Source organism: Salvelinus sp. IW2-2015, linkage group LG2 (genome assembly GCF_002910315.2).
Source record: "Salvelinus sp. IW2-2015 linkage group LG2, ASM291031v2, whole genome shotgun sequence".
NCBI lineage: Eukaryota > Metazoa > Chordata > Actinopteri > Salmoniformes > Salmonidae > Salvelinus > Salvelinus sp. IW2-2015.
Window position 1 is genome coordinate 28824016 of NC_036839.1, and position 144179 is coordinate 28968194.

The 144179-nt window shown below is 41.5% G+C and overlaps 4 protein-coding genes across 14 annotated transcripts in view; 2 read left to right on the plus strand and 2 right to left on the minus strand.

The window, feature by feature from the left end:
* Positions 1–1478: 1478 nt before the first annotated feature.
* On the minus strand, positions 1479–6022 carry LOC111972323 (dual specificity protein phosphatase 19-like). Its single transcript, XM_023999328.2, has 4 exons — positions 5643–6022; positions 5268–5314; positions 5024–5176; positions 1479–3616 (listed from the first exon to the last, which is right to left on the minus strand). The coding sequence occupies exons 1-4, from the start codon at positions 5863–5865 to the stop codon at positions 3398–3400; spliced, it is 642 nt and encodes a 213-aa protein (XP_023855096.1). The 5' UTR covers positions 5866–6022; the 3' UTR covers positions 1479–3397.
* A 471-nt stretch (positions 6023–6493) lies between these two features.
* Positions 6494–72682, plus strand: LOC111977703 (nck-associated protein 1). Of its 9 annotated transcripts, none has more exons than XM_024007257.2 (32): positions 6494–6787; positions 18804–18821; positions 19965–20075; positions 25684–25776; positions 27350–27406; positions 29220–29362; positions 29649–29739; positions 30003–30140; positions 30367–30415; positions 30839–30995; positions 31158–31214; positions 31323–31419; positions 33415–33521; positions 33875–34007; positions 43787–43867; positions 44363–44431; positions 48763–48908; positions 49798–49930; positions 52775–52894; positions 54575–54714; positions 55524–55655; positions 58628–58846; positions 59266–59396; positions 59801–59898; positions 62409–62502; positions 62762–62844; positions 63027–63107; positions 63360–63453; positions 66142–66258; positions 66458–66567; positions 67368–67457; positions 71514–72682. In XM_024007257.2, exons 1-32 carry the CDS (start codon positions 6668–6670, stop codon positions 71628–71630), a joined length of 3426 nt encoding a protein of 1141 aa, XP_023863025.1. In that variant the 5' UTR covers positions 6494–6667; the 3' UTR covers positions 71631–72682. The 9 variants fall into 9 exon arrangements, with proteins under 9 accessions (XP_023863025.1, XP_023863031.1, XP_023863041.1 ...); XM_024007263.2 differs by having other exon boundaries at positions 62765–62844; XM_024007273.2 differs by having other exon boundaries at positions 25690–25776.
* A 5273-nt stretch (positions 72683–77955) lies between these two features.
* LOC111977742 (secreted frizzled-related protein 3-like) lies at positions 77956–90120 on the plus strand. 3 transcript variants are annotated; one of them, XM_024007327.2, is made up of 6 exons: positions 77956–78816; positions 79014–79052; positions 79223–79282; positions 79575–79640; positions 80013–80217; positions 87241–90120. In XM_024007327.2, the coding sequence occupies exons 1-6, from the start codon at positions 78357–78359 to the stop codon at positions 87377–87379; spliced, it is 969 nt and encodes a 322-aa protein (XP_023863095.1). In that variant the 5' UTR covers positions 77956–78356; the 3' UTR covers positions 87380–90120. The 3 variants fall into 3 exon arrangements, with proteins under 3 accessions (XP_023863095.1, XP_023863104.1, XP_023863114.1); XM_024007336.2 differs by lacking the exon at positions 79014–79052; XM_024007346.2 differs by lacking the exons at positions 79014–79052; positions 79223–79282.
* A 45233-nt stretch (positions 90121–135353) lies between these two features.
* il1rl2 (interleukin 1 receptor-like 2) overlaps positions 135354–144179 on the minus strand; it is a 40639-nt gene continuing 31813 nt past the window's right edge. Inside the window, exons 5-11 of the mRNA XM_024007357.2 lie at positions 139698–139875; positions 139387–139449; positions 139157–139292; positions 138852–138991; positions 138507–138650; positions 136401–136559; positions 135354–136309 (exon numbers count right to left, since the gene is read on the minus strand). Of these exons, the coding sequence (XP_023863125.1) occupies positions 135870–136309; positions 136401–136559; positions 138507–138650; positions 138852–138991; positions 139157–139292; positions 139387–139449; positions 139698–139875 (1260 nt within the window). The 3' untranslated portion in view covers positions 135354–135869. The remainder of the gene's footprint in view (positions 136310–136400; positions 136560–138506; positions 138651–138851; positions 138992–139156; positions 139293–139386; positions 139450–139697; positions 139876–144179) is intronic.

A 144179-nucleotide genomic window follows, 5' to 3' on the forward strand; every position in this document is an offset into this window, starting at 1 on the left:
GCGTTGATAAGGGCAACGAAAGTTTCAGCACTTGCCTTCTTCGCTGATGACAGACACCTTCTGCATCTCTCGAGCGACCTTTTGAACCGCATTTTTAATGACGGCGCTCGGTCCAGCTTCGGTCAGGTGGTCCTCGTTCTCTGCTGTCCAAACCGGTTCTTCTCGCTCGGTGACTATGACCGAGACAACTGCCGTTTTCCGTCGCGTGAGGGTCGAAGAGAGAGTGCCCATGTAGAATACGGAATTCCCCGCCGAAACTTGTCAACTTGTGAGAGGTACAGCCTTCCCGCGAGCGAAACCTCACAGCGATAGAAAGCCCATGGCCACACCTGTTGGATGCAATATTCGCCTGTGGATTTTTTTCTCACAAAATATGAAGCATGCCATACAGCCTAGTTGTAGCCTTGTAGTAGTTTCGTGGTGTCACTTYCCAGCTCGCTGCTATTGATGTTCAGTAGTCTAAACACAGTTGTCTTTTCTACCACAGCATCCTCTCGATTAGGCTGCAATATTAGAACCGCTCTGTTGTGATTGAACGTGACTAGCATACGCGCAAACGGCATTTGGCATTATTGTGCCCTATTCAAACATGTGAGTGGATAGTCAGATTAATATAATAGTTAGTTGAAAACGTGTACATGCTTTGCGAGAAGAACGACTCCCTAATGATCCTGTTTACATGGACACATCTGACATCAGTACCTGATGGGACTTTTGCTAAATGCAGAAAATCGCCAATCAAAATAAACGTTCTAACACAGTGACCATGTTATTTTTGCGAAGCATATTTGATTCTGAATTCGGACATATAAAGTCTGGACATGAAAACTATTTCTAAAATGCATACTTTAATTTTTTTGTGAACACACTTCACTCGCGCATAAGAGGGACGTTTGCGTTGCTGGTCCTGGCACATGCGCAGATCAAATACACCGCTTGAACTCCGATTACTCTGTATAGATGTCCTAACAATTCGAAATATTGTTCAGAAAACCAGGTGTTTTAATCGGCGTATGTTTACTTCGATTTTGACCTTATGCCGAATAGATAAGCAGAGTAAGGTGTTTACGTGACTATTTACATACTCTGCTTACTGCCAGTATCAGGTTAATATCGAATTATTCGTGTGCATGTTAACATACTTAATGTGTAGGCTAATAATAATGTTCTAATCATCAAATTACACTGCTTTGACGATGTGTGATATTAAGCCCATTAATCGAGTGCATCTGTCCAAAGAGTTTAGTCCTGTCTAAGTAGCCTATAGCCTGCTAAATGTTATATTACATGATTATAACTTGTTTATAAGTGGTTATTATGCATAAGGACATAATACTGCCATTGTAATCAGATGTAATTAATGTCACGATAATCAGCCAACAAGGATAGAATAGGATAGAATAACTTTATAAACTCAATTGAATGGAGATAAACTCTTCAGTAGCAATATTTTATTCAAACATATTCTGAATGTACACACACACATTGATCCAAAGGGTGCATTTATGCATTAATCAACATAGGTTCTTAACAACACAATTCACACTAGTTCCCGAAACATATATCATGTTGTAAATGTTAGCAGTAGCCTAGCCTACATTGAGTATGGAAGAATAATTAACTTCAATAATTATATGTTTACATTCTAGAACAAGAGTTCATAACATTTTATCAAACATGTTCATATAAAATAATTTAACATTAATAAACATCATATTTCAAACACCCACAATTATAGTAATTTTTTTTGCAATAAAAAAACCCAATTTTAAACTTATAATAATAACATCAAAAATAATGCATGTCTGTTACAAAATCATGGAAGTACATTATAACATTTAAAATCTAGCCTCCAGTATATTATTATCTTAGCTTATTCAACGTCGCATAGATCAGGGGTTTTCAAACTTGGGGGAAATATTTTTGGGGATTTTATGTGAAAAAAATTTTTTTTAGGATTATTGCTGCTACAACAGAATACCATCGTGGATACTATTGTTAAGTCTCTGCGTCCAGTATGGAGGACGTTAGAGGTAATTTCACGAGCCAATGCTAACTACCGTTAGCACAATAACTGGAAGTCTACAGGAACCGTTAGCATGCTAGCTAGTATGCTACCATCTGACTCTGGGGAAGTAGATAAATGGCTTCATTGCCAAAATCTCGAACTATCCCTTTAATATGATGCTAATTACCAGGTTATTTTCTGTATAGAAAATTCTTAGGCCGCCGTTTCGGGATGGAAAAACAGTTTCAGTGTCAATTTAAACTACCAAAACCAGATAGAAAGCATGCAGAAAAGATATTGAACTATGTATAGTTTTAAGTAGTAGCATCTTTTAGAACTAACAATCAAATAAAAGCTAGACAGTCAGGGAGAATCGAAAATTCCAGGGCACATGCACATTGGTTTAATAATGTTTGAGCAGAAGCATACAGCGGTAGCCACGGCAAAATGCATAGAATTGCTGGAAATTAGCTTAAAATCTGCTAAATGTTCTCTCAACTCAATGGAAAAATATGTAGAATTGCTGAAAATTTGCTTCACAACAGCAAGTTGAGTCGAGTTTACACTTCCAATGAACTGTAGGGAGGTCAAAATAATTAAACAGTCTACCAAATCTATTCATTTAAAATTGATTACTTATACTTTCAATTATCATTCACCTGATGATAAGATAAGACAATACATTATTTTACTTTTGCTAACAAATGATGGGGGTCCCGGGGTTGTCGGTTTGCATGGGTGGGGGACCCTGGGCAAGGAAAGTTTCTGAAATCCCTTGCCATAGATAACATCCCAACATACAATAAATAATATGTTAAGACAAAGTAAGAAGATGTCCATAATATTTCTTAAACCAAGATTTAAGTTAATAAAATTAAAACKATATTAAATAATACAGTTTAGTCGGTTTTCTCGAACTTTCACCTCACACGTTTTGGTACAAAAAAGGAAAGACTCAAAATGAACTTAAGAATTGTTGCACAGACATGGTTCATAAAGTTGAGAATTGTATATTTATACCTTTATTAAATTGTGGCCTCATACCACCCTCAGTGGTTTATAGAAATTGATAACAGAGATGTTTAACTATTGAATAACACTGGACCCACAGTGTATATTGATAGGCCTTTGTAGGGCTTTTGAAAAAATTAAGTCTAATGAACACCTCAACATGATGTTGGGGTACCTTGGGTATTAGGGGTCTTAGTAAGATCCAAAATGACACCTTATTCCCTATATGTTGCACTACTTTTGACCAGGTCCCCAGCGCATTATACCGTATAGGAAAATAGGGCACAATTTTGGACACATCAGAATGGCCTCCTTGTGAGAAACAGTGGCTGATGATGAAATGCATTACTCTGGCTCTGGAGGTGTTGCTGTTGTTGCTCATGCATAGCCCACACCATTGGCTTCTATGCCCCCTTTCAGTTTGAAACCTTTCAACTGTTCAAGAAACCCTGGGTTTGGACACGTGGCTGGCCGAGCCGATTTCACCAAGGTAAACGCATCATTGAAAGGCTTTCCTTCCGTGGACATCAGGTATCCAATGACGACCGAGGCTGACCTCGAGACTCCAGAATTGCAGTGAACCAACACAACTCCTTTCTGAGGGGGAAGACGAGAGAAACAAGCCTTATGTTAGTAGAATGTGCACAAACAGACTTCAGCCCAGCTTGAACAAAAAAGTAATCAGGTGGTCAATTGAGGGACTTAATTWAAAAAAATATGTTCCTTACCCCAGGAAACCTGTTGAAGTGTCCTGGGGTAAGGAATGTTTTGGGGGTATGATGCATTATGTCAGTTTAGTGCTATCCAGTCCAATAGAATGAGACCTGATGTGCTCGGCTGCTTTAAATTTGAATCCCATGTCTTCAATTCACACAGGTCAATCTAATAAAATACTTTTATGCTAATCACACATAATGGGAAAATTTCAAGCTATAAGGTGATAGAGTTATTCTCCCACTTAGCTAAAAGCAACATGGATGCTTTGATTAGGCAGTTGGAGTTACCCCTGCATGGCATCCCAGATTACATAGGGAAGTAAAAAGAGCCACTGACCTCCATTCAACAGAGAGTGGAAACTTATTTCCAAAAGGCCCAGTCATTGTAATCATAAACCTTTGGTGAATTTGCAACATGTGACAGTGTCAGGTTGTTGCGTGATAGGCACAGCGATTTGGTAAAAGGTTGTATAGCAAACAAAGGGCCACTAGTGATAAGATCTTTCTACAACAGGCTAAATTATGCATGGTGAAAACTCAGCCATGTATTATTTACTACAGAGTGGATACAGAGGTAGGGAGGATACCTAGATACCTACTGGTAGGGAGGGAGGCCTTACATTGGCTCACTGCTGTCCAGTATCAGATATATGCCAGGTCATCAACTTGAACACTCAAAGAAATTTMTATTAAAGTAAAGTAATTTTACCTACAGTATGTACTGTATACAGCAAAGTGATTATCAAATAAAATTGTATTTATCACATGCGCCGAATACAACCGGTGTAGACCTTACCGTGAAATGCTTACTTACAAGCCCTTAACCAACAATGCAGTTCGATAAATGGAGTTAAGAAAATATTTATCAAATAAACTAAAGTGAAAAATAACAATAACGAGGCTATATACAGGGGGTGCCGGCACCGAGTCAATGTGCGGGGGTACAGGTTAGTCGAGGTAATTTGTACATATAGGTAGGGGTAAAGTGACTATGCATAGTTTCTCCTTGATATAAAACATCTGATTATTAACGTATGCCGCTTTCTTTACAACCACCACATCATGGAGACCGGTATCAATCATAAAAGTTAGCAAGTGTAAATAACTTTCATGATGTGTCATCTTTCATGATGAGTAGGAATGTTGAAACTGTCAGGTAAGATGAATGCAGTGAAAGATACGGTATTAAAGCATAAAAATAAAGAAAACAGCGAAAAGGAAACTGGATATTKCAGCCCCCAATTAGACTATATTAGCCTGCAATGTTGTGAAAACACATACAACTTACCTCTGCATTTGCTTGGTCTATGAATTTTGAGCACTCTTGGAAATAGGATGTTATGTCAGTATCAGGAACATCCAGAATGCTCAGTGTTTTATAAATGAACAGGTCTGGAAATGCGTTTTCAACACCATAGGCTACATTCAAAATGTGGGACACCTGAAATGGAAGAAGAACATTTATGAAACACCAAAACAAGACAGAAAATTTTATTAAATATAAAGCTTATCTCTATGACATAAAACAATACCTTATATTTTCTCAAAGTGCCAAAGTCATGTGCAGCATCTTGTGAGCCTACAACAAGAAAAAACAACCATCAAATTGTGAGCCTGTAAGAAATTGTTTTAAATTGAAATATTTTTAACTGAGCATAGATATTTTTATGATATTTACTTCAGTAATGATAAAGATGTTTAAAAAAAAAAAAAACATGAGTTTAAACGGTATATTGAGGAAAGATTAAATGTGTTTACATGCAATAATATAGTAGACTCAGTCTCAGAGACAAGAAACTGAAAACGTAAGGCCTCATATCATACTGACAGCTACAGTATGTGTGTCTGTGTAGGCACCTGTCAATTATCCCCTGTCAATAACACACATCTCATCGACATCCACTCACCTAATAGTAAATAAGGTTTAATAACTCCAACTTGTACGTCCCAGCTGTTGTCCTGCACATAGCCGCATGCTGTCTGAGGCTGAGTTTTATCCTCTACAACATGTATAGTCGACCCTTTCCATGTCTCAATAATCCTCCTGCCGCTCAACGTCGTCACGCGGGTGCATTGCTTTCTCAAATTGGTCTTGGAAAATGTCTTGATTTCCTGGGCAAGAGACTGCATCACCTTTGTTTTCTCAAAACAAAGCAAAGGAGAAAAAAAGAATCCAGTGTTAGATTGGTCTGCCACTCTACCCGTCTAGGCTACTCCATTGGATGTAATGTTCACAGTGCCTAGCTCCTGGTTCAAATGGACTCCTGCRTGTTGATGGGCAGGTTTTGTCAACCCCAACTTGAAAATTGAGAACTCAGATTAGTCACTCAGCCTTTATGGGGGCCAGAGTATTTTTCTAGGCGTCACAGATGTCACTATCACATGATGCCATCATTGTGTGTGTGTGTGTGTGTGTGTGTGTGTGTGTGTGTGCGTGTGTGTGTGTCCCATAGGCTATTCAGTTTGGTGCAGTGGTATAGTATTTCAAAGTCTATTTTACATGCTGTCATCATAATGTTCAAACATAACTGAGGATTTTGGACATTAATATAAAATATTCACATTGAGACATCCAACCACACTTTATTGTTGCCTTTTTAATGTAGGCCTTCAATGTAGGATCAAATACTTGAGAACTATTTTGTCGTGGGTGTAGCCGCCTACATATAGGCCCATATTCCTTCCCTAGAATAAAATGCTGGTCACGTGACGTGCATTTGGATTGCAGGAAACAGCCTGTCAGCCTCGTTTTCGTAAAATAGGACAACACCTAGTAAAAACCGCGACGGGAGAGAGGAGTGGGGATTGGCGAAACCGCTCCACCCACAGAATGGGCGAATTGTAACATTGTAGCACTGGAGTGTCACTATTTTCACAACAAACAAGACGCGGCAGCAATTCTACAACAAATATTTTACAAGAATCAGTAGCTATGTCGGCAACACTGTCGCGCGGCTCGCTCCAACCTGGCCAGCAAAAACTGGCCGAGAAATTTACCATTTTGAACGACAGGGGCATCGGAATGCTCACTCGCATCTATAATATCAAGAAGGTAAGATACCAGTGTAATTCTTCGGTTCATAATAAATTGTACTGCATTCAAGAGATTGAAAGATCAAACACCCCAAAATCATATGTGGTGTATGGCAGAAACCTTTGTTTTGAAACCCAAAGCATGACAGCTACGGCTGCAGAATGCCAGTCAAGGCCCTCTTGAAAATGTGTTGCAGATAAGCTAACGTTATTTGGCTAGCCAAGCCCACTCATCAATAGGACAAATAAATCACTGTTTTCTGAGATTGGTCTATTTCAATCTTCGTGTAAAAAGAATAGTAACTCATAGGCTACTTACTGAAAGCTATGGTTCACTGGCTTGAAATAAAATAGTATCTCACTGAAATAGCCTATAATGTAACAACATGCCTAGCTTTGCAGTAAATGTTGTGCTTGATGGCTAGCTAGCTACATAGTTTCTCCTGCATACTTGCATAAAGCACCACAATATTAGTCAAATAAATTGACAAAGGAATGCTTTTCTAGGTTCTTTAGCCAATGCTAAGATTGAAGTCGGAGATCAATATAATGGGAACACATTTATAATCAGTCAGATTAGCAGTTACCATCTGACAGACACATATTGGCACATAATGACTGAAGCATACTACTTACTAACCAATGGCACGGCAGTATCTACAGTTGGTATACATGTATGTTATATGGTTGTTATAAATGCCTGATGCACCGGAGCACATACTGTATAGGTCCTGGTTTGAAAAACATTCAGTAAACACACATTTTCCTGGGATAGAAGGGAGAAGTATTTTAAAGAAGCCACAGTTTTAGAGGTACTTATGATTTGTTTGTTACACTTACTCATAGTGATAGTGGGGATGTTGTGATATACTGATTCCATACTAGGGCCACTTTCCTGGACACAAATTAAGTCTAGTGCTTTTTAGTCCAAGACTCTTAATCTGTGTCTGGGAAATTGGCCCATGGTGTTTAATTTACAAATTGTAAAACCCTACAGAGAAAACCACTCTTAGTAGCATTATTACTAGTGTATTAGTATCCACTATTAATTTATAATAATAAAAGTCATCAATGTTTATTGGTTGCATACACAGTTTAGCAGATGTTATAGTGGGTGCAGCAAAATGCTTGTGTTACTAGCTCCAAATGATGCAGTATAATGTCAAACAAGTACACAAATAATCAAAGAGTAATAAACAAGTTACAATAAGCAATCACGAATGTCAGGATGAATCCAATTTAACAACTCAAATAGCACTGTAACAGTAATAAAAATGCAATCTATATGTATGTACACCGGAATACTTTTCACAGGATATACTAAGAATGATATGTACATCAGTAGATATATTAGAGTGAGCAATGTCAAGAATCCAGTATATAAATAAATATGCAGTGTGTATAAACAGTGTAACTAAATACAAAGTACAGTTGTATAAATATTAGAATGCATTATGTTGGGAATACAGTATTTAAATACTCAGTGTGAAACAGGAAGTGTCCAGTGGTTCAATGTCTCTGACATGGGACAGCAGCGTTTTGTGTGTGTGTGTGTGTGTGTGTGTGTGTGTGACCTGATAGATGGCTAATGATGTCTGTTCAACAGTCTGATAGCCTGGTAATAGAAGCTGCTTCTTAGTCTCTCTGTCTTGGCTCTGATGCACCTGTACTGATTCCATCTGCTAGACGGTAGCCAGGTAAACAGTCCGTGGCTTGGGTGACTGATATATTACTTATTCATAGTGGGGACTGGCGAGGTGTGTCATGAATGGCAGATTCCATACTAGACGTTAGGTTTGGGCGATATACCATTTATAACGTATACCGAGGTATTTCGAAATACCAAAGGTATGGTTTTCAATAGCATTAAAACAGCAGCAGCTCTGGGGGTGCGTGCTACGCCACTGTTTATAAATATAAGTATAACTATATGAAATTTATATCTAGCTCAGGGCTCCGGCTATGTATTTGGTTTGCTAACTTGCTAGCTAAGTGGCTAGATGTAATGATCAAGCTTCTTGGTTACAGCAGAAACATTCAATCCCATCCTGGATCAAGATCCCTGCTAAAATTGTTTTGTGTGTCCCTTGTGTGCACTTCCAGTAATACCGTATACCTCAGTATGGTACAGAGACAGTATGACAATCTGTGTACCAACCAACCCTACTAGACGTTTCAGTCAGTGTAACAGAGAAGAGCATTCTTAGAGTGTAGCAGTCCATTTTAATGACTTTGATACAGTGACAGTCAGTCCTTTAATGATGAGAGAGAGTACTGTGTCGGTGTCCCAAATGGCACCCTATTCCTTATATAGTACACTACTTTTGACCAGGGTAGTGTACTATATAGGGAATAGGGTGCCATTTGAGACAATAACTGGGTATCAGAGATTCTTTGCCGACTTGGCAGCAGATAGAAGGCTGTCCAGTGTGTAGCTGAATGGAGGCTAGTGGAGAATCATGCCTCTCTGCCTTGACTGTCTGTCTGCTAGTACCCTCCAGCCAACCAACCCTTGTGCTGAGGGTCTACCTGGCCTAGTAGGCCTATCCCTTTATAGGCACCACACAATCATCTTCTGTGTCTCACTCCCTCACTCCCAACTCTCAATTCAAGTTAGATGTGATAGAAACATTAGCATAAAAACATTATGCAGATACAGAATTCAGTCGGAAAAAACGTACCCCAGGACACAAGATGACTATCATGATGACCACAAGATACAGGATTGTCACTACACGCAAGAGCTTAGTTGTGTGACGATTTGTCACTCTCTGTTGCAGTCAATTTGTGTGTAATATTCAGCCTATTACTCATATATTTCCATTTATATACCTCCGTTTTTATGTTCAGCATGACACAATAGGCTACATGCCAAAGGTTTTATACCCATGGTACATTTCTTGTTTTATCAAAAAACATACTGTACTTATTGAAACTGTGGCGGCAGGTTGATGCTTGTGCATTGAACTAACAGATCTGTTGCTTGGCAACTGGTAGGCATTGATACTAGCTGACAGAAGCATTTAGGAAGAATCTCAGATGTCTTTTTCTGTTTCATCTGTGATTGTAGCTACTGTGATTGTAGGCTGGTGCAAAGGCCTACCTCAGTAAATCAAACAATTGTACACTTCTGCAGTAGTCCTACGGCACACGTTTACTGCCCATTCCTACCGCACAAACCTTCTAAGCATTTCACTGTTAGTCCACACCTGCTGTTTACGAGGCATGTGGCAAATACAATTTAATTTGATGTAATACTACTACCACAGGTGTATCCCATTACTGTAGTCTACTGCACAAGTCTACTAGGCCTACCTCATTAAATCAACCTGCTTAGACAAGCTGCTTTATCAAACAGAATTAAACAGACAATTCATCCAAAATAGAGATCTATTGTATTTTGTTCATATCCACTCGGCAAGTAACGTGAATCTGAAGATTCAGTGGCCAACAATATGGGATTATGTACCAAGAAGAGCCTATAGTTTAGCATTAACATTGTTGACAGCAAAACAATGAGACCCCTGCTATGACAGCTGGCTGCAAGTTGGACACTACTGTCTGGGCCAGCAGTATTGCTTTTTATATTGATGTAACTTACACAACCACCTGATTCCCATGATAATATTTCTGTCACGATAATGTTTATGTAGTGTATCAGTGTCACAGAGTGCAATATTTGTTTTTAAAGTGAGTAACCGGTATAATGCTTTACGGTGTAGTTATAGTACACTGTAAGACTTGTCATAAACATGTATGACCCCCTTATAATGCAATGTAGCATTTAAAAAAAGAATTTGTTGGTTTCCAGAATTATCAAAAATAACCTTGTTTGTGGAGAGGGGAGCTTCTTATGACGTCATATAATTGAAGGGGAAATCTAAACCGGAAGCAGCCCAGGGCCCCTCCTCAGAACCCTCCTAGTCTTTACAGAGACAACAGGAAGCTCACTCTTATCTAGGATGTTCTTATGCAGGACTTGTCAGTAGAGAGGAGATATATATCAGGGAAGATGGTACTGTACTGAAGGCCTACTGTATCTAGCATCTTTAGAACTCAGCCTGAGAAGAATTACATTAAACTATGCACCCAACAGCAATATAGTGGAAGTTTAACTGGCAGTATGGACCCCACTGTATGGTAGGTACATTTATTAGAAAAGAATAGCAATACACAGTTTAATCCCGACGGGAAATACTGTACTTACAGAGACACAGTCACAAAAACAGCAATCAATGTAGTAAAAACAGATAGCAGTACAGCAGAAAAAACATAAATCATCCATCCATATGTCAATAATCAGTTCAACAGTTCATTAGTACACTGATGTAGTGGGTGATAAAGGAATTCAGTTAGCTCCTTTGTATTGTGTGTTTCAGTCTGAGTCCTAATAGACAAGAGTCCTAATAGACAAGAGTCCTAATAGACAAGAGTCCTAATAGACAAGAGTCCTAATAGACAAGAGTCCTAATAGACAAGAGTCCTAATAGACAAGAGACTGACTGAGAGTGCAGGGGGGGAGGGACTCTACTATGCGGTCAGAGGGATGGTCTCTTATGAGGAAACAGCCTTGACCTCAGTCTGTTACTCACTCTCCAATGACCCTGTTAGCATTGGGAAAGCACTGGTGAAGCACTGTTACAACTGGAGAAGCACAGTTAGCACTGTATTAGCACTGGGAAAGAAATGTTTGCCCTGGGGACGTCAGTACACTGTCAGTCCTGGAAAAATCACCTGGTACCGACAACCTGGATGATGAATTGCTTAAGTTGGTAACGGAATACATTGTGACTCCTGTTTGCCACATGTTCAATTTAAGCCTAAAAGACGGTGTGTCAGGGAGGTAAAGGTAATTCCGCTACCCAAGAATAKCATAGCACCCTTTAATGGTTCAAACAGCCGACCAATCAGCCTGTTTCAAGTGCTTAGCAAACTTTTTGCTTGATCAAATGCAACGTTATTTTACAATGACTGATGCTTGGCTGAATGAAATTGGTAGTAAGAAGATTGTGAGAGCTGTTCTGTTAGACTTCAGTGCAGCTTTAGATGTCATTGATCATAACCGATTGTTGAAAAAAACGTAGATTTGCATCCTCTGCCTTATTATGGATTGAGAGTTACCTATCTAATAGAACACAGAGGGTTTTCGTTAATGGAAACTTCTCATGCACATTCAGTTGAGTGTGGTGTACCACTGGGCAGCCGGGTAGGGCCATTTTTGGTTTCTGTTTTTACAATTGTTTTATTTTATTTTATTTTTTACCTTTTTTTAACTAGGCAAGTCAGTTATGAACAAATTCTTATTTTCAATGACGGCCTAGGAACAGTGGGTTAACTGCCTTGTTCAGGGGCAGAACGACAGATTTTCACCTTGTCAGCTTGGGGATTCGATCTTACAACCTCACGGTTACTTGTCCAACGCTCTAACCACTAGACCTTGAATAACGTCTGTGTGTCTACATATGCTGACAGCTCAACAGTATACACGTCGGCTGCAGCAGTAAAATAAATAACTGTCACCCTTAGCGTAGATCTCCAGTCAGTTTTAGAGTGGGTAACTAGCAATAGGCTGGTGCTAAATATCATAATGTGGTGATTAAGCAAGTTGAGGAGACTAAACTGCTGGGTGTAACACAAGATAGCAAGCTATCATGGTCAAAACATATAGACTCAATGGTTGCTAAAATGGGAAGAGGTCTGTCGATTGTCGTGACTTGACTTTAACATTAATCTGAAGACTGTTATTTATCTAACTGTGTTTAATTGTTTAATTGTTACCCGATTTTCAATTAATCATGTAACAATTAACTCATTAGGATCTGAGGCACCACGAGAGCAGTTCTTTAAACAGTTACCATTTCCCGAATTAAACTCTAAAAGGTCTTTACCTATTACGTCTATAAACAGCCAACTTATTAACCTTTCATTGCTACCCATCCCGGATCCGGGAGCATCCTCATCAAAAAAGCTGACTAGCATAGCCTTAGCCTAACGCGACAGGGATATCTATAAATATAATTTTCATGAAATCACAAGTCCAATACAGCAAATGAAAGATAAACATCTTGTGAATCCAGCCATCATTTCCGATTATTAAAATGTTTTACAGCGAAAACACAATATGTATTTCTATTAGCTAACCACAATAGCAAAAGACTCAACCGCATTTTTCACAATTTTTCTACCTCATAGGTAGCTATCACAAAACCGACCAAATAGAGATATAATTAGTCACTAACCAAGAAACAACTTCATCAGATGACAGTCTTATAACATGTTATACAATAAATTTATGTTTTGTTCGAAAATGTGTATATTTGCGGTATAAATCATAGTTTTACATTGCAGCTACCATCAAAATATCACCAAAGCAGCCAGAATAATTACAGAGAGCAACGTGAAATACCTAAATACTCATCATAAAACATTTATGAAAAAATACATGGTGTACAGCAAATGAAAGATAAACATCTTGTGAATCCAGCCAATATTTCTGATTTTTTAAGTGTTTTACAGCGAAAACACAATATAGCATTATATTAGCTTACCACAATAGCCAAACACACAAATGCATTTATCAGCAGCAAAAGGTAGCGATCGCAAAAAAACAGCAAAAGATATAAAATTAATCACTAACCTTGACCAACTTCATCAGATGACAGTCCTATAACATCAGGTTATACAATACACTTATGTTTTGTTCGAAAATGTGCATATTTTGAGCTGCAAACCGTGGTTATACATTGTGAATATGTAGCATCGATTCACCAGAATCTCCGGAGATATTTTGGACACTCACCTAATCTGACCAAAGAACTCATCATAAACTTTACTAAAAAATACATGTTGGACAGCAAATGAAAGATACACTAGTTCTTAATGCAACCGCCGTGTTAGATTTTTAAAAACAACTTTACCTTAACAAACAGATTACGTTATAGCGAGACAGCGCCCGCAGAAAGGGCGGAAAACAGGACTCTACATTTTCCACAGAGATACGAAATAACATCAAAAATGGTTCTTACTTTTGCTGAGCTTCCATCAGAATCTTGTACAAGGAGTCCTTTGTCCAGAATAAATCTTTGTTTGGTTTTAGAATGTCCTCTTCTCCTGTCGAATTAGCAACCTTAGCTAGCCATGTGGCGCGAACATGCCCATCTTCTCCTGACGCAAAGAAAGGAAAATGCCAAAAGTCGCAATAAACGTTGARTAAACTGATACAACTCGGTTGAAAAAAACTACTTTATGATGTTTTTATCACATCTATCAAATAAAATCAGAGCCGGAGACATCCACCGTCTATACCGAACGCTTTTCAGAAGCCAATGCTGATGTCCTTCCCGCGCCTAGGTAGAGAAAGGAAATTGTGGTCACGTCATTCCATTCCAAGAGCTCTTGTTCGACCTCAGATCAAGCTAGACACCCCATTCCACCTTCCACTGCCTGTTGACATCTAGTGGAAGGCGTATGCAGTGCATGCAAATCCATARAWATWARGCAATTSAATAGGCAGGYCCTGGAACAGARCATCGTTTTCAGATTTTTCACTTCCTGTCTGGAAGTTTGCTGCCAAATTAGTTCTGTTTTACTCACAGATATAATTCAAACAGTTTTAGAAACTTGAGAGTGTTTTCTATCCAATAGTAATAACAATATGCATATTGTACGATCTAGAATAGAGTACGAGGCCGTTTAAATAGCGCCCCCCTATTGACAAGAAGTTTTAATCATAACTCAGTATTCAATGACTGGAGACTTAATACGCTAAAAACAGGTCCCTAACAGAATGACAACAACATGGATGCTTATTAAAGGAGAGATGGAGAGGGGGTCTGATTGAAGTTATTCATTGCAAACCTGACCTGACCTATTTGGATTCTTGTGGACAGTCATGACACCATGATAGGGCATTGCTCTGCCGTCTTGACATCTCAGTTGACCAGACCGGTCCTACAGGCCCTACTTTTGTCACACCTGGACTACTGCCCAGCTGTGTGGTTATGTGTGGCAAAGAGAGACATGGGTCAATTGTAGTTGGTCCAGAACAAAGCAGGACGTATCACACTTAGACGTACACGGAGGACAAGTGTCAGTAACATCCATGTCAGTCTCTACTGGCTCAAAGTTGAGGAGATATTGACTGCATCACTTTTGGTCTTTGTGCGAGGTATTGATATGTTGAATGTACCAAATTGTCTGTTCAAGCAGTTGGCACACAGTTTGGACACTCATCAGTACAACACAATACATGCAACCAGAGGTCTCTTCACAGGTCACTTCACAGTCAAGGTCCCAAGGTCCAGAACCAGAGGCTGGGAACCACATATTTCTGTGTCAAATCACCAATTGGCAACCCATATTAATTGACACATGAACAAACATTACAATAATTCACTATGGTAATTCAATTATAATTCTTCCGGCGTTCTCTGCATTGTGCATCACATAAAGAGTGAAAAAATAACAATCATTGGATTGTAGTATTAAATATCGCCATGACTACATAGAACTCTGCCACCCCAGGTAACTCAAGCTAGCAATAAAACCAGATTTAAAAATCAGATAAAAGAACACCTTACTGCACAAAGGGGACTGTGAAGACACACAGCCATTTTATATATATTGTAATGTGCACTGTATTATGTATTAGACCTAGATATTGTGTGCATGTACTGATATGTAGGCTATGTGTGATGTTTTAAATTGATGTATTTACGTCCTTTTCTGTACTATGTATTATATAATGTTTTATGTGGACCCCAGGAAGAGTAACTGCTCCTTTTGCAGCGACTAATGGGGATCCTAATAAATACCAAATACCAAAGTGCTGCTCATTAAATAAAATTAGACCAACTTACCTTAACTAGGGTCTCAGACCATGGTTGTGTAGAGAAATATATTTTCTGTTTACTCCTTTTGATTTTGCACATTTTTAAGGGAAATACAATATGTACAACAAAGTGAATTTTGTCATTTTACTGTTAGACATTTTTTATATTTTTTGTATATTGCAATGTATCTGGGAAATTAACAGTACAGTGAATCAAATGATCAAATCTGTTGCCTTCTACTTTACGGGTTGTGCACATTAAATGTATTAGTCCATATTCTTTTTAAGTTCATTGGTAGATGGTTCATTTGATTGTAGGTTCCTTGGGTTTACTTGCATGTTTCTGTTCCTACTTGTACTAATCAAAGACTACCTTACAGTGAGCTCCAAAAGTATTGCGACAATTACATTTACATTTTACATTTAAGTCATTTAGCAGACGCTCTTATCCAGAGCGACTTACAAATTGGAAAGTTCATACATATTCATCCTGGTCCCCCCGTGGGGAATGAACCCACAACCCTGGCGTTGCAAGCGCCATGCTCTACCAACTGAGCCACACGGGACCACAAAAAATTACACATTTTTTGTTGTTTTTGTGTGTCTGTAACTTTCTCACTAATCATTATTCACGATTCATTCAGGACTATCCGTAATCATGGTAGCATCCACATTAATGTAGAAGTGTTTAGAAACATATTCTGTTCTTATTTACAATAAAAGTGACTCCTAAATGACACAATACATTATTTACCATTAATTTCTATTTGGGCATAAAATAATCTGAAACATAACCAAAACAAGCAGCAAATACATCCAACAAGGTTGTAGCGTCATAAGCTTGATGTAATCATTGCGTGCTAGGATTATGGGACTAAATACTAAACTTTTGACTACTTTAATACACATACAGTGCATTCGGAAAGCATTCAGACCCCTTCCCCTTTTCCACATTTTGTTACGTTACAGCCTTATTCTGAAATTAATTACATTAAATAAATCTCATCAATCTACACACAATACTCCATAATGACAGTGAAAACAGGTTTTATAAATGTTAGCACATTTATAAAAAATAACAAACAGAAATACCTTATTTACATAAGTATTCAGACCCATTGCAATGAGACTCGAAATTGAGCTCAAGTGCATCCTGTTTCCATTGATCATACTGTTTCTACAACTTGAATGGACATGATTTGGAAAGGCACACACCTGTCTATATAAGGTCCCACAGTTGACAGTGCATGTCAGAGCAAAAACCAAGCCATGAGGTCAAAGCAATTGTCCGTAGATCTCCGAGACAGGATTGTGTCGAGGCACAGATCTGGGGAAGGGTAACAAAAAAAGTATGCAGCATTGAAGGTCCCCAAGAACACAGTGGCCTCCATCATTCTTAAATTGAATAATTTTGGAATCACCAAGATTCTCCTAGAGCTGGCTGCCCGGCCAAACTGGGCAATCGGCGGAGAAGTGCCTTGGTCAGGGAGGTGACCAAGAACCCGATGGTTACTCTGACAGAGCTCCAGAGTTCCTCTGTGATGGGAGAATATTCCAGAAGGACAACCATCTCTGCAGCACTCCACCAATCAGGACGTTATTGTAGGGTGGCCAGACAAAAGCCACTCCTCAGTAAAAGGCACGACAGCCCACTTGGAGTTTGCCAAGAGGCACCTAAAGGACTATTTCTCTGATATCGCTGCCAAAGGTGCTTCAACAAAGTACTGAGTAAAGGGTCTGGATACTTATGTGTCCAGACATTTTTGCTTTGTCATTATGGGGTATTGTGTGTAGATTGATGAGGGGGGGAAATTATTTAATTATTTTTAGAATAAGGCTGTAACATAATAAAATGTGGAAAATGTCAAGGGGTCCGAATCCACTGTATAAGTGAATTTGTCCCAATACATTTGGTCCCCTAAAATGTGGGGCCTATATAGACAAAGTGCTGTAATTTCTAAGCGCTTCACCCGATATGGATTTATACTGAACAAAAATATAAATGCAACATGCAACATTTTCAACAACTTGACTGAGTTATAGTTCATATAATGAAATCAGTCAATTGAAATAAATTCATTAGGCCCTAATTTACAGATTTCACATGACTTGGCAGGGGCGCAGCCATGGGTGGGCCAGGGAGGGCATAAGCACACCCACTTGGGAGCCAGGCCCACCCACTGGGGAGCCAGRCCCAGCCAATTAGAATGAGTTTTTCCCACAAAAGGGCTTTATTACAGACAGAAATGCTCCTCAGTTTCATCAGCTGTCTTGGTGGCTTGTCTCAGACAATCCCGCAGGTGAAGAAGCTAGATTTTGAGGTTCTGGGCTGGTGTGATTACATGTGGTCTGCGGTTATGAGGTCGGTTGGACTCACTGCCAAATTCTCTAAAACGACGTTGGAGGCGGCTTATAGTAGAGAGATTAACATTATATTATCTGGCAACAGCTCTGGTGGACATTACTGCAGTCAGCATGCCAATTGCACGCTCCCTCAAAACATGAGACATCTGTGGCATTATAGAGTTGCATTTTATTGTCCCCTGTGTAATGATCATGCTGTTTAATCAGCTTCTTGATATGCCACACCTGTCAGGTGGATGTATTATATTGGCAAAGGATAAATGCTCACTAACAGGTACGTTAACAAATGTGTGCACTACGTTTGAGAGAAATAAGCTTTCTGTGCATATGGAACATTTCTGGGATTTTTTTATTCCAGCTCATGAAACATGGGACCAACACTTTACATGTTGCATTTGTATTTTTGTTCAATATAAATACCCTCAAATTAAAGCTGACTGTCTGCCGAATCAAAATTAAATTGTCACTGTCGCAATATTATTGGAGGTCACTGTATATCCTTTCTTAAACTTAAAGCCTTGATACTCTACAGTCTACTGTGTTACTACTCTAGGAGGAGTGTCTCCACCATAGGCTGAGCTAGTTGTTGAACAATGCTTTTACAAGCAGCACATTAATTATTGTGCACAGTGTATAAAGCCAAACTATTCCTCAACAAACTATCCTGGAAGTAAAACCTAAAGCCTTTTTCATGTAGATGCATGGTTCTATGTTTTAAACATGACTCTACCTGTATTTACCTGACTTTACCTGTGTTTACCTGACTTTACCTGTGTTTACCTGACTTTACCCGTGTTTACCTGTGTGGTTTTCTCTCTTTCTATCACAATGCTTCCCTCAGCAAGGACAAGTTTGGAAGGTTTGCTCAGCTCTTCCCTAAATCTCTCCCTCTCCCTCTACCCTTCCTTTCTTTCCTACCAGTATCATGTCCCAGAATTACTTGTATGCTTTTCAGTACTAACAACCTTCACAATTCAACAAACAGGCCCATCCCAAGTTGCAATTGAATCTCTCTGATTATTTCACTAGGTCAAAATAGATATCATAATTGCTACTGTGAATTTTTCCCAGTTTATTTCTTACATGATATCTAACAGTTGCAGACTATCTAGCTTGTTATGAAAAGCGGTGAGCAGCTATAGCCTAACAATTAGATCAGAATACATTATTTTGGTTTGTGAGCATCAAATTTAACAGTTTCACAGTTCCAGGACATTTGCACCACAAAAACAAAAATAATGTATCTTTAGGGATTGAAGATCAGGCAATGGGAAGACATAGGGCCTAGTTCAATTCAGACACTTCATTTTGCAATTCAACACAGCTCTGCTCTCCTCTGCAAAATGAAAATGTTCCCTGCATGGATCCATGGCATCATATCACTAATCTTAAATCCAGTCTTGATCATATGGGGATTTGAACATTTATAACTGTTCTCATACTTCTATCAAGCTCATATTGTTTCTTTACATGTCTGTCGGCTGTACTGTGTTCATTTGAGTGTATTGCGAACCTCAACTCTTACGTGTTATAGACTGAATACTAAAACATTGCTATTCCTGTTTTGTCAGGCTGACGTGCATGCCCAGTGTCATATACCATACACCACCCTACCTCAAACATACATCTGCAAACTTTTTGTTGCTTCTAACATCTAAAATGTAACACACAGTTCAACTATCTTCTCTCCCAGTAGGAGTATGCCTATGCACTGCTTTCTCACTAACTGCTCTCCAACCTCCCATACACCACTCTGTCAGTAGAAATGTATTCTCTCTCTCAATGTCTCTGTATCTCTGTGTCTCGCTCGCTCTCTCGCTTGCTCTCTCTCACACAGTCTCTCTCAATGTATTTTCAAGTCGTGACCGAAATACCACTTTCTTAATTTGACTTATCATCCTATCACTTCTTATCTGCCAATGTTTTGTTGTTGATATGTTGTTAGTATTATTGTTGATGCATCTTTAGCATTTGTCTGTGTTTTTGGCCCTCTTCATTATAGGCTTGTGGTGACCCCAAAGCCAAACCATCCTATCTAATAGACAAGAACCTGGAGTCCGCTGTCAAGTTCATTGTCAGAAAATTCCCAGCAGTTGAAACACGCAACAACAATGTAAGTCTGTCTTTTGCATGTATATTACATATATATTACTTTCTATTTAAGCTCATTTTAAGCCTTGGTATCTATACAATATGTAGTCCTTTCTCTATTGAACTACTAGGTCTGTGCAATACATTTTGTGTTTTGTCATACTTTAATTAAAGCATTTTTTTTATCAAATAGGAATTGTAAATTAAATTCTATCTGAGATTCATCATCCTATCTTTTCAATATTGGTGTACCACCCACATGTACATTTCCATAAATGTTATGTTATGTATGCTAATTCTATCTTTATAGCTAAACTTTTTCAATACAACTAATATATTCTCACCATGTTTGTCTTTTCAAGTATTTTTTCTCCCCAATGCTCAGCTATCACCGTTGGCTGGCTTTGTATTTTGTTAGAAATGTTAAATTGCTTCTTTGGTGTAGCTGTGATGTGTTTTTCTATGTTGTTGTACTTTTTGCTGCAGTGTTTTATGTTTTACTGTTTGTGTTTTTCTTTTGCATGCTAAACTTCTTGGCTTTTTTCTGGAATATTCTTTTGGTAAGTTGAAGCTCCTCATAGTTCCTTTTTTTTCTACGGAGTGGCTGCAGATCCGGCTTTTCTGGACTTTATTTCTCAACAGCTAAATGTCCCRAAGCTTCTGAGCATGTGCAGGATCCTCTCCTTTGCTCCTAGAGAACAGGCTAGTCTGGCGAAGGTGCTCTTTTAATAAAGTTAGATCAAAGTTTAATCAATGTCTGCAAAAACACAATGATAGTATTCTACATAACAAAACCGACTATAATAGTATAACATTACTGTAAGACAAAAACACCATGGTAATTTCTTATGAGATTTTAGGATGATTGAGCAAATGGTTGCATTTTTCTCTCATGTGGCCAAAACTCAACAGGGCGCGCCACTAAGCAAAATATGTGTTTTGATTTAAACTAAACACAGGTAGACTATGCTACAGTGTGTTAACACCATCTGCTATAACATTTGCTCACTGTATTCGGAAAGTATTCAGACCCTTTAACTTTTTCAACATTTTGTTAAGTTACAGCCTTATTCTAAAATTTATTAAATACTTTTTTCCCTCAATCTACACATGGGGATGGGGAATGTTGCTGCACAGCTATTTTCAGGTCTCTCCAGAGATGTTCAATCAAGTTCAAGTCTGGGCTCTGGCTGGGCCACTCAAGGACATTCAGAGACTTGTCCCGAAGTCACTCSTGCATTGTCTTGGCTGTGTGCTTAGGGTCATTGTCCTGTTGGAAGGTGAACGTTCACCCCAGTCTGAGGTCCTGAGCGCTCTGGTGCTGCCATCACCATGCTTCACCATAGGGATTGTGCCTGGTTTCCTCCAGACTTGACAGTTGACATTCAGGCCCAAAAAATCAATATTGGTTTCATCAGACCATAGAATCTTATTTCTCATGGTCTGAGAGTCCTTTAKGTGCCTTTTGGCAAACTCCAAGGCTACATTCCAAACACATAAAAGACACACCCAATCCCCTCAGTCCTCAAATTAAGTGGACACTTCTGATGACGTATCATGACGTCTGACGAGTATACACTTGCAGGGCGAGGGAGGAAGGAATGATTTTTAAATGGACCRCCCTTGCCTGGAAATTCGTYGYTCGTTCATCCAGCGATGATTGTGTTTTCAGACACCGGTAGCTTGTGGGTGCTTTATATGCGCTACAGTCAATTATGATTGCATGTCTACTTATATTAACTATATAATTATTAATATAGGCGTACTGTATGATAGCTAGCAAATTAATTAGCTAACTAACGTTAGCCTGCCTAGCTGGAACATCTGAAGAAGGAAAATGTTTTATTTCTACAATTTCCAAAAGATAACCAAATAAAAACCTCATTATGTTTACGAGAAGTGTTTGTGCCGTCATGTGCATTAGTAGCACAATTTCKAACCTTTTTACATTCGTTTTTACTTACACTTGTATGTTGACTTATCCATATTGACGTTGAMGTTTAACATTTCGGCTGACTTTTCTTACCGAATGTACAATCATCGCAAATTGAATTATGGGGCGTTTCAGGCCCTGAAGTGAACATAATTGTACATTCGCAAACTAGATCAAAAACGAGGGCTGAGGGGCTTACGTTGCAAACWTCCCTTGTTTGGCTAATCGTTTGGACCGACGTCCAAGATGGTGACGGGGAGTCCCCCAAGGGCATAAGGTGAGGCTAAGTGGACGAGGGTGTGTCTTTTTATGAGTTTGAAATGCTGCCAAAGTGGGCTGTTATGTGCCTTTTACTGAGGAGTGGCTTCCGTCTACAGAGATGGTCAGAGTGACCATCGGGTTCTTGGTCACCTCCCTGACCAAGGCCCTTCTCCCCCGATTGCTCAGTTTGGCCGGGCGGCCAGCTCTAGGAGAGTCTTGGTGGTTCCAAACTTCTTCCATTTAAGAATGATGGAGGCCACTGTGTGGAAATGTTTTGGTACCCTCCCCCAGATCTGTGCCTCGACACAATCCTGTCTCGGTGCTCTACGGACAATTCCTTCGACCTTATGGCTTGGTTTTTGCACTGACATGCTCTGTCAACTGTGGGACCTTACAGTCGTGGCCAAAAGTTTTGAGAATGACACAAATATTAATTTCCACGAAGTTTGCTGCTTCAGTGTCTTTAGATATTTTTGTCAGATGTTACTATGGAATAGTGAAGTATAATTACAAGCATTTCATAAGTGTCAAAGGCTTTTATTGACAATTACATGAAGTTGATGCAAAGAGTCAACTTCAATATTCTTTTTCAAGACCTCTGCAATCCGCCCTGGCATGCTGTCAATTAACTTCTGGGCCACATCCTGTCTTATGGCAGCCCATTCTTGCATAATCAATGCTTGGAGTTTGTCAGAATTTGTGGGGTTTTGTTTGTCCATCCGCCTCTTGAGGATTGACCACAAGTTCTCAATGGGATTAAGGTCTGGGGAGTTTCCTGACCATGGACCCAAAATATCGATGTTTTGTTCCCCGAGCCAATTAGTTATCACTTTTGCCTTATGGCAAGGTGCTCCATCTTGCTGGAAAAGGCATTGTTCATCATCGAACTGTTCCTGGATGGTTGGGAGAAGTTGCTCTCGCAGGATGTGTTGGTACCATTCTTTATTCATGGCTGTGTTCTTAGGCAATATTGTGAGTGAGCCCACTCCCTTGGCTGAGAAGCAACCACACACATGAATGGTCTCAGGATGCTTTACTGTTGGCATGACACAGGACTGATGGTAGCGCTCACCTTGTCTTCTCCGGACAAACTTTTTTCCGGATGCCCCAAACAATCGGATAGGGGATTCATCAGAGAAAATGACTTTACCCCAGTCCTCAGCAGTCCAATCCCTGTACCTTTTGCAGAATATCAGTCTGTCCCTGATGTTTCTCCTGGAGAGAAGGGGCTTCTTTGCTGCCCTTCTTGACACCCGGCCATCCTCCAAAAGTCTTCGCCTCACTGTGCGTGTAGATGCACTCACACCTGCCTGCTGCCATTCCTGAGCAAGCTCTGTACGGGTGGTGTCCCGATCCCGCAGCTGAATCAACTTTAGGAGACGGTCCTGGTGCTTGCTGGACTTTCTTGGGCGCCCTGAAGCATTCTTCACAACAATTAAACCGCTCTCCTTGAAGTTCTTGATGATCTGATAAATGGTTGAWTTAGGKGCAATCTTACTGGCAGCAATATCCTTGCCTGTGAAGCCCTTTTTGTGCAAAGCAATGATGACGGCACATGTTTCCTTGCAGGTAACCGTGGTTGACAGAGGAAGAACAATGATTCCAAGCACCACCCTCCTTTTGAAGCTTCCAGTCTGTTATTCGAACTCAATCAGCATGACAGAGTGATCTCCAGCCTTGTCCTCGTCAACACTCACACCTGTGTTAACGAGAGATTCACTGACATGATGTCAGCTGTTCCTTTTGTGGCAGGGCTGAAATGCAGTGGAAATGTTTTTGGGGGATTCAGTTCATTTGCATGGCAAAAAGGGACTTTGCAATTAATTGCAATTCATCTGATCACTCTTCATAACATTCTGGAGTATATGCAAATTGCCATCATACAAACTGAGGCAGCAGACTTTGTGAAAATTWATATTTGTGTCATTCTCATAACTTTTGGCCAGGACTGTATATAGTCAGGTGTGTGCCTTTCCAAATCATATCCAATCAATTGAATTTACCACAGGTGGACTCCAATCAAGTTGTAGAAACATCTCAAGGATGGGAACAGGATACATCTGAGCTCAATTTCGAGTCGCATAGCAAAGGGTCTGAATACTTATGTAAATAAGGTATTTCTGTTTTTTATTTGTAATAAATTTGCAAACATTTCTTAACCTGTTTTCGCTTTGTCATTATGGGGTATTGTGTGTAGGTTGATGAGGGAGAAAAGTAATTTAATCCATTTTCGAATGAAGCTGTAACTTAACAAATTGTTAAAAAAAGTCAAGGTGTAGGAATACTTTCCGAATGCACTGTAATTCAAAACAACACAACACTGTTCTGCTTCTAAACAACACTATACCTCAAGAAGATCTAAATGCATAACTCCATGAAACTGAGATCAAATGATTGGTATTCAGATGCTGCGTGGATGTTTCACTGGTAAAACTTGAATGAATTATCATTCATAATCGACAGTAGAAATGTGAAAGGAGGTTGTCTACGAGTAGAACAGAGACTGGGTGTAAAGTAGAGAATCCCGCACATGCGCAGAAGCTTAGGACCTTTAGCTGTCGGGAAGCAGGGTCCAGTAAAGTCAGATCCGCAGCCTCTGTTTTTGTTTCTATGTTTAGCATGTTCTCTTATTTTCTATGTAGTAGATTCTTGTTTAAGTAATATTGCTAATGATTCATGTTTTATCATCTTTCACACCTCAAGATCATTCAAGTTTTTCTATACTGCTAGGTAACAGTTAACTGTTAGGTAACATTTTGTTAGGTTTTTGTTTGAAAAATAGAATAAGTAACATTTATGTTGTAGGGAAAGAGACCAGGGCTGTCTAACAAATGGCACCCAAATTCTCAATATAGTGCAGTACTTTTAACCAGAGCCCTATTGGTCCTGGTCAAAAGAAGCGCTCTACATAAGGAATAGGGAATAGGAATAGGGTGCCAATTGGGATGCACACCAAAGATAACAATCCAGCCAACATGACTACACATTTGGTTTGTGAGAGGCTATCATTTGCTAAATAAAGGCCCCATTGTGACAGTGCTAAAATGCAGAGATGTTATCGAAATCAACATGAGTATTTTGTAATAATAAAGTTGTTTTTGCGTAGAGCTCTACCTTTTTGAGTTGTCAAAATGTCACCCTGACCCGTTGTGTGATATCCTTGGTAGTATTYCTCAGGATATCAAGGGATGTTAACAGATTGAGACCATTTACACTATCCAGAGAAAACATGCACTACCAAGCACAGATGGTAATGGGAACAAATTCATGATGAAGTATAACATGTTACCACCCTACTACCAGATTCCATCAGCCTATTTTATTGTGCTCATCATTCATTATCCATACCATGAAGCTTTGTGTATCCTGTAAAGTTTAACTTGAATATAAAACAAAATGTTTCAGTTTACAACCATGTTTTTCTTTACTTCTACAGCAACAGCTTGCACAACTACAAAAAGAGAAGTCTGAAATCCTTAAGAATTTAGCGTTGTATTACTTCACATTCGTAGATGTGATGGAATTTAAGGTATGTGCAACTAAGCATCATTCAATGTAGTGAAAAAAGAGAATATCTTATATCTTCACATTAAAAACCAAAGTCTATCAGAATTCCAGTCATTCCAATAAATATTATACCCCTTGATCTTCAAGAATAGGACCTGGAAATATGGAAGTATAGATTAGCCAAATTGTTTTACCTGAGCATAACCCCAAAACTAAGGACTTATTAGCCAGCCCTACTCTGTTGTTTATGATTTTTGTTGTAATGGAGGACTGATTGGGCTCATTGATTCGAGTTGAAAAATAAATGCTGCGCTCATGGAATGGCATGCTTTGAGCACTACTGAAAAGTGCTATTTACATGTGAAAAATATAGATCTGCCATATGCTGCATTTGCTGAAGGCCTATTGTTGACCTTTTTGTTGGTGACACTTTGATATCTTGATAATATCCAGCTGTTTAAAGGGCAAATCCACAGAGGAAACTATAACAAAACGGTCGCCCCGCCCCGTTTTGGTGAAAAGCTGAGGGATGGGCCTGGAGAAATAAACCACTCTCAGATTAATAGACATAGCTATGGATGCAAGGACTGACCATCCATGATATCAAAATTGTTTTAACCATGTTATGAGACTATACAGTGTTTGTTTTATATTTTGGGTTCTCATGTAGTGTGACAGTTGAACTAAGCTCATGAGGCATTTATAAGTTATATTCTTCAAGAATCAATGGATGTAGCAACTACAGATTGCCCCTTTTTAAGTCTATCAAAAGTGTGTGAGTTTGAGCATGTGTCCATTAGACATATGGATTTTTTTTGTTTGTTAGCATGAATTAGATTGAGCAATAAAAGCCCCACTTTTATTCCATAGGCTGGAATCYGCACTATGCAGCTGTTGCAGGGATGCATATTTCACTGGCTGTCCACTGGTTTCAAAAACAATGATTGATAGGCAGCTTGAACTTGGTGAATTCAAACATTATTATTAAAATTAGATATGTGAACAGCCATCCACAACAACCACAATTCCTAAGGCGCAAATTGCTAAATGAGAGAGCAGCAGTGTGATTCACATCAATGCGCTATGTAGATATCAATAACAAGTGATATCCGTATTGCCATAGACTACACCACTGCTGTCATCCTTACCTCTAAGCGTTTATTCAARTTGGATAATCTTTGGATGCCGACAGCAGTCGCACCATTGGAAGACGTGTTGGACTGTAGCCTACAAAAGCCCATTCCTGCTCTTTTCCCGCGATCCAACTACACATTTGGGGTGTCATCATAGTGGTCTCTGATTTATGGTCAGACTCACTAAGGTGCAACAAATGTGCCTATTTTCAATGCTGATTTGAATGTCATTGAGCAAACATCCTTTCTGAATTTAAAAGTAATCCTCGGAAGTAATCATCTAGTTTTTCAAAAGTATCTGTAATCTGATTACAATATTTTAACTGGTAACGTTACAGTTACATTACTCCTCAACCCTGACTGTACATGTGTAATGATAATCCATCACAAATAATAGTTACTTATCATCAAGTTACTATACTGTGAAATGTACATCCGTCTAATATCTTTCTCTCCTTCCAGGACCATGTCTGTGAGCTATTGAACACTATCGATGCTTGCCAAGTCTTCTTTGATATTGTAAGTTATAAGGCACTTTGATCTGTACATAGCATGTAATTACAGGATGCTTTCTCAAATGTTTTCTCAAAGATTAGATTTCACACACTGCCTTCAGAAAGTAGAATTAGTCCTTTTGGAAGTATTTCTTGGTAAGCCATTCTCATGATTTTTGTCATTGTTTAGCACCCCTCCTTTCCTTTGTTTGCTGAAGCCCACCTGAACTCTTGCCTTCAGAAAGTATTCATACCCCTTGACCTATTCCACATTTTCTTGTGTTACAGCCTGGATTCAAAATTTAGTATAATTCTCACCAATCTACACACAATACCCCATAATGACAAAGGGAAAACGTGTTTTTAGAAAATGTATTGAAAATAAAATACAGAAATTTAAGTATTCACACCCCTAAGTCAAAACTTTGCAGAAGCAYCTTTGGCCGTGGTTACATCTTTGTCTTTCTGTGTAAGTCTCTAAGAGCTTTCCACACTTGGATTGTGCAACATTTGCCCATTATTCTTTTCAAAATTCTTCAAGCTCTGTCAAATTGATTGCTGATCATTGCTAGACAACTATTTTCAGGTCTTGATATAGATTTTCAAGTAGATTTAAGTCAAAACTGTAACTCGTCCACTCAGGAACATTCACTATTTTCTTGGTAAGCAACTCCAGTGTAGATTTGGCCTTGTGTTTTAGGTTATTGTTTTGCTGAAAGGTGAATTAATCTCCCAGTGTCTGATGGAAAGCAGACTGAACCAGGTTTTTCTCTAGGATTTTGCCTGTGCTTAGCTCCATTCCGTTTCTTTTTTATCCCGAAAAACTCCCCAGTCCTTAACGATTACAGGCATACACATAACATCATGCAGCCACCACAATGCTTGAAAATATGTAGAGTGGAACTCCGTAATGTGTTATTTTGGATTTGCCCCAAACACAACAGTTTGTGTTCTGGACAAAAAGTTAATTGTTTTGCCAAATTCTTTCAGTAATACTTTAGTGCCTTGTTGCAAACAGGATGCATGTTTTGAAATATTTGCATTCTGTACAGGAATCTTTCTTTTCACTCTGTCAATTAGCTAGTATTGTGGAGTAACTATAATGTTATTGATCCATTGTCAGTTTTTTTCCTATCACAGCCATTAAACTCTGTAACTGTTTTAAAGCCACCATTGGCCTCGTGGTGAAATCCCTGAGCGGTTTCCTTCCTCTCTGGCAACTGAGTTAGGAAGGATGCCTGTATCTTTGTAGTGACTGGGTGTATTGATACACAATCCAAAGTGTAATTAATAACTTCACCATGCTCTAAGGGATATTCAATGTCTGCCTTTTTTTTTTTTACCCATCAACCAATAGGTGCCCTTCTTTGCGAGGCATTGGAAAACCTACCTGGTCTTTCTGGTTGAATCTGTGTTTGAAATTCACTGCTCGACTGAGGGACTTTACAGATAATTGAATGTGTAGGGCACAGAGATGAGGTAGTCATGTTAAACACTATAATTGCACACAGAGTCCATGCAACTTATTATGTGACTTTTTTTAAGCACATTTTTACTCCTGAACTTTAGGCTTGCCATAACAAAGAGGTTGAATACTTATTGACTCAAATATTTCTAAAAACGTAAATCTCCTTTGACATTATGGGCTATTGTGTGTAGGCCAGTGACAAACATATCTGCATTTAATACATTTTTAATTCAGGTGTAACACAACAAAATGTGGAAAAAGTCCAGGGGTGTGAATACTTTCTGAAGGCAATGTAGATGAAATGTTTTTAGATTCAGATTTAATAGTTTGGATGTAGATTCTATTTTTGTTCCCATATCTCTTTTTACAGACTGTAAACTTTGACCTGACCAAGAACTACCTTGACTTAGTAGTGACCTACACTAACCTAATGATGCTATTGTCTCGGATTGAAGAGAGGAAAGCTATCATTGGCCTCTACAACTATGCCCATGAAATGACACATGGATCAAGGTATGTAGGGTGGTGTCTCTTCCTGTCTATGTCCTTTCTCTGGCTCATCTCTGAAATGTTCAATCTCCATTAGCACCATCCCTGTAAAATAATATTAAGGTCATACTTTAACACAATGTTAACGTACTGTTATACCAATTGACAGTGGCCGTATATTAAAATCACATAGTAATATATGAAAAATGCATTCTTAAAACATTGTATGGTAGTTACAGACCTAGCTTAGATACACCTGAGAACTACCAATGTCAACAACATCTTTATTTGTATTTATTTTTTTATTTAGTGATCGAGAGTACCCGAGGCTGGGACAGATGATTGTTGACTACGAGAACCCACTGAAAAAGATGATGGAGGAGTTTGTTCCCCATGGGAAGGTGAATATAAAGTGTCACCTGTTTCTCAACATGTTATGTTCTTTTCCTGAGCACTGACAATGAAAATACATATTTTGGTTACAATTTATAATATAACTTTCGGTTACACTTTACAATAACTTTGATGCTTAAGCAATGATTATGTATGCATATATTGCTTATACAGTTTTATAAATGTATAAATGGTTGATTAATGCTTGTTCATGAAAGTTATTATTAACTGTCATAAACCAATATATCTCTCTCTCCTCCCTCCCCTGTAGTCGTTGTCAGACGCCCTACTCTCCCTCCAGATGGTGTACCCCAGGAGAAACCTGTCTGCTGACCAGTGGAGGAATGCACAGCTACTCAGTCTMATCAGTGCCCCCAGCACCATGCTCAACCCAGCCCAGTCAGACACAGTGAGAATCCAATATATAACATATTCCACTTAGTTTTGATCCAAAGGGACGTGTACAGTACAGTGGGTGTGTACAGTAATGTGATCCCCGCAGGAGTTGAACCCATGACTATGGTGTTGCTAGTGCCATACTTGAGTCACACAGGACCATCAATATACATCTCTCAAATCACACCATTTTCTGCTCACAGGCATGTGCATTTACCTATGATTCTGATTTGTTCTAGATGCCCTGTGAATACTTGTCCCTGGACGCCATGGAGAAGTGGATAGTTTGTAAGTGTTTGTTTTTATTTTACCTTTATTTAACTAGGCAAGTCAGTTAAGAACAAATTCTTATTTACAATGACACCTACCCCGACCAAACCCGGACGAGGCTGGGCCAATTGTGCGCCGCCCTATGGGACTCCCAATCACGGCCGGATGTGATGCAGCCTGGATGTGTGCATAGAGTGGAGTCTGATCTAATTGATTTAATAGGTTTATACCATTGGAGGGAAGGGGGAGCGTGATTGTTTTTTAATTGTAATTCATTGTTCAGGTACAGGCTTATTATTAAAAACATGCATGAAATGTGAAGTCATACAACACTTAAAAATATATAAATCAGTCGAAATATTCTCATTCCGCACAAATACTGTTCAAAATCATATTTCTGTGCCTCTAACTTTCTATCTGTCTCTAACTTTTGATTGTCAGTTGGCTTCATCTTATGTCACGGGGTCCTAAACAGTGATCAGGCAGCTCTGAGCCTGTGGAAGCTGGCTCTTCAGAGCAGCACCTGCCTCTGTCTCTTCAGAGACGAGGTGTTCCACATCCATAAGGCTACTGAGGACCTGTTCATCAACATCCGCGGGTGAGGGACACTAACTTTCTGAGCTAGTTTCCTGAAGCCAGATTAAGCCTAATCCTGGACTGAAAAGCATGCTCAATGGGTACAGTTTGAGCATATTCCCAGACATCTGTTAAGTGTGTGTGTGAGTAAGTATGTTAACTATTCTCCCTTTTCATTTCATAGCTACAACAAGCGTGTGAATGACATCAAAGAGTGCAAAGAACAAGCTCTGTCACATGCGTAAGTGCCTCATAAATGCATCTTATTGCACCAAGATGTTTTAAATGGTATTTGTCACAGTATCCTCTCATTATGAAATTGTTGCCGATTGTTTTTGTTTTGTTACAGAGGTTTGATGCACAGAGAAAGACGCAAGTTCCTGAGATCTGCCCTGAAGGAGCTGGCCACAGTCCTATCTGACCAGCCAGGGTTACTGGGGCCTAAGGTACTGCACTAGTGCTCTATTTTGGTATTTTTACACTTTTATTTAGACAGTATGGAAATCAGATGGGGGTACGGCAGGTGGGAGAAACAGTGGAAGGGTGGACACAGGAATTGAACCCCAGTCTCAAGTGGGAAGATTTGTATGTGTGACTCCTGCTAGGAGTGTTGCCACTTAATGACGGCTCTTCACCTACCCTGCTGCGCGACTGCTCTCTAGTTGTGTTAACATGATAATGTTACATCAGACTAACACCAYWGCTCTCTAGTTGTGTTAACATGATAATGTTACACCAGACTAACACCATAGCTCTCTAGTTGTGTTAACATGATAATGTTACATCAGACTAACACCACTGCTCTCTAGTTGTGTTAACATGATAATGTTACATCAGACTAATGTGGCGGACATGAGTCGGGCATGGTTGCTCATAGCCCCGCCTGCGAACTTCAAATCCAGTGTCTGCCCTCGGAGTAAGAAKGAATTTCCTCTTGGTCTAACGGTCTAAGACGTTGGTTGCTCCAGTGGGAGACCTGAGTTTATATCCCGTGTGTTACACTAACAACACTGCGCTACTGCTCTCTAGTTGTGTTAATATGGTAATGTGAGTTGAACTAACACAATCTAGATTACTGGGCCCTAAGATACCACACTACTGCTCTCTAGTTGTGTTAACATGATAATGTTACATTAGACCAGGGGTCTCCAACAGGTCCACCTATTGAGTAGCACGCCAAACAACTCTGAAAATAGATACAATTTTCACGTGTTCCACTGCAAACTGTCATAAACACATCTCACAAGTATCAGACACCACATCTCCCAGGTACTATCTAATCAATACAACATTAACATTATTCCACCCCTGGTTAGCCCCTATTGGCTTAAAAATCCAAACCTAAAACAATATCTACCAATTCATTTCTAGCAATATTGCCCCTGTCTGTCTGTGTGGTGTGCACGTTTGTCTATCACTCTGTGTGTAGCCAGTTGATATGATAACCGTCTTGTGGGTTGACAGAAATACTTTCCACAAAACCTTCTCAATTAAATGTTAACTGCAAAGTAGGCTTACCTGGCAGAGGTATATCATGAGTAAGTATATAATTTGTGTCTATTATTTGTTATTTGCTAACTTTGCAGAACCATCGCTAGACTGCACTCCTCACTCGATAGATTCACAATTAAATGGCCAGATGCGCAATTTTTTACAATTCAGATATGAGTTGAGCATTGACATGGACTCAGAACATCCAATTTCGTTGTTCTCTATGAACAATTGTAATTTTGAGAGTGAAAAAAAAAAAAAATTTAAAACCAGGAAAAATAAAACAGAAAACATAATTTGGGAAAATATATAACTGAATAAAAAAAATAAAAAATAAAAGATTTTATAGGCCCCCGCTTAGAGTTGTTTATTAACCATTATTTTACAAAGTATATTGACAGAAAACGTAGTACACTACTTTCTCTTGTACACTAAGGACCCAGTAAGAGTGGCAGGGAAGAGGAGAAGAGAAGGATGTGCCTATTTGAAAGCTAGAAGAAGAATTGTAGCTCATGACATACACCACAGTTGTCTACTTGTCTTAACACGATAATGTTACATCATAATAACACTAGTGCTCTGCTGCTCTCTAGGGTAGCATGTAGCCTAGTGGTTAGCGCGTTGGGCCAGTAACCAAAAGGTTGTTTGAATACCCGAGCTGACAAGGTAAAAAATCGGTCAATGTGCCCTTAATCCTAATTTGCTCGAGGGCCATGGTACTACTATGGCTGACCCTGTAAAACAACATATTTCACTGCACCTATCCGGTGTATGTGACAATATAAAATATTTAGTTGGACTAGCACTATCTGCACTCTAGTTTTGTTAACATGATTATGCTAGTTGGACTAACTGTAAAGTGATCAGAGGATTAGGATTCAAATCCTGAAAGATGTGACTAATTGATGGGTGAAAGTAACTATATAACTTGACTCCTGTCCTCTTCATAGGCCTTGTTCGTGTTCATGGCTCTGTCATTCGCTCGGGATGAGATCATTTGGCTGCTACGACATGCAGACAACATCCAGAAGAAGAGCACAGATGACTTTATTGACAAGTAAGACGCATCCTACTGACTCAACTTGTAACTATGGGATTTCCCTTTACCCCTCAGGAAATGTAGTGGCGCTGTGTTTACCTCCTTGAAAAGTCTGTGTCAAAATGTTTCTTCATGACACGTTTTGCTCTTGCTTGATTTTGACCATTAGTAGACTGAAAGTGATGTGTCTTAACTTGAATGTTGACGTGCACCGTTTTGTGGAACAATATCAAAAGCAGAGAAAGTAAAAAACATTTTTGAGTAAAATGACCCTTTAAGGAATGCCATAGTGTGAAGGAGTATTGAGCATACTAATGAAGTGTAGGTCTATTCTATTCTTTTAGATAACTCTTGCTATTCTATGTCCTCAGGCACATTGCAGAGCTGATCTTCTACATGGAGGAACTGAGGGCCCACGTGAGGAAGTATGGTCCTGTTATGCAGAGATACTACGTCCAGTACCTGTCTGGCTTTGACGCCGTGGTGCTCAACGAGCTAGTACAGGTGAGACTGCTCTCTGGATCGAACATTGGCTTGCCTCCCAAATGGCACCCTATTCCCTATATTGCAATACTTTTGACCATGATTCCTAGAGCTCCGGTCAAAAATAGTTCACCTATGTAGGGAATAGGGTGCAATTTCRGATGTACTAATTGTCAATGTTCTCCCTTTGTTTCATAATATCCTAGTATTTATTATATATTATAAACTGGGTGGTTCGAGCGCTGAATGCTGATTGGCTGACAGCCATGGTATATCAGACGGTATACCACGGGTATGACAAAACAGTTATTTTTACTGCTCTAATTACGTAGGTAAACAGTTTATAATAGCAAAAAGGCACCTCGGGGGTTTGTGATATATGGCCAATATACCCCGCGTTGCGTCGTGCTTAAGAACAGCTCTTAGCCGTGGTATTTTGGCCATATACAGTGGGGCAAAAAMGTATTTAGTCAGCCACCAATTGTGCAAGTTCTCCCACCTAAAAAGATGAGAGAGGCCTCTAATTTTCATCATAGGTACACTTCAACTATGACAGACAAAATGAGGGGGGAAAATCCAGAAAATCACATTGTAGGATTTTTAATGAATTTATTTGCAAATTATGGTGGAAAATAAGTATTTGGTCACCTACAAACAAGCAGGATTTCTGGCTCTCACAGACCTGTAACTTCTTCTTTAAGAGGCTCCTCTGTCCTCCACTCGTTACCTGTATTAATGGCACCTGTTTTGAACTTGTTATCAGTATAAAAGACACCTGTCCACAACCTCAAACAGTCACACTCCAAACTCCACTATGGCCAAGACCAAAGAGCTGTCAAAGGACACCAGAACAAAATTGTAGACCTGCACCAGGCTGGGATGAGTGAATCTGCAATAGGTAAGCAGCTTGGTTTGAGGAAATCAACTGTGGGAGCAATTATTAGGAAATGGAAGACATACAAGACCACTGATAATCTCCCTCGATCTGGGCTCCACGCAAGATCTCACCCGTGGGGTCAAAATGATCACAAGAACGGTGAGCAAAAATCACAGAACCACACGGGGGACCTAGTGAATGACCTGCAGAGAGCTGGGACCAAAGTAACAAAGCCTACCATCAGTAACACACTACGCCGCCAGGGACTCAAATCCTGCAGTGCCAGACGTGTCCCCCTGCTTAAGCCAGTACATGTCCAGCCCGTCTGAAGTTGCTAGAGTGCATTTGGATGATCCAGAAGAAGATTGGGAGAATGTCATATGGTCAGATGAAACCAAAATATAACTTTTTGGTAAAACTCAACTCGTCGTGTTTGGAGGACAAAGAATGCTGAGTTGCATCCAAAGAACACCATACCTACTGTGAAGCATGGGGGTGGAAACATCATGCTTTGGGGCTTTTTTTCTGCAAAGGGACCAGGACGACTGATCCGTGTAAAGGAAAGAATGAATGGGGCCATGTATCGTGAGATTTTGAGTGAAAACCTCCTTCCATCAGCAAGGGCATTGAAGATGAAACGTGGCTGGTCTTTCAGCATGACAATGATCCCAAACACACCCCCGGGCAACAAAGGAGTGGCTTCGTAAGAAGCATTTCAAGGTCCTGGAGTGGCCTAGCCAGTCTCCAGATCTCAACCCCATAGAAAATCTTTGGAGGGAGTTGAAAGTCCGTGTTGCCAGCAACAGCCCCAAAACATCACTGCTCTAGAGGAGATCTGCATGGAGGAATGGGCAAAATACCAGCAACAGTGTGTGAAAACCTTGTGAAGACTTACAGAAAACGTTTGACCTCTGTCATTGCAATCAAAGGGTATATAACAAAGTATTGAGATAAACTTTTGTTATTGACCAATACTTATTTCCACCATAATTTGCAAATAAATTCATAAAAAATCCTACAATGTGATTTTCTGGATTTTTTTCCCTCATTTTGTCTGTCATAGTAGAAGATGTACCTATGATGAAATTTACAGGCCTCTCTCATCTTTTTAAGTGGGAGAACTTGCACAATTGGTGGCTGACTAAATACTTTTTTGCCCCACTGTACCACACCCCCTCAGGCCTTATTGCTTAAGTGTATGACTGATGATGGAGTACTCTGGTATATGGGTCTTTCTATAAAGGGTATAGAGTACCAGTGACAACTGTTTGGACAACTGTTTGGAGCTGTTACAAAGTCATTAATAATAATTTGCCTCTTTTTTTCACTTGAATACATTAAGATATAAAGGGGGAACATAGATATATTCAATATAATTCATGAGTTGAATCAAAAAATGTTTAAACCCTTTCTCATGCTTGGAGTCTTCACAGATTTGGCTAAAATCGTGTGACATAAAACATTACCTTTCTTTCTTTACATTTATGATACTGCTGTTTGTTGTTATATCATTTACTAAGCATTTAACAACAATGAATTACACATTGAACTTGATCCTGTAAAATTCCTGGATATTGGACTCTTTTTCTGTATGGAGATCTTGGAAGTGCACTGTAACCTCGTAACATTTCGAATCTCCCAATGTTGAGGTGTGAAAACAGTTTTCATGGGCACACATATACAAAATAATGTATGGATTTCAAAATCGAATTCTTATAACAGAAAGAGTAACTTTAACAAGATTAATCAAATAAAAATTGACACTGTCATTAACGGTCATTAACAATAATTCGGCATAATATTTGTTTGATGTGCATTTTTTATGTGTTGCTGTTTAGGTACGTAGGGAATTTAGCGCACAACATCAGCTGATTCAGGAAAGGGTTTTCTGAATGACAGTCAAGTGATAAAGATCGGGTGTGATACTGCAGACGATTGAACAACATCCAAAGTGCGGGAATTAATGTTGATCTGGAGAATTGACAGAACATTTTGGTGTCTGTTGTTACGGCGGTCAAGATAATTAGCCGTGGACAACATTGGCAAGATCAAATCAAATTGTATTGGTCACATATACATATACACATGTGACAGATGTTATCGCCGGGGTGTAGCGAAATGTTGCGGTTGTAGTTCAATTCCTGAGGTAAGATTACTGTCCGTGTACGTTTTGATCGTTTGTTTTCCGAGTTCAAATGGAGCAATCGGGAGGGTGAAAACGGCGTATTTATTCTTTTTTTTTAATAGAAATAGAAAAAACCAAAAAACTTCATATTTTGATTTTCACATGTGGGTGGGGTTAAATGTTGAATGCCTGTCATTGGTTAAGTGCAAAGCCAACATTTCCTGTCCTTTCAAAGTAGGAGTTCACCCTTCTAACTCCATTCTATGAATATATTATTTATTAATTCATCGATTAATAGCTGCCCATACCGTGCCACAGTGCCAAGATTAAGTAAGATTTCTCAATTTCTGCATAAGATTTCATGTGTATTGACTTATTAATGAACTGCTGTTACTGTAAATGGTTAGCAGACTGATATATCCTAGCTACCTAATTAACCATTGGTTATCTTATTAAATGATGCCATACAGCCAAAACAACAGTATATATTGCTAGACTAGAGATATTCCCCCAGCTATAGTTAGTCAGTGGTTGCACATCTAACTAGCTGGAATGAAGCAAGGATGTGAATAGTAGACATGTAAATATATCATTTCACTGTTTACAGCAGGTCTTCAGCTACCCAGAGCTGTCTGATCAGCCTGATAGGGTGCCGTGGGTGTGTCCAGCTTACACCTGTGCAAATCCATGCTGTAGGTCCACCACACACCTGGAGGATTGTGGGGTCCTGTCCAGAAGCAACCTCTAGCTCCTACCCCTAGACACTTGTGGAGATCTGAGAGGATTGAACAGGTGTAAGCAATATTGCCAAAATTTCACCAAGCCTTTCAGAGGGTACGGTGGAGCTCTCACCATGTCACCACCCATCAAACAATCCCTCTCAGTTCTCCACAAATGTGACTCGTTTCAGGAAACTAGATGTATGTTGTGTGTCGCTACTTCACAGGAGCCATTTGAACATAAACCTTTTTTTTATCTAAATGCATTTTTCTGGAACGTGAACTTTCATGTGCCTTAATAACAAACTTGTATGCCATCTGTAAATACAAATAAAATGGTTAAATTACCAGCCTAGTTGGTTTAGCCACGAAAAAGACAGCAACTTTCCCACTAGCCATGATTGGCTGAGATAATGCCAAGAGATGAGTTCGGATTGGTCTGCCATGTATCATGCTTCTGTCCATAGTATGAGCTGGTCAGTATGTGTAGGTAATCCTTTCTAACGTGGCTTTTTTGAAATATATAATGTAGTAGAACTGCGTAAGTGTTGCTCTCCACTTTCTGGAGGACCGAGTTTTGAAATCAGTGGAATTAGAGTATGATAGCTATGGACATGGAGGAAATCCTGGCGTTTTATTGCAAATATGCAGACGGAGTCGAAAAGAGAATACACAGAAGGCTGTTGTATAAAACATTCGATCTTCAATCTAATGGCTAGAATGRCATACGTGACAGAGAGGGAGAAGCATCCAAATCAAATTGTATTGGTAACATACACTTGTTTAGAAGATGTTATTGCGGGTGTAGCGAAATGCTTGTGCTTCTAGTTCCGACAGTGCAGCAATATCTAACAAGTAATATCTAACAATTTCACAACGTATACCCAATACACAGAAATCTAAGTAAGGAATGGAGTTAGAAATATATCAATATATGGAAGAGCAATGTCAGAGTGGCATAGACTAAGATACAGTAGAATAGACATTATTAACCTCACTAGGGTATGTGGGACGCGTCCCACCTCGTCAACAGCCAGTGAAATTGCAGGGCGCCAAATTCAAAACAACAGAAATCCCATAATTACAAATCCTCAAACATACAAGTATTTTACACCATTTTAAAGATACACTTGTTGTAAATCCAGCCACAGTGTCCGATTTCAAAAAGGCTTTACGACGAAAGCACACCAAACGATTATGTTACGTCAGAGCCAAGTCACAGAAAAACACAGCCATTTTTCCAGCCAGAGAGAGGAGTCACAAAAAGCAGAAATAGAGATAAAATTAATCACTAACCTTTGATGATCTTCATCAGAGGACACTCATAAAACTTCATGTTACACAATACATGTATGTTTTGTTCATACTCATAAAAATCTGAGTTTACATTGGCACGTTATGTTCAGTAGTTCCAAAACATCCGGTGATTTTGCAGAGAGCCACATCAATTTACAAAAATACTCATAATAAACATTGCTAAAAGATACAACTGTTATGCATGGAATTTTAGATCCACTTCTCCTTAACTTCTTTGATATAGGGGGCAGCATTTTCACTTTTGGATGAATTGCGTGCCCATAGTGAACTGCCTCCTACTCTGTCCCAGATACTAATATATGCATATTATTATTATTATTGGATATAAAACACTCTGAAGTTTCCAAAACTGGGTGATGTGATGTCTGTGAGTATAACAGAACTCATATGGCAGGCAAAAACCTGAGAAAAAATCCAAACAGGAAGTGAGAATTCTGAGACTGGTCATTGTTAAACTCATCGCCTATTCAATTCCCTGTAATATATGGATCTGTTTGCACTTCCTACGCCTTCCACTAGATGTCAACAGTCTGTAGAACGCTGAATGAAGCCTATACTGTGATGTGGGACCGGATGGGAGGTGTTTGAGTCAGTGGTCTGGCAGATTGCCAGTTCTTGGTCACGGGCATTCCTCATGATATCGCCATGCGTTCCATTACTTATAGAGACTGAAAATAATTCTCCGGTTGGAACTTTATTGGATATAAATGATAACAACATCCTGAAGATTGATTCTCTACTAAGTTTGACCAGTTTATTCGACTTGTAATATAACTTTTTGAAGTTCTCGTCCGTTTGCCTGCATCTGTGAGAGCGTTTGGACACGTGTACTACACATGCTAGCAAAAGTAGCTAATTGGACATAAGTAATGGACATTATCCAACAAAACAATGATTTATTGTGGAACTAGGATTCCTGGTAGTGCATTCTGATGAACATAATCAAAGGTAAGGGAATATTTATGATCTAATTCCGTATTTCTGTTGACTCCAACATGGCGGAGAAATTATGTTAAATCTGAGCGCCGTCTCAGATTATTGCATGGTGTGCTTTTTACGTAAAGTTTTTTAAATCTGACACCGCGGTTGCATTAAGAACAAGTGTATCTTTAATTCTGTGTAAAACATGTATCTTTCATCAAAGTTTATGATGAATATTTCTGTTATTTGACGTGGCTCTCTGCAATTACTCCGGATATTTTGGAGGCATTTCTGAACATGGCGCCAATGTAAACCGAGATTTGTGGATATAAATATGCACATTATCGAACAAAACATAAATGTATTGTGTAACATGATGTCCTATGAGTGTCATCTGATGAAGATCATCAAAGGTTAGTGATACATTTTATCTCTATTTCTGCTTTTTGTGACTACTATCTTTTGCTGGGAAAATGGCTGTGTTTTTCTGTGGCTATGTACTGAGCTAACATAATTGTTTGGTGTGCTTTCCCCGTAAATCCTTTTTGAAATCAGACATGTTGGCTGGATTCACAACATGTGTAGCTTTAATTTGGTGTCTTTCATGTGTGATTTCATGAAAGATTGATTTTTATAGTAAGATATTTGAATTTGGCACGCTACATTTTTTCTGGATTTTGGCCAAGTGGGACGCTACCGTCCCACCTATCCCAGAGAAGTTAATGCAACCGCTGTGTCAGATTTCAAAAACACTTTACGGAAAAAGCACACCATGCAATAATCTTACAGCGCTCAGAGACCAAAACAACCCAAACAGATATCCGCCATGTTGTGTAGTCAACAGAAGTCAGAAATAGCATTATAAATATTCACTTACCTTTGATGATCTTCATCAGAATGCACTCCCAGGAATCCCAGTTCCACAATAAATGTTTGTTTTGTTCGATAATGTCCATCATTTATGTCCAAATACCTCTTCTTTGTTCGCGCGTTTAGCCCAGTAATCAAAATTCATGAGGCGAGATCACTAGGTGCAGACGAAAAGTCAAAAAGTTCCGTTACAGTCCGTAGAAACATGTCAAACGATGTATAGAATCAATCTTTAGGATGTTTTAACATAAATCTTCAATAATGTTCCAACCGGAGAATTCCTTTGTCTGTAGAATTGCAATGGAATGCAAGCTAACTATCACGTGAGCGTGCGTGGTCAGCTCTTGCCTCTCTGGCAGACCTCTGACTCAATCCCCTCTCATTCGCCCCCACTTCACAGTAGAATTCTCAAACAAGGTTATAAAGACTGTTGACATCTAGTGGAATCCTTAGGACGTGCAATATGACCCCATAGACACTGTGTATTCGATAGGCAAGGAGTTGAAAAACTACAAACCTCAGATTTCCCACTTCCGGGTTGGATTTTTTCTCAGGTTTTTGCCTGCCATATGAGTTCTGTTATACTCACAGACATCATTCAAACAGTTTTAGAAACCTCAGAGTGTTTTCTATCCAAATCTACTAATTATATCCATATTCTAGCTTTTATGACTTTAATTTGGGCAYGCTTTTCATCCAAAATTCCCAATGCTGCCCCCTACCCTAGTGAAGTTAAAGTGACTAGTGTTCCATTTATTAAAGTGGCCAATAATCTCAAGTCTGTGTATATAGGCCGCAGCCTCTCTGTGCTAGTGATGGCCATCCATTTATACGGGTAAGAGAGTCTAGCTAACTACATTTTCAGATATTACACGTTTCTAACTTTGTCAAAGTAATTTCAAGTTAGTGTACTGTTAGCTAGCTAGCTAACGTTACGTGTATGATCTGTGTAGTAATATTTGTATCTCAGAGCCATTTGCATTGCTAGTTATAGCCTAATGTTAGCTAGCTAACATTGAACCGGGTTGCTACCTGCAGATTCATGCAGGGTAGTAACGTATGAGTTGGTATTATGGTTCATTGTTTAGCTTGCTAGCTACATGCCTTAACAAAAGACTCTATGCAAGTTACTATTTAAATAGAATGTTTATGATGACACTGCGACACCTATCGATAGATGTAGCAGGTAAGCATCTAGAGAGCAGAATAACTGATGAATTTACGAACGCTCAACACCCGTTGAATATGGCCGGTGTCACTAAACGTTGGATAAAAAGTCAAATCAATGTTTTGCCAGCTGCACAGTTGCAGTCACCAACACTCTGGATAACATAAAATCAGCCTAACCAGCTCTGTTAGGGCGTGTAAAATGGTCAGAGTGAGCTGTTCTCTCATTTATGCCTGGAAGTAGCTAGCAAGCTAGCCAATGTTAGCCAGTTAGCATTACTTTCAAAGCAGAATTACTTTACCATTGTTCCTCAACTGTAGTCTATGAAATACTATTTTATAGCTCTGAGTCTCTACTTTTATCCAATGTTAAAAAACACCATTTCCAATGTTGCTACATAAGACCGAAGCGAGCCGGTCGGTCACAAATTTGCACAAATTTCTAAAAAACAGTTTTTGCTTTGTCATTATGCGGTATTATGTGTAGATTGCTGAGGGGGAAAAAAATATTGAATCAATTTTAGAATAAGGCTGTAACGTAACAAAATGTGGAAAAGTCACGGGGTCTGAATACTTTCCGAAGGCACTGTATTTCTGCGTAATTTTCATTAAATAAAAACACAGAGTGATTTATTAGTTATACCGTGATGATTTAAAAATACAATTACAAAGACTGCATGTGGGCTTTAATAGCTGTCAAATACTTGATTCCTACGTCCTTGGGAGAATCTCAATTGCATTTCCTTGATTTGTCGCATCCTCTCCTCGTCTCCTTCTTAAAACCCATTGGATGAGAATGTCAGAGGTCCTTCCACTGTCACCTTCTTATCCAAAGGGTTTTGAGAAGGAGGTGAGGAGGCAGGACTTGAGTGATCAAGGAAATGCAATTGAGATTCTGCCGTTGTTTCCCCCATTCCTCACCTCCCTCTTAAAGCACATTGGGGGAGAGGAGTGAAGGTTCCTCCCCTCAGGCTACAATGCACTTTCAAGGAGAGGCAAGGATTGGAGGAAATATGGACAGAGGAAGCAAGAATTTGACGGCTAGTTTTTAGACACAGACTCTCTCACACACACACACACACACACACACACACACACACACACACACACACACACACACACACACACACACACACACACACACACACACACACAAGGCTTGAAGAGTTTACTGATTATAATGATTTCATTATTGGTTATTATTATTGTCAATGATTTTGTTGACAAAACCCATTGTATTAAATTATTATATCACCTATTAAAACATATAGAAATGCTGTTGTTTCTTTTTTTTCATTCTCCAGGAATGTTTAGCATGGCTATAAATGATAGCGAAATTGACTTGAGCACAAAAAATGCCTGGCGACTAGGCATGACAAAGAAACATGTGGTGTCCATGTTTCTTGGAACATTTTGAATGACATGTACAGTAGATGGTTTGTTGTTGCTAGGTAGAGATACTGTGTGGTCTCATTGTGCCTACCTAGACTTTTATCCCTCTAACTACACATATGAAGCTACCTAATCATATTTAAATGTATATCAAACCATTTAGAGATGTTGACCCTGATGTCACACATTGGCCCATTTATTTATAGAAAGACCCATATGCAGGTTGATATTTTGAAGGGAAAAAGCAGAGCTGACCACTAGATGGAGACCAAGTATTTTGTTGATGTGATTCTTTGCTTGGCCACATCTCGCTCTCTGATATGCAATGTAAAACTCTTGTATTTGCTCAGTTGATCCCCTCACAGCATTCTACTGTAAACAGTGTCTGAGGCTTTCCTCTGCTCCCCTCTAGAATCTGTCCGTCTGTCCTGAGGATGAGTCCATCATCATGTCCTCCTTCGTCAATACCATGACGTCCCTCAGCGTCAAACAAGGTATTCAACCTAACACGGCCTGCCACTCATATTACAGAAATAACATAAATATATACAGTTTCTCATTTAGACTCATGTTGTTGATCCAACCTAAAAGAGAGTTCATTCCATCTTTTTGCTGTGTATGTTCCAGTTTAGAAAACCTCTACTTGTATTGGCCAATGCTTACCATAGTTGTTTTTATGTTGACCAGACCTATAACACAATTCAATTTATTCTGTTGCGGTACAGTAAATATTCCAGTTTAGAAAATGTCTAATTAATCATGCTTAGTTGTTTTTATCTATCTATATTAGCCTTAAGCACTAAAAGCCTTTGTCTGTGTAGACATGTGTTGTTTTGGTAATGGCTGAGTGATGGACAGATGAAAGGAGGGAGGGCAGATGGTGGGCAGAGTAGGAGCCTGAGCCGCTCTCCACCTCTCCGCCCGCTCCCCTCCCTCCTGTGTCCTCCTGTGTCATGGTGATCCCATATCTGAGTGAATTGTCTCTGTCGGTGTTACAGTGGAAGACGGGGACGTGTTTGATTTCAGGGGCATGAGGCTGGACTGGTTCAGATTGCAGGTAAGACGCCATCAGGAAAATGAGACGAGCTTTGTGGCAGTGAGGCAGACCTGGGTTCAAATAGTATTCAGAATCCTTTCACAATACTGGACTGGGTTGGACAATTTTGAGACTATTCTATTGGTTCCATTGCACCAGGCAAGCTCAATGGAACCAATATAATAGTCTGAAAAGTGTCAAACCCAGCCCATCTGGCAATCCTGGCAGGCTAGAGCAAAGGCTTAAAGTATTTGGAAGGATTTCAAATATTATTTGAACCAATGTCTGGGCTTTGAGGCCACTGCTAGGTGTGTGTGTTGTAATTAGCACTGTGTGTGTCATAATCAGACATAATTAGCACTCTGGGCCAGTAATGAGGGGGCAGTGTTTAGCATGCTACCCTACTCCTGTCAGCCTACTCCTGTTTCCTATCTATAGGCCGCTGYGCTGTGCTCTGCTGTGCTGTGCTGTGTCCTGTAGCCCATTGTGTGTGTTGGGGAACGCGGGGAACCTCCGGTAGATACAGTAGACCAGGTTCCCCTCCGTCTCATCAGCCATAATTAGCACTCTGGGGCAGTAATAAGGGAACAGTGTTTAGCATGCTACCCTACTCCTGTCACACTGTTGCCTATCTATAGATCAGAGAATGACCTGAGCCCCTATCCACAAAGTATCTCATAGTAGGGGTGCTGATCTAGGATCTGTTCATATGATCTTATTTATTATGATCTAAAAGGAAAAAATGATCCTATATTAGCACTCCTACTCTGAGCTGCTTTGTGAATACAGGCTCAGATCTTGTATTCAGAGTAGGAGTGCTGATATAGTATCAGTTTTGTATTTTAGATCGTAATGAATAATAGGGTGGATCTGATCCTGGATCAGCACTCTTACTCTAATGCTTTGTGATACAGGCCCTCTGGCTGCTGCTCTACACCCTTCACAGACAGCTTCTCGTACTGTACACTAGGATAGCAAATACAGAACTGCTCAGATAACAAGAAGCAGGGCGTTTGTTTATTCACTATGCGTCTTTGCGTTCGGTGTTTGCCAGGGACAAAGCAAATTCAGGAAGTATTTAAACAGCCTGTACAAGAACAGCTGACTAATGTATGAACAGCTAGCTATATATACAGTATAGGCCTACATATTCAGGTGCTGCTGTCATCCCTAAAAGTAGTATGGTTGTATGAATGTCACCGAGTAGTCCTTATTTATCGAGGTGGAGCTCTTCATGTGAGGATCAGAACCTAAACCTGTCTGTTCCACAAGAGCACTCTTGTGCTCTCTTCTCCCAGCTCTATGTCAACCACATAACCCACACATGAATGAATTTAACAGACTAGTAATGGAGAAAATATGGCCTGAAATACTGAAAGGAGGAGGAGTACGCTCTGTCTGTCATTAGTGACAAATGTCTAACCATCATAAAGAAATATTTTTTTATTTTTTCATTCATGTGCATGATGTGCATGTTATTTGAAGTGATGAAAAATACATTTTCATGCATTTCAGAGAAAATGTATTATGGATATAGGAGGATAGATTCTAGGCCCCATTAAATTTCTTAAAAACTATTTGGAATTAATGACAATAAATATTCTTCTTTGAAGCTGTGTTTGTTTAAGAATCGTTGCTCGCCTATTAACCCATCCCTTAACACATCTATCCCTGTCTCGCTCGCTCTCTCTTGCTCTCTCAACCATGCTTGGCTCCTCAGTACTTTGCTGAGATCATCACAACCACCCCTGCTGCCAGGGACCTACAACACTTTCCCTGATCCGTTGGTCGACTCGTTGTTCCACCGTCGTCCGATTGGCCCAGCCCTCCTCTCAGATGGATTTTCATGGTGCGTCCCAAATGGCACCCTATTCCCTATATAGTTCAATACRTTTGACCAGGGCCCTATGGGGTAGGTCTATGGGCCCTGGTAAAAAGTAGTGCACTACATAGGGAGTAGGGTGCCATTTGGGACAGAGGCTCTGCCATGGCCGTACCACTCAGTTCCCTCTGAGATGTTGTCTGATCTCAGCTCAGGGCCTCGGCAAGAAATGCTACAACTTGGAAAAGTTTCTCAGTTTAGTCGGTAAATTAGGCCAGGGGAGGCAGGGGGAAAAGAGAAAAGCTTCCATGCGTGGAATGGGAACTGTTTTCCCAACACAGCTGAACAACTATTTTCTCAAGTCTCATGGTTTTTCTACTGGCTGCTCTACACCCTTCACAGACAGCCTCTCGTACTGTACACTAGGATAGCAAAAACAGAACTGCTCAGATAACAAGAAGCAGGACGTTGGTTTATTCACTATGCGTCTTTGGTTCGGCGTTTGCCAGGGACAAAGAAAATTCAGGAAGCATCCTGTGCAAGAACAGCTGATAAATGTATGAACAGCTATATATACAGTATAGGCCTACATATTCAGGTGCTGCTGTCATCCCTAAAAATAGCTGGTTGTAAGTAAGAATATGACAGTGAATAATCCTAATTTATCAAGATGGAGTTCTTAGCCCTGAAAGATTAATGTTTGGATCAGAACCTAAGTCTGTCTGTTCCACAAGAACACTCTTCTTCTAAAGGTACTACCGCATGTACTCTCTTCTCCTTCCATAATCCACATGCCATGTGAGCCGTTACAGCACTCTGGCAGACAGACTTTGTCATAAGCCATATCAATGTCCTTTCTGTTAAGTACTTTTCATTATTTTCAAGAAAAAATAAATCTTTCATAGTTTTACTTTGGAAACTCTTGCTGTTTGTGTGATCCATTAAGTGAACGTGTTGGATGAGAAACACAAACTGCCATTACCACAATGATGTCATGTTAGTGATATTAATCTAAACAGAGTCTTGCACCATGTCATCTAACTTCAACTAGCATACATTGGTTGAGACACAGTTGGACTGGATGGAGGGAAGAGAAGATAAACCCTAACCCTTATTTTTCTCTCTCGTCTGTCTTTCTTCATGTCTCCTTTCTCCACAGTGCTGTTTTCTATTTCTGTTCTGATTATGGCATTGTGACCACCATGCAACAGCACTTTAAAGTTTCAAAATAGGCCTTGAATATCAATACTCTTAAGTTTGCCTCTTGCCTACTTTTTCTATTTATTGTCCTTTCTCAGACATTTGAACCACAAGTGGTTGTGTGAGTTTAGCACCTGCTAAATGTCTTTATGTGGCTGTGGTACCAGGTTGGCATCAAACGTTCTTTTAGTTGGCAGGCATTTTAGAGATGTTGAGATCCAGCGGAACATGTTCGAGTCAACACTCTCGCTGCATTTTCTCACACTTGTGTAGCTCGAAATCACTTCTTTCCAAAAAGTGTGTGTGTTTTTATTTGATGGATTTCACGCTTTATTTTTGGACTTGGATTCTTTAAGGCCTCGTTGTGCCCTGGTAACACAGCTGTTTCACTGCCCTTGGTGTGTGTACCAAATGGCACCCTATTCCCTACATAGTGCACCATAGGGCAAAAGTAGTGCCCTATGGGATGTAGTTTTGGTCTCCAAAAAAATAACTGAAGGCATCGCTGCTTCAGGGCTTCAGAACTGTGGCCGTTTTCCTTTTAACAATCTCCACGATCAAAGAAAGCAATGTCTTGAACTCTGCAGAGAGTATCTGTTTTGCATACTGTCTTGGTTTGATATCAAATGCTTTGGGAGGAAATTGTATTGTTTGGCCATTGTCAGTAGTATCAAGTTAACACAGACATCTTCCTAGAAATCTTTCCTCAGATGTTAATGACTTGGTAACTCATCCAACCACACTTTTCCTTCCAGACTCCCACTGACTTCCAAATTGAAATCGGATCAGGTTTTTATTTGATTCTTAGAAAAGGGGGATTTTGGGGGAACGAGAGAAAGGAATGCTACTAATAGGAATATGATTTGTCCAAAGACTTAAAACTACATGATACAAACAATGACTACCTCATGAAGCTGGTTGAGAGAATACCAGGAGTGTGCAAAGCTGTCATCAAGGCAAAGGGTGGCTACTTTGAAGAATCTCAAATATAAAATATATATTTGATTTGTTTAACCCTTTTTTGGTTACTACATGATTCCATATGTGTTATTTCATAGTTTTGATGTCTTCACTATTATTCTACAATGTAGAAAATAGTAAAAATAAAGAAAAACCATTCAATGAGTAGGTATGTCCAAACTTTTGACTGGTCCTGTAGATATAAAGCCGCTTCAGCTGGAAACAACATGGCATACATGAGTAAAGAATGATGAACTGTTAAGGGTTAATACGTTTTGTTTTCCCCTGGGCCGACCTTAATAGTGTCTCCAAAGAAAGTGTTCTCCTGGTAAGGCCTATACCAATAATGCCTTGTTTCCTCCTTGGTTAGGCCTATACCAGTGTATCCAAGGCTTCTCTGGGCATCGCAGACCACCGTGAGTTGGGCAAGATGATGAATACCATTATATTCCACACCAAGATGGTGGATTCCCTGGTGGAGATGCTGGTGGAGACATCTGACCTCTCCATATTCTGGTAAATAAACGAGCCAGAACAGCCCAGAGGGCAGGAGCATATATCTATCTCATGTTTCCGTAGCTTGAGGCAGCTTGATGTACAAGTACACCCCCTGGACAAGAAGCTAGTTTTCCACAGGGCTTATTCTGGTAGGGTCTACATTTACATTTACCTCCATGTTCAGTTCAGTTACACAGACATTTAAAACATAGTAAAAACTAATAGGTCATATAGCCTCTCCATCTTCTGGTAGTTTTTACTTTTGTATGTATATTTGATGTGTTTTTCTTAGTATTTTACTGCTTCAATTAAACTACCCAGCAATGATTCTTCATGTTTTTCTGAATTGGAGTCCCAAATGKMKMKMCATTTGGGACTCCAATTCAGAAAAACATGAAGAATCATTGCTGGGTAGTTTAATTGAAGCAGTAAAATACTAAGAAAAACACATCAAATATACATACAAAAGTAAAAACTGCAACACAGGAAAATGCATAACATCAATACAAATAGATTGGATCCAGTTAAAGTTGTTTTCAAGGAAAACATAGTAAACGGTAATAGGCTATATAGCCATCACTCATCCTATAAAACCCCATGGTAACTAACTGTCTGTTAGGGGTTTTGTTATGTTATTTTTATTTGTTATGTTTGGTGGAGACAGGACAGGACGGGAGATGAGAGGGTTGGACAGATTAGGTATTATTGGACCAGAGATATATGATGAAGTTGGCAGCTCATGCTCTTTCCTCTCTCCTTTCCTTTCTTCCCTATTTACTCTCTCTTCTAATATCTTTCCTTTCTCTCTTTCTCCTCTGTTCTCTCTCTCTCTCCTTTCTCTCTCTCTCCTTTCCTCTCTCTCTCCTTTCCTCTCTCTCTCCTTTCCTCTCTCTCTCTCCTCTGATAGCTTTTACAGTCGTGCGTTTGAGAAGATGTTCCAGCAGTGTTTGGAGCTGCCCTCCCAGTCTCGGCACTCCATCTCCTTCCCTCTGCTCTGTACCCACTTCATGAGCTGCACTCATGAGCTCTGTCCTGAGGAGGTGAGTGAAGTGTCCCATTGAGATATGAAGTAACGACCGTATCACGAAACATCACAGTAAGCATCACTAAGGTCTGGCTGGTCACTCTGGGATCTAGTCATTTAGGAAACAAACTTATTTTCAACATAAATAACTAATATATTCAATTGATCAGATCGGCCTTTCAAAATACGTTTTCAAAATTCTTTCCTAGTTGAATGTCAAAAGGTACTCGAGGGTCTTTCCTACTTAAATAAAGGGTCAATTAATACATAAAATACATGTTTATTAAATGAACCCAGACATGTTTGTGTATTATACTTGCAATGTAAAGATTTAAAATGTTTTGTATGTATACTAATACGTTTGACTTGAAATACATGTTTATTAAATGAACCCAGACATGTTTGTGTATTATACTTGCAATGTAAAGATTTAAAATGTTTTGTATGTATACTAATACGTTTGACTTGATCTCTTTCCAAGAGCTGGAATCTTAGGTTAAGCTCTTGGTGCAGTAGCAACCTATTCCATTTGGAGTTTCATCTCATGCAGTCGTTTTCTAGCTCTTATGGGGACTGGTAGTCTCAGAGAAGCAGGCCATTTCACAGGATGTCTCACAMACTGAATAATGTCAGTGTTGCACCTGGGGATTGGAGGGAGGCTGCATGTGTGTAGGTCTCCATCAGCTCCGTCTCAGTTCTGCTAGGGTCCATCGTGCATCCCAAATGGAACACTGTTCCCTATACAGTGCACTACTTTTGAACACAACTTTTGACCAGACCTCTATGGGTTCTGGTCAAAAGTATTGCACTACATAGGGAATAGGGTGCCATTTGTGACATAACCTGTGTTTCCTGCCATGCTGTTAGGGCATGTGACCAGAGCAGCAGGATGGAGTCATACAGAGAATCAGGAAAGTCACAGCAAATTTTTGTGGGTTGTGGAATGTCGCAGAACGAAGCGTCCAGAGCTGTGGTCAATGTACCCAGATGTGTACCGAGAAGCAGAGGGCTGAAAAGCATGATTTATTAAATCTGTAATTGAACCATACACTGGTGCATCTGCTAGCTACTCTCAGGGGGAATGTGAAAGCCCTCAGCACACACAAGCTCCACAACAGATTTCTGTTTCCCTCTCTGTTGAAATACGCCAGGCACATATCATGAAGTGTTTGTTCCTAACAAACACGTAGCCCTCTAATATCCATTTAGTTTGGTAAATAAGACATATTTTCACTCATAATTGGTTGAAAAACGGTACTGAAATAGGCGGCACAATAAGTGGCACAATGGGCGTTCTCATGTGGCCGAGCAAAGTGGTCAAGGGAGAGGCTTTTGCTTAAGAGCTGTCTGAGTGCACTTAGAGAAATAAAAGAGATTTATTGAGACATAGAAGGCTTGGATTTCACTTATTCAAACACAAAACTCCCTCTCTCAGCATGTCTTCAAAATGTTCCTCTTCCTATGTCCATTCCACACAGCTTTGGACAGCTGCAAAAGTTATTTATGTTGGAAAAGCTCTAAATGTTTCCAAGAATATTTCCATCTTGCAAAGAAAACTTTTTACAGCAGTTTATAGTAACAGTAAAAGGTATGCGTCCCAAATGGCACCCTATTCCCTATATAGTGCATTACGTTTCACCAGATCCCTATGGGCCCTGGTCAAACGTAGTGCACTATATAGGGAATAGGGTGCCATTTGGAACAAACCTAAGATCACGGAACTTCAGTCAACGGTCAGTCTTAGCATCAGATAGACTTTTCTCGCAGCTTTTTGACCAGAGTTGTGTGTGGGGACTGTGTGTGACCGGTTTTAGTGTGGCAGTTTGGTCAGTGGGGAATGTTAAGGGTTGGCTACCTATGAATGACAGGTTCACTCAGACCATCTCTACCTACAAACAGCTGGTTCTAGATCTGTTTGGCAATGACATCTACTGAAGGAATTAGATCTGGGACCAGGCTAACAAACAGCCATTCACCAAACCATCCACTGCGCAACCACCAGCCAATCTCCTATATACACTACATGACCAAACGTATGTGGACACCTGCTCGTCGAACATCTCATTCCAAAATCATGGGCTTTAAAATGGAGTTGGTCCCACTTTTGCTGCTATAACAGCCTCCACTTTTCTTGGAACATTACTGTGGGACTTCCTTCCATTCAGCCACAAGAGCATTAGAATGTCATTGTATGCTGTAGCGTTAAGATTTCCATTCACTGGAACTAAGGGACCTAGCCCGAACCATCAAAAACAGCCCCAGACCAGTATTCCTCCTCCACCAAACGTTAAGGTTTGCACTATGCATTCAGGTAGGTAGTGTTCTCCTGGCATCCACCAAACCCAGATTTGTCCGTTGGACTGCCAGATGGTGAAGCGTGATTCCTCACTGCAGAGAACACGTTTCCACTGATCCAGCCTTTATACCACTCCAGCCAACGCTTGGCATTGCGCATGGTAATCTTAGGCTTGTGTGTGGCTGCTTGGCCATGGAAACCCATTTCATGAAGCTCCCGACGAGCAGTTCTTGTGCTGACGTTACTTCCAGAGGCAGTTTGGAACTGTAGTGAGTGTTGACCAGGGCAGCTCTAGCAGGGCAGACATCGGACAAACTGACTTGTTGGAAAGGTGGCATCCTATGACGGTGCCACATTGAAAGTCACTGAGCTCTTCAGTGGGCCCATTATCCTGCCAATCTTTGTCTGTGGAGATTGCATGGCTGTGTGCTTGATTTTATACACATGTCAGCAACGGGTGTGGCTTAAATAGCCAAATCCACCAATTTGAAGGGGTGTCCACATACTTTTGTATATATGGTGTAGCTTTCCCCAAGATAACAACATTTTCTTCCCTTCCTACAGAGGCACCACATAGGCGACCGAAGCCTGTCCCTGTGCAACATGTTTCTGGATGAAATGGCTAAACAGGCCCGCAACCTCATCACAGACATCTGCACCGAGCAATGCACGCTCAGCGACCAGGTGAGGTTATGTTGTCATGGTGATTAATCACAGTCCATGCTAAGTAGTGATGAGTGCTTTTTGAAGTCGGTTCGGTTTTGGTTTGATTATTTCAAAAAGAATCATGATTTTTGATTTCATTAAACATTTTTTGTAAACATTTAATGCACTACAGTATGTATTATGTGGGTTGACTGCTGTAATTACACAGAATACAACAATGAATCAAAGTCCCATGATGGTAGTGACTGCCCATTACTGCTTATCACTTATTAACCATCATTTATTCACATTACTTTACTTTAATAAAATATAAAAGTTTATGTGTATATTACATTTGTTTTATCTCATCTCTATAAAGCTGCTGCCTATGCTGTGATCAAAGTAAAATAAGGCATACTTTTATGACTGCTGAATACCAACTGTCTATCAATCACTTCTTAGATCATGTATTTTCTGGTAAAAATACCTCTCTAAATATAATGTATTTTCAGGTAAAAATACCTCTTGAGGTATCATGTATTTTCAGGTAAAAATGCCTCTCGAAGTATCATGTATTTTCAGGTAAAAATACCTATCGAAGTATCATGTATTTTTAGGTAAAAATACCTCGAAGTATCATATATTTTCAGGTCGAAATACCTCTCGAAATATCATATATTTTTAGGTCAAAATACCTCTCGAAGTATCATGTATTTTCAGGTAAAAATAGATCTTGACGTATCATGTAATTTCAGGTAAAAATACATCTCGAAGTATCATGTATTTTCAGGTAAAAATACCTCTCTAAATATAATGTATTTTCAGGTAAAAATACCTCTTGAGGTATCATGTAATTTCAGGTAAAAATACATCTCGAAGTATCATGTATTTTCAGGTAAAAATACCTCTCGAAGTATCATGTATTTTCAGGTAAAAATACATCTCGAAGTATCATGTATTTTCAGGTAAAAATACCTCTCGAGGCAACTGCTCTCTATGTAGCGCATTCTTCTGGTCTCTTACGTAGCAGGTGTAAAAGAAACACAGACCGGAAAAGTAGGCGCGCAATTGATTATGTTCAAGCTAATTATCACGTTTTCTGCGCTAAATTATGTAGAACATTGGCTTGTTGGAAACTACAACTCCCTACTACATAGCACCGTTCATGTATGATCTGATTTATCTCTAGAGAAAATGCAGCGCAATGTGCACATTGAGCTCACAGGAAAAAAACGAAACTAAATGGAATTCAAATAATTTAACCAATGTTTTTCAGTTACTTGTTTTAAATACCTTTCGGTTAATCGCTCAGCACTAATGCTAAGCAACCAGGTGAGTGCATGTTGTCATGGTGATGAATTAATCAGGGGTCTGCTCTAACCACTTGTGTCATTCCTAGCCATCTAATTTATTATAATTTCTGAGGAAGGGCCGTTTCCCAAACACAGTTTAGGCCTAGTCATTTAGGCTTACAGTGAGTGCATAACTTGTTATTCGTATGTTGGAACTGAACTTATCCACTAGCCATTTAAGTTTTTCAACTGTAGGTCTTAAGTCAGATACTTTTCATAATTCTATTTCGATCATGTACAGTAAATAGAACACAATATAGCCTAAGTTGTGCACGTCCCAACTAAGTGCTTTCAAAATATAATTTGTCACTTCATTCCTTATTGGTCTTTGGGTGTTAAAGGGGTTTTCCTGTTGCTCCTGTTGTAGCTGCTGCCAAAACATTGTGCCAAAACCATCAGTCAGGCGGTGAACAAGAAGTCAAAGAAGCAGACTGGGAAGAAAGGAGAGCCTGAGAGAGAGAAGCCTGGAGTAGAGAGCATGAGGAAGAACAGGCTGCTGGTCACCAAGTAAGTTGTGTACACTCTGTAGCGTCCCTCAGTTAGGTTAGGGACTCTTTCCCAATGTGTCTTTACTCGATTCGTCCTCTCTCCGCTTTCTCAAAACAAATTGGAGAACGTCCACGGGGAGGGAACCTTGGATATTCTCCTCCAATTCCGAGGAATAACAGAAAGACAAATTTGGAAAGAGGCCTGAAACACAGAGACATGGCCACTTCCACCCCCACTTCTGCACTCCATGACCTCCTCCACTTTCAGATGTTTTCAACAGTACACTATTAATCGATGGTTTTGCAAGTCATGGTCTACATGCGTCCAAAATGGCATCCTATTCCCTACATTGTGCACTAGTATGGGCCCTGGTCAAACTTTATTTCCCACTGTGTTTGAATAATACCATGCTAAAATATATTTCCACCACTTGCCCTCCCTGTTCTGGATATTCCACTCTAATTTGGTCCTAACTCTACTACGCTACTCCTAATTCTCGACTCTACTCAGCTTCCAGTAAGATACATAGAAACAGACCACCAGCAGGGCTAGTATAATAATATAGAATCAGGTCTGAGCCAAAAAGGGATGTGTAAAAACAATAGTAGCTGTGGTGCTGGAGGAATTTAATCCATCTGCTCTGTCACAGATTTCCCCTTTAATCTGAACGAAATTAGGTTTTAATGCCTAACTGATGTGTGTGTGTGTGTGTGTGTGTGTGTGTGTGTGTGTGTGTGTGTGTGTGTGTGTGTGTGTGTGTGTGTGTGTGTGTGTGTGTTCTTAGCCTGGATAAGCTTCACACGGCGTNTGTGTGTGTGTGTTCTTAGCCTGGATAAGCTTCACACGGCGTTGTCCGAGCTGTGTTTCTCCATCAACTACGTACCCAACATGGTGATATGGGAACACACCTTCACTCCCAGGGAGTACCTCACCTCACACCTGGAGATACGCTTCACCAAGTGAGTACACATATGTGCTTGCAGACACACACACACATGGACATGGACACGAACACACAAACACACTCAGGGTATCCACTCTTTTATTACAATACCAGTCTTCACAGGAGGCTATGGGTGAATTCCTGCAGATAGTCTGACTGCTCTCTCTCTGTTTCCACTGTGTTGTAACATAAGCTGGTTAGTTATGAAACCTGCTTCTCCTCCACCAAACACCAATCCATTGATTATCTCATGCAGGAAGGCTTTGAGGCTTAGTTTATTGTTATAAATCAAGGAACATTGTCATCCATTTGTACATATTACACTGAACAAAAATATAAACTCAACATGTAAAGTGTTGGTCCCATGTTTCATGAGGTGAAATAAAGAATCCCAGAAATGTTCCATATGCACAAAAAGCTAATTTCTCTTACATTTTGTGCACAAATTTGTTTACATCCCTGTTAGTGAGCATTTCTCCTTTGCCAAGATAATCCATCCACCTGACAGGTGTGGCATATCATTAAGCTGATTCAACAGCATGATCATTACAAAGATAAAAGGACAATAAAAGGTCACTCTAAAATGTGCAGTTTTGTCACACAACACAATGCCACAGATGTCTGAAGGAGCGTGCAATTGGCATGCTGACTGCAGGAATGTCCACCAGAGTGGTGGCGGTGGGGTTATGGTATGGGCAGGCATAAGCTACGGACAATGAACATAATAGCATTTTATCAATTGTAATTTGAATACACAGAGATACCGTGACGAGATCCTGAGGCCCATTGTCGTGTCATTCAGCCACCATCATCTCATGTTTCAGCATGATAATGCACAGTCCCGTGTCGCAAGGATCTGTACACAATTCCAGGACGCTGAAAATGTCCCAGTTCTTCCATGGCCTGCATACTCACCAGATATGTCATCCATTGAGCATGTTTGGGATGCTCTGGATTGACATGTCTGACAGCATGTTCCAGTTCCCGCCAATATCCAGCAACTTTGCACAGCTATTGAAGATGAGTGTGACAACATTCCACTGTCCACAATCAACAGCCTGATCAACTATGCAAAGGAGATGTCGCGCTGCATGAGGCAAATGGTGGTCACACCAGATACGGACTAGTTTTCTAATCTATGCCCCTACCTTTTTTTTAAGGTATCTGTGACCAACAGAGATGCATATCTGTATTCCCAGTCATGTGAAATCCATAGATTAGGCCTAATTTATTTATTTCAATTGACTGATTTGAACTGTAACTCAGTAAAATCTTTGAAATTGCTGCAAGTTGCGTTTATATTTTTGTTCAGTATAATTACAATCCCCAGGCAGAGTTTAACAAAAAACCTCTCAGGGGGTTAGGATTTTATCTGTGTGATTTATTGGTCCAGCAGACATGTTTTTTTGGGATCAGAGTGAATTTTGACGCGCGTCCAGAATTGGGCCTGACCGGTCCAATGAAATAAACATTGTGCTGGAGAGGAACAGGTATTTTCCTCTGTGGGAGTTAGGGTTGTGACGTATGTGCTTTGGCTGGCCCCTGTGTGTGTGTGTGTGTGTGTGTGTGTGTGTGTGTGTGTGTGTGTGTGTGTGTGTGTGAGAGTCGTTGGCTAACCCCTCTCCCCCGGGCCGTGAACTTCTCCCGTGCTTCCCAGATATGAGAGCCTATTACCATGCACACACAAAGGCATGCTCACACATACAAAGGCACTCACAGGGCCTATTACCATGCACATATACACACACTCTATTACCGCCACTTACCACTACGCCCTGCTCCGCTCCTTAAGGTCAGCGCAGGATAAAAGTTTTACTGCCCTTATGTTCCCAGTTCCTAGCACACTTCAGACAGACGAGAAAAATTGCTAATTACTAAATGTTCCTAATGATCGATCAGGCGCCATAGTTTTTAAACCCTGCCATGTTTGATCCGATCTGCCTGCTCCACACCTTGCAGCTGCACAACCAAGTTATCTACGTAGAAATATGGAAAAGTTAGGGATTAGGGAAAACAATACAGCCATTGTTGAACATTGTTGAAGACTCGCCCAAACTCCCTGGAGTCCATGTAACTAACAGGCACCATTTTCTGATGTAAAAAGTACTTTATAAATACATTCGATTGACTGTTTGATCAATTGATTGATTGATCCCTATATGCCTAACCTAAACCTTTGGATCTGCCGGTCAAATATCTACTTCCAGGACAATATGAACACCCTCTCAGCCTCTGTCAGTGAATTGCAAAGAATTGGTCATCATGCTCTAGATCAGCAAACACGTTTGGTGTTTGCCAAAAGGCATGTGGGAGACTCCCCAAACATAAGGAAAACGCTATATCTGGCACAAACCCAACACCTCATCACCCTGAGAACACTATCCCCACAGTGAAGCATGGTGTTGGCAGCATCATGCTGTGGGGATGTTTTTCATCGGCAGGGACTGGTCGGGGCTAAATACAGGGAAATTGTAGTGTCAGTGGAGGAAAGGGACAGCAGAAGGACGTTGAGAGGCGGACCCTCAGTCTGCTGCTCTCTCCCTCCGCTAAGACTGACCAGCAGATGCAGGCACCATCAGCCCAGTRAAATTAAAAAAGCTAATGATTTAAATGTATGCTCACTCAGCTGTGCCTCACAAGCAATACAACAACTGATCTATTACCAGCCTACCTCAAATGTAGATTTTTTWAAATGTTTATTGTCTGAGAAGAACAACAATGCATTGGCAGAGCAATTCAAGCAAAGCCAATATGGGGTGATAAGGTTTTGGGCCTATAACCTACTGCACAAACCTCATCAATCCAGTTTTTAATAGGGTAATGTTGCTGCATTGGCTTACGTTTTTAAGTCATGTAAAAAATAAAAATAAAAWTTTTACGGTAGATCTTGGCTTGCATTTTGACTCAGAAAGTGATCTCGCCTCAAAACGTTGGTGACCACTGCCCTAGATTGATTGACAGATCAATCCTGTTTCGTTCCATCTCTAGGTCTATCGTGGGGATGACCATGTATAACCAGGCGACCCAGGAGATAGCCAAACCGTCTGAGCTGCTGACCAGTGTCAGGGCCTACATGACTGTGCTCCAGAGCATAGAGAACTATGTTCAGATAGATATCACCAGGGTGTTCAACAACGTGCTGCTGCAGCAGACACAACATCTGGACAGTCACGGAGAACCAACCATCACCAGCCTCTACACCAACTGGTGAGTCCTAACCCCTTAACTTCTTAACCCTAACCTCCTAACCCCTTTACCTTAACCTCCTAACCCTAACCCCAACCAACCAACCAATCACTAACCTCTTCACCAACTGGAATACATTCACAAAACAATATGAATTTCGACTTTCTGTCTGTTTGAGAATGACAGCTCTGAGCCTTGATTCAAACCAACGCAGGTAAATGTCCTGTGCACTGCGATTGAGTTTGAATGGTGACTTCTGCTTGAGCTGACATCTGCGATGAATGTGGGCTCTGTGAACATCTGAGAAATTGCCTTTTAAAAGTCTATCGCAGTGCGCAGGTTGTTCATCTGGGTTGGTCTGAATATCAGCCTTGATCATGCCTTCCATTCAATCAGATAACCACCAACATGACAAGCCATACATTCTCTCTGTACTACAGGTATCTGGAGACTTTACTGCGCCAAGTTAGCAACGGACACATAGCTTACTTCCCAGCCATGAAGGCTTTTGTCAACCTACCTACGGAGAACGAGCTCACCTTCAACGCAGAGGAATACTCTGATATCTCAGGTAAGCTTCGTCAGTTATGCTGTCCTTTTAGACACCAATAGACTCATGGTACTGAGAGTATGAGTAATGATTTACTACTTAGAATATTTAAACTGTGTTTATAGCCATAGCAGTGTTGGATGGAGCTAAGAATCACTAACAGAACTCTCCCATGATCTTATGTCAAGGGGTTGGGATAAAGCAGGAAAACACATGTATGTTGGACATTTGTGGACATTCATTGGACAATAAAGTAGCCAATAAAGTAGCCAACAATAAAGTAGACAGTAGATGACAGAACATTTCCATTACCTTGTGCTGGATGGGTTGGATTAAAGTAGACCACCACATTTCCATTGGTCATTCATGGACGTATTGGGCAATAAAGTCATCTTATTCCTATTTTCTTCTTCTCCTCTTTTCAGAGATGCGCTCCCTGTCGGAGCTGCTGGGGCCCTATGGGATGAAGTTCCTCAGTGAGAGCCTCATGTGGCACATCTCCTCCCAGGTGGCCGAGCTCAAGGTGAGGAGTCACGGGGGTCACAGAGATCAAGGGTTAATCGTAGAGGTCATCCAGGGTTAACCCAGGTCAGGCTGGGTCATGTTCATTAGGGCACCTTGTAGCAAAATATAAAAGAAATGTAGCATTTCTTATTGCACACTTCCAGAAAGTCCGTCCCCTGTTTTGGACAGGTTTGTTCCTTTTGGTGCCTAAAGAACACGGCCCTCGTTTCTCTCTTCTATAATTCTTAGTGTGCATCTGAAATGCGACCCTATCCCCTATATCAGGGGTATTCAACTCTTACCCTACGAAGTCCAGAGTCTGCTGGTTTTATGTTCTACCTGATAAGTAATTGCACCCACCTGGTGTCCCAGGTCTAAATCAGTCCCTGATTAGAGGGGTACAATGAAAAAATGCAGTGGAACTGACTTTGAGGTCCAGAGTTGAGTTTGAGAGCCCTATATATTGCCCATCTTTTGACCTGGGTCCTATGGTGGTCTCCTATGGGATCTGGTCAAAAGTAGTGCACTATGTAGGGAATAGGGTGCTATTTCAGATGAAGCCTTGGCAGTATGAGTCATTAGAGGTTAGAGGGTCTTTCCAGAAGCAGAGTTTCCCCCTGGAAACAGAACCAGAGCAGAGGTAGTGTGGGTTACTGGTAACCTCTAACTGCTAACTGACTGACATTTGATCAGGTTCCCTACCCTCACTACATTTTTGGTAACTAATAAAGAGTGCCAGGAAATTCTGTGTGTTCAGCTAAATCTTTTTAATTAGATATCATAAGACTAAGACTAAATTAATTTAGTGTTAGTGATAAGTGTTGCGAAAGCAGCTAGCCAGACTGATAAATCTAAATTAGCACCAAAATCAGTCCTAATAGATGTACACTACCGTTCAAAAGTTTGGGGTCATTTAGAAATGTCCATGTTTTTGATCAAATTGATCAGAAATACAATGTAGACATTGTTAATGTTGTAAATGATAATTGTAGCTGGAAATTTCTGATTTTTAATGGAATATCTACATAGGAGTACAGAGGCCCATTATCAGCAACCATCACTCCTGTGTTCCAATGGCACGTTATGTTAGCTAATGCAAGTTTAGCATTTTAAAAGGCTAATTGATCATTAGAAAACCCTTTTGCAATTATGTTAGCACAGCTAAAAACTGTTGTTCTGATTTAAAGAAGCAATAAAACTGGCCTTCTTTAGACTAGTTGAATATCTGGGGCATCAGCATTTGTGGGTTCAATTACAGGCTCAAAATGTCTAGAAACAAATAACTTTCTTCTGACACTCTTCAGTCTATTCTTGTTCTGAGAAATGAAGGCTATTCCATGCGAGAAATTGCAAAGAAACTGAAGATCTCGTACAATGCTGTGTACTACTCCCTTCACAGAACAGTGCAAACTGGCTCTACCCAGACTAGAAAGAGGAGTGGGAGGCCCCGGTGCACAACTGAGCAAGAGGACAAGTACATTAGAGTGTCTAGTTTGAGAAACAGAACCCTCACAAGTCCTCAACTGGCAGCTTCATTAAATAGTACCCGCAAAACACCAGTCTCAACGTCAACAGTGAAGAGGCGACTCCGGATGCTGGCCATCTAGACAGAGTTTCTGTCCAGTGTCTGTGTTCTTTTACCCATCTTAAACTTTTATTTTTATTGGCCAGTCTGAGATATGGCTTTTTCTTTGCAACTTTGCCTAGAAGGCCAGCATCCTGGAGTCGCCTCTTCACTGTTGACTTTGAGACTGGTGTTTTGTGGGTACTATTTAATTGTAAAAAAAAAAAAATTCAAACTGTTCTTTAGATTATAATATAATTGGTATTTTACTCTAGAGCACACATTAGTGTTGGAACATAGCGCTGGCACATATTTATGATTCTCTAACATGCAAACTTTTCCCTTCGCTTCTGATAGCAATTTGTGAAAATAAAATATGTTTGTGTCTGATTCACAATCAGATGTAGGAATGAAGCATTGGTTTTATTCAGTCTCTGTACAAACCAAGCCGTGTTCATCAAATTACTTATCACAAAACACGTTATCGGCGAACACTCTCAAAGCAAACTGAACAAGTGGAAAGCATGCAACCCATTGTGAGCCGCACACATGACTGCCTGAACATTGCGCCAAGACACCATCACAAAAAAAGTACAGGCTTCTAATTTTGTATGCATCCCAAATGGCACCCTATTCACTACATAGTGCACTACTTTTGATCAGAGCCCATCGTGCACTACTTTTGACCAGAGCCAAAGGTAGTGCAGTATATAGGCTCTGGCCAAAAGTAGTACACTATATATGGAATAGGGTGGCATTTGGGACAAACATTTGTAAGATCCCCCGCATAGTGCCCCATCTGTTGATGGTAAGGTCCTTTTCCTGTTGTGCGAAAGAAGGGTAAAGTCTTTGGATTTAGGATCCCTAGTTGAATCCCCAAATAATCCCCTCACCACTTAGGAGACTCTCTCACCACTTCTACTCCTCTCCTCTCCCTCAACTCATTCTTCTTCTCCTCTCCTCAGAAACTGGTGGTGGACAACGTTGAGATTCTGACCCAGATGAGGACCAGCTTTGACAAGCCTGAACACATGGCTTCTCTGTTCAAGAAGCTCTCATGTGGGTACTCTGTATTTATATTGGCCTGGTCAGAGTTTTCCTGGGCCAGACAGACACAAGGCTCAGTGCTGCCAAGGCCAAATAAGCAACATATACATTTCTCCCATAGTACTGTTCTGTCTACATGGCTTTGGTTATGGCTGCTGAAGGGAAAAAGTGACATAACAAACCACCTTAGTCTAATTTGCATACCTGTAAAATGACTAGAGACATGTCAGTTGTCTGTGAGACTTGCATGTTCTTTGTCTTGGTGTTATAGCAGTCGACAGTGTTCTGAAACGGATGACCATCATCGGAGTCATCCTCTCATTCCGATCCCTTGCTCAGGAGGCACTCCGAGATGTATGTCGGCCCTTTAACTTTCCACCACTTGAATGGCATCATATATTGACACAATACAGTACACAATTATTTTGATCTGTCTCAAGCTGGTTTTCTCACATTTCACCCTGTGCCAAAGTTAGATTAATCTAATATTTCTGTCATTGTGTTGAAATAAAGCATGATCCTCTTCTTGTCACCAGGTGTTGTCCTGCCACATCCCATTCCTGGTGAGCTCAGTGGAGGACTTCAAGGATCACATTCCAAGAGAGACCGACATGAAGGTGAGAGACACAGYAGGACCTTTAAATTAAGCTTAATGTGGTCAAGGTTGTGGGTTTAGTTCTGACATGGTTTACATAAGAATACTAAGTCCCACAAGGTTCACATGCACATACATTGTACTGTAAATTGCTTTGTATTTAAGCATCTGCTAAGTGGCATAGCTATATAATTATGAATATTATATATGAATGGCTATTGTGTTTGAAGCAGTCTGATTCTCTGATGTCCTTTATGTCTCTGTTGATCATCAGGTGGCCATGAACGTGTATGAGCTGTCGTCTGCAGCAGGTCTGCCCTGTGAGATAGATCCTGCCTTAGTGGTGGCCCTCTCCTCTCAGAAGTCAGGTGAGATAGGATGCACCATAGACAGCCATTTTAGAATCTTAATAGATTTTCAAGCCGATTTAAGTTAAAACTGTAGTAAGGAACATTCAATGTCATCTTGGTAAGCAACTCCAGTGTATATTTGGCATTGTGTTTTAAGTCCTGCTTATTGTCCTGCTGAAAGGTGAATTTGTTTCCCAGTGTCTGTTGGAAAGCAAACAGAACCAGGTTTTCCTCTAGGATTTTTACTTTGCTTAGCTGTATTATTTTTATCTTAAAAAACTCCCTAGTCCTTGCTGATGACAAGTATACCCATAACAGTCATGATTGGTTGAGATAAGGAGTGGTTGGACATCCCGAGAGATGAGTCCTGATTGGTCTGTCATGTCACAGGCTTCTGTCTACAGAATGGTAGCTTTCCTAGTTAGTATATAGATCATCTTTGCTACCGCAGATTTTTTGGAAAGCTATGGACAACTGCAAAAGTGTTGCTACAGCTCCCTAAATTTAGCTGGGTTTTAGTAGAGAGACTTACTTTCTGGAGGTCAATGCCATGCTGACTCACACGTGTTTACATGTGTGGGTGGGGTGGGGCTAAGCCTTAAGAGGGTGTGAACGGTGCTGAATAGATGTAAACAAAGAAGCGCTCTCTAGGAAGTGTGAAAATCTCATCAAAATCTTTCAAGAGCATTTTCTCATATGTCGAATAACACGATAATCAACTTGTCCCATGTTTCCTCCAACCGCACTGTATTATACCATTTTGTACTTTTATAAAATGTAAAAATAACATTTGACTTAAGCCTCAATTGAGAAATCTGGACACATACACTATATATACAAAAGCATGTGGACACCCCTTCAAATGAGTGGATTTGTGAATTTCAGCCACACCCATTGATAGAGCTGTCCCGGTCAACTGTAAGTGCTGTTATTGTGAAGTGGAAATGTCTAGGTGCAACAACGGCTCAGACGCAAAGTGGTAGGCCTCACAAGCTCAGAGAATGGGACTGCCGAGTGCTGAAGCGCGTAGCGCGTAAAAATCATATGTACTCGGTTGCAACATTCACTACCGAGTTCCAAACTGTCTCTGGAACCAACGTCAGCACAAGAACTGTCCGGAAGCTTCATGAAATGGGTTTCCATGGCCGAGCAGCCACACACAAGCCTAAGATCACCATGCGCAATGCCAATCGTCGGCTGGAGTGGTGTAAAGCTCGCCGCCACACTTCACCATCTGGCAGTACGACGGACATATCTGGGTTTGGCGGATGCCAGGAGAACGCTACCTGCCCTAATACATAGTGCCAACAAGTTTGGTGAAGGAGGAATAATGATCTGGGGCTGTTTTTCATGATTCGGGCTAAGCCCCTTAGTTCCAGTGAAGGGAAATCTTAATGCTACAGCATACAATGACATTGTGGACAATTCTGTCCTTCCAACTTTGTGGCAACAGTTTTAGGAAGGCCCCACAAGACCTCACAAGACCTCACTAATGCTCTTGTGGCTAAATGGAAACCAATCCCCGCAGCAATGTTCCAACATCTAGTGGAAAGCCTTCCCAGAAGAGTGGAGGCTGTTATAGCAGCAAAGGGGGGACCAACCCCATAATAATGCCCATGATTTTGGAATGAGATGTTTGACAAGCAGGTGTCCACATACTTGTGGTCATGTAGTGTATGTTAAGTTGTTTAGCTGAAATGATGACTATTACTCATATGCCTCATAGCCTGACTTCCATGTCCACATGCTGTGTAAAGGGATGACTGATTCACTGTTGGAATCTCACAGTTTGAAAAGTAATCTGTTGATAATGTCAGAGAGCGTGAGAGTTGGACAAGCATTAGAACTGCATTCCACTCTGTAGTCATGTATCAAAATCAAAGTTTTCATAAATTACAAATAAATATGTCCTGTCAATTTCAGAATTGCAACAGATAGGCCATGCATTTGTTTAGGTAACGTTTGGACATGTTGATGCTTATGCACACTGGTATTAAGTTGTCAAGTCATGTAGCCTGCAGCCATATCCACAGAGTCCAGTCCAGTCCAATTTCTGTACCCAACAATTCCCTATATAGTGCACAAATGGGCCCTGGAGTGCATCCCAAATGGCACCCTATTACTAGAGATTCCTCTCTGGGCGCGTCCCAAATGGCACCCAACCCATATATAGGGGTTTGGTCAAAAGTATTGCACTATATAGGGAATAGGGTTCCATTTAGGACGAAGCCAATGGCTCTCCTCAAGTTCCCAACCCCTCTCTGTTGCTCTAAGGAAAATACTAAATAACATTGCTTTAACATTGATTTAACTCAGAGCTACAAAGAGCCCTGGGGGTCTTTTGGCCAGTGAAGACATTTCTGTTATACACCGCAGCTGTTTTTATACAAACCTCTGTTTACTTTCAAAATAGTTATCAACCCTCAACCTCATCTCCTCGTATGTGTCACAAATGGCACCCTATTCCCTATGTAGTGCACTACTTTTGACCTGGGCCCATAGGGAATAGGGTGTCATTTGGGAGGCACACCTACCCCTTATTGGGTCCACATAGCTGAATCACCTCCCAGTCTTGTAAATATAAATTACAGTTAATTAGGGAGCCATAATGCAGTTTGTCTTGGCTAGCGGGTCTTCATTTTTGGATAATATCCAAAATGGATCCCCCTGATGGTGTTAACGGACATTTCCTTTCTTTGGTAACAGAGAACATCAGTCCGGAGGAAGAGTACAAGATAGCGTGCCTGCTGATGGTCTTTGTGGCGGTCTCTATGCCCACCTTGGCAAGCAACGTCATGTCCCAGTATAGCCCTGCTATCCAAGGTACCTGTTCTTAGATACATGAAGTATATGTTCTATGTATATTATATGTTCTATGACATTTGTTGTTATACTTATTGATATGGTTCCTTCATAATCGTCCTTGTTAACAGTGCTGTAAGATATAGTAGATCCTTTTACCCACAGTGTTTAAAGACATAGTCGAGACACTAATATCATCTTGTCTGTCATCCTTTCACAGGTCACTGCAACAACATCCACTGTCTGGCTAAAGCTATAAACCAGATCGCTGCAGCTTTATTCACCATCCACAAGGGCAGCATCGAGGACCGCCTCAAAGAGTTCCTCGCAGTACGTTTTATAGTGATAGTCCATTTGGTTTATACCACACATTTATCTTCACCCTTTTTTATTATTTATTATAAGCAGCTCTCTTCCTTCATCTGTTTTATATTTATTCTCTATTTGGGCCTGCATCAAAAGTAGTGCACTATGTAGGGAATAGGGTTCTATTTGGGACGCATCCATGTTTTAATACACACAATGTGGGAAAAGGCAGGATCATTTTTTATTTATATTATTTTTTATTTTCATAACCAGGATTGAATAACATTAATGTTCCATAAACCTTCTGTGATTCTAAATAATTTAAATTTTAATATCTTAAATGATTTTTTCTGCATGACTTGTGATTTTTCTGCATTGCTGAGGAGGAGGGCACAGCGACCCACTGACCTTGTTTTCCCCTCTATGTATTTCCATTGGAATTATTCCTCAATGTCCTGTTACTTTTTATTGCGCTCCAATAATGTATTACTATAACAGTGTTGAAATCTTTAATGCTGTTCCCCATCTGAAACCATGTGAGACACAAACCAAGCCAGGTGCTCTTTGAAATGCTTAAATCCAGTGTTTAAATCCATGTGTCAAAGCTGAACCCACATGGCAAGTTTAGAATGGTAAACTGGTGGTTTGGGGTTTTTCATAGTGACTGTGTTATAGACTTTAAATGTCTAGTAACATTGTAAAACTGATGGAAAGAGACACAAGTGCTTCTACACTTTCAGGGTCGGTTTCCCCAGACACAGATAAAGCTTAGTACTGGGAGAGAAAAAAAATCTGATTTCATTTGTTCTTTCTCTCCTGTGCAGCTTGCCTCTTCCAGTTTGCTGAAGATCGGCCAGGAGACTGACAAAACCACAACAAGGAACAGAGAATCTGTCTACTTGCTCCTGGACATGGTGAGTCACATACTGTATGGATATGTCCCAAATGGCACCCTATTCCATATAAAGTACACTACTGTACACTACCTGGTCAAAAAGCTCAGGTTTGCGTGCTGACAGTACTTAGAACCTCTGAACAGTGTCGGCAGACAATCTCTTTTGTGTTGACACAGCAAAGACTTTGGAAGTCATCAGCCACTCTCAGGTTGTGTTTCATGCTAAAATTAGTGCAGTATATAGGGAATAGGGTGCCATTTGGGATGCGGACTAAACTACAACACACGTCATGTTCTATTTAACCTTTATTTAAGTCCCGTTAAGGTCAGAATAACTATTTCCCAAAGGGAGACCTGGGAAAGTAATTTAGGAGAGTCATATACTATTAATTTACGATACTATATCAAACCGAATGACTAAGAATTATACAGTTATGCCTACTCTAGCTATCATCTAACATGTTGTCACATCATCTAACTATCACCTAGCTATCATAACACAGTGTCACATCTAACTATCATCTAACCGGTCTGTCCCATCATCTAACTATCACCTAGCTATCATAACACAGTGTCACATCTAACTATCATCTAACACGTTGTCCCGTCATCTAACTATCACCTAGCTATCATAACAGTGTCACATCTAACTATCACCTAGCTACTAACACAGTGTCACATCTAACTATACACTAGCTATCATACACAGTGCCACATCTAACTATCATCTAACACGTTGTCCCGTCATCTAACTATCACCTAGCTATCATAAACATGATGTCACATCTAACTATCATCTAACACGTTGTCCCATCATCTAACTATCACCTAGCTATCATAACACAGTGTCACATCTAACTATCACCTAGCTATCATAACACAGTGTCACAATCTAACTATCATCTAACACGTTGCCCATCATCTAACTATCACCTAGCTATCATAACACAGTGTCACATCTAACTATCACCTAGCTATCATAACAGTGTCAATCTAACTATCATCTAACACGTTGTCCCGTCATCTAACTATCACCTAGCTACATAACAGTGTCACATCTAACTATCATCGAACACAGTTGTCCATCATCTAACTATCACCTAGCTATCATAACACAGTGTCACATCTAACTATCACCTAGCTATCATAACATAGTTCACATCATCTAACATTAACACGCTGTCACATCCTCTAACTAACATTTAGCTATCATCTAACACGTTGTCACATCCTCAACTAACTTTAGCTATCATCTAACACGTTGTCACATCCTAACTAACATTTAGCTATCATCTAACACGTTGTCACATCCTCTAACTAACATTTAGCTATCATCTAACACGTTTCACATCCTCTAACTAACATTTAGCTATCATCTACACGTTGTCACATCCTCTAACTAACATTTAGCTATCATCTAACACGTTGTCACATCCTCTAACTAACATTTAGCTATCATCTAACACGTTGTCACATCCTCTAACTAACATTTAGCTATCATCTAACACGTTGTCACATCCTCTAACTACATTTAGCTCATCTAACACGTTGTCACATCCTCTAACTAACATTTAGCTATCATCTAAACACGTTGTCACATCCTCTAACTAACATTTAGCTATCATCTAACACGTTCACATCCTCTAACTAACATTTAGCTATCATCTAACACGTTGTCACATCTCAACTAACATTTAGTACATCTAACACGTTGTCACATCCTCTAACTAACATTTAGCATTCATCTAACATGTCACTCTACTAACATAGCTATCATCTAACACCTGTCACATCTCTAACTAACATTTAGCTATCATCTAACACGTTGTCACATCCTCTAACTAACATTTAGCTATCATCTAACACGTTGTCACATCCTCTAACTAACATTTAGCTATCATCTAACACGTGTCACATCCTCTAACTAACATTTAGCTATCATCTAACACGTTGTCACATCCTCTAACATCATTAGCTATCATCTAACACACTGTCACATCCTCTAACTAACATTTAGCTATCATCTAACACGTTGTCACATCTCTAACTAACATTCTATATCTAACATTCACATCCTCTAACTAACATTTAGCTATCATCTAACACGTTGTCACATCCTCTAACTAACATTTAGCTATCATCTAACACGTTGTCACATCCTCTAACTAACATTTAGCTATCATCTAACACGTTGTCACATCCTCTAACTAACATTTACTATCATCTAACACGTGTCACATCCTCTAACTAACATTTAGCTATCATCTAACACGTTGTCACATCCTCTAACTAACATTTAGCTATCATCTAACACGTTGTCACATCCTCTAACTAACATTTAGCTATCATCTAACACGTTGTCACATCCTCTAACTAACATTAGCTATCATCTAACACGTTGTCAATCCTCTAACTAACATTTAGCTATCATCTAACACGTTGTCACATCCTCTAACTAACATTTAGCTATCATCTAACACTTGTCACATCCCTAACTAACATTTAGCTATCATCTAACAGCTTGTCACATCCTCTAACTAACATTTAGCTATCATTCTAACACTTGTCACATCCTCTAACTAACATTTAGCTATCATTCAACACGTTGTCACATCCTCTAACTAACATTTAGCTATCATCTAACACGTTGTCACATCCTCTAACTAACATTTAGCTATCATCTAACACGTTGTCACATCCTCTAACTAACATTTAGCTATCATCTAACACGTTGTCACATCCTCTAACTAACATTTAGCTATCATCTAACACGTTGTCACATCCTCTAACTAACATTTAGCTATCATCTAACACGTTGTCACATCCTCTAACATCATTAGCTATCATCTAACACACTGTACATCCTCTAACTAACATTTAGCTATCATCTAACACGTTGTCACATCCTCAACTAACATTTAGCTATCATCTAACACTTGTCACATTCTCTAACTAAACTTAGCTATCATCTAACACGTTGTCACATCCTCTAACTACATTTAGCTATCATCTAACACGTTGTCACATCCTCTAACTAACATTTAGCTATCATCTAACACGTTGTCACATCCTCCTAACTAACATTTAGCTATCATCTAACACGTTTCACATCATCTAACTAACATTTAGCTATCATCTAACACGCTGTCACATCCCTAACTAACATTTAGCTATCATCTAACACGTTGTCACATCCCTAACTAAACTTTAGCTATCATCTAACACGTTGTCACATCCTCTAACTAACATTTAGCTATCATCTACACTTGTCACATCTCTAACTACATTTAACTCTCTACGTTCAACTCTCAACTACATTTCTATCATCTAACACGCTTGTCACACATCTAACTAACATTTACTATCATCAACACGTTGTCACATCATCTAACTAACATTTAGCTATCATCTAACACGTTGTCACATCCTCTAACTAACATTTAGCTATCATCTAACACGCTGTCACATCCTCTAGCTACCATCTAACACATGTAATATACTGGTTCCAAGGTCAACATTCTCATTAGTCTCTGGCCAGCCCAAAGCAGAAAGAAAATAAAGAGAATTGCAAACCTCTTTCTACTTGAAAATGAACAGAGCACTATTTTCTTTCAGACTGTGTATTGAAAATGACATATGCAGTCATGCATACACATGTATTGTCTGTTGATCAGAGGGGCTTACTGGTCTGTGGGATTTGGATTTGCTTGACTTTGAAGAATAATGTACAGGAGATAGAATAGAAAGACAACCAGGGTGGAAAGAAAGAAGAATCACCCACAGTCTTTATCCTGCATTGGAACTGCATAATATAGAACACACACACCCGTATACCTTATCCATGGGGCTACTCTGCCTCGATAATATAGAGAACAAGGAAAAATCACAAAAGTATGATTAAACTCAGGCTGCATCCCAAATGGCTCCCTATATAGCACACTTCTTTTGACCAGAGCCGTATGTGGGCCCTGGTCTAAAGTACTGCACTATATGGGGAATGGGATGCTATTTGAGACATTCTCACAGTGGTTATTTTAGGTTCTATCCATATCCATCCATGTGTTTTCTCTACCAGATTGTGCAGGAGTCCCCGTTCTTGACCATGGACCTTCTGGAGTCCTGCTTCCCCTATGTGCTGCTCCGTAATGCATACCATGCTGTCTACAAGCAGAGTGTGTCTTCCTCCGCCTGAGAGCCCTGAGAGGAGGAGAGGAAAGAGGGGTTAGAGGAGAGACAGATTAGAGGAGGGAGAGAGCGAGTGAGAGACTCCTCACCTTGTCTGGAGTTCAGCATGCAGATAGTGAAGAGGAGACAAGGGCTGTATGTATCAAGCGTCTCAGAGTAGGAGTGCTGATTTGGGATCAGTGTTGCCTTTTAGATCATAATGAATAACATTAACTTGACAGGGGGAGACCTGATCCTAGATCAGCACTTCTACTCTGAGAAGCTTGATACATGCAGGCAGAGCTCTTTACTGAGAATATAAATATATGGCTTTGGACAACATGAGTCTTATATGATGATATGACCATTGTGGGTGTGCTGTGTTTCAACTTACAGTCTTAAAGAAAACAAAAAAATAGTATTATTGGTTTTGTGGGATCAGGGTTTTTCTTTTCATACAGTTTTATGAATTAATCATTTCTTTACTTAATCTGATGTAAGCTTTGTTGACAATGATCAGTGACAATACACTACTACTTAATTTAATTTTTGAATATTATCTTAGTTTCTAAATATTGAATGGGTTAAAAATTAAACACTAAAAATGCTATTATCGGTAAAGGGGAATGTGCAAAACTAATTGCAGTTTTTTGGAAATGGTGATACACAGTTCTATTCATTATCATTATCTGTCGGTTATTACAGTATGTGTATCTTTGTGAATTTGTGTTATTTACATTTTTTGTGTTTCTTTGAGATATTTGCCAAACTGTTGAGAAAACATAGCATCTTATATTATTTGGAGCTAACCTGAAATGTTGGTATTAAACTTAAATATTATGAAAACTGATAACAGATGGTTGATATTTGTACAAAGCATAGAATAATTTTTTAACTAAATGCCTCATTGGCATAACTACTCCATAGTACCTGTCTGTACGGTATATAATAAACATTCTTTCATATTTATTGAATGTTTATACATAGTTTTCCTTTTACCACTTTTATATGTTTTCAATGTTTCAATGAACCGCGTATCCTCCATAACGTGACAAATAAATCTTAGGTTATATCCACTTACTGGCCTAGAGTCCCATTTGTTTAAAATGTTTGAATAAACTTCAGGATATAAGCTGCACACAAAATACCATACATACTCACACACACACAGATTTGCTATGATTAGCCTAATCATTTTAACTTGAGTGTTTCCACTTGAGACATTTGTTTAGGGAAATTTCCACAGTTCTAGCTATCACAATTGGGAGCAAATTGACTCACATCTGACCTGATTGTCATGTGTTATTGAGTTTGCTTCTCAGTGCTTAGAACTTGAAGGTCTTTCCTAGAACAGTTTCCTTTTTTGTATGTAGGCCAACATTGGTCTTGGTTGTTTTGTGTATTTTTTTGTTTTTTGCTGTCAAAATATTAGTGGGGAAGTGTTCCTCCGGCCTGAGAACACTGAGAGTCCTGGCAGGCAGCCCTCACATTGATGTTTCCCTGGTCATGTTGTTAAACACCCCTCAGTCACATGATCACAGGAACGAACGCATGCAYACACACAAGCCATGATCCAGTTTGACGAGGAACAAACATGAACATTCTAATAATGGCTGGCAAGGTCAATCAGAAGTCCCTTTGATCTTCTACAAATCTAAACCTTAAATCCTAAATCTGCTCTCTATTCCACTGTTACTGTATGTGTGATAAACTAAACAAAAAGGTATGTTAAAAAGCTTTCATAAGAGTAATTTGCTCCACTTTACTTGGCCTAATGTTGCATGGATCCAGTTCATTCTGAAATAGAGAACACTGAAATGGTGAATACTGTATCTTATTTAACAATCTGACCCTATATGACCTCTTGGTCAACTTGTAAAATCCTCCATGCTGTCCATTGTATACTATTTAAACACTGTGTTTAGTATATCGAATCCCTGAGCTGACAAGGTAAAAATCTGAACAAGGCAGTTAACCCACTGTTTCCAAGTATGCCGTCATTGTAAATAAGAATTTGTTCTTAACTGACTTGCCTGGTTAAATAAAGGTTAAATAAAAAAGAAAATAAATAATGATATTTAACATGTTCTTAATTAACACTCATTAACACCTATTAACACTCATCATTGTGTTGAGTTCACACTAATAATTAGGCTTGATTAAAGCTGCTTGTGTACATAGCACTGTCATCATAATATGTAAATTCACTCAGAGAGCAGAATAACTGATGAATTTACGAACGCGCAACGCCCGTTGAATATGACCGGTGTCAGTAAATGTCAACCCAAAAAATGTATTAAATTGTTGCCAGCAGCTCAGTTACAGTCACCAACGCTCTAGATAACATGAAAACAGCCTAACCAGCTCTGCCAGGGTGAGGAAAATGGTCAGAGTAAGGTCTTCAAGCCAACTTTAGCCAGTTAGCAAGCTAGCCAACTTTAGCCAGTTAGCAAGCTAGCCAACTTTAATCAGTTAGCTTGGGTGCTTGACTGACTTTATGAGGTCAGAACGCTCTGATCAACCCTATGTGGAAGATGCATTTCAGGTGAATGCATTCAGTTGTACAACTGACGAGGTATCCCCCTTTTCCTTTCCCTTTCCCTTACTCCACAGCCAAAGAGTCCAGTGTGCGCTCTGAATGCTCAGAGAGCGAAACGCTCTGAATTTACTAACGGACAATCTGACAACGCTCTGAATTTACGAACGCCCAGATCGCTCTCTGACAATCCAGCGTGAATTTACGAAGACACCCCATGTCTTCATAATGGTGACTTCATGAGGGCCATCATGACTGTTTACTTCCAAATAAAAATGTATAACCCGCTTTACTCAAATAAGTTAGGTTATCTAGACCAGGGATGGGCAACTTTGATGAGTGTGGGGGCCACAAAAATCTGAACTCATCAAGAGGGGCCTCAGTGGCTCGCGGGTCTGCATACCCACATCCATACCCACACATCCATACCCCCCAACTTGCGAGTAAAACACTTTAGAGAACCCCCTATTGAGAACAAAGAAGATAAAATAAGTTTTAGAGTTAATTTCCTGCAATTTCCTGCAATTCTACCCAATGAGGAATATAGAACATGATGCAGTTTTAAACCAGGTTTGCTGCAATTCAACACATTTTGTCATTTTTTATATGATATCTGAGTTAGTGACTAACAAAATTAAAGTGGGCCCCAGTCAGAAATTCGACCATCAGTACTATAAGTATAGATAGATAGCTGGCTAGACTAATTTACCAATCGAAAAAATATTAGCTGACGTGCTAATTGAGTGAACCTTTGTACTCTGAGTGTACAAAACATTAAGAACACCTGCTCTTTCCATGACATAGACCGACCAGGTGAATCCAGGTAAAAGCTATGATCCCTTATTGATGTCACTTGTTAATTCCACTTCAATCAGTGTAGATGAAGGGGAGGAGACAGGTTAAAGAAGGATTTTTAAGCCTTGAAACAATTGAGACATGGATTGTGTATGTGTGCCATTCGGAGAGTGAATGGGCAAGACAAAATATTTAAGTGCCTTTGAATGGGGTATGGTAGTAGGTGCCAGGTGCACCGGTTTGTCTCAAGAACTGCAAAGCTGCAGGGATTTTCATACTCAACAGTTTCCCGTGTGTATCAAGACTGGTCCACCCCCCCCAAAGGACATCCAGGGAACTTGACACTTGGGGTCAACGTGAGCCAGCATCCCTGTGGAACGCTTTCCACCTTTTAGAGTGACGAATTTAGGCTGTTGTGTGGGCAAAGAGGGGAGTGGAGCAACTCAATATTGGGAAGGTGTTCTTAATGTTTTGTACACTCAGTACAGGTTAAATATATATATATATATATACACACACATAATAAAAAATAAATAAATGAAATATCACATTTACTTAAGTATTTAGACCCTTTACTCTGTACTTTGTTGAAGCACCTTTGGCAGCGATTTCAGCCTCGAGACTTCTTGGGTATGACGCTACAGGCTTGGTACACCTGTATTTTGTGAGATTCTCCAAATTATTTTCTGCAGATCCTCTCAAGCTCTGTCAGGTTGGATGGGGAGCGTCGCTGCACAGCTATTTTCAGGTCTCCAGAGATGTTCGATCGAGTTCAAGTTCACTCTGGCTGGGTCACTCAAGGAAGCCACTCCTGCATTGTCTTGGTTGTACGCTTAGGGTCATTGTCCTGTTGGAAGGTGAACCATCGCCCAAGTCTGAGGTCCTAAGCGCTCTGGAGCAGGTTTTCATCAAGGATCTCTCTGTACTTTGCTTCATTCATCTTTCCCTCTATCCAGACTAGTCTCCCAGTCCCTGCAGCTGAAAAACATCCCCACAGCATAATGCTGCCACCACCATGCTTCACCGTAGGGATGGTGCCAGGTTTCCTGCAGACGTGATGCTTGGCATTCAGGCCAAAGAGTTCAATCTTGATTTCATCAGACCAGAGAATCTTGTTTCTCATGGTCTGAGAGTCCTTTAGGTGCCTTTTGGCAAACTCCAAGTCGGCTGTCGTTCCTTTTACTGAGGAGTGGCTTCCATCTGGCCACTCTACCATAAAGGCCTGATTGGTGGAGTGCTGCAGAGATGGTTGTCTTTCTGCAAGATTTTCACATCTCTACAGAGGAACTCTGGAGCCATGTCAGAGTAACCATCGGGTTCTTGGTCACCTCCCTGACCAAGGCCCTTCCCCCCCGATTGCTCAGGTTGGCAGGGTGGCCAGCTCTAGGAAGAGTCTTGGTGGTTCCAAACTTCTTCCATTTAAGAATGATGGCGGCCACTGTGTTCTTGGGGACCTTCAATGCTGCAGAAATGTTTTGGTACCCTTCCTAATGGTTAGAGGATTGGGCCAGTAACCGAAAGGTTGCTAGATCGAGTCCCTGAGCTGACAAGGTAAAAATCTGTTGTTCTGCCCCTGAACAAGGCAGTTAACCCACTGTTCCTAGGCCGTCATTGTAAATAAGAATTTGTTCTTAACTGACTTACCTAGTTAAATAAAGGTAAAATTTCTAAAATGTAAAATTCCTCAGATCTGTGCTTTGACACAATCCTGTCTCGGAGCTCTGTGGAAAATATTTTCAACCTCTTGGCTTGGTTTTTGCTCTGACATACACTGTCAACTGTGGGACCTTATATAGACAAGTGTTATATAGACAGCCTTTCCAAATCATGTCCATCAATTGAATTTACCACAGGTGGACTCCAATCAAGTTGTAGAAACATCTCAAGGATGATCAATGAAAACAGGATGGATCTGAGCTCAATTTCGAGCAATAGCAACCTGTTTATGCTTTGTCATTATGGGGTATTGTGTGTAGATTGATGTGGGAAAAAAATGTATTTAATAAATGGTAGAACAAGGCTGTAATGGAAGAAAATGTGGAAAAAGTCAAGGGGTCTGAATACTTTCTGAATGCACTGTATATATACACACACTACTGGTCAAAACTTTTAGAACACCTACTCATTCAAGGGTTTTTCTTTATTTGTACTATTTTCTAAATTGTAGAATAATAGTGAAGACATCAAAACTATGAAATAGCACATATGGAATCATGTAGTAACCAAAGAAGTGTTAAACACATCAAAATATATTTGAGATTTGAGATTCTTCAAATAGCCCCCCTTTCCCTTAATGACAGCTTTACACCCTCTTGGCATTCTCTCAACCAGCTTCACCTGCAATGAATTTCCAACAGTCTCCAGGCTGTGTAAGGCGTATTTGACCAAGAAGGAGAGTGATGGTGCTGCATCAGATGACCTGGCCTCCACAATCATCCGACCTCAACCCAATTGAGATGATTTGGGTTGAGTCGGACTGCAGAGTGAAGGAAAAGCATCCAACAAGTGCTCAGCATATGTGGGAACTCCTTCAACTGTTGGAAAATCATTGCAGGTGAAGCTGGTTGAGAGAATGCCAAGAGTGTGCAAAGCTGTCATCAAGGCAAAGGGTGGCTATTTGAAGAATCTCAAATATAAAATATATTTTGATTTGTTTAACACTTTTTTGGTTACTACATGATTCCATATGTGTAATTTCATAGTTGTCTTCACTATGATTCTACAATGTAGAAAATAGTACAAATAAAGAAAAACCCTTGAATGAGTAGGTGTGTCCAAACTTTTGACTGGTACTGTATATATATATATATATATATATATATATATATATATATATATTTGTGTGTGTGGAAATTGATCCGCCAGTTGCCCATCCCAGAACTAGTCTAATGTCCATGTTTTTCAAAGAAGGCTATGGGGCAAGTTCTGCAGCCCTGCTTGGTGTTGGCTTGAATCAAGAGTAGGAGGAGGGTCAGACAGGCATGATGATGATAGAGGACATTTGTAGAGGGTAAAAAAGCTGGTCCCGCAGACTGAGGTCAGTCCGATTCCAGCGAGCAATCACTGCAGTGCTAACTGGTCTGGGAAGGAGGAGATAGAGAGAGCGGAGCCACAAGCCCACAGGCAATATGATCACACACGCGCCAATGGAATAAGCAACAAAACAGTTGGAAATCGAAATCAATCTTCACCGTCCACGAGGAATTCGATATTTTCGTTTTACGCACGAAAGATGACGTTTGAACCTCTTTCCTTTTACGTGACGCAAAGTTTAGACACGTCCGGGTAGACAGACAACTTTAGTCTAGCTATATATTTTAGGATTTCATTACGCGTTTAAGTTTATCCATTTCGACTTCATAACCAGACATTGCATTTAGATGTATTGATTATCCTAAACCAACTGTCAGCATATAACTGAGGATGATCATGTTTTCCCACGAGTTATTCGTCTCCTTCCTCGCGGTTACCTGTCTGTTTAGGATACCCAGAGCGTCTTCGGCGGCATGTGAGCCCATTCGGATCCCTCTGTGCAAGTCCATGCCCTGGAACATGACGAAAATGCCCAACCACCTCCACCACAGCACCCAGGCGAACGCAGTCCTGGCCATTGAGCAGTTTGAAGGGCTTCTTGGCACCCAGTGTAGTACAGATTTACTGTTCTTTCTGTGCGCCATGTACGCCCCAATATGCACGATTGACTTCCAACACGACCCTATCAAGCCCTGCAAGTCGGTGTGTGAGCGTGCGAAATGCGGCTGTGAACCGGTGATGAAACGGTATAATCACACCTGGCCAGAGAGCTTGGCCTGCGAGGATCTGCCAGTCTACGACCGGGGGGTCTGTATCTCACCTGAGGCCATTGTAAAAGCAGACGGACCAGGTAGGATATGGGTGATTATGATGATTGAAGATTCCATAGTGTAGTTCTGAAATAGGTATTGTGAATAAATACAGGCTACCTCACATAATAAAGACAAAGATAAAAGGAAAACAATATGATGATGACAATATCTGTAGTCTATAAAATTCTCTACAGCAGCCGCTTATAAGTCAACTTTATTCCTGTCTGTTACTTAGACAACCCTTACTATCAGGACCCCTCAAAATGCTCACCTGGTAAGATGCATGTGGCCCTTGAATGTTCTGTGAATTAAACATGACCATTTATTATGTTACCACTATAAAATGACAAATTTAACTACAGTGGCCTATGACATTAGAGGCTACTTGTGAAGTTAATACTGTTATTGAGTGAAAATGTTCTCATCATAGTTGGTTTTATTCAGAATCAACTCCTGACTTTCCAAGTGATTCTCACAATGTCAACTGTAAAGGAGCCAACAATGGTAAAATAATAATCACATTTTCTTTGCTTCATCAAATATTTGGATACTTTTATATGGAGCTGTTGTTAGTACATACTGCAAATGTAGCTTAAAAATTATGTTTGGCTATTGAATTTAGTGCAAAATAATCTGAACAATATTATATTAGAATATGGTATAGAATGTCACCTCATGTTTTTCATTACATGAATTTCAAGAATGTAATTTTGCAGTTCAAAAACGTATACATTTATAGGGCTATTTCAATCCCAGATGTTCTACAATGTATCACATTATTCATTTATTGTTTCAGATCGTTGCAAGTGCAAGTCAGTTAAACTGGGTCTCAAGACCTACCTAAAGAATAATTACAACTATGGTGAGCTATTACATATTTACAATTTTCTGAATGATTTTCATAGGCAATTCTTTTTGCAGTTCATAAATGGGAAAATATTATAGAATGAGAGTGATGTAGTTATTACTTAGTTATTACTCATGATTATTACAATGCATGATTTTATCATTGTCCTAAAACTCTGAAGGACGATTTTCCAGACACAGATTACATTTATAGTCCTGGACTAAAAAGCATTCTCAATGGAATCTCCTCCAAAAGTAGTCTTGGACTAGGCTTAGTTAGTTTCCAGGAAACCGGCACTGTATGTTCAGTCAAACAAGTAGGCTTCAAATGTAAAGTATCCTTTTTAAAATAATCAAACTAAAATCATGTTTAATCCTTTCTTCACAGTGATTCGTGCAAGGGTGAAGGAGATTAAAAGCAGGAATCATGACTTGAGTGCAATCGTGGAGGTCAAAGACATCCTGAAGTCTTCCTTTGTAAACATCCCTCGTGATATGGTCACACTGCACTACAACTCTGGCTGTCCCTGTCCTCCTCTCACCGCCAACGACGAGTATATCATCATGGGTTATGAGAATGAGGAGAGGTCCAGGTATGTCTTGAGCCAGTCATATTACTGGATCTCTAATAGCAACAATCATTGATGGGACAGTTGACTATTGTCTACATCAGGATAGCGGTCAATTCCTATTCCAAATGTCATAATTGAAAAGCAATGGAGCTGAATAGGAATTGGAATGGAATTTACAGCGTACTTTCTGAATTGACGGAATTGAAATGGAAACGACTCCAACCCTGTTCTTCATTTAATTAAGGAAGGCTGTAGGACCTACTGTAGCCTACTGTAGCTTTATTGTAGTTCATACCACATTGTAACTCATGCCACCTATAGTGCCTTTCAGAAAGTATTTACACCCCTTGGCTTTTTTTGAAATGTTGTTGTGATACAAAGTGGGATTAACATTTATTTAATTTAGGTTTAATTTATTTGCACCAAAGAAATACAGATGAAAACAAAATAAAAATGGTGTGCAGATATGGTTGGAAGGACAAGGGCTTTATATGAAAACACAAAAAATATATACAGTACATAAGTACAAAAATAAAAAAGGCTTGTTAAAACAGATAACAAAACCCGCTAATCACAAATGTACAAATTAACCGATCAACAATCACAAAAAAATAAACAGTATATGTTTTGTTTAAATGTATGTGTGGATGTGAGAGTTGGGCTATATGGAGGAGATTACTGAGTAGTTTGGTTCATCAGGCTGACCCCCAATCTTCACTTGAAGTTATTGAGGTTTTGACAATGTGAAGATAAGAATTCCAGAGTATGGTACCTTTGTATCTGATAGAGAATTGACTATGTGAGGTGCGGCAGTGTGGAGGGTGAAGGTTATTGCAGTGTCTTGTGTTTATATAGATGGATTTCAGAATTAACCATTGAAGGGTTTAGGGAGGTAGAAGTTGCCAGGCACGCTGATCTAAGTGTGTCAAGAACTTCAACACTGATGGAATGTGTATCAAGAATGGTCCACCACCCAAAGGACATCACAGGTATATTTTGGTTATCACTATGGCAACCGCCTCAAGGAACAATAAAAAACACAATATTTACATCTTACAGTTAAATGAGAAAATGAGGAAAAGGAATGACACAACTGTGGGAAGCATTGGAGTAAACATGGGCCAGCATCCCTGTGGAATGCTTGACACATTACGACAACTCAGCCCCAATTAATTGAGGCTGTTCTGAGGGCAAAAGGGGGTGCAACTCAATATTAGGAATTAGAGGTCGACCGATTAATCGGAATGGCCGATTAATTAGGGCCGATTTCAAGTTTTCATAACAATTGGAAATCGGTAATTTTGGACGCAGATTTTGCCGAATTTATTTATTTTAATTACATTTTTTATTCTTTTACACCTTTATTTAACTAGGCAAGTCAGTTAAGAACACACTTATTTTCAATGACGGTCTAGGAACGGTGGGTTAACTGCCTTGTTCAGAGGCAGAACGACAGAATTGTACCTTGTCAGCTCAGGGATTCAATCTTGCAACCTTACGGTTAACTAGTCCAACGCTCTAACCACCTGCCTCACGAGGAGCCCGCCTGTTACGCGAATGCAGTAAGAAGCCAAGGTAAGTTGCTAGCTAGCATTAAACTTAGCTTATAAAAAACAATCAATCAATCATAATAAATAGTTATAACTACACATGGTTGATGATATTACTAGTTTATTTAGCGTGTCCTGCGTTGCATATAATCGATGCCGTGCGCATTCGCGAAAAAGGACTGTCGTTGCTCCAACGTGTACCTAACCATAAACATCAATGCCTTTCTTAAAATCAATACACAGAAGTATATATTTTTAAACCTGCATATTTAGCTAAAAGAAATCCAGGTTAGCGTCAGGGTATATGCAACAGTTTGGGCCGCCTGGCTCATTGCGAACTAATTTGCCAGAATTTTATGTAATTATGACATAACATTGAAGGTTGTGCAATGTAACAGGAATATTTAGACTTATGGATGCCACCCGTTAGATAAAATACGGAACGGTTCCGTATTTCACTGAAAGAATAAACGTTTTGTTTTCGAGATGATAGTTTCCGGATTCTACCATATTAATGACCTAAGGCTCGTATTTCTGTGTGTTATTACGTTATGATTAAGTCTATGATTTGATAGAGCAGTCTGACTGAGCGATGGTAGGCACCAGCAGGCTCGTAAGCATTCATTCAAACAGCACTTTCGTGCGTTTTGCCAGCAGCTCTTTGCTGTGCTTCAAGCATTGCACTGTTTATGACTTCAAGCCTATCAACTCCCGAGATTAGGCTGGTGTAACCGATGTGAAATGGCTAGCTAGTTAGCGGGGTGCGCGCTAATAGCGTTTCAAACGTCACTCGCTCTGAGATTTGGAGTAGTTGTTCCCCTTGCTCTGCGTGGGTAACGCTGCTTCGAGGGTGGCTGTTGTCGATGTGTTCCAGGTTCGAGCCCAGGTAGCGGCGAGGAGAGGGATGGAAGCTATACTGTTACACTGGCAATACTAAAGTGCCTATAAGAACATCCAATAGTCAAAGGTATATGAAATACAAATCGTATAGAGAGAAATAGTCCTATAATTCCTATAATAACTACAACCTAAAACTTCTTACCTGGGAATATTGAAGACTCATGTTAAAAGGAACCACCAGCTTTCATATGTTCTCATGTTCTGAGCAAGGAACTTAAACGTTAGCTTTCTTACATGGCACATATTGCACTTTTACTTTCTTCTCAAACACTTTGTTTTTGCATTATTTAAACCAAATTGAACATGTGTCATTATTTATTTGAGGCTAAATTGATTTTATTGATGTATTATATTAAGTTAACATAAGTGTTCATTCAGTATTGTTGTAATTGTCATGATTATTGTCTTCCGGCGCCGATAGAGATGGCAGCCTCGCTTCGCGTTCCTTGGAAAATATGCAGTATTCTGTTTTTTTACGTGTTATTTCTTACATCGGTACCCCGGGTAATCTTAGGTTTCATTACATACAGTCGGGAGGAACTACTGAATATACGATTAACGTCAACTCACCATCGTTCCTACCAGGAATATGACTTTCCCGAAACGGATCCAGTGTATTGCCTTCCACACAATACAATGGATCAGATCCCAGCCGGCGACCCTGGGCGACGCCGAAAAAGGGGAAAACGTGGCGGTCTCGTGGTCAGGCTTCGGAGACGGGCACATCGCGCTCCACTCCCTAGCATACTACTCGCCAATGTCCAGTCTCTTGACAATAAGGTTGATGAAATCAGAGCACGGGTAGCATTCCAGAGAGACATCAGGGATTGCAACGTGCTCTGCTTCACGGAAACATGGCTAACTCAAGGGACGCTAACGAGATCGGTGCAGCCAGCTGGTTTCTCCATGCATCGCGCCGACAACAAACATCTTTCCGGTAAGAAGAGGGGGCGGGGGTATGCCTTATGATTAACGAGAAGTGGTGTGACCATCAATAACACACAAGAACTCAAGTCGTTCTGTTCACCTGATCTAGAAACCTCACAATCAAATGTCGACCGCATTATCTACCAAGGGAATTCTCGTCAATCATAATCACAGCCGTATACATTCCCCCCCAAGCAGACACATCGATGGCCCTGAACGAACTTTATCTGACTCTTTGTAAACTGGAAACCACACACCCTGAGGCTGCATTCATCGTAGCTGGGGATTTTAACAAGGCTAATCTAAAAACAAAACTCCCTAAATCTATCAGCATATCGATTGTGCTCCAGGGCTGGAAAAACACTGGACCATTGCTACACTAATTTCCGCGACGCTTACAAGCCTCCCCCGCCCCCCTTTCGGAAAAGCTGACCACGACTCCATTTTGTTGATTCCTGCCTACAAACAGAAACTCAAACAAAAAGCTCCCGCGCTCAGGTCTGTTCAACGCTGGTCCAGCCAATCTGAATCCACGCTTCAAGACTGCTTCGATCACGCGGATTGGAATATGTTCCGCATCGCGTCCAACAACAATATTGACGAATATGCTGATTCGGTGAGCGAGTTCATTAGGAAGTGCATTGACGATGTCGTACCCACCAGCAACGATAAAAACATTCCCAAACCAGAACCGTGATTGACGGCAGCATTCGCGTGAAACTGAAAGCGCGAACCACTGCTTTTAACCAGGGCAAGGTGACCGGAAGCATGACCGAATACAAACAGTGTAGCTATTCTCTCCGCAAGCAATCAAACAGGCTAAGTCTCAGTACAGAGACCAAATCGAGTCGAAATTCAACAGCTCAGACACAAGAGGTATGTGGCATCTACAGTCAATCACGGATTACAAAAAGAAAACCAGCCCCGTCGAGGACCAGGATGTCTTGCTCCCAGACAGGCTAAACAACTTTTTTGCCCACTTTGAGGACAACACAGTGCCACTGACACGCCCCCTACCAAAACCTGCGGGCTCTCCTTCACTGCAGCGAGGTGAGTAAAACATTTAAACGTGTTAACCCTCGCAAGGCTGCAGGCCCAGACGGCATTTCCAGCCGCGTCCTCAGCATGCGCAACCAGCTGGCTGGTGTGTTTACGGACATATTCAATCAATCCTTATCCCTCTGCTGTTCCCACATGCTTCAAGAGGGCCACCATTGTTCCTGTTCCCAAGAAAGCTAAGGTAACTGAGCTAAACGACTATCGCCCCGTAGCACTCACTTCCGTCATCATGAAGTGCTTTAGAGACTAGTCAAGGACCATATCACCTCCACCCTACCGGACACCCTAGACCCACTCCATTTGCTTACCGACCCAATAGGTCCACAGACGACGCAATCGCAACCACACTGCACACTGCCCTAACCATCTGGACAAGAGGAATACCCGTGAGAATGCTGTTCATCGATTACAGCTCAGCATTTAACACCATATTACCCTCCAAACTCGTCATCAAGCTCGAGACCCTGGGTCTCGACCCCGCCCTGTGCAACTGGGTCCTGGACTTCCTGACGGGCCGCCCCCAGGTGGTGAGGGTGGTAACAACATCTCCAACCCCGCTGATCCTCAACACTGGGCCCCACAAGGGTGCGTTCTGAGCCCTCTCCTGTACTCCCTGTTTCACCCACGACTGCGTGGCCATGCACGCCTCCAACTCGATCATCAAGTTTGCGGATGACACTACAGTGTAGGCTTGATCACCAACAACGACGAGACGGCCTACAGGAGGAGTGAGGGCCCTCGGAGTGTGTTCAGGAAAATAACCTCATACTCAACGTCAACAAAAACAAAGGAGATGATGTGGACTTCAGGAAACAGCAGAGGAGCACCCCCCTATCCACATCGACGGGTCAGTAGTGGAGAAGGTGGAAAGTTTTAAGTTCCTCGGTGTACACATCACGGACAAACTGAATTGGTCCACCCACACAGACAGCGTTGTGAAGAAGGCGCAGCAGCGCCTCTTCAACCTCAGGAGGCTGAAGAAATTCGGCTTGTCACCAAAAGCACTCACAAAACTTCTACAGATGCACAATCGAGAGCATCCTGTCGGCTGTATCACCGCCTGGTACGGCAACTGCTCCGCCCACAACCGTAAGGCTCTCCAGAGGTAGTGAGGTCTGCAGAACGCATCACCAGGGCAAACTACCTGCCCTCCAGGACACCTACACCACCCGATGTCACAGGAAGGCCATAAAGATCATCAAGGACAACAACCACCCAAGCCACTGCCTGTTCACCCCGCTATCATCCAGAAGGCGAGTCGTACAGGTGCATCAAAGCAGGACCGAGAGACTGAAAAACAGCTTCTATCTCAAGGCCATCAGACTGTTAAACAGCCACCACTAACATTTAGCCGCCGCTGCCAACATACTGACTCAACTCCAGCCACTTTAAAAATGGGAATTGATAAATTATGTAAAAATGTACCACTAGCCACTTTTAAGCAATGCCACTTAATACAATGTTTACATACCCTACATTACCCATCTCATAGTATATACTGTACTCTATATCATCTACTGCATCTTCCATCTTTATGCAATACATGTACCACTAGCCACTTTAAACTATGCCACTTTATGTTTACATACCCTACAGTACTCATCTCATATGTATTACCGTACTCTATACCATCTACTCATTTCATGCCTCAGTACCACCACTCATCCATATATCTTTATGTACATATTCTTTATCCCTTCACACTTGTGTGTGTGTGTAAGGTAGTAGCGTGGAATTGTTAGGTTAGATTACTGTTGGTTATTACTGCATTGTCGGAACTAGAAGCACAAGCATTTCGCTACACTCGCATTAACATCTGCTAACCATGTGTATGTGACTAATAAAATTTGATTTGATTTGATTTGATTTGATTTGATTACAAATAAAAATAAAAATCGGGCCGATTAATCGGTATCGGCTTTTTTGGTCCTCCAATAATCGGTATCGGTATCGGTGTTGAAAAATCATAATCGGTCGACCTCTATTAGGAATGTGTTCCTAATGTTTTGTACCCACACTGTATATTTGGTCTTGTTCTTTTAGGTTATTGTCCTGCTGAAAGTTGAATTAGTCTCCCAGTGTCTGTTGAAAAGCAGACTAAACCAGGTTTTCCTATAGGCTTTTGCCTGTGTTAAGCTCCATTCTGTTTCTTTTTATCAACAAAAAAACTGCCTAGTCCTTGCCAATGACAAGCATACCCATAACATGATGCAGCCACCACCCTTCTGGAAAATATGAAATGTACTACTTGACTGAGGGACCTTACAGATCATTGTATGTGTGGGGTACAGAGATGAGGTAGTCATTCAAAAAGCATCATAAAGCCTATTATTGCACAGTGTCCATGCAACTCATATGACTTGTTAAGCAAATTTTTACTCCTAAACTTATTTAGGCTTGCCATAAGGGGTTGAATACTTATTGACTCAAGACATTTCAACTTTCATTTTTAATGAATTTCACATTATGGGGTATTGTGTGTAGGTCTGTGACTCAACATCTAAATTTGATCAATTTTAAATTCTGGCTGTAACTCAACAAAATGTGGAAAAAGTCAAGGGGTGTGCATACTTTCTGATGGCACTGTACCTGTCTGTCATACATGTAGGCTTCTGCTCATCGAAGGCTCCATTGCACAGAAGTGGAAGGACCGTATGGGGAGGAAGGTGAGGCGTTGGGACCAGGTACTGAGGGACCAGAGCCGGGGGAACTCTGGCGGAAGCAATATGCGGAGGAGCCGCCACTGATCAACCAAGACGCGTCCCTGTGCAGTGATGATAGGGTTGCAAAATTCCTCTAACTTCCTAGGTTTTCCAGAAATCTTGGTTTGAAGATTTTGGGAATCATGAGGAAATAAGCAATCTGCAGTCGTTAAACCAGGATTTATGGAAAACCTGGGAATTTGGGGAAAGTTACAGAAATTTTGCAGCCCCAAGTGATGACATATGGGACAACATATGGAGACAAAGATGGAAAGAAAAGTGTTTGCAGACATAAAACTGAGAAATTGCACTATTGCACGTTATTTTTGAACCATTGTCACAATTTAGATAAGTCATAGCTGAATGTAGATCCTTTTTTAGTTGTTGCTTTGTTTCGTATTATTTTTGTTTAATTCTTTGTTGTTTTCATAATCTTTTTTTTGCACAAATAAAATGTTCATTTAACTGTGCTAAATGTGTGGGTATACAGTTGGAGAATGATTGGGAGCCTTGCATGGGACTTTGCTGGAGGAGTGACAATGACTGCATCCCAAATGGCAACCTATTACCTACAGTACAAGTCAAAAGTTGGGACACACCTAATCATTCAAGGGTTTCTTTATTTTGACTATTTTCTACATTGTAGAATAATATTGAAGACATCAAAACTATGAAATAACACATATGGAATCATGTAATAACCCAAAAAGTGTTAAATAAATATATTTCATATTTGAAATTCTTCAAAGTAGCCATCCTTTGCCTTTGACAGCTTTGCACACTCTTGGCATTCTCTCAACCAGCTTCACCTGGAATGCTTGTCCAACAGTCTTGAAGGAATTCCCACATATGCTGAGCACTTGTTGGCTGTTTTTCCTTCACTCTGTGGTCCAACTCCTCCCAAACCATCTCAATTGGGTTGAGGTCGGGTGATTGTGGAGGCCAGGTCATCTGATGCAGCACTCCATCACTCTCTTTGGTCAAATAGCCCTTACACAAGCTGTAGGTGTGTTTTGGGTCATTGTCCTGTTGAAAAACAAAAACCAGATGGGATGGCGCATCGCTGCAGAATGCCGTGGTAGCCATGCTGGTTAAGTGTGCCTTTAATTCTAAATAAATCATTGACAGTGTCACCAGCAAAGCACCATCACACCTCCTCAATGCTTCACAGTGGGAACCGCACATGCTGAGATCATCCGTTCACCTACTCTGCGTCTCACAAAGACATGACGGGTGGAACCAAAACTCTCATATTTGGACTCATCAAACCAAAGGACAGATTTCCACTGGACTAATGTCCATTTCTCGTGTTTCTTGGCCCAAGCAAGTCTCTCCTTATTATTGGTGTCCTTTAGTAGTGGTTTCTTTGCAGCAATCTGACCATGAAGGCCTGATTTACGCAGTTACTTGAACTCTGTGAAGCATTTATTTGGGTTGCAATTTCTGAGACTGGTAACTCTAATGAACTTATCCTCTGCAGCAGAGGTAACTCTGGGTCTTCCTTTCCTTTGGCGGTCCTCATGAGAGCCAGTTTCCTCATCGCGATTGATGGTTTTCCAGACTGCACTTGAAGAAACTTTAAAAGTTATTTAAATTTTCCGTATTGATTGACCTTCATGTCTTAAAGTAACAATGGACTGTTGTTTCTCTTTGCTTATTTGAGCTGTTCTTGCCACAATATGGACTGGGTCTTTTACCAAATAGGGCTATCTTCTGTATACCACCCCTACCTTGTCACAACACAACTGATTGTCTCAAATGCATTAAGAAGGACATAAATTCCTCAAATAAAATTTTAAGAAGGTACACCTATTAATTGAAATGCATTCCAGGTGACTACTTCATGAAGCTGATTGAGAGAATGCCAAGAGTGTGCAAAACTATCATCAAGGCAAAGGGTGGCTACTTTGAAGAATCTAAAATGTATTTTGATTTAACACTTTTTGGGTTACTACATGATTCCATATATGTTATTTCATAGTTTTGATGGCATCGCTATTATTCTACAATGTAGCAAATAGTAAAAAATAAAGAAAAACCCTGGAATGAGTAGGTGTGTCCAAACTTTTGACTGGTACTGTATATAGTGCACTACTTTTGACCAGAGCCCGGGGAATGGGTTGCAATTTGGGACGCACAATTATCAGAAGCACTCTAAAGTCAAAATATCTATATTTATCTAGCAGCTAGACTGCACATTGGATGAAGTGGATGTCTGTCTTTAAGATACCAAACTGCATTAATATGATGGGGTGCTCTGTTAAGCTTTATTTCTTTCAAAGGAAACACAAACGAGTTGTAATCTGGCTACAGCTGCAATGAATGTTCACCTACAAAATGATTAAACACATTTCAAAGGAGAGAAATGAACAATAGAGGAGAGTGGGAGCGAGGGTATATTTTTGGAGTATGCAAAGAAACGGCAGAATAATCCTAGAGGACAGAGAGTATATCATGTAATTGATGACAACATTGAGATATTGAAATAATGATTGGATTACATGTAATCTCTCACAAAAAGTTTGAATTGCTTGCTTATGTTTCGCATGCTTTGTAGCTCAGATGTAACAAGATGATTTACAAAGCGTCTTTCTTACAGACGTTTTTGGTGCTTTGGGTTTTTCTAAACTGAACTGTTGATCTATACATCACTGTGGTTTGACGTCATACACAACATACAAACATATATCAATCTATGAAATGCTAACGACCTTTCAATTGTGATTGTAAATCTGGTTTCAGTGTTTTATTAAACATTGTCTGGCTGGTGTCATGACCAACACATACTCCATGTCTGTCTGTGGTTCAAGAAGAGATCATTTATCATGAAATCAGCATTACATGCTACACTTGCACATAATGTGATCAGAAAATAATTTGTATAAAAAAAAAAAATATTGTCCTCAGCAAACACCTAGTGTACAGTATTACCCTGCCCTGTATAGCCGAGCCTACTTGAAGAACTCAACCTGTCCACAATTGAAACTCTAAATTGACAGGAGTAAACTGTAACATGGGTAGCCTTTACTCGGCTAGCCTACACACCTCCACATATTGAGAGAAGCTGGGTGAGGGGTCTAGACTCTAAATTGACAGGAGTAAAAAGAGGAATGAAGACTCAAGTGGCTACCATGTTTAGGAAACTAAGGGGTCAGAGAATCTGGACTGATAGTTAAATAGTTAACCAAACAGCTATCCGGACTAATTATTCAGCTGAGTTATATGGGGTTAGAAGCCGTTTCAGGTCTTGTTGGTTCAAGAGTTGGTGCATTGGTACCGCTTGCCGTGCGGTAGCAGACAGAACAATCAATGACTTGGGTGGCTGGAGTCTTTGACAATTTTTAGGGCCTTCCTCTGACACCGCCTCGTATAGAGGTCCTGGATGGCAGGGAGCTTGGCCCCAGTGATGTACTGGGCCGGCCGCACTACCTTAGCGCGTTGTGGCCGAATGCCAAGAAGTTGCTATACCAAGCGATGATGTAGCCAAGCAAGATGCTCTCAATGGTGCAGCTATAGAACTTTATGAGGGTCTGAGGGCCCATGCCAAATATTTTCAGCCTCCTGAGGGGGAAGAGGCGTTGTCGTGCCCTCTTCACAACTAGTTTGTGTGTTTGGACCATGATACAATGCCATCAGAAAGTATTCACACCCCTTGACTTTTTCCACATTTTGTTGAGTTACAGCCAGAATTTAAAATTGATCAAATTTAGATGCTGAGTCACAGACCTACACACAATACCCCATAATGTCAAATTCATTAAAAATGAAAGTTGAAATGTCTTGAGTCAATAAGTATTCAACCCCTTATGGCAAGCCTAAATAAGTTTAGGAGTAGAAATTTGCTTAACAAGTCATATGAGTTGCATGGACACTGTGCAATAATAGGCTTTATGATGCTTTTTGAATGACTACCTCATCTCTGTACCCCACACATACAATGATCTGTAAGGTCCCTCAGTCAAGTAGTACATTTCAAACACAGATTCAACCACAAAGACCAAAAAGGTTTTACAATGCCTCGCAAAGAGCGGCAGCTATTGGTAAATGGGTATAAATACAAAGAACAAACAGACATTGAATATCCCTTTGAGCATGGTGAAGTTATTAATTACACTTTGGATGGTGTATCAATACACCCAGTCACAAAGATACAGGCGTCCTTCCTAACTCAGTTGCCGGAGAGGAGAGGCCAATGGTGACTTTACAACAGTTAGTTTAATTTAATGGCTGTGATAGGAGAAAACTGAGAATGGATCAACAACATAGTTACTCCACAATACTAACCTAAATGACAGAGTGAAAGAGTGAAACAGAATACAGCTAAGCACAGGCTAAATCCTAGAGGAAAACCTGGTTCAGTCTTCTTTCCACCAGACACTGGGAGACAAATTCCCCTTTCAGCAGGACAATAACCTAAAACACAAGGCCAATTACACTGGAGTTGCTTACCAAGATGATATTGAATGTGTCTGAGTGGTCTAGTAACAGTTGACTTAAATCGTCTTGAAAATCTATGGCCAGACTTGAAAATGGCTGTCTAGCAATGATCAACAACCAACTAACATATCTCTTGCAGCATGAACTGACATGTTGTCCACCCAATCAAAGGATCAGAAAATGCATATAGTACTGAAAGCATGAGATACAGCTAGCTAGCACAGCAGTGCATAACATGTGATGGGTAGTTAAGTCAAAGAGAGACAAAGACGATAGTTAAACAGTTTTGAACATATTAATTTCTTACAAAATTAAGTAGAATCAAAAGAGAGAGAGAGATATATACAGTGGGGAGAACAAGTATTTGATACACTGCCGATTTTGCAGGTTTTCCTACTTACAAAGCATGTAGAGGTCTGTAATTTTTATCATAGGTACACTTCAACTGTGAGAGACGGAATCTAAAACAAAAATCACATTGTATGATTTTTAAGTAATTCATTTGCATTTTATTGCATGACATAAGTATTTGATTACCTACCAACCAGTAAGAATTCCGGCTCTCACAGACATGTTAGTTTTTCTTTAAGAAGCTCTCCTGTTCTCCACTCATTACCTGTATTAACTGCACCTGTTTGAACTCGTTACCTGTATAAAAGACACCTGTCCACACACTCAATCAAACAGACTCCAACCTCTCCACAATGGCCAAGACCAGAGAGCTGTGTAAGGACATCAGGGCTAAATTGTAGACCTGCACAAGGCTGGGATGGGCTACAGGACAATAGGCAAGCAGCTTGGTGAGAAGCAACAACTGTTGGCGCAATTATTAGAAAATGGAAGAAGTTCAAGATGACGGTCAATCACCCTCGATGTGGGGCTCCATGCAAGATCTCACCTCGTGGGGCATCAATGATCATGAGAAGTGAGGGATCAGCCCAGAACTACACGGCAGGACCTGGTCAATGACCTGAAGAGAGCTGGGACCACAGTCTCAAAGAACCATTAGTAACAACACTACGCCATCATGGATTAAAATCCTGCAGCGCACGCAAGGTCCCCCTGCTCAAGCCAGCGCATGTCCAGGCCCGTCTGAAGTTTGCCAATGACCATCTGGATGATCCAGAGGAGGAATGGGAGAAAGTCATGTGGTCTGATTAGACAAAAATATAGCTTTTTGGTTCTAAACTCCACTCGCCGTGTTTGGAGGAAGAAGAAGGATGAGTACAACCCCAAGAACACCATCCCAACCGTGAAGCATGGAGGTGGAAACATCATTCTTTGGGGATGCTTTTCTGCAAAGGGGACAAGGACGACTGCACCGTATTGAGGGGAGGATGGATGGGGCCATGTATCGCGAGATCTTGGCCAACAACCTCCTTCCCTCAGTAAGAGCATTGAAGATGGGTCGTGGCTGGGTCTTCCAGCATGACAACGACCCGAAACACACAGCCAGGGCAAACTAAGGAGTGCAAGTAAGAAGCCTTGGTCCTCCTTTCTTTTTGATGACCAATTTACACCTTTTACCAAAGAGTACCTTCTGTCTACCAAATGTACTATTTTGTACCTTAGTAGCACTTCCCTTCCTCCTCTTTCTACTAGATGAACCAGACTTGTGGAGGTCTACAATTTTTTTTCTGAGGTCTTGGCTGATTTCTTTTTGATTTTCCCATGATGTCAAGCAAAAAAGCACTGAGTTTGTAGGTAGGCCTGAAATACATCCACAGGTACACCTCCAATTGACTCAGGCTAATTTGACATAATTTATCAGAAGCTTCTAAAAGCCATGAGATTATTTTCTGGAATTTTCCAAGCTGATTAAAGGCACAGTCAATTTAGTGTATGTTAACTTCTGACCCACTGGAATTGTGATACAGTGAATTATAAGTGAAATAATCTGTCTGTAAACAATTGTTGGAAAAATTACTTGTGTCATGCACAAAGTAGATGTCCTAACCGACTTGCCAAAACTATAGTTTGTTAACAAGAAATGTGTGGAGTGGTTGAAAAACGAGCTTTAATGACTCCAACCTAAGTGTATGTAAACTTCCGACTTGAACTGTATTACTTTAATTTACTTAGCTAGTGAATCCAGCTAGATAATTTAGCCTACTCAAACACCCAGTTCAGAGAGGGGTGTTTTTTTTTCACCTGGCACAGACAGCTTTTATATTGTGCACTGAAGTCAACAAGCAAAGGGAAAAGGTGAGAGAAGGAGATAGCGTAGATGTGGGAAGGAATTATATATACGATGAGCAAAGTGATCATGTGGTTTATATGTGACTGCTAGTTCTGTGTTAGCGTGTGATCAGGGGTGTATTCATTCCGCCGATTCTGTTGAAAAACATTTCTTAAACGGAAGAAAATGGAACGAAACAGGCATAAAGATACCTGAATTTTTCCAATAGGAACTCTTGTTTGCAACTAGATCAGCTAGATGCAGGCAAGAATGTGCAAGGCAGTATTGAGTGTGTTGCTGTCTGTCACCTTGATTACTCTCACCTACGTCGTAAACTTTAATTCGTAGGGTAGGTTGTAGCAATCTCATGATGGGTATAGGGGAAATTTGAGTATCTTGTAGTATCCTAAACCTATCGATGTTACATTGTGCTGGGTGAATGGAATATGTATGACAGTCATCCAATATGCTGTAATAGAAATATGGCCCATAAGAAAAAAGATTGTCCTCCCTCACTATCACTGCCCTAAACATATTACTGACTGGGTTTATAAGACATACTGTATATTTAAATGACTTCCATAAGAGCACATTGAGTGACACACAGTCAAGCCCTACTGTACCTGCATCCTCTCTGATGATCAATGAAAGCTGAAACTATAGGCCAGATAAAGTGCACTTTTTTATCACTCTGTATTCTGCAAGGATAATGATTTTATTTCACATAATGTCTTTGCAACAATTTAATTATGAATCATTATGAATGAATTGATGCATGATTAAAAATTATTCCCTGACTCTATTCTATTCCCTCTCTCTCTCTGCAGTATCTGCTCATTTCCCATGTAAGCTCAGCAGCCGTGTTTCCTGTGCTGGAGCCACGGAACTGGACACGCCCGTGGTCGCCGTGACGACACCAGCGACACGCTGCTTCCACCGAACAAGAGATCACACAGGAACCTCCGTCTTCTCTGTCCTTATCACGGTACACCCCGACCACCGTCACAGAGAGAACACACTGGAACATAATCTCTCATCACCACAAGCGACCCCTCTGGACCAGTTGGAGATGGCTGATCTGTTTCCATCTTCAGTCCTCATCCTCTGGCTTTAGGGGTAAAAGAGCCACACGGTAGAATAATTAGCTATGTGTTGAACCAGTGTCCAAACTGGATCCATGGTTGCTTTTGTCCCATGTCCAATGTAACCTTACTCGCGTCAGACAATACCTACCTGGCTGCAACAGACCCTAATTGATTATCTTCGGTAGAAGTGTGAACAGGCCAGACCATAGCCATTAGAATTGTGAAACTCCAGCGTGAAACATGATAATTGGGTCGATGTATAGAGACAGGTTCTGTGCTGCTGCTGTTCTGTTTGTTGCCCAGGCCCAGCGTGTATAATCCCTGGAGAGATTACATTTACTTCCCCTGCTGATGGCTGGCTTCAACGAGGCTTCGCTGAGCCTGTTCGCTGGTCCTCGGGTGACGGAATGATTGCTCCATGTTTATTTTCCTCCTCTGAGGTGGAAAAACCCCACCCGCCCACCTAACCCGGGGCCACTGGAAAGAGCTGGAGCAGCGAGCTGCGGAGCGGTGTGGAGTTGGCAGCATGTCCACCGTGTGGTAACACCTTATAACCACAGTGTCGTTTTTATGAGGGGAACATTGAAGTTCACGGAACACACACATAACTTTAAAAGCGTACGTCATTTGACATAACTATTAGAAAAAATATTGGAATTTTGTTTTGTGTTATATGATAATATAATTGGATGATTTTTAAATTGAGAGATTTGGGATTTTATTTGTACCTACTTTCCTAGATCAGTTTGCTCAAACTGTAGGCCTATGCAGCAGCCACAGACTTGAATGAAAAGATTGGTTCACACGATGAAAGAGTGTCAGGGGTAAGAAACGTACACAGGAAAGGGTTCATGAGTCCCGTGTGGCCCCTATCCTATCTGTTTATGTGTTTCACATAGCCGATATTCATACCCAGGAGCCCTCTATTAAAGTGAATGGCTTCTCTCCATCAGGTGCCTGACTTACATTGCCAATTAGAGCGCCTGTAAAGTTACCCATAGACTGTAACTTCACACTGGATTACATTGAGGGAGAATAGAGATTACCAATGAAAAGCGTCTTCAAAACAATATATTATCTACCTGCCCAGGGACTACAGATTAAAATACAGATGAAACTTAATAAGGTAAAGGAATACATCTGAAAAATACTGATGTCCTAGAAGCTGTGATGGAGGAAACCTTGTTGAAAGAAATAATTATTCTTTGTTACCCTCTTCTCTAGCCCCCAGGATATACACATACACACACACTGCGCCTAAGTAAGCATTATGTAGGAGCTGTGGATCTCTTCTCAGAGGATCTGGGCCCGTATACACAAAGCGCCTCAGAGTAGGAGTGCTGATCTAAGCAACAGCGCAACATCATATAATCACCTATGCTTAGTCTAATACAGTGACAAACGATTTAGTCCAATAAACATAAGCTAAATATGATGTGGCTGTCCATGGTACTGATTTCTGTGTGTGTGTTTGCATGCGTGTATGCAAGTAGGGGGAAAAACATGTTGACTCACCCTACTTGTAGAGAGACACAATGCCATCCTACTGTTTCATGTTGCCTAAACGGTCCATAACTCTGTCATTCAGTACACGCTTTTAGTTTTTGTTGTCCTAGGCTACCTGGCTAAAATGCTTACTCACTAGCCTAATTTCCTTTCATGGGCAACGATGCGCCAGGCCAGCTAGTTAACATTAGTCTACTACATCTAGCTACATGTTGAACTTTCATCCTCTGAGGCCAGAGGCACAATGTATGAAGTTATGGTTGGATCAGAACCACCCTTATAATCATTGGCCAGTATGGAGAATTAAGTAAATCCACAATTCCAAATCCCTGTCCATGGCTAATTTAGGAAAGGGACAATTTTAGCTAGCTAGCTAGCCACCACAGGACAACAACACAATGAGATGCAACAATTCAAGTTCCTTCTGTCAATGACATTTGCCTTGTGATGTGATTGGTTTGAAGCCAAATCCAAACTGGCTTCCCTTGACACTTTTTTTTTTGTGCACCAGGACCATTCACAGCTGAACTCACTCAGTTTTTCTCAAGGCTATATTTTTTTTATCAAGAGAGGCCAAATGCTTGCTGGCTTCCCTTGCATTCAATGCTACAGGCGCCAACAATGTCATACTCTTCTTGGCCAGACAGCATCAGATAGATGGCCTACACATACTGAGACATATTAGATCAGCATTCCTACACTGAAAGGCTTTGCGGATATGGGCCCTGTTCTCTGTTTGGGAGCTCATCAAGAGTTTAGCATCTCATTGGGCCGTCCCTCAGATGTGCGGGGTAGGTTAAGATGAGATTTGTATTGTGAATATACGTTACAACATTAGGATACAGGCTACAACATTAGGATACAGGCTACAAGTATAGGATACAACATTAGGATACAGGTTACACCATTAGGATACATGCTACACGTATAGGATACAACATTAGGATACAGGCTACAACATTAGGATACAGGCTACAACATTAGGATACAGGCTACACGTATAGGATACAACATTAGGATACAGGCTAAAGTATATGATACGACATTAGGATCAGGCTACACGATATATGATCACTTAGGATACAGGCTACAAGTTTAGGATACGGCTACAACAATAGGATACAACATTAGGATACAGGCTAATGTATTAGGATAAGGCTACAAACTTTAGGATAAGGCGCTACAACATTAGGATACAGGCTACAACATTAGGATAAAGGCTACAACATTAGGATACAGGCTGCAAGTATAGGATACCACATTAGGATACAGGTTACAACATTAGGATACATGCTACAACGTATAGATACAATTGGATACAGGCTACAACATTAGGATACAGGCTACAGGATTAGGATACAACTTAGGATACAGGTACATGTATAGGATAAGGCTACAAAAATAGGATAACATTAGGATAAAGGCTACAACATTAGGATACAGGTCACACATTAGGATAAGGCTACAACATTAGGATACAGGCTACAACATTAGGATAAAGCTACAACATTAGGATACAGGCTACAACATTAGGATACAGGCTACAAATTAGGATAGCTACAGAAATAGGATAAGGCTACATTACAGGATACAGGCTACAACATTAGGGATACAGGCTACAACATTAGGATACAGGCTACAACATTAGGATAAAGGCTAAGCATTAGGATAGCTACACATGGATACAGGCTTTACAACAAAATTAGGATAAACAGGGGCCTACAGCATTAGGATACAGGCTACAACATTAGGATACAAGGCTACAGCATTAGGATAACAGGCTACAACATTAGGATAAAGGCTACAACATTAGGATAACAAGCTACAGCATTAGGATAAAGGATTAAAGTAGGATTGGAAGGCCGCTACAACATTAGGATACAGGCTACAACATAGGATACAGGCTACAGCATTAGGATCCAGGCTACAACATTAGGATACAGGCTATGCATTAGGATACAGGCTACAACATTAGGATACAGGCTACAGCATTGGATACAGGCTACAACATTAGGATACAGGCTTATGCTTAGGATAAGGCTACAACATTAGGATAAAGGCTACAACATTAGGATACAAGCTAGAGCTTTAGGATAAAGGCTACACAAAGTAGGATGAAGGTTACAACATTAGGATACAGGCTACAACATCAGGATACCAGGCCTACAAGCATTAGGATAAAGGCTACAACATTAGGATACAAGCTAGAGCATTAGGATAAAGTGCTACAACAGTAGGATGAAGGCTACAACATTAGGATACAGGCTACAACAATCAGGATACAGGCTACAGATTAGGATACAGGCTACAAAAATTAGGATACAGGCTACTGCATTAGGATACAGGCTACAACTTAGGATAAAGGCTACAACATTAGGATACAAGCTACAGCATTAGGATAAAAGGTACAAAGTAGGATGAAGGCATAGTCAACTTACACACCGCTCTGACACACACAATTATCACCAGACATGCCACCAGGGGTCTTTTAACAGTCCCCAAATCCAGAACAAATTCAAGAACGCATACAGTATTATATAGAGCCCTAATTGCATGGAACTTCCTTCCATCTCATATTGCTCAAATAAACAGCAAACCGGGTTTCAAAAAACAGATAAAGCAACACCTCGCGGCACAATGCCTCTCCCCTATTTGACCTAGATAGTTTGTGTGTGTGCATTGATATGTAGGCTACGTGTGCGTTTTTAAAAAATGTATGTAGTTCTGTCTTTGATCTGTTCTTGTCTATTCTGTATTGTGTCATTCTGTATTATGTTTCATGTTTTGTGTAGACCCCAGGAAGTGTAGCTGCTGCTTTTGCAACAGCTAATGGGGATCCTGATAAAATAACAAATAACAAAATAACAACATTAGGATAAAGTTTACAACATTAGAATGCAGGCTACAACATTAGGACGAAGGCTTCAACATTAGGATACAGGCTACAACGATAGGATACAGGCTACAATGATAGGATAAAGGCTACAACATTAGAATGCAGGCTACAACATTAGGACAAAGGCTACAACATTAGGATACAGGCTACAAGGATAGGATACAGACTACCACGATAGGATAAAGGCTACAACGATAGGAGAAAGGCTACAACGATAGGAGAAAGGCTACAACGATAGGATGGAGGCTACATTAGTCGCCCAGCCCTGATCTTTCAGTAGGCCATGCTTGTAATCCACATGCTAATTAAGATGAGGCAGTTGTCAGCAGGTTCTGGACAAATAGACAGCAATCAAACAATGGGTTGCAAACAAGTCTTTGTCTCAGTGCTATCAGCAGGTAGGACAGAGACTTGGATGGGAGGTAGCCTGATCGATAGCCTAGGCCTGTATACACAAAGCATCTCAAAGTAGAAGTGCTAATGTAGGATCTGTCCTTATAACATTCATTATGATCTAAAGCTGATCCTAGATCAAAACTCCTACTCTGAGATGCTTTGTTGATACTGGCCCTACAGATGTAGGATCTTCATTTGATCACTCTTTTGTTGTGGAGAATGTTCGTGCACAGCAGTAAATGCAAACGTGTAGTGTATTCGAAGTTTAAAAAGGATTGTAGGATTATTTTCATGCTGTAGCAAACTGGCTCAATTTAAGATCTGGTATTCTCCCATAACTCTCCCAAGTCTTCAATCAATCATACTTCCTCAGTTCTTGAACATGACACAACAATTTGACCAACTGGGAACATTTTGTTAGTCCCCACAAGGTCAAATGCTATTTCTAGAGGGTTTAGGATTAAGGTTCTAATTAGTCAGAGAATATGGAGTCCTGGAGTAAGGTAAGTAAGCCTAAATACGAACACCTGGGTTAAGCCTGATTAAGTATGAGCACATGCTGTTGGTCTAATGGTGCTCATAAAAACCCGAAATGGAATAGAAAACCCCATTACTGGTCTGAATCTTGAGGCAAAACAATGGCAGAGGCAAAAATAATTTGTTCAAAAAACTTTAGTGAACATGAAAAAACACTACGAAAACAAATTTTGTCAAACCATCCAGTTATTGAAAGTAAAAACCATACTACTGCTACTGAGCAAAAGAAAAAGAGTGATTGGGCTGCAATTTGCAGTGAATTCAATGCAAATGAAAATGTAACCACAAGAAGAGTACAACAACTTCAGGTGAGATAACTTCAATATAACTATTTCCCATTTCTCATATTCTTGTGACATCACTTATATTGAATGATATCTGCCCTAGACTCTGTGGAAGAATCTTAAACTGGCTTTAAAAAGAGAGAATGCGGAGATCAGAAGAGAACGATTTACTACTGGTCCACCAAAAAAAGACAAGACTGATGAATTGAGTGACTTGCTGTCTGGAGTAATAGAGCACCAGCAACCTCTGGATGGTATACCAGATGATGACCAACCTCTGGATGGTATACCAGATGATGACCAACCTCTGGATGGTATACCAGATGATGACCATTTGGACAGTTCAGATGAAGAACTGAGCGCAAATGGTACATATACCAAAGAGTGTAAATTGGTTACTTCCTTTGGTAAATATATTCCACTGTCTGTCAATCTTTATTCTTCTTTCATTCTAAGGACCATATGAGTTTATTTGTGCTTCTAACAGTGTTCTTTTTTCAGAGGAAGGGAATCTGAACAGGTTGAAAGAGCCAGTGCACAGTGAGTGTGTACCCTCCACATCTGCTATAGCATCCCTGAGAGAAGATGCTGCCACCACCTTTCAGCAGAGAACAAAAAAGATGACCATGCATGAAAGTGTTAGCCAGAGAATTTTATGAGCATGAAATGAAATATCTGAAGGCAAAACATGAAATAAAAATGAGAATTCTACAGGTTGAATTGGATATGAAGTTGGAAGAGAGAGGCATGATCCAAAAAAGATACAGTAATGAGACAATTGTGATTATCAGCCATGGTGAACAATATGTCAAAAATACATTTTTGTCATTTGGTATTTTAATCACCACAAACTACATTTTAAACCAGCCTTGGCTCATTTAATTTTGCTGCACACTATTTGAATTTTGTACAGAACAAACATTATCAAAGCAAAAATAAGCCATAATTAATACATTCCATATTTAAATGAATCTCATCTAGTTGAAGTGCTGCAATGTGAAAGCAACTATGTGTGCAAGTCCTCGTTGGTCATTGCCTGCCTCAGCCATGGGAACATCTGCTTGATCCTGATCTTCCATTGGAGGATCAGGACAGCAGTGCTGCTTCAGGTAGTTGTGCAGCACAGCTGTAGCGATGATCACCTTGCAGCATCTTCTTGGCTTGAAATGAAGTGTATTGCGTAAACACTGGAATCGATTTTTCCATAATCTAAACATACGCTCGATCATCCCTCTCATGTGGATATGAGCTCAATTATATCTTTGCTGCTCAGCTGTGGTGGGATTTATGTATGGAGTGAAGAAATAGTTACTTTTACCATATCCACTGTCACAAAGTAGTATTCCACGATGTTGTTCTCTCTGAAACTGAGGACACACTGAAGAGTTGAGAAAAATCCTTGATTCGTGAGTTGCACCTTTCCAATGGGCAACATTGATGGAAAACCAGTTCTTACGGTTCCTGTACTCCTCAACATCAGGAGTTGATGGACACTTGATGGGAACATGACATCCATCTATACAGCCAATCACTCCTGGGAAGTGCCCATATTTATAGAATTGCACACAGTTGCTTTACTGGCACCACACAAATCACCAGTTTCACAATGAAAGATTTCAGATGCCAAAAACCTCAAAGTGATCAGAACTTGGAGAGAATTGGGTAAAGGCCTTCCTCTTTAAGATAGAGAAGAAAGTCTAGGCTCAAGCAAAGATATTATCTCCAAAGCATTTTCTTTGTACATACAAAAGCGGTCTCAAAGCTATTTCATCAAAGTAATTTATTGGATTACTCCTATCCACAAGTACTCATCTGGCTGGCCTCTGTAGTGAATGTTGGTCTTCATTTAGATATTCCAAATAGTTAATTCTTCCTCACAAACAGTACTAAGCAGAAGTTAAACCTGCCTTGTCTGTGAAACCGGCCCTTAGGGTTAGGAGTTAGGGTTAGATTAAGGGTTAGGAGCTAGGGTTAGCATTAAGGTTGTGTTTTGGGTTTAAGGTTAGGGAAAATAGGATTTTGAATGGGACTGAATTGTGTGTCCCCACAAGGTTAGTTATACAAGACTGTGTGTGTGTGTAGCATGACGTTAGCATTACATTATTCTCAGAGAGGAAAAGGCCCTAACAGGCGACGCTAGAGAGCGTGGAGGAGAGGGAGCCTGGACCTGGCAGTATTCTTAAAGCACTGAAAACATTTCACTCATGGCAGTGAGTGAAATGTCAGTCAGCACCTGAGAAAACATTTGCATGAAATTGTAAGAGAAATTAGCACAATTTTCTGCTGCTGTAATCACAAACCAAGGCCGGTGAGTGGACTGAAAGCCAGATTAAACTACTGTAACAGCCAGGTGGGAAACCTGGGTGGAGGACAGAGCTGAAGTTTTAAAAAGTAGATTATTACACAGACATTTCCTTATCGTGTAAATAATAGAGCGGAATATTAATGATGTTTTACTAACTTCTGTGTAACAGTTGCCGTGTTGGAAACAGGGAGAGTTTTAACTTTTTGTAGCAAAAGGTTACTCATGGGACTCTTTGCTTCACTTCGACTTTAAACAGCCTTTTGCTTCCAAACTTTAACGTTTCTTGGAATACGTACCTATACATTGGTTAAGACAAGTTGAGAAACAGATTACCGATGTATCAAGGACAAACAGAAAAGTTCAGAAAAGTTCATATGAAATTGGAAATAACAGTTACAGGGAAAGGCATTTGACGCCAGTTCCTACTTCACAAGAGGGATGGCAAAACAAAACCCCCAAAAATGCAGAAATGCCTCCTTGAACATGTGAACTTTCAAATGCCTTAATTATGACCTTTTGTGAGATCCATAAATATGAATAAAAATATAAAGTTATGAGCCTAGCTTAGCCCAGGAGAAAGCACTGAAAGACAGGGTACTTTCTGGCTAGTCATGATTGGCTGAGGTAATGGGGTGGTTGGACATGCCGAGAGATGAGTCCTGTTTGGTCTGTCATGTCACAGGCTTCTGTCTATAACAGAATGGGGGCTTCCCTGGTCAGTATATACAGTGCATTCGTAAAGTATTCAGACCCCTTCCTCCACATTTTGTTACTTTACAGCCTTATTCTAAAATGGTTTAAATAAATGTTTTCCCTCATCAATTTACACAGAATACCCCATAATGACAAAGAAAAAACAGGTTTTTAGATAATTTTGCAAATGTATTAAAAATAAAACAAATTTTTCATAAGTATTCAGACCCTTTGCTATGAGACTCGAAATTAAATAGAGCTCAGGTGCATCCTGTTTCCATTGAGCATCCTTGAGATGTTTCTACAATGTTGTGGAAATTCTTACACAGGGACACTCGAAGTCAATCTTAAATGAATCATTGTTAATTTGTCAGGGCGCTGGAGAGGTTCCAACCAACTCAATGCACCATAGTACACATGTCAATCAGGAGCTCTGCCTGGGCAGTCCCAGCAGTTGTCATATACGGCTATACACAGACAAGTTATATTTGCATGATTTTACATAATTAATTAATCATTACCATTTTGTTTCATTCACGTGACCAACCAATACTGTTTCATAACATGTGACAGACCATTACCTCACGAGGCTTCTTCTCTGAGCTGAGACCTTGAAACTGAGATATCTTTCATTCTCAAAGGTCTGGGCGTACTGCCAAATTGCAGACACTGATAAGTGAGGATTCATTAAATCAGTCACTTGAATGAACACAGAAATTGGTTATTAGAACAGCACATGAATAGAACACAGAAATGAGTTGTAAGAAAAGCACAAACATTAAAATTACATTACAACAACTTGATAGGAGTCCACTTGTGGTAAATTAAATTGATTGGACATGATTTGGAAAGGCACACCTATCTACAGTACCAGTCAAAAGTTTGGACACACCTACTCATTCAAGGGTTTTTCTTAATTTTGACTATTTTCTACATTGTAGAATAATAGTGAAAACATCAAAACTATGACATAACACATATGGAATCATGTAGCTTCACGATTAATGCTTTTCCAACAGTCTTGAAGGAGTTCCCACATATGCTGAGCACTTGTTGGCTGCTTTTCCTTCACTCTGCGGTCCAACTCATCCCAAACCATCTCAATTGGGTTGAGGTTGGGTGATTGTGGAGGCCAAGTCATCTGATGCAGCACTCTCCGTCTTGGTCAAATAGCCCTTACACAGCCTGGAGGTGTGTTTTGGGTCATTGCCCTGTTGAAAAACACATTATAGTGGGACTAAGCGCAAAGCAGATGGGATGGTGTATCGCCTCAGAATGCTGTGGTAGCCATGCTGGTTAAGTGTGCCTTGAATTCTAAATAAATCACAGACAGTGTCACCAGCAAAGCACCCACACACCATCACACCTCCTCCACCATGCTTCACCACACCTATTCCCCAGGCGCTATCATTTGTTGACTTCTGTAACCATAAAAGCCTTGGTTCCATGCATGTTAACATCAGAAGCCTCCTCCCTAAGTTTGTTTTATTCACTGCTTTAGCACACTCCGACCAACCCTAATGTCCTAGCCGTGTCTGAATCCTGGCTTAGGAAGGCCACCAAAAACTCTGAAATTTCCATCCCCAACTACAACATTTTCCACCAAGATAGAACTGCCAAAGGGGGTGGGGTCGCAATCTACTGCAGAGACATTCTGCAGAGTTCTGTCATGCTATCCAGGTCTGTGCCCAAACAGTTTTAGCTTCTTTTAAAAATCCACCTTTCCAGAAATAAGTCTCTCACCATTGTCACTTGCTATAGACCCCCCTCAGCCCACAGTTGTGCCCTGGACTCCATATGTGAATTGATTGCCCCCCATCTATCTTCAGAGTTCGTACTGTTAGGTGACCTAAACTGGGATATGCTTAACAGCCCCGGCCGTCCTACAATCTAAGATAGATTCCCTGAATCTCACACAAATTATCAATGAACCCACCAGGTACAACCCCAAATCCGTAAACACGGGCACCTTCATAGATATCATCCTGACCAACCTGCCCTCTAAATACACCTCTGCTGTTTTCAACCAGGATCTCAGCGATCACTGCCTCATTGCCTGCGTGCGTAATGGGTCCGCGGTCAAACGACCACACCTCATCACTGTCAAACGCTCCCTAAAACACTTCAGCGAGCAGGCCTTTCTAATCGACCTGGCCCGGGTATCCTGGAAGGATATTGATCTCATCCCGTCAGTAGATGCCTGTTTATTCTTCAAAAGTGCTTACAGCACCATCTTAAATAAGCGTGCCCCATTCAATGTAGAACTAAGAACAGACATAGCCCTTGGTTCACCCCAGACTTGACTGCCCTTGACCAGCACAAAAACATCCTATGGCGTACTGCATTAGCATCGAATAGCCCCCGCGATATGCAACTTTTCAGGGAAGTTAGGAACCAATATACACAGTCAGTTATGAAAGAAAAGGCTAGCTTTTTCAAACAGAAATTTGCATCCTGTAGCACAAACTCCAGGAGAATAAGAGCACCTCCTCCCAGCTGCCCACTGTACTGAGGCTAGGAAACACTGTCACCACCGATAAATCCATGATAATCGAGAATTTCAATAAGGATTTATCTACGGTTGGCCATGCTTTCCACCTGGCTACCCCTGGGGTTAAGTGAGTGTTGTGTCAAGAAGCAGTACGGCTTGGCTGGGTTGTGTTTCGGAGGACGCACAGCTCTCGACCTTTGCCTCTCCTGAGTCCGTATGGGAGTTGCAGCAATGGAACAGGACTGACTTCCAATTGGATACCATGAAAAAAGGGGGTAAAATTAATATTTTTTTGCAGCAGAGGTAACTCTGGGTCTTCCTTTCCTGTGGCGGTCCTCATGAGAGCCAGTTTCATCATAGCGCTTGATGATTTTTGCAACTGCACTTGAAGAAACTTTCAAAGTTCTTGAAATGTTCCGTATTGACTGACCTTCATGTCTTAAAGTAATGGACTGTTGTTTCTCTTTGCTTATTTGAGATGTTCTTGCCATAATATGGACTTGTTTTTTTACCAAATAGGGCCATCTTCTGTATACCACCCCTACCTTGTCACAACTCAACTGATTGGCTCAAATGCATTAAGAAGGAAAGAAATTCCACAAATTAACAAGGCACACCTGTTAATTAAAATGCATTCCAGGTGACTACCTCATGAAGCTGGTTGAGAGAATGACAAGTGTCAAAACTGTCATCAAAGGCAAAGGGTAGCCACTTTGAATAATCTCAAATGTATTTTGATTTGTTTAACACTTTTTTTGGTTACTACATGATTCCATATGTGCTATTATTCTATAATGTAGAAAATAGTAAAAAATAAAGAAAAACCCTTGAATGAGTAGGTGTGTCCAAACTTTTGACTGGTACTGTATATAAGGTCCCACACTTGACAGTGCATGTCAGAGCAAAAACCAAGCCATGAGGTCGAAGAAATTGTACGTAGAGCTCTGAGACATGATTGTGTCAAGGCACAGATCTGGGGAAGGGTACCAAAACCTTTCTGCAGCATTGAAGGTCCCTCAGACCACAGTGGCCTCCATCATTCTTCAATGGAAGAAGTTTGGAACCACCAAGACTCTTCCTAGAGCTGGCCGCTCAGCCATACTGAGCAATCAGTGGAGAAGGGCCTTGGTCAGGGAGGACAACCATCTCTGCAGCACTCCACCAATCAGGCCTTTATGGTAGAGTGGCCAGACGGAAGCCACTCCTCAGTAAAAGGCACATAACAGCCTGCTTGGACTTTGCCAAAAGGCACCTAAAGGAATCTCAGACCATGAGAAACAAGATTCTCTGGTCTGATGAAACCAAGATTGAATTCTTTGGCCTGAATGCCAAGCGTCACATCTGGAGGAAACCCGACACCATCCCTACAGTGAAGCATGGTGGTGGCAGCACCAGGCTGTGGGGATGTTTTTCAGTGGCAGGGACTGAAAGACTAGTCAGGATCGAGGCAAAGATGAACAGATCAAAGTACAGAGAGATCTTTGATGAAGTCCTGAGTGCTCTGGAGCAGGTTGTAACGTTTGTTCTCCTCCTCGTCTGAGGAGGAGCAGGAATCGGACCAAAACGCAGCTGGTGATGAATACATGTTGATTTATTAAACAAGACGAACACGAAGCACACTTGAATAACTACAAAACAACAAAATGACGTAGACAGACCTGAACATGAGAACTTATAGAACACAAAGAACGCACSAACAGGAACCGACTAAACAAACGAAACAGTCCCGTGTGGTAACAACACTGACACGGAAGACAATCACCCACAAACAAACGGTGTGAACAGCCTACCTTAATATGGTTCTCAATCAGAGGAAACGTAAAAMACCTGCCCCTGATTGAGAACCATATCAGGCTAATTAACAATGAACCTAAACATAGAAACACATAACATAGAATGCCCACCCAGCTCACGTCCTGACCATACTAAACAAAGACAAAATAAAGGAAATAAGGTCAGGAACGTGACACAGGTTATCAAACTAGGGCGGTTCACCTTCCAACAGGACAACGACCCTAAGCACACAGTCAAGACAACGCAGGAGGGGTTTCGGGAAAAGTCTCCGAATGTCCTTGAGTAGCCTAGCCAGAGCCTGAACTTGAACCCGAACGAACATCTCTGGAGACATGAAAATAGCTGTGCAGCGACGCTCCCCATACAACCTGACAGAGCTTGAGAGGATCTGCAGAGAAGAAATGGGACAAACTCCCCAAATACAGGTGTGCCAAGCATACCCAAGAAGACTCAAGGCTGTAATCGTTGCCAAAGGTCCTTCAACAAAGTACTGAGAAAAGGGTCTGAATACTTATGTAAATGTGATATCACAAATTTTTTTTTTTTATAAGTTTGCAAACATTTCTAAAAACCTGTTTTTGCTGTCATGGGGTATTGCGTGTAGATCAATGAGGGGGGGGAACAATTTAATCCGTTTTAGAATAACACTAACATAACAACATTTGGAAAAAGTGGTCTGACAAGAAATATTAGAAATATTAGAAATATTTTTACTGCTCTTTTCTTTACTAATGCAGATTTTTTTTTAAAGATATAGATTTGGGCAACTGGAAAAGTGTTGCAAAAGTGTACAGCTCTCAAAAACATTGTTGCCCTGAATTTAGCTGGGTTTAAGTAGAGAGACTACTTTCTGCCATGCCAACTCATATGTGTGGGTGGGGCTAAGGCTTAAGAGGGTGTGAACTATGCTGAATGGGCTTAAACAAATAAGTGCTCTCTGGGAAGTGTGAAAATCTCTGAAGTCTTTTCTACAACTTGTCTCTTAAGTGATATAAGTTTTTCCTTTTAAAGCAACATAACTTTCCCATGTTTCCTCCAACTATAGTGCATGATATACCATTTAAGTCTGTACTTTCATTAAATGCTAAAAATAAGCAAATCACTTACATTTGATATAAGCCTCAATAGAGAAATCCAAACACAATTGACATCCAAAATGTACAAATAACATCTGTATAACATTTAGTTTCTCTGAGGCTTTTCTGTTTAAGGTTAGTCCAATGGACCGACTGATCTAGTCATCAGCACATGCCTACGCTGGGAATAACACTGATCAGCCAATTGAGCTTAGTGTCAGGCTACATCTTTTTATGTTGGGGTTGTTTTTGCTTAATGTATTGTGTACTAACAAAAGRCACACTTCAAACATTACCACCAAGTACATAAGCCATTGATTGTGCTTCACCGTACAGTAAAACAAAAATTTGAATCATGTCATATTTGAGTGTTAAAGGATTTTGAACATGTTTCTGATAAGGGCCCATGATATTCATGAAAGCCTACCCTACGGTGTCATAGGAAATGAAGAGGAAAGGAAAGAAGACCTAGGACAGTTTCTGTCAGCAGTTCCTTAGCGTGTGAAATACCAAGGTTATTATTTCTGTCACTTTCTCACCACTGACAGAGAGAAAGGACTGTAGCTGGAACACAGACAGTCAGGGCCTGGGTTCTATGAGCAGGATTTTGTCAGTCAGTCAGAGCCTGGGTTCTTTTGTCAGCAGATAACACTGCCCAGATGACAGACAGGTCACCTTATTTTGTCATCTGAGAGCAATAGAGGGAGATCTTCTGGAAGTACCCAAACTATGGAAAGAGGGAGTAGAATGATAGGAGAGCAGAGATAAGATAGACAGGAGAGCATAAATAGAAGGATAGAAAGCGACAGAGGATAATATCTTCTGGGCGCCAATTAGTGGAAGTATTGGGTAGCACTAGCATGAATGGAGACATTCTTTTTTTTTTTTTTTTTCACCTTTATTTAACCAGGTAGGCCAGTTGAGAACAAGTTCTCATTTACAACTGCGACCTGGCCAAGATAAAGCAAAGCAGTGCAACAAAAACAACAGTTACACAAACAAACGTACAGTCAATAACACAGAAGAAGAGAAAGATTTTTCTATTTATGTACAGTGTGGGCAAATGTAGAGGAGTAGGGAGGTAGGCACTAAATAGGCCCTAGATGTGAAAATAATTACAATTTAGCATCAATACTGGAGTGATAGATGTGCAGATGATGATGTGCAAGTAGAGATACTGGGGTACAAAAGAGCAAAAGGGTAAGTAATAATATGGGGATGAGGTAGTCAGGTGTGCTATTTACAGATTGCTGTGTACAGGTACAGTGATCGGTAAGCTGCTAAGATCAGCTGATGCTTAAAGTTAGAGAGGGAGATATAAGACTCCAGCTTCAGAGATTTTTGCAATTCGTTCCAGTCATTGGCAGCAGAGAACTGGAAGGAAAGGCAGCCAAAGGAAGTGTTGGCTTGACCAGTGCAATATACCTGCTGGAGCGCGTGCTACGGGTGGGWGTTGCTATGGTGACCAGTGAGCTGAGATAAGGCGGGGCTTTACCTAGCAAAGACTTATAGATGACCTGGAGCCAGTGGGTTTGRCGACGRATATGWAGYGAGGGCCAGCCAACGAGAGCATACAGGTCGCAGTGGTGGGTAGTATATGGGGCTTTGGTGATAAAACGGATGGCACTGTGATAGACTACATCCAGTTTGCTCAGTAGAGTGTTGGAGGCTATTTTGTAAATGACATCGCCGAAGTCAAGGATCGGTAGGATAGTCAGTTTTACGAGGGTATGTTTGGCAGCATGAGTGAAGGAGGCTTTGTTGCAAAATAGGAAGCTGATTCTAGATTTAATTTTGGATTGGAGATGCTTAATGTGAGTTTGGAAGGAGAGTTTACAGTCTAACCAGACACCTAGGTATTTGTATTTGTCCACGTATTCTAAATCAGATCCGTCCAGAGAAGTGATGCTGGATGGGCGGGCAGGTGCGGGCAGCGATCGGTTGAAGATCATGCATTTAGTTTTACTTGCATTTAAGAGCAGTTAGAGGCCACGGAAGGAGAGTTGTATGGCATTGAAGCTCATCTGGAGGTTAGTTAACAGTGTCCAAAGACGGGCCAGAGATATACAGAATGGTGTCGTCTGCGTAGAGGTGGATCAAAGAATCACCAGCAGCAAGAGTGATGTATATCATTGATGTATACAGAGAAGAGAGTCGGCCCGAGAAGTGAATGTTGTGATTGACAGAGTCGAAAGCCTTAGCCAGGTCGATAAATACGGCTGCAAAGTAATGTCTCTTATCGATGGCGGTTATGATGTCGTTTAGAACCTTGAGCGTGGCTGAGGTGCACCCATGACCAGCTCTGAAACCAGATTGCATAGCGGAGAAGGTACGGTGGGATTCGAAATGGTCGGTAATCTGTTTGTTAACTTGGCTTTCGAAGACCTTAGAAAGRCAGGGTAGAATAGATATAGGTCTGTAGCAGTTTGGGTCTAGAGTGTCTCCCCCTGTGAAGAGGGGGATGACCGCGGCAGCTTTCCAATCTATGGGAATCTCAGACGATACGAAAGAGAGGTTGAACAGGCTAGTAATAGGGGTTGCAACCATTTCGACAGATAATTTTAGAAAGAGAGGGTCCAGATTGTCTAGCCAGGCTGATTTGTAGGGGACCAGATTTTGCAGCTCTTTCAGAACATCAGCTATCTGGATTTGGGTAAAGGAGAAATGGTGGGGGCTTTGGCGGGTTGCTGTGGAGGGTGCCGGGCAGTTGACCGGGGTAGGGGTAGCCAGGTGGAAAGCATGGCCAGCCGTAGAGAAATGCTTATAGAATTTTTCCTAATCTTGATTATTGTCCAGTCGTATGGTCGAGTGCTGCAAGAAAAGACCTAGTTAAACTGCAGCTGGCCCAGAACAGAGCGCCACGTCTTGCTCTTCATTGTGGTCAGAGGGCTGATATAAATACTATGCATGCCAGTCTCTCTTGGCTAAGAGTTGAGGAGAAACTGACCGCATCACTTTTTATAATAAACACAAATGTGTTGAAAATCCCAAATTGTTTGCATAGTCAACTTACACAGCTGACACACACTTACCCTACCAGACATGCCACCAGGGGTCTTTCCACAGTCCCCAAATCCAGAACAAATTCAAGAAAGTGTACAGTATTATATAGAGACATTATTGCATGGAACTTTGTTCCATCTCATACTGCTCAAATAAACAGCAAACCTGGATAAAAAAAAAAACTTGTGCTACATGTGCTTTAAAAAAAAATAAATGCAAATGTATTAAAAATAAAAACAGAAATACCTTATTTACATAAGTATTTAGACCCCTTGCTGAGACTCGTAATTGAGCTCAGGTCATCCTGTTTCCATTGATCATCCTTGAGATGTTTCTACAACTTGATTGGAGTCCACCTGTGGTAAATTCCAATTGATTGAACATGATTTGGAAAGGCACACACACCTGTCGATATTAGGTCCCACAGTTGACAGTGCATTAGAATAAGGCTGTAATATAACAAAATGCAGAAAAAGTAAAGGGGTCTGAATACTTTCCAAAGGCACTGTGCATTTAAAAAAAAAAAAGCACATGTAGCCTACTTATCAATAAATACACACACCATCTAGCAAAAACCAAGCCATGTGGTCGAAGGAATTGTCCGTAGCGCTCCGAGACAGGATTGTGTCTTAGGCACAGATCTAGGGAGGGGTACCAAAACATTTCTGCAGCATTAAAGGTCCAAGAACACAGTGGCCTCAATCATTCTTAAAAACCACCAAAACTCTTCCTAGAGCTGGCTGCCTGGCCAAACTGCGCAATCAGGGAGGTGACCAAGCACCCGATGGTCACTCTGACAGAGCTCTAGAGTTCCTCTGTGGAGAAACTTTCAGAAGGACAACAATCTCTGCAGCACTCCACCAATTAGTCCTTTATGGTACCATGGCCAGATGGAAGCCCGCTTAGACCTTGCCAAAAGGCACCTTACGACTCTCAGACCATGAGAAACAAGATGATCTGGTCTGATGAAACCAAGATTGACCTCTTTGGCCTGAATGCCAAGCATCATGTAAGGAGGAAACCTGGCACCATCCCTGACAATGCATCCGCCAAAACATGAAGCATGGTGGTGGCAGCATCATGCTGTGGGGATGTTTTTCAGCGGCAGAGACTGGGAGACTAGTCAGGATCGAGGCAAAGATGAACAGATGAAAGTGCAAAGAGAGATTATTGATGAAAACCTGCTCCAGAGCACTCAGGACCTCAGACTGGGGGCGAAGGTTCACTTTCCAATAGGACAACGACCCTAAGCACACAGCCAAGACGACGCAGGAGTGGCTTCGGGACAAGTCTCTGAATGTCCTTAAGTGGCCCAGCCAGAGCCTGGACTTGAACCGGATCGAACATCTCTGGAGAGACCTGAAAATAGCTGTGCAGCAATGCTCCCCATCCAACCTGACAGAGCTTGAGAGGATCTGCCGAGAAGAATGGGAGAATCTCCCCAAATACAGGTGTGCCAAGCTTGTAGCGTCATACCCATGAAGACTCAATGCTGTAATCACTGCCAAAGGTGCCTCAAAAGGACTGAGTAAGGGGTTCGAATACTTAGTGATATCAGTTTTTTGTAATACATTTGCAAAAATGTATAAAAACCAGTTTTTGCTTTTTCATTATGGGGTATTGTGTGCAGATTGATGAGGGACAAACAATTTAATCCATTTTATAATAAGACTAACGCAACAAAATGTGTAAAAAGTCAAGGGGTCTGAATACTTTCCAAAGACACTGCATGTAGTTCTGTCCTTGAGCTGTTCTTGTCTATTAATTTACTGTATAATGTCATGTTTCATGTAGACCACAGGAAGAGCAGCTGCTGTTTTTGCAACAGCTAATGGGGAACCTAAAAAAATACCAAAAAAGTGGATTATTGTTTAAACTAACGGCTATCAAACAATAAGCATCCAAACAAATAGTAAATAATGTGCCATTTGTGCACAAACAAAAACATTGCCACCTAGTGACTCAGACACTTCAGAACCATTACATTATTCAGAGCAGAGCCACACAAGGCACTCCACTGTTACTGTTAAGCTGTTACCAGCCTAGCGCTGGAAGCACAGTATGAGTAGAGGCAGAAACAATAATTTCGCTCTAGCATGGAAAATACAGCCGCTTCACAAACACGAATAGGGGCTGTATTCATGAAGTGTCTCAGAGTAGATCAGTTTATCMATTTATATCATAATTAGCCTACATGGACAACGGGGACCTGATCCTAAATCACCACTCCCTACTTGGACGCTTTATGAAAATGGGCGCAGAAAAAAAAGTGTTTGAGAGATGGTGGGAGTGAAGAGGATATCTTACCCGAGCGAGGACCTCGAACTCTGGGGCAAAGTGCTGGCATGGTCCACACCACGGAGCATAGAAGTCCACCACCCAGTGATCCTTCCCTCCCATCACCTTGTTCCTGAAGTCATCTGGAGTCAGATCCACTGACGCTCTTGGAAGAGTGCTAAGACAAAGACAGACTGCATAAATTCCTTTGTTAAATACAAATCAGATACAAATATTCCTCTAATAATGATTGTTAAAAGGCTAGGACAGGCTAACATCAGAAACACACTGGAGAGAACATACCCCATAGCCCAGACTTTGAGAGAGTGAGCATCTCGATGCCAGCCGTTGTAACTCCTGGTGAGAGAAATAAAAACAGCACTCATATTTACAACATAACTTAAGGTAAACTTTACAATATGTAAGCAACATGTAAACTTTAAAACATGAAAACTTAATATAAAGTATACAGAATGTGACCTGTACAACATGTAAAGCCTACAGTGGTAGGCCTGATCACCAACAACGACGAGACGGCCTACAGGGAGAAGGTGAGGGCCCTCGGAGTGTGGTGTCAGGAAAATAACCTCGCACTCAACGTCAACAAAACAAAGGAGATGATTGTGGACTTCAGGAAACAGCAGAGGAAGCACCCCCAATCCACATCGACGGGCCAGTAGTGGAGAAGGTGGAAAGTTAAGTTCCTCGGCGTACACATCATGGACAAACTGAAATGGTCCACCCACACAGACAGCGTGGTGAAGAAGGTGCAACAGCGCCTCTAAAACCTCTGGAGGCTTAAGAAATTTGGCTTGTCATCAAAAACACTCAAACTTTTACAGATGAACAATTGAGAGCATTCTGTCGGGCTGTATCACCGCCTGGTACGGCAACTGCTCCGCCCACAACCACAAGGCTCTCCAGAGGGTAGTGAGGTCTGCACAACGCATCACCGGGGGCAAACTACCTGCCCTCCAGGACACCTACATCACCCGATGTCACAGGAAGGCCAAAAAGATAAATCAACGAAAAACAACCACCCGAGCCACGGCCTGTTCACCCCGCTATCATCCAGAAGGCGAGGTCAGTACAGGTGCATCAAAGCTGGGACCAAGAGACTGAAAGAAGCTGTTTATCTCAAGGCCATCAGACTGTTAAACAGCCATCACTAACATCATACTGACTGAAATCTCTAGCCACTTTAATAATTAAAAATTGGATGTAATAAATGTATCACTAGTCCCTTTAAACAATGACACTTCATATAATGAGTAATGTAGGGTATGTAAACATCTCATATGTCCAGTTAAAGTCAGAAGTTTACATACACCTTAGCCAAATACATTTAAACTCAGTTTCACAATTCCTAACATTTAACACTAGTAAAAAGTCCCTGTCTTAGGTCAGTTAGGATCACCATCACCACTTTATTTTAAGAATGTGAAATGTCAGAATAATAGTAGAGAGAATGATTTATTTCAGCTTTTATTTCTTTCATCACATTCCCAGTGGGTCAGAAGTTTACATGCACTCAATTAGTATTTGCTAGCATTGCCTTTAAATTGTTTAACTTGGGTCAAACGTTTCAGGTAGCCTTCCACAAGCTTCCCACAATAAGTTGGGTGAATTTTGGCCCATTCCTCCTGACAGAGCTGGTGTAACTGAGTCAGGTTTGTAGGCCTCCTTGCTCGCACACACTTTTTCAGTTCTGCCCACAAATTAATGGGCTTGAGGTCAGGGCTTTGTGATGGCCACTCCAATACCTTGACTTTGTTATCCTTAAGCCATTTTGCCACAACTTTGGAAGTATACTTGGGGTCATTGTCCATTTGGAAGACCCATTTGCGACCAAGCTTTAACTTCCTGACTGATGTCTTGAGATGTTGCTTCAATATATTCATCAGACCAGAGGACATTTCTCCAAAAAGTACGATCTTTGTCCCCATGTGCAGTTGCAAACCGTAGTCTGGCTTTTTTGTGGCGGTTTTGGAGCAGTGGCTTCTTCCTTGCTGAGCGGCCTTTCAGGTTATGTCGATATAGGACTCGTTTTACTGTGGATATAGATACATTTGTACCCGTTTCCTCCAGCATCTTCACAAGGTCCTTTGCTGCTGTTCTGGGATTGATTTGCACTTTTCGCCGCAAAGTAAGTTAATCTCTAGGAGACAGAATGCGTCTCCTTCCTGAGCGGTATGACGGCTGCGTGGTCCCATTGTGTTTATACTTGCATACTATTGTTTGTACAGATGAACGTGGTACCTTCAGGCATTTGGAAATTGCTCCCAAGGATGAACCAGACTTGTGGAGGTCCACCATTTTTTTTCTGAGGTCTTGGCTGATTTCTTTTGATTTTCCCATGATATCAAGCAAAGAGGCACTGAGTTTGAAGGTAGTCCTTGAAATACATCCACAGGTACACCTCCAATTGACTCAGGCTAATTTGACATMATTTATCAGAAGCTTCTAAAGCCATGACATCATTTTATGGAATGTTCCAAGCTGTTTAAAAGGCACAGTCAACTTAGTGTATGTAAACTTCTGACCCACTGGAATTGTGATACAGTGAGTTATAAGTGAAATAATCTGTCTGTAAACAATTGTTGGAAAAATTACTTGTGTCATGCACAAAGTAGATGTCCTAACCGACTTACCAAAACTATAGTTTGTTAACACGAAATTTGTGGAGTCGTTGAAAAACGAGTTTTAATGACTTGAACCTAAGTGTATGTAAACTTCCGACTTCAACTGTATATACTGTACCATCTACTGCATCTTGCCTATGCCGCACAGCCATCGCTCATCCATATATTTATATGTACATATTTTTATTCATTCCTTTACACTTGTGTGTATAAGGTAGTTGTTGTGAAATTGTTAGATTACTTGTTAGATATTACTGCACGGTCGGAACTAGAAGCATAAGCATTTCGCTACACTCGCATTAACATCTGCTAACCAGGTGTATGCGACCAATAAAATTTGATCAGGAACTGTAAGACTAAGGTCTGAATCAAGCATCTCTGAAACGCTTGTGAAAGGACAGTAAGGTACATACTGGTATACGTCTCGTCGGTTGGCGTTCTGTGGGTAGAGGCGTATCTCAGGGTAGCCTCTGACCCCCTCTCCCTGGCAGAAGGAGTGGTGTTTCTGACAGTCCACCGTCCCCACCATTATCATACCATTGAGCGCCTGAGGAGACATCAGCAGACAGAATACAAATTATTTCACTATAGTGGACGACAATTTAGAAAATCTTGGGAGATTTGTTTGGATTTGTTGGATAGGTGTCATGGATTTGTTGATGACACCTATCCACCGTAGAATGAAATGTGATAATGCTCATACCATATATCTCTATACATCTTTGCTAGATTCAAGGCACCCGATATCCAGAGAACACATCAGTGGAAGCTCGGTTGCTGGGCCTACTGTACCTACCCGTGCCATTCGCCACTCTGGCAGCAGGGTAGATATACCAGTTCTCGCTACAGCCTACTGCACTACCTATCCGTGGCATTCTCCTCAGGCACTCAGGCAGCATGACAGGGACCATACCAGGGGGCATAGAAAGTCCACCATCCTACTGATTACTGCCCAGTGGCCACTGGCTAGCCCCAATCTCTACTACCAAATATCTACTCATGCCACCCTTACCCACCCTACAACCCACTACCTACCTGTGCCCTCCTCTACCCAGCCACACCAGGGAGTATAGACGTCTACCATCCTTCTACCTAAGTACCTACTCTCTACACCCTCCTGCCAACAGCCTACTCTCTCCAGCCGGTCTACAACCTACTGCCTCCTACTTACCAGCTATCCAGGCTACCCTTCTCCACTCAGGCAGCAGGGCCTGGCAGGGCCCACACCATGGAGCATCTACTGTGTTTTGCTGTGCTTACTTCCTGCAGGAGTTTGGTGGGTGGAGTAGGAGAGGTGGGCGGAGCTGGGAGGGTCATCAGTGCCGATGGGGCACACCTGTGAAAGCTCAGCTGTAGCATAAAGCCACTGTTTCCTCATTCAGCAAGAGATTCCTCTCTCCATGCATACCTTTGGTTGTTTCATTGTGGCTTTGGCAGTTTACACCTAATTTACTGACCGTCATGCCGCATCTGATTATTGTTGTGTGTGTTTACTTTATCTATGTAATAAATTAATTTTGTTATTCCTTTACTCAGTGTGTGGTTTCCCATTGTTACAATCTTGAGCCAGGTTGTAACAATAGAAATCCACCATCCTACTGCCCAGGGCCTCCTGCCCTATAGAACCAGTACCTACCCGTGCCATCCTCCTCCACTCAGGCAGCAAGGCCTGACAGGGCCCACACCATGGGGCATAGAAGTCCACCATCCAGGTCTCACTGTGTTTCCTCCTCTTTACCAGCTCAGCAAAGCTGTCTTGGTCCATGGTCACCACCGTGGGGTTGACCAAGTCCTGGAAAAGTGGGGAGAATCAGGTGTCACTAAAGTAGGGCTCTATTGTATAAAGTGCCTGAAAATTCAGAACCATTGTCAATTGGGCTTCCGAGTGGCACAGCGGTCTAAGGCAAGGCATCCCAGTGCTTGAGGAGTCACTACAGACACCTTGGTTCACCCAGGCTGTATTACAACCGGCCGTGATTGGGAGTCCTAATGGGCGGCGCACAGTTAGCCCAGCGTCGTCCGGGTTTGGCCATCATTGTAAATAAGAATTTGTTCTTAACGGACTTGCCTAGTTAAAGGTTAAATAAAAAATGAATTGAGTGGTACAGTAACCATATGCTGAGTCTTAGTTTTAAACCTCTCTGGTGCTATAAGCACTGGCTCGCAAGGAGACTGCACCATACTGCAAACTAGGCTAATTGTAACTTCTCGGGTTAAGTGCCTCACTCGAGTAAGGCACTTAACCCTAATTGTTCCTGTAAGTCACTCTGGATAAGAGCATCTGCTAAATGACTAAAATGTAAAAACACTGACTGCCATCTGTACGTTATCACTTAGAGGCTGAAGGGCTGCAGCGGAGAGACAGGACTAAGGATTAATGTCGGTAACCAGGATCGAAAATATATATATTTTTAAATCACTAGATAGGACATGATACAGACCCTGCAGTGTCTCACCACACACACACACACACACACACACACACACACACACACACACACACACACGACAGGGCTGGAGTCATGGCCCTAGCACAGCTATACGCCACACAGCTAGAGAGGAATGATAGCCCTACGCCTTACTACGACACAGCCAGAGGAATGATAGCCCTACGCCTTACTACGACACAGCCAGAGGAATGATAGCCCTACGCCTTACTACGACACAGCCAGAGGAATGATAGCCCTACTACGCCTGTATGCCATACAGCCCAGTGGAAATCAGTAAGACAAAGGCTTTGCCGATATGTGTAAGTCATACTAAGTTCCTTGAATGAAACAAATATTATTTAGTTCAATCATAAAATAAAATGTCACGTGCTGAATACAACAAGTGTAGACTTCACTGTGAAATGATTACTTATGAGCCCTTTCCCAACAATGCAGTTAAAAAGTAACTAGATAAAAGAAAATAGTAATAATAATAAGGCCATATACAAGGAGTACCGTTACCGGGTGAATGTATTGGGGTACGAGGTAGTTGGGGTGATTGAGTCGGGTAATATGTACGTGTAGGTAGGGGGTGAAAGGCATACAGTCTGGGTTGCTGCTTAATTAACGGTAGAAGCTGTTCAGGAGCCTTTTGGTCCCCAACTTGGCGCTCCTGTATCACTTGCTGTGCGGTAGCAGAGAGAACAGACTGACTTGGGTGGCTGGAGTCTGACAATTTTTAGGGTCTTCCTCTGACACCGCCTGGTATAGAGGTCCTGGATGGCAGGGAGCTCGGCCCCAGTGATGTACTGGGTTGATCGCACTACTCTCTGCAGTGCCTTGCTTGTGGCTGTAGAACGTTTTAAAGGGGGGGGGGGGGGGGGGTTGTCATGCCCTCTTCATGACTGTTAGTGTGTTTGGACCATGACAGGTCCTTAGTGATGTGGATGGATGCCGAGGAACTTGGAAGTTCTCGACCGTCTCCACTACAGCCCCGTTGATGTGAATGGAGGCGTGCTGGGCCCTCCGTTTCCTGTAGTCCACGATCAGCTGCTTTGTCTTGTTGAGGGTGAGGTTGTTGTCCTGGAATGACACTGCCAGGTCTCTGACCTCCTCCCTGTAGGCAGCATCATCGTCTGTGATCAAGCCTACCACAATCAGCAAACTTTATGTGTTGGAGTCGGGCCACATAGACGTAGGTGAACAGGGAGTACAGAAGGGGGCTAAGCACGCACCCCTGAGGGGCCCCTGTGTTGAGGGTCAGCGTGGTAGATGTGTTACCTACCCAAACCACCGGAGGGCAGCCCGTCATTAAGGTCAGTATCCAATTGCCGAGGGATGTGTTTAATCCCAGGGTTCTTAGCGATGAGCTTGGCGTTGAACGCTGATCCGTAGTCAATGAACAGCATTCTCAGGGCGGTATGCAAGGGTGTCTGGAATAATGGTGTGTGTTGATGGGAAACATGAGCAGCCTTTCAAAGCATTTCATGGCTACAAATGTGAGTGATACAGGGCAATACTCCTTTAGACAGGTTACCTTCGTGTTCTTGGGCACGGGGACTATGGTGGTTTGCTTGGAACATGTGGGTATTACAGACTGGGTCAGGGAGACGTTGAAAATGTGAGTGAAGACACTTGCTAGTTGGTCAGCGCATGCTCCGAGTACGTTTCTTGTTAATCCGTCTGGCCCTGCGGCCTTGTGAATGTTAGACCTTTTTAAAACAGTTTTACTCACATCGGCTACAGAGCGTGCGATCCCACAGTCGTCTGGAACAGCTGGTGCTCTCATGCATGGTTGTGTTGCTTGCCTTGAAGCGAGCATAGAAGGTATTTAGCTCGTTGGGTAGGCTTGCGTCACTGGGCAGCTCGTGGTTGGGTTTGCCCCTCTGACGAGCGTCAGAGGCGGTGTGGTAGGATTCGAGCTTAGTCCTGCATTGTCACTTTGCCCATTTGATGGTTCGTTGGAAGACACAGTGGGATTTCTTATAAGCGTCCCTCCACTTTTCTGGGAAGGCTTTCCACTAGATGTTGGAACACTGCTGAGGGGACTGGCTTCCATTCAGCCACAAGAGCATTAGTGAGGTCGGGCACTGACATTGGGTGTTTAGGCCTGGCTCGCAGTCGTCATTCCAATTCATCCCAAAGGTGTTCGATGGGGTTGAGATCAAGGCTCTGTGTATGCTAGTCAGACCATTATTCCTCCACTATGCAGTCGGGCAGGTAGCATTCTCCTGGCATCTGCCAAACCCAGATTCATCCGTCAGACTGCCAGATGGTGAAGCGTGATTCCTCACTCCAGAGAACATGTTTCCACTGCTCCAAAGTCCAATAGCTTTACACCGCTCCAGCCGACGCTTGGCATTGCGTGTGGTGATCTTCGGCTTGTGTGCGACTACTCGGCCATGGAAACCCATTTCATGAAGCTCCTGACAAACAGTTATTGTGCTGACGTTGCTTCCAGAGGCAGTTTGGAACTCAGTAGTGAGTGTTGCAACCGAGGACAGATGATTTTTAAGCGCTACATCACTCGGCAGTCCTGTTTTGTGAGCTTGTGTTGCCTACCACGTCGCAGCTGAGTCGTTGTTGCTCCTAGACGTTGCCACTTCACAATAACAGCACTTACAGTACTTACAGTTGACCGGGGCAGCTCTAGCAAGGCAGAAATTTGACAAACTGACTTGTTGGAAAGGTGTGCATCCTATGACGGTGCCACGTTGAAAGTCACTGAGCTCTTCAGTATGGCCATTTTACTGCCAATGTTTGTCTATGGAGATTGCATAAAAATGGGGGCCCAGCCATGCAACGCATGTGACTGAAATAACCGAATCCACTAATTTGAAAGGGTGTCCATATACTTTTGTATACATAGTGTATTCCAATCTGTGCTAGCAAAACAGTCCAGTAGCTTAGCGTGTGCTTTAAAATCGGAACACTTACGTATTGAGCGCATCACTGGAACTTTGTGTTTGAGTTTTTGCTTGTAAACGGGAATTAAGAGGATGGAGTTATGGTCAGATTTTCCAAATGGAGGGCAAGGGAGAGTTTTGTATGAGTGTGTGTGTGTGGAGTAACTGTGATCTCGAGTTAGCCTCTAGTTCCACAGGAGACATGCTGGTAGAAATGAGGTAAAACAGATGAGTTTCCCTGCATTAAAATGCCTAGCCACTAGGAGCGCTGCATCTGGATGAGCATTTTCTTGTTTGCTTATGGCCTTATACAGCTCGTTGAGCGCAGTCTTAGTGCCGGCATCGGTTTGTGGTGGTAAATAGACGGCTATGAATAATATAGATAAGCTGTAGACCACACCATCTACCAATAGTTTATCATGAGGTATTCTACCTCATGCGAGCAATACCGCGAGACTACTTTAATATTAGACATCATTATTGACAAATAGACACACCCACCACCTCATCTTAACAAACGTACAGTACCAGTCAAAAGTTGACACCTACTGGTGTTTATTTTTACTATTGTCTACATTGTAGACAACAAAACTATGAAATAACACACATGGAATCATGTAGTAACCCCAAACAGTGTTAAAACAAATCAAAATATATTTGAGATTCTTCATAGTAGCCACCCTTTGCCTTGACAGCTTTGCACACTTGGCATTCTCTAAACCAGCTTCATGAGGTAGTCCACTTGGAATACATTTCAATTAACAGGTGTGCCTTGTTAAAAGTTATTTTGCGGAATTTCTTTTGAGCCAATCAGTTGTGTAGTGATAAGGTTGGTGTGGTATACAGAAGATGGCCCTATTTGGTAAAAGACCTTGCCATAATATGGACTTAATATGAACAACTCAAATATGTAAAAGAGAAACGACAGTCCATCATTACTTTAAGACATGAAGGTCAGTCAATAAGGAACATTTCAAGAACTTTGAAAGTTCTTCAAGTGCAGTCGTAAAAATCATCAAGCCCTATGATGAAACTGGCTCTTATGAGGACCGCCACATGAAAGGAAGACCCAGAGTTAACTTTTGCTGCAGAGGATAAGTGCATTAGAGTTAACTGCACCTCAAATTGCAGCCCAAATAAATGCTTCAGAGTTCAAGTAACAGACATCAACGTCAAGTGTTCAGAGGAGACTGCGTGAATCAGGCCTTCATGTTCAAATTGCTGCAAAGAAAACACTATTAAAAAGGACACCAAATAGAAGAAAATACTTATTTGGGCCAAGAAACACGAGCAATGGACATTAGACCGGTGGAAATCTGTCCTTTGGTTTGACGAGTCCAAATTGGAGATTTTTGGTTCCATCCGCCGTCTTTGTGAGACGCAGAGTAGGTGAACAGATGATCTCTGCATGTGTGGTTCCCACTATGAAGCATGGAGGAGGTGTGATGGTGCTTTATTTAGAATTCAAGGCACACTTAACCAGCATGGCTACCACAGCATTCTGCAGCAATACGCCATCCCATCTGGTTTGCGCTTAGTTGGACTATCATTTGTTTTTCAACAGGACAATGATCCACACACCTCCAGGCCGTGTAAGGGACATTTGACCAAGAAGGAGAGTGACTGAGTGCTGCATCAGATTACCTGGCCTCCACAATCACCCAACCTCAACCCAATTGAGATAGTTTGGATTAGTTGGACTGCAGAGTGAAGGAAAAGCACACAACAAGTGCTCATCATATGTGGGAACTCCTTCAAGACTGTTGGAAAAGCATTCCAGGTGAAGCTGGTTGAGAGAATGCCAAGAGTGTGCAAAGCTGTCATCAATGCAAAAGGTGGCTACTTTGAAGAATCTCATATAATTTTGATTTGTTACACACTTTTTTGGATACTACATGATTCCATATGTTTTATTTCATAGCTGATGTCGTCACTATTATTCTACAATGTAGAAAATAGTAAAACTAAAGAAAAACCCTTGAATGAGTACGTGTCCAGACTTTGACTGGTACTGTAGCTGCTCTGTCCTGCCAATGCACGGAGAAGCCAACCAACTCTATATTACTGAATCTATATTATTGAATCCTTGAATCCAAGATGGTGTAGCAGTTGGATGGCTGTTTTGTCTTGTCCCGTGTAAATAATAGTTTCTCGTTTTTTCCCCGTATATATATTTTAATCTCACTTTCCATCTACGGACTGAATATACTCTCCTTCAACCTGCCTCACCCAATGTGGTACAGATCTGCTATTTTTATACTTTAGAACCGGAACCCCCATCAGAGCTAGCCAGCTAACTATCTACTAGCTAGTAGTCAGTTAGACCGCTAGCAGTGGCTTCACCGTTAACTCGGATGCCAGCCTCAGCTCGGTCAATACCTGCCAGTCTACACAGTGCGATATCAAGCCAGAGCATATCGGACTGCTTTTTCTCTACCACATCTCCGGATTCCTACCGCAAGCTCTGGACCATTACACCGGATCATCGCAGCTAGCTAGCTGCAATCCGAATGGCTACTCCTGGCTAACGCATCTGTCCCGAAGCAAGCACCAGTTAGCCTCGAGCTAGGCCCATCTCCCAGCTAGCCAAAGAGGTCCAACAGCTAATTCTTGAGCTACAATACCTCTTTTGCCAATTGGCATGGACCCTTTATTGCCGACACGGAGCCCCACCGATCCACCACGACTGGTCTGTCGACGTAGTCGTCCAAGGTGGTTTCAACAGTCTTTTCCATTGCGATGTCGCCGAAGCGCCATCTGCTGGTCACTGCCCGCTAGCTTTCTGAATCGCCGTGTCTCCAGCTCACCTAGCGTAGTAGCGACTACTGACCGGCCCCCTGGCTCACCTACTGCTGCTCATTGGACCCTATGATCACTCGGCTACTCATGCCTCTCCCTAACGTCAATATGCCTTGTCTACTGCTGTTTAAGTAAGTTATTGTTTTATTTCACTATAGAGCCCCCAGCCCCGCCCTAAATGCCTTCAATAGCTCTTTTGTCGCACCCTCCATGCATGCGGAGACCTCACCTGGCTTAACTGGTGCCTCCAGAGACACAACCGCTCTCATCGTCACTCAATCCCTAGGTTACCTCCACTGTACTCACACCCTACCATACCCTTGTCTGTACATTATGCCCTGAATCTATTCTACCACGCCCAGAGATCTGCTCCTTTTATTCTCTGTCCCCAATGCACTAGACGACCAGTTCTTATAACCTTTAGCCGTACCCTTATCCTACTCCCCCGGTGATGTAGAGGTTAACCCAGGCCCTGTTGCCCCCAGCACCACACCTATTCCCAAGGTGCTCTCATTTGTTGACTTCTATAACCGTAAAAGCCTTGGTTTCATGCATGTTAGATACAGACGTATATATATTTTTAAACCTGCATATTTAGTTAAAAGAAATTCATGTTAGCAGGCAATATTAACTAGGGCAATTGTGTCACTTCTCGCGTTATGGGTATATGCAACAGTTTGGGCCGCCTGGCTCGTTGCGAACTAATTTGCCATTATTATGACATAACATTGAAGGTTGTGCAATGTAACAGCAATATTTAGACTTAGGGTTGCCGCCCATTCAATAAAATATGGAACGGTTCCGTATTTCCCGGAAAGAATAAACGATTTGTTTTCGAAATTATAGAAATACGAGCCATTGGTCATTAATATGGTCAAATCTAGAAACTGTGTTTATTATATTATAATTACGTCTGATTTGATAGAGCAGTCTGACTGAGCGGTGGTAGGAGGCAGCAGGCTCGTAAGCATTCACTCAAACTTTACTGTGTTTGCCAGCAGCTCTTAGCAATGTTTCCCATGCTTATCTTTGGAGGGAGCTGAAAGTCCGTATTGCCCAGCGACAGCCCCGAAACCTGAAGGATCTGGAGAAGGTCTGTATGGAGGAGTGGGACAAAATTCCTGCTGCAGTGTGTGCAAACCTGGTCAAGAACTACAGGAAACGTATGATCTCTGTAATTGCAAACAAAGGTTTCTGTACCAAAATAGGTTAGTTAAATGCTTTTCTGATGTATAAATACTTATGTCATGCAATAAAATGCAAATTAATTACTTAAAAATCATACAATGTGATTTTCTGGATTTTTGTTTTAGATTCCGTCTCTCACAGTTGAAGTGTACCTATGATAAAAAGTACAGACCTCTACATGCTTTGTAAGTAGGAAAACCTGCAAAATCGGCAGTGTATCAAATACTTGTTCTCCCCACTGTATGTAAAATTCTGGCAAATTAGTTCGCAATGAGCCAGGCTGCCCAAACTGTTCATTACCCTGACTCTGCGTGCAAGAGAAGTGACACAATTTCACCTGGTTAATATTGCCTGCTAACCTGGATTTCTTTTAGCAAAATATGCAGGTTTAAAAATATATACTTCTGTGTATTGATTTAAGAAAGGCAATGTCACAGAAAGGCCAAAAAGATCTAAGGACAACAACACCCGACCCACTGCCTGTTCACCCGCAGCCATCCCGAAGGCGAGGTCATTACAGGTGCATTCAAAACTGGGACTGGAGAAAAACAGCTTCTATCTCGAGGTCATCAGACTGTTAAACTGCCATCACTGGCACGGAGAGGCTGCTGCCTACATACAGAACATGGCCACTTTAATAAATGGAACACGAGTCACTTTAATAATAAAACTTTAATAATGTTTAAATATCTTGCATTACTTATCTCATATGTATATACTGTATTATATACTATCTATTGCATCTTAGCGTATGCGCTCTGATATTGCTCATCCATATATTTATACAGTATATTATTATTCCGTTCCTTTACTTAGATTTGTGTGTATTAGGTTATTTGTTGTGGAATTGTTAGATATTACTTGTTAGATATTGCTGCACTGTCGGAACTAAGAAGCACAAGCATTTCACTACACTCGTAATAACATCTGCTAACCATATTATTTTATTTTATTTTACCGTTATTTTACCAGGTAAGTTGACTGAGAACACGTTCTCATTTGCAGCAACGACTGGGGAATAGTTACAGGGGAGAGGAGGGGGATGAATGAGCCAATTGTAAACTGGGGATTATTAGGTGACCGTGATGGTTGAGGGCCAGATTGGGAATTTAGCCAGGACACCGGGGTTAACACCCCTACTCTTACGATAAGTGCCATGGGGATCTTTAATGACCTCAGAGAGTCAGGACACCCGTTTAACGTCCCATCCGAAAGACGGCACCCTACACAGAGCAGTGTCCCCAATCACTGCCCTGGGGCATTGGGATCTTTGTTTAGACCAGAGGAAAGAGTGCCTCCTACTGGCCCTCCAACACCACTTCCAGCAGCACCTGGTCTCCCATCCAGGGACTGACCAGGACCAACCCTGCTTAGCATATGTATGTGACCAATACAATTTGATTTGATTAACAGAAATCCCATGCATCTTTGTTTCCAAGTTTGAACACTGGAATGTGAGATGTAAACCTGGATTAGGATGATAGAAATCGTCATTATTTCGTTCAATGATTTTTAAAATTATTTCCAGTTGTGTCGTGGTGCCTGGAGAAGTCATTAACCTACTTAAATTTTTCCCCAAATTACCCAGACGGCCTGCCCGGCAAAGGGAAGGCACCCTGTGTGAAATATTATATGAGAAACAGTGATATGCACTCTGAATGACCTAAAATGATAAATCTCAAATTGGTCTTTCACAGTCAGGCCTGTCCCAAGCTGTACTGTGCAATTAGGCTAATAGTAGGCTTACTATTGAAACAGATAAATGAGCCTGTCAGAAAAGAGCATCTCTATATTTTTCCTGTTCCTTAATTGTTTGAAACCTGGACATTCTACTTCATATTAACAGGCATGTCTTACCTTGCTTCATTTGTGGTGGCAGGTAGCCTCGTGGTTAGAGCGTTGGACTTGCAAGATTGAATCCCCGATCTGACAAGGTAAAAATCTGTCGTTCTGCCCCTGAACAAGGCAGTTAACCCACTGTTCCTAGGCTGTCATTGAAAAGAATGTAAGAATTTGTTCTTAACTGACTTGCCTCGTTAAATAAAGGTAAAATAAAAAAAATAGTAGTTTTTAGCCAAAATCCCACCATAGAAACGTGGAGGCAATTATTTTATAAAGACTATGCGTTCTCCTGTTCTATTGGTTTTCTTTAAACTTTATTTCATTGTCTAGCAGGCAAAGGCATTATCCTAGTCATATTAGCAACCCATGACAGTTGTTGCATCTTTAGATCTCCCATCTTTCTAAATTTCTAATGGATATTTCTATCTCTGTCGATGAAACCGCTCCCATGTGAGGTGAACATTTTAGAAGGGTGTTTTCTTGCAAATTGCATTTTGGAACATTAGTGGGTAGGCCTACTGCCGTGCAGATGGCTGCACCTAAAATATAAATAAATCATAGTTCACCATCATTTTAGGCTAAATATTCTGATCTGTTCCATGAACCTTATTAATTGATACTAATATACCTCCACTAGACCACTACACTACTTTGATATGCATTGTGAGTATAAGCAATGCCCAATGAAAAATAAGTGACCTTGTCAAGGCTGTGGGAAACTGGTGAAAAGGAGTCAGGCACAGGGGAGCTGAGATGCATGGACAAGGTATTTAATAAAGTAAACACCAGAACAAACACAATACAATGGTGCAGGAAAAATACCGGAACCATGAATAAACGGGCGTAACAACAAAACCCGGCAACAATAATACCAGCCGTCAGAATCATAGCCTGACAATAAAACAAACACGCACACAAACATGGGGAAACCAGAGGGTTAAATAATGAACATGTAATGAGGGGAATTGAAACCAGGTGTGTAGAAAACAAAGCCAAAACAAATGGAAAATGAAAAGTGGATCAGTGATAGCTAGAAGGCCGGTGACGTCGACCGCCGAACGCCGCCCGAACAAGGAGAGGGACCGACTTAAGTCGTGACAGACCTGCATATACCCTCCACTACGCCACTGATTATTTATGTTTTAAACAGGGTGGTTTGAGCCCTGAATGCTGATTGGCTGAAAGTAGTGGTATATCAGACTGTATACCACTGGTATGACAAAAAACAAAACAATGTTTTACTGTTCAAATTATGTTGGTAGCTATTTTATAATAGCAATAAGGCACCTTGGGTGTTTGTGGTATATAGTATGGCCAATACATCACTGCTAATGGCTATATCCAGGCACTCCGCAACCACACCTCCTTATTGCTTAATAAGGCCCTACACCAAGTGTCAACCTCATTCCACGGAGAGCCCAGTGTCACTAGACAATCAGGTGAGGGGAGTTCCTTACTAATCAGTGACTTTAATTCATCAACCAAGGGAGGAGCGAAAACCTGCAGACACTCGGTCCTCTGTGGAATGAGTTTGACACTGTAACGGCAGCCTTCCCTCTCTTCACGAGAAGAGAGGGTGTAACAGGGATCGGACCAAGACGCAGCGTAGTTGGTGCTCAACATATTTAATAATGATAAACAGTGAACACTTAACAATTACAAAATARCAAAATGTGGCAAACCGATACAGTCCTAGCTGGTGCAGAGAAAACACAGAGACAGGAAACAACCACCCACMAACCMCAACACAAAACAAGCCACCTATATATGATTCCCAATCAGAGACAACACAAAACACCTGCCTCTGATTGAGAACCATATTAGGCCAAACATAGAAACAGACAAACTAGACACACAACATAGAATGCCCACCCAGCTCACGTCCTGACCAACACTAAAACAAGTAAAACACACAAGAACACTGGTCAGAACGTGACAGTACCCCCCTCCTGAGGTGCGGACTCCGAACGCACCTGCTAAAACTCTAGGGGAGGGTCTGGGTGGGCATCTGTCCGCGGTGGCGGCTCCGGCSCTGGACGAGGACACCACTCCACCATTGTCTTTGTCCCCCTCCTTAGCGTCCTTTGAGTGGCGACTCTCGCCGCCGACCTTGGCCTAGGAACCCTCACAAAGGGCCCCATCAGACTGAGGAGACAGCTCCGAACCGAGAGGTAGCTTAGGACAGAGAGGTAGCTCAGGACAGAGAGGTAGCTCAGGACAGAGAGGTAGCTCCGGATGAATGGCAGCTCCGGACTGAGTGGCAGCTCCGGACTAAGTGGCAGCTCTGGACTGAGTGGCAGCTCCGGACTGAGTGGCAGCTCATGACTGGAGGGCAGCTCATGACTGGAGGGAAGCTCATGACTGGAGGGCAGCTCATGACTGGAAGGCAGCTCATGACTGGAGGGCAGCTCTGGAGCTTCTGACTGGCTGGGGCTCTGGCAGTCCTGACTGGCTGGCGGCTCTGGCAGTTCCTGGCTGCGGACGGCTTCTAGCGGTCCTGACTGACGGAGCGGCTCTAGGGCTCCTGACTGACGGACGGCTCTAATGGCTCGGGACAGACGGGCGGCTCTGACGGCTGCGGGACAGACGGGCGGCTCAGATGGCGCTGGGCAGCGGCATCAGACGGCGGCAGCGGCATCTCAGACGGCGCTGGGCAGGCAGGCAGTCAGACAGGCGCGGGGCAGGCAGGCAGCTCAGACGGCGCTGGGTAGGCAGGCAGCTCAGACGGCGCTGGGCAGGCAGGCAGCTCAGACCTGCTGAGGCGCACAGTAGGCCTGGTGCGTGTTGCCGCTGGTGGTACCGGTTTGTAGACACACACCTCAAGGCTAGTGCGGGGAGCAGGAACAGGCACACTGGATCTCGAGGCGCACTATACACCTGGTGCGTGGTACGCGGCACTGGTGGTACCGGGCTGAGGGCACGCACCCTCAAGGCGAGTGCGGGGAGAAGGAACAATGCGTACAGGGCTCTGGATACGCACAGTAAGCTCGGTGCGTGGTGCCGGAACTGTGGTACGGGCTGGAGACATGCACCACAGGGAGAGTGCGTGGGGAGGAACAGAGTTCTGGAGACAGCACAGGAGCCTGGTGCGTGGTGTAGGCACTGGTGTTACTGGGCTGGGGCGAGGAGGTGGCGCCGGATATACCGGACCGTGAAGGCGTACAGGAGCTCTTAAGCACCGAGCCTGCCCAACCTTACCTGGTTCAATGCTCCCGTGCCAGGCCAGTGCGGCGAGGTGGAATAGTCCGCACTGGGCTGTGCTGGCGAACCGGGGACACCTTGCGTAAAGCTGGTGCCATGTACACCGGCCCGAGGAGACGTACTGCAGACCGATATGTTGAGCCGGCTTCATGGCACCTGGCTCGATGCCCACTCTAGCCCGGCCGATACGTGGAGCTGGGATGTACGCACCAGGCTAAGCACACGTACAGGAGACACCGTGCGCTTTTCCGCACAACACGGTGTCTGCCCGTACTCTCGCTCTCCCGGCAAGCGCGGGAAGTTGGCGCAGGTCTCCTACCTTACTTCGCCACACACTCCCTTTAGCCCCCCCCCCCCCCCCACGGATATTCAACCATCACAGCACTTACACAAATGGTGATGATTGGCTGAGAGAAATTGATAACAAAAGATTGTGGGGACCGTTTTGTTAGACTTCAGTGCGTCTTTTGACATTATTGATCATAGTCTGCTGCTGGAAAACTAATGTGTTATGGCTTTACAACCCCTGCTATATTGTGGATAAAGAGTTACCTGTCTATAGAACACAGAGGGTGTTCTTTGATGGAAGCCTCTCCAACATACCAGGTAGAATCAGGCATTCCCCTGGGCAGCTGTCTAGACCCCTTTCATTTTTAAATTCTTTACTAAGACATGCCACTGGCTTTGAGTAAAGCCAGTGTGTCGATGTATGGCAGATGACTCAACACTATACATGTCAGCTACTAAAGCAACTGAAATGACTGCAACACTTAACAAGAGCTGAAGTTAGTTTCAGAATGGGTGGCAAGGAATAAGTTAGTCCTAAATATTTCAAAAACTAAAAGCATTGTATTTGGAACAAAACACTCACTAAACCCTAAACCTCAACTAAATCTTGTAGTAAATAATGTGGAAATTGAGAAAGTTGAGGGGCTAAATTGCTTGGAGTATCCCTGGATTGTAAACTGTCATGGTCAAAACATATTTGATACAACAAATCAGATCAAATTTTATTTGTCACATGCGCCGAATACAACAGTCAAATGCTTATTTACCAGCCTTAACCAACAATGCAGTTTTAAGGAAAATATCCCCCCCCCCCCCCAAAAAAAAGTAAGAACAAGAATAAAATATTACGAAGGCGCAGTAAATAACAATAGCGGGGCTATATACAGGGGGTACTGGTACAGAGTCAATGTGCCGGGGCACCGGTATCGAGATAATTGAGTTAATATGTACATGTAGGTAGAGTTATTAAAGTGACTATGTATAGATAATAACAGAGAGTAGCAGCAGCGTAGAAGAGGGTGGGGTGGGGGGGCAATGAAAATAGTCCGGGTTGCCATTTGATTAGCTGTTCAGGAGTCTTATGGCTTGGGGGTAGAAGCTGTTTAGAAGCCTCTTGGACCTAGACTTGGCGCTCCGGTACTGCTTGCCGTGCAGTAGCAGAGAGAACAGTCTATGACTAGGGTGGCTGGAGTCTTTGACAATTTTTATATATTTTTATAGAGGTCCTGGATTGCAGGAAGCTTGGACCCAGTGATGTACTGAACCATATGCACTACCCTCTGTAGTGCCTTGTGGTCGGAGGCCGAGCAGTTGCCATACCAGGCAGTGATGCAACCAGTCAGGATGCTCTCGATGGTGCAGCTGTAAAACCTTTTAAGGATCTGAGGACCCATGCCAAATCTTTTCAGTCTCTTGAGGGGAAATAGGTTTTGTCATGCCCTCTTCACGACTGTCTTGGTGTGCTTGGTCCATGTTAGTTTGTTGGTGATGTGGACGCCAAGGAACTTGACGCTCTCAACTTCAACTTCAAATCATCTCCTTTGTCTTGATCACGTTGAGGGAGAGGTTGTTGTCCTTGCACCACACGGTCAAGATTATGACCTCCCTATAGGCTGTCTCATCATTGTCGGTGATCAGGACTACCACTGTTGTGTCATCAGCAAACTTAATGATGGTGTTGGAGTCGTGCCTGGCCATGCAGTCATGAGTGGACAGGGAGTACAGGAGGTGACTGAGCACGCACCCCTGAGGGGCCCCCGTGTTGAGGATCAGCCTGGCGGATATGTTGTTACCTACCCTTGCCACCTGGGGGCGGCCCGTCAGGAAGTCCAGATCCAATTGCAGAGGGAGGTGTTTAGTCCTAGGGTCCTTAGCTTAGTGATGAGCTTTGAGGGCACTATGGTGTTGAACGCTGAGCTGTAGTCAATGAATAGCATTCTCACATAGGTGTTCCTTTTGTCCAGGTGTGAAAGGGCAGTGTAGAGTGCAATAGAGATTGCATCATCTGTGGATCTGTTGGTGCGGTATGCAAATTGAAGTGGGTCTAGGGTTTCTGGGATAATGGTGTTGATGTGAGCCATGACCAGCCTATCAAAGCATTTCATGGCTACAGACATGAGTGCTACGGGTCGGTAGTCATTTAAGCAGGTTACCTTAATGTTCTTGTGCACAGGGACTATGGTGGTCTGCTTGAAACATGTTGGTATTACAGACTCAGACAGGGAGAGGTTGAGAATGTCAGTGAAGACACTTGCCAGTTGGTCAGCGCATGCTCGGAGTACACGTCCTGGTAATCCGTCTGGCCCTGCGGCCTTGTGAATGTTGACCTGTTTAAAGGTCTTACTCACATCGGCTACGGAGAGCGTGATCACATAGTCGTCCGGAACAGCTGATGCTCTCATGCATGTTTCAGTGTTACTTGCCTCGAAGAGAGCATAGAAGTTATTTAGCTCGTCTGGTAGGCTCGTGTCACTGGGCAGCTCTCGGCTGGGCTTCCCTTTGTAGTCTGTAATAGTTTGCAAGCCCTGCCACATCCGACGAGTGTCAGAGCCGGTGTAGTACGATTCAATCTTAGTCCTGTATTGATGCTTTGCCTGTTTGATGGCTCGTCGGAGGGCATAGCGGGATTTTTTATAAGCTTCGGGTTGGAGTCCCGCTCCTTGAAAGCGGTAGCTCTACCCTTTAGCTCAGTGAGAATGTTGCCTGTAATCCATGGCTTCTGGTTGGGGTATATACGTACAGTCACTGTGGGGACGACGTCCTTGATGCATTTATTGATAAAGCCAGTGACTGATGTGGTATACTCCTCAATGCCATCGGAAGAATCCCAGAACCCTATTCCAGTCTGTGCTAGCAAAACAGTAGCTAAGATGGGGAGAAGTCGGTCCATAATAAAGCGCTGCTCTACCTTCTTAACAGAACTAACAAGGCAGGTCCTACAGGCTCTCATTTTGTCGCACCAGTACTACATAGAGCCATGATTACATGGAACTTTATTCCAGATCAGGTAACTGATGCAAGCAGTAGAATCAGATTTAAAAAACAGATAAAAATACACCTTATGGAACAGCGGGGACTGTGAAGCAACACAAACATAGGCACAGACACATGCATACACACACATGATAACATACGACCTATACACACACGTACACATGAATTTTGTGTTGTAGATATGTGGTAGAGGAGTAGGGGTCTGAGGGCACACAGTGTGTTGTGAAATCTGTTATGAATGTGTTGTAATGTTTTTAAAATTGTATAACTGCCTTAATTTTGCTAGTCCCCAGGAAGAGTAGCTGCTGCCTGGGCAGATCCATTATAAATACAAATACAACATACAAATACATACATGCTGTTCCTGTGTAAACTACTGGTGATAATAATTACATACAGTCATCAGTGATCTAATCCTACAACCTCATGACACCTTCTTAGTTCTAGGGAGGTGTATTGGTTAGAGATTATGGTTTCATGATTTCTCATAAATGAATCACTCATCTAACCCATCAAACACACACTTTTAATTGACATGCAGCATTCACAAGAGCATACACTCTTCCTCAAACATGCACACAGAGGCAAACATTAATTAAACTTCATTAACTTAAAGGTCTCAACCATATCTATCATTATATTCAGCAACTATTGATGGAACTATTGGAAGAAAATAGTCCAGTTCATCACATTTCATCATTTATCAAATGTACAGTGTAAAGTGAACTAATAAAGTACAGTAGTTATACAATAAAAACAAGACAAAACAGATGTAGTTACTGTACCATTTAGAGATTACTTCTTTAATTGAAAATATACTTACTAAATCAGTGGAAACCTTTGTTGAGACCATGCTGTTTATACTGAGACAGCATAGCGCCAGGCCAGCTGTACCAGTACCACTGCACTGACTCATTACACAAATAACTCTGTTATTGCTAGAAAAAGCCTCTCAAGTGCTCTTGCACAATTCTTAGAGGACACTCGATTACACTGGAACTAGAATGAGCAAAGTATGAGCAAAATTAGCAAAACTCTATTCAGGAGGATTGTAACTGTTTCTTGTAGGCCGGATTGCTACAAGAAAACGCCTCTCAATTTGCACAAGTGCTCTTGCACAATTCCTAGGACAATCGATCACATTGGTATCTCAAACATATAAAAAAAATCTATATTTCAATAATTCAAGGGTTCCAGGATCAGGGTTGGCCTCACCAGCCATAGGCATAATAGCTATGTGAATACATCAATATACACATTGTCAGATAATGTCTAATAGAGACATGACTAATACAGTTCTATACTACAGTTTATCCCAGGTGTTGGCTGCGGTTTCAGAGCCCCTTTGGGCTTGAAGGGCATGTGGTATCTCAGACACTTCCAGAAGTGGCCATTAGGGGACGCAGTAGAGCTGCTCTTTCCAGAGCTGGGCCTCCTCCACCTCAGAGCTCCCTGCTTCCTCCTGATGTAGTGCAGTGACTTGGGCAGGGAAGTGTAGTCCACCTTGCCATCTATCTCCACCAGGACAACCCGGAGGCCATTTTGGATCAAAGCGTCGTACAGGCCAATCTGCTGGTCGTAGCAAGGGCGGTCCTGCGGGCTCTGGTGCAGTGGTAACTGGTCCTCAGGATCCATTTTGGGGTGTAGAGGGGATGCACTCTGGGCTGACAGGATGATGATGAGTCGTCTGCTTCTCCTCATTGTCTCTGAGGTGACATCATGGATCGCTACAGGGAAACATAGGACTTTATTTTGTGAACAGGGACAATGCAGTAGATCAACATTCACATCAATTAAAATGTGTGTGTGTGTGTGTACCTTCCCCAGGGAGGTCATCCCGGCCACTGACAAAAAGTGTGTATCCGTATCGTCTCTCCAACACCTCAGGTAGAACCTGCAGAGCAAACATCTCTGCCCTGGACAACCCATCACCATGGACATAACTGACATAGGCATCATACAGCTTTCCATCTGGTGCTGGAAAAGTAAAGAGGAGAAGAGGAGCGGAGAGGAGAAGAGAAGATAAACATTTTATCCATTATAAATATATATATTTAGAAAATGGCCAGAGACCTTTAAAACTTCTTAAGACTAGGGGACGACATTTTCACTTTTGGATGAATTGGTGCCCAAATTAAACGGCCTCGTACTCTGTCCTAGATCATATGATATGCATATTATTATTACTATTGGATAGAGAACACTCTGAAGTTTCTAAAACTGTTTGAATTATATCTGTGAGTAAAACAGAACTTATATGGCAGGCAAACTTCCAAACAGGAAGTGAAAATTCTGAAATGGGTCGCTGTGAAAGGCATCGCCTATTCAATTGCCTTATATTTATGGATCTGTATGCACTTCATACGCCTTCCACTAGATGTCAACAGGCAGTAGAACGTGGAATGAAGCGTCTAGCCTGATGTGGGACCGAATGAGAGCCTTTGGAGTGACAGGTCAGGCATATTGCCAGTTTTTGGCCATGCACATGGGAATGTGCATGGGAATGTCATGTCCTTGTCTGCAATGCGTTAGATAGACATGAAGAAATGCTCCGTCTGGGACGTTATTGGATATATATGAGAAAAACATCCTGAAGATTGATTCTCAACTGAGTTTGACCAGTTTATTCGATTTGTAATATCACTTTTTGAAGTTTTCGTTCATTAGCGTAAAGTTCTATGGACACGTGAACTACACATGCTAGCCAAAGTTGCTAATTCGACAGAAGTAATGGACATTATAAAACAAAAAAACAATTTATTGTGGAACTAGGATTCCTGGCACTGCATTCTGATGAAAGATCATCAAAGGTAAGGGAATATTTATGTAATTTCGTATTTCTGTTGACTCCAACATGGCGGAGAATGGCTGAGCGCTGTCTCAGATTATTGCATGCTGTGCTTTATACTAAAGTTATTTTTTAAATCTAACACAGCGGTTGCATTAAGAACCAGTGTATCTTTAATTATATGTTAAACATGTATCTTTCATCAAAGTTTATGATGAGTATTTCTGTATTTCACGTGATTCTCTGTAATTACTTTCGCTATTTTGGAGCCATTTCTGAACATGGCGCCAATGTAAAACTACGATTTGTGGCTAGAAATATGCACATCAATCGAACAAAACATAAATGTATTGTATAAATGATGTCATAAGCTGTCATCTGATGAAGTTGTTCAAAGGTTAGTGATTAATTTTATCTCTATTTGTGGGTTTTGTGAAAGCTATCTTTGCTGTGAAAAAAAGGCGGTGTGTTTTTGGATATTGTGGTGAGCTAACATAAATATATGTTGTGTTTTCGCTGTAAACATTAAAAAAATTGGACATGTTGGCTGGATTCACAAGATGTTTATCTTTAATTATATGTACAACATGATTTTTCATCAAGTTTTATGATGAGTATTTCTGTATTTCACATTGCTCTCTGTAATTATTCTGGCTATTTTGGAGCCATTTCTGAACATGGCGCCAATGTAAAACCACGATTTGTGCTATAAATATGCACATAATCGAACAAAACATAAATGTATTGTATAACATGATGTCATATGACTGTCATCTGATGAAGTTGTTCAAAGGTTAGTGATTAATTTTATCTCTATTTGTGGGTTTTGTGAAAGCTATCTTTGCTGTGAAAAAATGGCTGTGTTTTTTGGGATATGGTGGTGAGCTAACATAAATATATGTTGTGTTTTCGCTGTAAAACATTTWAAAAATCRGACATGTTGGCTGGATTCACAAGATGTTTATCTTTCATTTGCTGTATTGGACTTGTGATATCATGAAATTATATTATATCCCTGTGGCGCTAGGCTAGGCTATGCTAGTCAGCGTTTCTGATGACAGTTATCCCGGATCCGGGATGGGTGGTCCAGTTAAGGCCAGGAATCTTTTGTGATCGTGGAAGATCTGTTTACGCACCTCTCTTTTTGGACACTAGGGGGCACAGTCTCCTATAGGCCAGCACCAGGTCCACTTTAAAGAGGCAGCACATCGCTACTCCAAGAACGACCATAGAAAAGGCCAGGCAGAGACACAGGCATGTGTAGAAACCACTCTGATTGGCTAGAAAGGAAGGAAGTGAGCTATGAAGAGGTTATCACATTATATGCTGACTGACAGTAGCTAGTCTAAGTTACTGTAACAATATCAGCACCTTAAATCAAGTCTCTCACAAATGACATGGCCAACGTCCTGTTCAAACACAGACTCTTATGGGTGATTTGAAGTCCTCCATGTTACTTAGGACTGTGTTTGGGATCCTACCTGGTTGGAGCCACAGAAACCCTATGTCCCGACCCAGGGCGTTCGTGGCGATGCAGCTGATGGTCACRTTGAGGAACTCAGGACGGACCTCATAGATAGACAGAGTGGACCGGCCATAGACCCCACTACTCCTATGAAGGCTGAGGTTCAGGTGGTGAGAGAGTGAGATGATCACAGTCACAGTGTAGGACAGAGCTCTACACACATACTCATGCACACGCATGTGTACCCACACACGCAAGCACGCACACAAACACACAGACTGAGATACAGAGTGTATACTACAGTTTTAAAAGAGTACTCACATTGTTGTCTTTGTCACGTTGAGCTGTTTTATGTGGTCAGTATGTCTTCCATCTACCGTCCAGAACATAGAGCTCTCTGACTCTGTACCTTCACCGACCCCCAGAAACGCTGAACACACCAGCTCTACTCTTGAGCCTGCCGTCAAACAGAAAACACTCTTGAGTCAGTGGCTGTGTCATGGCCCTTTTTAGTATTATCTACGAAAAAGCATGATGTCATCATTTCTCACCTGTTTCAACCGTAACGGTTTCTTTTCTGGGATAGGTTACTTGGGGATTCAACAGGACTTTTTCTGCCAATACAAAGACCACACAGGTATGGCAAGATAGTCAAACAAAGCCGTATCGATAACGTACAGGTAAACAGAAATGCTCCAATCCTTAAAAAGTTACAAATCACCTAATTGTAACAAACAGAGAATAACAAATAAATGGAAAATATAAACAATTTACAATTTCACTCTCGGTTGCAGCAACAGAAAGTGTGGTGAGAAGAAATATATGCTCACGGCATAGAAGTGAAAAGGAGGTTTAGCTTTACCTTTGTTGACTTTGAGCTGAGTGCTGTGGGTGGCGGTGTAGTTTCTCCCCTGCAGAGAGAACTCTACCAGGCAGGTATAAACTCCAGCATGGCTCTCAGTAGCATTGACCAACCGGAGCCTCTTCGGACAATCTTCTTCAATGATCGTCTCTCCATGCTTGTCGACAGGACTACAGTCCTGCACATCCCATCAGAGATGCTGTATTTTATTTATTTATTTTATGTCACCTTTATTTAACCAGGTAGGCAAGTTGAGAACAAGTTCTCATTTACAATTGCGACCTGGCCAAGATAAAGCAAAGCAGTTCGACACATACAACAACACAGAGTTACACATGGAGTAAAACAAACATACAATCAATAACACAGTAGAAAAATGTATGTACAGGTGCAGTAATCTGTGAGCTGCTCTGACAGCTGGTGCTTAAACTTCTTAGGGCTGCAATCCCGGTAATGAGATCGATATGACAACAGCCAGTGAAAGTGCAGGGCGCCAAATTCAAACAACAGAAATCTCATAATTAAAATTCCTCAAACATACATGTGTCTTATACCATTTTAAAGGGAATCTTGTTGTTAATCTCACCAAAGTGTCCGATTTCAAATAGGCTTTTCAGCGAAAGCACCACAAACAATTATGTTAGGTAACCACCAACTCACAGAACAATTCAGCCATTTTTCCAGCCAAAGAGAGGAGTCACAAAAAGCACAAATAGAGATAAAATGAATCACTAACCTTTGATGATCTTCATCAGATGACACTCATAGGACTTCATGTTACACAATACATGTATGTTTTGTTTGATGAAGTTCATATTGGCGTGTTACGTTCACTAGTTCCAAAAACATCCAGTGATTTTGCATAGCCACATCGATTCAACATAAATGCTCATCATAAATGTAGATGATAATACAAGTTATACACATGGAATTATAGATATACCTCTCCTTAATGCAACCGCTGTGTCAGATTTCAAAAAAACTTTACGGAAAAAGCAAACCATGCAATAATCTGAGACGGCGCTCAGAACAATAGTCAAATTAGCCGCCATGTTGGAGTCAACAGAAACCAGAAATTACATGATAAATATTCCCTTACCTTTGATGATCTACATCAGAATGCACTCCCAGGAATCCCAGGTCCACAATAAATGCTTGATTTGTTCGATAATGTCCGTTATTTATGTCCAATTAGCTACTTTTGTTAGCTCGTTTGGTAAACAATTCCAAAGTCACGAAGCGCGTTCCCCAAAAGCTGACGAAATGTCCAAAAGTTCAGTAACAGTCAGTAGAAACATGTCAAACGATGTATTGAATCAATCTTTAGAATGTTGTTGACATAAATCTTGAATAACGTTCCAACCGGAGAATTACATTGACTTCAGATGAGGATGGAACAGAGCTCCCTCTCATGTGAACGCGCATGGTGAAAGCATGGTCAGGTCATGGCAGACCTGACTAATTTCCCTCTCATTCGGCCCCCCTTCACAGTAGAGGCATCAGACAAAGTTCTACAGACTGTTGACATATAGTGGAAGCCGTAGAAAGTGAAAACTCATTCACATCTCGCTGTGATTTCAATGGGATCTTGGTTGAAAATCGAACAGCCTCAGAATTTCCACTTCCTGTTTGGATTTTTTCTCAGGTTTTTGCCTGCCATATGAGTTCTGTTATACTCACAGACATAATTAAAACAGTTTTAGAAACTTCAGAGAGTTTTCTATCCAATACTAATTGGATACTAATAATAATATGCATATATTAGCAACTATGACTGAGGAGCAGGCCGTTTACTCTGGGCACCTCTGTGCACCTTTCATCCAAGCTACTCAATACTGCCCCTGCAGCCACAAGAAGTTAAAGCTAGTGAGGGAGATAAGTGTTTCCACTTATTTTTTTGTAGTTCATTCCAGTCATTGGCAGCAGAGAACTGGAAGGAGAGGCGGCCAAAGGAAGAATTGGTTTTGGGGGTGACCAGAGAGATATACCTGCTGGAGCGCGTGCTACAGGTGGGTGCTGCTATGGTGACCAGCGAGCTGAGATAAGGGGGGACTTTACCTAGCAGGGTCTTGTAGATGACCTGGAGCCAGTGGGTTTGGCGACGAGTATGAAGCGAGGGCCAGCCAACGAGAGTGTACAGGTCGCAGTGGTGGGTAGTATATGGGGCTTTGGTGACAAAACGGATGGCACTACTCAATAAATTAGACTGCATCTAATTTATTGAGTAGGGTATTGGAGGCTATTTTGTAAATGACATCGCCGAAGTCGAGGATCGGTAGGATGGTCAGTTTTACAAGGGTATGTTTGGCAGCATGAGTGAAGGATGCTTTGTTGCGAAATAGGAAGCCGATTCTAGATTTAACTTTGTATTGGAGATGTTTGATGTGAGTCTGGAAGGAGAGTTTACAGTCTAACCAGACACCTAGGTATTTGTATTTGTCCACATATTCTAAGTCAGAACCGTCCAGAGTAGTGATGTTGGACGGGCGGGCAGGTGCAGGCGGCGATCGGTTGAAGAGCATGCATTTAGTTTTACTTGTATTTAAGAGCAATTGGAGGCCACGGAAGGAGAGTTGTATGGCATTGAAGCTCGTCTGGAGGGTTGTTATCACAGTGTCCAAAGAAGGGCCATAAGTATACAGAATGGTGTAGTCTGCGTAGAGGTGGATCAGAGACTCACCAGCAGCAAGAGCGACATCATTGATGTATACAGAGAAGAGAGTCGGTCCAAGAATTGAACCCTGTGGCACCCCCATAGAGACTGCCAGAGGCCCGGACAACAGGCCCTCCGATTTGACACACTGAACTCTATCAGAGAAGTAGTTGGTGAACCAGGCGAGGCAATCATTTGAGAAACCAAGGCTGTCGAGTCTGCCGATGAGGATGTGGTGATTGACAGAGTCGAAAGCCTTGGCCAGGTCAATGAATACGGCTGCACAGTATTGTTTCTTATCGATGGCGGTTAGGATATCGTTTAGGACCTTGAGCGTGGCTGAGGTGCACCCATGACCAGCTCTAAAACCAGATTGCATAGCAGAGAAGGTATGGTGGAATTCGAAATGGTCGGTAATCTGTTTGTTGACTTGGCTTTCGAAGACCTTAGAAAGGCAGGGTAGGATAGATATAGGTCTGTAGCAGTTTGGATCAAGAGTGTCCCACCCGTTGAAGAGGGGGATGACCGCAGCTGCTTTCCAATCTTTGGGAATCTCAGACGACACGAAAGAGAGTTTGAACAGGCTAGTAATAGGGGTTGCAACAATTTCGGCAGATCATTTTAGAAAGAAAGGGTCCAGATTGTCTAGCCCGGCTGATTTGTAGGGGTCCAGATTTTGCAGCTCTTTCAGAACATCAGCTGACTGGATTTGGGAGAAGGAGAAATGGGAAAGGCTTGGGCGAGTTGCTGTGGGGGGTGCAGTGCTGTTGACCGGGGTAGGGGTAGCCAGGTGGAAAGCACGGCCAGCCGTAGAAAAATGCTTATTGAGATTCTCAATTACAGTGGATTTATCGGTGGTGACAGTGTTTCCTGTCCTCAGCGCAGTGGGCAGCTGGGAGGAGGTGTTCTTATTCTCCATGGACTTTACAGTGTCCCAGAACTTTTTTGAGTTTGTGTTGCAGGAAGCAAATTTCTGCTTGAAAAAGCTAGCCTTGGCTTTTCTAACTGCCTGTGTATATTGGTTTCTAGCTTCCCAGAAAAGTTGCATATCACGGGGGCTGTTCGATGCTAATGCAGAACGCCATAGGATGTTTTTCTGTTGGTTAAGGGCAGTCAGGTCTGGAGAGAACCAAGGGCTATATCTGTTCCTGGTTCTACATTTCTTGAATGGGGCATGCTTATTTAGATGGTGAGGAAGGCATTTAAAAAAAATAACCAGGCATCCTCTACTGACGGGATGAGATCAATATCCTTCCAGGATACCCCGGCCAGGTCGATTAGAAAGGCCTGCTCGCTGAAGTGTTTCAGGGAGCGTTTGACAGTGATGAGTGGAGGTCGTTTGACCTCTGACCCATTACGGATGCAGGCAATGAGGCAGTGATCRCTGAGATCTTGGTTGAAAACAGCAGAGGTGTATTTAGAGGGCAAGTTGGTTAGGATGATATCTATGAGGGTGCCCGTGTTTACGGCTTTGGGGTGGTACCTGGTAGGTTCATTGATAATTTGTGTGAGATTGAGGGCATCAAGTTTAGATTGTAGGATGGCTGGGGTGTTAAGCATGTTCCAGTTTAGGTCGCCTAGCTACACGAGCTCTGAAGATAGATGGGGGGCAATCAGTTCACATATGGTGTCCAGAGCACAGCTGGGGGCAGAGGGTGGTCTATAGCAGGCCGGCAACGGTGAGAGACTTGTTGTTAGAGAGGTGGATTTTTAAAAGTAGAAGTTCAAATTGCTTGGGTACAGACCTGGATAGTAGGACAGAACTCTGCAGGCTATCTTTGCAGTAGATTGCAACACCGCCCCCTTTGGCCGTTCTATCTTGTCTGAAA

Coding starts and splice junctions, on each gene's coding strand:
- LOC111972323 (XM_023999328.2), bottom strand. CDS start 5,865: ATGCAGTCTCTTGCCCAGGAAATCAAGACATTTTCCAAGACCAATTTG. Junction 5,315..5,642: donor TAAACCTTATTTACTATTAG/GTGAGTGGATGT, acceptor TTCTTGTTGTAG/GCTCACAAGATGCTGCACAT. Junction 5,177..5,267: donor GCACTTTGAGAAAATATAAG/GTATTGTTTTAT, acceptor CTTCCATTTCAG/GTGTCCCACATTTTGAATGT.
- LOC111977742 (XM_024007327.2), top strand. CDS start 78,357: ATGATCATGTTTTCCCACGAGTTATTCGTCTCCTTCCTCGCGGTTACC. Junction 79,283..79,574: donor CTGTAAAGGAGCCAACAATG/GTAAAATAATAA, acceptor TTATTGTTTCAG/ATCGTTGCAAGTGCAAGTCA. Junction 79,641..80,012: donor AAAGAATAATTACAACTATG/GTGAGCTATTAC, acceptor CTTTCTTCACAG/TGATTCGTGCAAGGGTGAAG.